Source organism: Helobdella robusta (genome assembly GCF_000326865.2).
Source record: "Helobdella robusta unplaced genomic scaffold HELROscaffold_93, whole genome shotgun sequence".
Lineage (NCBI taxonomy): Eukaryota > Metazoa > Annelida > Clitellata > Rhynchobdellida > Glossiphoniidae > Helobdella > Helobdella robusta.
In genome coordinates this window covers 196,627-309,881 of record NW_008705532.1, presented here as the reverse complement: position 1 = coordinate 309,881, position 113,255 = coordinate 196,627, and the positions used below count along the sequence as shown (strand labels likewise).

At 32.2% G+C, this 113,255-nt stretch overlaps 10 protein-coding genes across 10 annotated transcripts; 7 read left to right on the top strand and 3 right to left on the bottom strand.

The window, feature by feature from the left end:
* Window positions 1-1,774: 1,774 nt before the first annotated feature.
* Window positions 1,775-5,425, top strand: HELRODRAFT_182809 (hypothetical protein; the record flags this gene model as incomplete). The annotated part of the gene is made up of 4 exons (XM_009033537.1): window positions 1,775-2,410; window positions 2,532-3,158; window positions 5,027-5,127; window positions 5,311-5,425. The coding sequence occupies 4 exons, from the start codon at window positions 1,775-1,777 to the stop codon at window positions 5,423-5,425; spliced, it is 1,479 nt and encodes a 492-aa protein (XP_009031785.1).
* An 11,453-nt stretch (window positions 5,426-16,878) lies between these two features.
* Window positions 16,879-19,934, top strand: HELRODRAFT_182808 (hypothetical protein; the record flags this gene model as incomplete). The annotated part of the gene is made up of 3 exons (XM_009033536.1): window positions 16,879-17,169; window positions 18,613-18,852; window positions 19,725-19,934. The coding sequence occupies 3 exons, from the start codon at window positions 16,879-16,881 to the stop codon at window positions 19,932-19,934; spliced, it is 741 nt and encodes a 246-aa protein (XP_009031784.1).
* Window positions 19,935-20,700: 766 nt separating this feature from the next.
* On the bottom strand, window positions 20,701-21,884 carry HELRODRAFT_182807 (hypothetical protein; the record flags this gene model as incomplete). Its single annotated transcript, XM_009033535.1, has 4 exons — window positions 20,701-20,840; window positions 21,026-21,088; window positions 21,194-21,440; window positions 21,546-21,884. 4 exons carry the CDS (start codon window positions 21,882-21,884, stop codon window positions 20,701-20,703), a joined length of 789 nt encoding a protein of 262 aa, XP_009031783.1.
* A 778-nt stretch (window positions 21,885-22,662) lies between these two features.
* On the top strand, window positions 22,663-45,652 carry HELRODRAFT_194679 (hypothetical protein; the record flags this gene model as incomplete). The annotated part of the gene is made up of 41 exons (XM_009033534.1): window positions 22,663-22,700; window positions 23,231-23,326; window positions 23,615-23,720; window positions 24,099-24,271; window positions 24,584-24,782; window positions 25,361-25,552; window positions 25,852-25,940; window positions 26,287-26,372; window positions 26,534-26,623; window positions 26,782-26,968; window positions 27,479-27,592; window positions 27,903-27,985; window positions 28,203-28,378; window positions 30,178-30,404; window positions 30,951-31,097; window positions 31,256-31,379; window positions 31,522-31,660; window positions 32,168-32,350; window positions 32,913-33,071; window positions 33,266-33,385; window positions 33,612-33,740; window positions 34,198-34,455; window positions 34,966-35,115; window positions 35,771-35,887; window positions 36,180-36,317; window positions 37,137-37,262; window positions 37,615-37,761; window positions 38,073-38,193; window positions 38,485-38,657; window positions 38,802-38,926; window positions 39,190-39,318; window positions 39,882-40,233; window positions 40,844-40,963; window positions 41,274-41,386; window positions 42,210-42,423; window positions 42,924-43,042; window positions 43,292-43,502; window positions 43,841-43,950; window positions 44,515-44,646; window positions 44,763-44,844; window positions 45,333-45,652. 41 exons carry the CDS (start codon window positions 22,663-22,665, stop codon window positions 45,650-45,652), a joined length of 6,114 nt encoding a protein of 2,037 aa, XP_009031782.1.
* A 4,469-nt stretch (window positions 45,653-50,121) lies between these two features.
* On the bottom strand, window positions 50,122-51,281 carry HELRODRAFT_182805 (hypothetical protein; the record flags this gene model as incomplete). Its single annotated transcript, XM_009033533.1, has 2 exons — window positions 50,122-50,544; window positions 51,252-51,281. The coding sequence occupies 2 exons, from the start codon at window positions 51,279-51,281 to the stop codon at window positions 50,122-50,124; spliced, it is 453 nt and encodes a 150-aa protein (XP_009031781.1).
* A 9,756-nt stretch (window positions 51,282-61,037) lies between these two features.
* On the top strand, window positions 61,038-65,487 carry HELRODRAFT_182804 (hypothetical protein; the record flags this gene model as incomplete). Its single annotated transcript, XM_009033532.1, has 4 exons — window positions 61,038-61,051; window positions 61,578-61,632; window positions 61,686-62,426; window positions 65,380-65,487. The coding sequence occupies 4 exons, from the start codon at window positions 61,038-61,040 to the stop codon at window positions 65,485-65,487; spliced, it is 918 nt and encodes a 305-aa protein (XP_009031780.1).
* Window positions 65,488-69,843: 4,356 nt separating this feature from the next.
* HELRODRAFT_182803 (hypothetical protein) lies at window positions 69,844-71,265 on the top strand (the record flags this gene model as incomplete). The annotated part of the gene is made up of 4 exons (XM_009033531.1): window positions 69,844-70,033; window positions 70,305-70,438; window positions 70,825-70,876; window positions 71,150-71,265. The coding sequence occupies 4 exons, from the start codon at window positions 69,844-69,846 to the stop codon at window positions 71,263-71,265; spliced, it is 492 nt and encodes a 163-aa protein (XP_009031779.1).
* A 5,939-nt stretch (window positions 71,266-77,204) lies between these two features.
* HELRODRAFT_182802 (hypothetical protein) lies at window positions 77,205-79,030 on the top strand (the record flags this gene model as incomplete). Its single annotated transcript, XM_009033530.1, has 4 exons — window positions 77,205-77,421; window positions 77,774-77,943; window positions 78,884-78,937; window positions 79,007-79,030. 4 exons carry the CDS (start codon window positions 77,205-77,207, stop codon window positions 79,028-79,030), a joined length of 465 nt encoding a protein of 154 aa, XP_009031778.1.
* Window positions 79,031-93,066: 14,036 nt separating this feature from the next.
* On the bottom strand, window positions 93,067-93,312 carry HELRODRAFT_153251 (hypothetical protein; the record flags this gene model as incomplete). The annotated part of the gene is made up of 1 exon (XM_009033529.1): window positions 93,067-93,312. A coding segment is annotated over one exon (246 nt), but the record flags the coding sequence as incomplete, so codon positions are not given.
* Window positions 93,313-105,758: 12,446 nt separating this feature from the next.
* HELRODRAFT_182800 (hypothetical protein) lies at window positions 105,759-107,364 on the top strand (the record flags this gene model as incomplete). Its single annotated transcript, XM_009033528.1, has 4 exons — window positions 105,759-105,968; window positions 106,747-106,882; window positions 106,947-107,065; window positions 107,227-107,364. The coding sequence occupies 4 exons, from the start codon at window positions 105,759-105,761 to the stop codon at window positions 107,362-107,364; spliced, it is 603 nt and encodes a 200-aa protein (XP_009031776.1).
* Between the last annotated feature and the right edge of the window lie 5,891 nt (window positions 107,365-113,255).

Sequence of the window (113,255 nt, the reverse complement as noted above, 5' to 3'; positions counted from 1 at the left end):
TAAAGAGGGTCACTAACCTGCTTGTAACAATGGATATAAGACTTACTCTATTGAAAAGATTGTTAAAAACAAATTACTACACAGCAATAACCTTCCTAGTACCAACAATCAAGATAACGACATCATCTTGTATTACAGAAATCACATGTCAACAGCATACAAGGTAGATGAAGCTATTCTTAAGCATATCATCAATAAAAATGTCACACCAACCAACCCAAATAGTAAAGTTAAACTCCGAATTTATTACAATAAAAAGATGTCTCACCTAATACTGAAAAACAACTGCAGTCCTAGAGATAACTCTGAGTTAAAGAAGGCTTACGATGCATAAACAGAGTGGTGCTATCAAATCTCATTTGGACTCAACACACTCAATCACAATTAGCCGTGAAATCCTCGACAGCAACACCAAAGTAATATACCAGAACAGCAACTACACGCATCTTAAAATTGCAGAAGCAGTCCTAATCGACATCAATAAACCAAAAATAAATATACAACAAAAAATGACAACCTCACTTCCAACCCGGCGCTTAACTAACAACGAATTATTAACATCGTATTATTATACTTTCAACATCGTATTATTAGTTTCTCTTCTATTCCTGCATTTCGCATTGCCTGCCAGAGTTCTTCATGCCATACTGAGTCAAAAGCTTGTTTATAATCTAAAAAATTTATAAAACAGGTTTTGTTTGTATCAATATACTTGTAAGTAATTGACCAATAGTGCTTATGCCCTTTCAGTGTTGACCTTGCCAGGTGTGCTTAACAATGTTATCCCTCTGTAGTTTTTATAATCTGTCTTGTCACCTTTCTGCTTATATATATATGAACAATTTCAGTCCGCAGGTATCATCTCTTGGTGGAATATTTTTTGTATTTATTTATTGTTTTCCTCCCCACATTAAGCATTTCTGCGCTTATTTAATCTACACCTGGTGCCTTATTTTTTCGGTTCTTTTATGGCTTTTTCTGCTTCTTTTTCTAGAAAGTTTTCTATCCATGTTTAGTTTTCTGTCCATGTTTAGTTTTCCATATTTAGAATTTCCTGAAATTTTTTTGGAATGTTATATAATTATATATATATAATATATATATACTTTTACCCCAAATCGACAAACAATATATCAAATACGGATATATCAAAGAAAAATAGAGAATTTTTACCACTTGACTGGGAGCTTTAATTCTTATTCTAAAAATTATGCCTAAACTTCTGGAAATTTTATTTTTGATGTAAAGAATGTGATCATTCCACGGCATATCACTGTTGATTACAACTCCCAAAAATTTAATAGTTGAGACACGCTTTATTGGAGAATTATTTATAAGAACAGAGGTAATTAGTTTATTTAAATGAAGTTTATTTTTAATCAGTCAATCTGCGACCTAATGCAGTTCCTCGTTCACACCTTCGTTTACACCTTCGGCGTGATGGTCTAATGGTTAAGGTCGCCTGGTGCTGTTTCGCAGTAACCGGGTTCGAATGTGACATAAAGATACCCGCCTATCACATGCTTTGTGTGTGAATGCGTCTTTTAGCGCGTATTCATTTACGATGTTTGTGTGCTCTGTTGAATCCTCTAAACTTTGGAAAAGTGTAATTGACCTTTAACCTTTTTTTTGATATAATATATATAATGACTGTTTGTGCTGTGTTGCTCTTACAGACTTTGTATACGAACTGAGATACTTACTATCGTAAACATTATTGTTTTGTGCTGGATTAACTCTACAGACTTGTGAAACAAACTTAAATATTATCGTCATGGCTAAATCTCATTCTGCGGAGTCATTTGATAATATGATCTCTAAAGTTTTAGAAAAATCCAATGATAATGTGATGAAACTAATTGACAAGTTAATGGACAGATCAAATGAAAGTCTTGAAAAAATAATTATTCTGTCCAACAACAACCTGGAAAAACTGTTTGACAAATTCGACTCAAATGTTACAAAATTAATTGAAAAGTCAAATGAAAATGTGAGAAAATCATTGGCTCATTCAGAAAATATATTGAGTAAACTTTTCGAATCAACTGTCATTCGTATGGAGGCTCTCGGCAACAGTTTCGAGCGAGCAGTCAAAAGTATGTCGGAGGCCGTAACTGAGTCAATGGGCCAACTTCTTACAACAGTGGCTGCTCTGAGTACCAGTGTTTCAGAGTGCCAAAAACAGGTCTTAAAAATGAATGAAACTCCCTTGATTGAATCAATGACCAGGGCCCTATGGGCGGTTGATCAGGAGCGTAAAGACGAGGAACGACGAGCCAGCAATGTCATTATCTCTGGCATGGATATGCAGCCCGGAATCAACGATAAAGACGCTGTTTCTACATTATGCGAGAATTATCTGACACTTAAACCGCAGATTGTCAAAACACGTCGAATCAACAACAAAAAGGTCTGTGTAACTCTATCAAGTCCTCAAACAGTTGATGACTTGATATCATCATCAAAACTATTGCGTTCATCGCCGAACACCAAACATATCTTCATCAACCAGGACCTTTCAAAACGACAAGCCGAGCAGGCCTTTCGTAAACGCCAGGAACGACGTCTTGCAAGACCAAATCAGATATCCAGCGGCGTGCAGCCCTTTCGTTCCACGTAATATGAACCGGACACTTCGTATGTCTCTAGCAAATGTTAGAAGTTTGCAGAATAAAAAGAATGACCTTAATTTATTTTTGTCAGAATACGACCCTGACATTTTTTCTGTTATTGAAACATGGCTTTCACCAGAAGATCGTGATGAGTTAATACTACCTCCTGGTTTTTGTTTTGTTAGAAAAGACCGTGGAACACGTGGTGGTGGAGTGGCTTTTGTCATTAAAAGCTCGGTTCATTACAAGGTCGTGAAAACACCAACAAAATACTCTCACATCGAAATAATCTCAATTGATGTTTTTTCTTCATCGACAACATATCGTTTCATCTCCTACTACCGCAGTGGTGGATTTGACAATTTGGCTGTCGACTATGCCATTGATAGCACACAATGCATCAGGGAGCTATGCAACGGTAATGTTAACTGCCTACTGGGCTATTTCAACCTACCGCTTATTGATTGGAATAACTATTCATCGCCAGATAACGCAATTTATAATTGTTTCATTGAACTTTTTAACGATCTTGGCCTGCATCAACTGGTGGACCAACCTACACGAGGTCAGAACATTTTGGACCTGGTTCTTTCTGACGATGCCAGCTTACTAGCCGAACTGGAAGTTTCCTGCCCATTTGCTTCAAGTGATCATTGCTGTGTTAATTTTACAATCAACTGTTTTAGCAACAATTCGACCAACAACAATCCCCACAACAGAACATTTTTTTACGATTTCAACAGAGCAAACTACACTGTCCTGAATGATTATTTGTCAACAATAGATTGGGATTGCCATTTGTTTTGATGTTATTGCCTGTTGGAATATATTCGAACAAATAATCAACCATGCCATTTCAACCTTTGTTCCTTTGATTGGTCGGAATAGTTTACCGCCCAAGCGTTCAGTACCCAAGCCACTTCGTCAATCATACCAAGTCAAACTCCATTTTTGGGAAAAAATGGAAACGAAGTTCAAATTCAGAGGACAGAGATCTCTACCTATCTACGTCTAAAAAATGTTCCAATTTAGCAAATATTTATCGCATGACTAGAGAAAACAACCTATTGTCGAAAGGAAAATTTAGAAGTTTTTATCAATATATTAATAACAAGTTTATTTCCAAACCTCCAGTTTCCAGCTTAAAAAATTGATATAACAATACAATCAGTGACCCCGATAGTTATGGCAACCACCTTCATAGGTATTTTGCGTCCATATTTCAAATTGATGAAGGGATAACCAGTACTTCTACCTCCCGTACTTACAAAAACAATGACGACATCTTGTTTAACTCCTCATTCAGTTTATCTAGCTCTACGCAGTTTGAAAAATTCACACTCATCTGGTCCTGATAATATTCCCAATATCCTTCTCAAAAGGTGTGCTTCAAGTTTAGCTGTTCCTCTGGTCATATTTTTGATACATCCTTTAAGAATGGGCTTCTACCCACTATATGGAAGACTGCTATCGTTACTCCTATTCACAAAAAAGGACCAACTAATTACCCCAGCAACTACAGACCTATATCGCTAACATGTTCGTGTTGTAGAGTCATGGAAAAAATTATTAACGGCAGTCTCCGGAATTATTTGTTAGACAATAATTTAATATCTTTCTTTCAACATGGATTTTTGCCTGCCAGATCAACTTCCTCTAACATCATCAAATTTGTTAGTGATTCTTTGTCGATCCGTCAAACAAAAGAAAGTTGCGATACAGTTTATCTCGATTTTCAAAAAGCATTCGACTCAGTTTCACATGCCAAGTTGATTTGCAAATTACAGGCTTACGGTGTAACTGGCAAATTATGTAGCTGGTTGACTGATTTTTTACATGAGCGATCTCAATTTGTTCAAATTCTTAACAAATCATCTAGTTCTACAGCTGTAACCAGTGGTGTTCCCCAAGGAAGTGTCCTTGGGCCAACTCTTTTTCTCATATTCGTCAACGATATAGATGACTGCATTTCATCATGCCCTGTTTCTATGCTGCTTTTTGCGGACGACATCAAATTATACGCCCGATCATCTAACTCTATTCAACTTCAACGGTCAATCAACAATATCGTATCATGGAGTAACAAATGGCAACTGCCACTGTCCCCTAACAAATGCTCAACTTGTTCCTTCATTCCATCAAGAAATACTACAGTTACAAATCAATACACGATTGATCACCATGTTTTAACACCTAATGAGTGTTTTAAAGATCTTGGCGTAATAATTGACAAACAACTTAACTTCAATCGGCATATCAATGACATCACGCACAAGGCATCAACACGAGCTCGGCTTATAATTAAATGTTTTACATCAAGAGACAAAAACCTACTAATTAAAGCTTATTGTACCTATGCTCGTCCCTTGTTGGAATATTGTTCTCCTGTCTGGAATCCTCATTATCGATATCAGCTGATGAAGATCGAAAGTGTTCAGAGAAGATTTACTAAAGCCATCCCCTCAATTCGCCATCTTCCATACCTATCACGTTTAAACTCAGTTGGCTTGCAAACGTTAGAACATCGTAGATTGATATTCGACCTGTGTTTTTTATTCAAAATATTGAACAACATCATCAACTCCGATCTGATTGATCAATTTACCCCGTCGTCATATCTATCAACTCGAGGTCATCACCGTAGACTGCACGAATCCAATTCTAATAACAACACAACAAAATACTTTTTTTGCAACAGGATAGTTAAAATTTGGAATGCACTGCCTGAGGAAGTATTTTCCTCACCTTCATATGCCATTTTTAAAACGAAACTACTTACTGTTGACCTTAGAAATTTTTTGCAGATTAAATAACTTAATAACTATCCATGTTTATTGTTTGTATTTTTCTGATTATGGTCTCCATATTATGCAAAACCTGTCATTTCTTTCTTTTTCGAGATACATTTTTCTTTTACTCTTTGATATATTATAAATTATATAATATTTCAAACATTTAACACAATTATGCTTTCCATATATTGTTCAACTTGTCTTTTTACACTGTATTATAGGAATCTCGTGTTGTGTTCTATTGGAATTAAATGCTGTATATATGTGTTTGTGTGTGTGTGCATGTATATATATTTTTAGCTGTTCATATTTAATTCACTGTTTATGACCTTGACCATACTTGTTATTTTTTAACTTTGCTCATTAATGATTAGCTGAATGACATTGACGATGTGACTGGTAGTTATTTCATTATTTTGGTTGTTTTCATTATATTTCTGCTTCACTGTTACGATTAATTAGTTATTGAATTTTCTTTTTTTTTTTTTTCACTGACTGACGTTTATTATATTTGAAGAATTGTTGATTTTTTCCCTGACTGGGTAAGCGGCATGTTAATGCCCTCTGGTCAGTTGGGTCAAATAAATAAAAAATAAAATATGGTAGAATCATCTGAATATATCACAAATTTTATTTTTGTAGAGCAGAGACTCAAGTCATTAAAATAAACATTAAATAATAAGGGTCCCAAAATTGAATCCTGTGAAATTCCTCGCTTGAAGTCGCTTCATCAATGCAGACATACTGAAATCTGTTACTCAAATAGCATTCAAACCACAGCAACGCTTTTCCTTTCACCCCATAATGGCGCAGCTTTGACAACAGAATTTTTATGATCAATTGTATCAAAAGCCCGTGTAAGATCTAAAAATATTGCAGTTGATATGTAATGACATACATCAAGGATGGCCATTTCTGTTGAAAAGTTAGCTTTAAAACCATATTGATTTTGTAAAAAAATGATGATTTGTTCAAGCTTATTAATTTGTGTTCAACTAATTTTTCTAAATTTTTTGTAAACAAATAATTGAAGTCGTTCTATAGTTGCTTACATTTAGGCTGTCTCCTTTTTGGAAAATTGGCCTCACTTTAGCAATCTTTAATAATGAAGAAATTGACCAGTAGATAATGGTAAATTAATTAGCTATAAGGAGGTCTGACTGTATATGATGTCAAACGTCTGTTTTTTTTATTGAGACTAGTAATTTTAAAATATCTCGTATTTTTAGTGGTTTCTAAAGACAAAAACTGCAATACTGAATATACTTTGTCGATAACAAATATAAATTGTTGTTTCAACAAAATTTTGAGAACATTTTATGAAACAGCAATGGTTCATACCGCTTTATTTAACAGGATGCTGACCGATTTAGCGATGACATATGTATTTGCTCAAACGACGTTGCAGTAAGTTAGGTGTGGCAAACAGAATGCTTTGAGCATTTAAACACGATTTAGATAAATAAAATTTCACATTGTTTATTACATCGACTGATTTTGACAACCTGGTGCGCACGTATGCTACAGGCGGGTGAAGCGTGAACTTTTTGTCTAACATGACGCCAAGGAATTTTCCCGGTAGAATTGAAACTCGAAGTTCAATTTTTAGAAAATTTTATTTTGCATAATAGCAACAATTTTTTAACTGTCTTTATATATACAAGAGTCCTATAAAATTTAATTGAAATAACCAAGAAAAATTGCAATAAACTTGAGAACGATTATTTTTTTGAAGAACAATCAAGACATTCATGATGATCATCAGAAAAAGAGTTGTTGTCTGAAAGGGCTGTATCTTTTGTTATCCGCATTTCTGAACGTGGTTAAGAAAAAAAATTTTAATAAATAAAAAAGTAGAGGGCTAATATTTTCATGCGCTAGTAATAACTTATTATAAAAAACTTGCAGTAATATATATTACTATAACTGTCCCGTTCGACGACGAGTTCGTTTAATCCCAGTGAAAAATAAAGACAAAATAACTTCAAAATTATTGATTTAATTATTTACAAAACATTAATTAATTAATTAATTAATCAATAATCGACGTTGATTACTTTTACTAATAAAAGTTAATGTTCACAAGCTATTAAATTAATGTTCAGAAACTATCGCTTTCCGATAACAATTCACTAACGTTTATCGCAAATATAATAAAAATACAACCTAGTCAAATATCAAATATCGCTTTCGATACTAACAACCAATCGATTTCTAATATCAAATATTCAATAACCACTAGTTTAAGCAGCGGTTTTTTTCCTCTTGGATGTAAGCAAGTTTTAAAAAAAGTGAATATGGATAGAAATGACTTGACTAGTTATAGAGTATAGACCAATTTCCAATAGTTGTTTTATTTCTAACTAAAGTAATCAAACAAGTGGTTGCTAAACAGCTTCTGAATTATTTGACTTTAAACAGCCAGTTACCAGTTCATCACAGTCTGGATATCGTCTACATCACTCAACTGATACAGCACCGCTTTATGTATTTTCTGAACTGTTTGCTGCGCTGGACAGACAACATATAGCCCTGGTACCCTGGTAACTTTCTTAGATATGAGTGCAGCTTTCTATTGTGTCAATCATTAGTATCTTTTGGAAAAACTGGCTTAGGAATATGGTATCTCTGGTGCAGTTAGAGAATGGTTCAGACCATATCTGTATGGCAGGAAGCAGCAGGTTGTTTTCAGAAATGTACTTATCTGAGGAAATGGTTTTAACATCAGGAGTACGACAAGGCTAGGTGCTAGGACCTGTTCTTTTTGTCATTTATACTGCTGGGGTTAAAATGGTGATTGATGGGTTCGGCTATAGGTATCACGCTTACGCTGATGATATTCAGATAATAATTAGTAATAAGCCAGTTACAACAATGTGAAATAAATGGACTTGTCAAGTGTCTAAATAATATTGAAACATGAATGTCTAACAATACGTCCTACCTCGAGAAACTGGGTATCTGGACGCTAAACGAAGATTGATTGATTGATTAGATGTCTAACAATGGTCTGAAATTAAACCAACAAAAGTCAAAATTTCTTTCCATTGGAACATGGCAGCAGTTAACAAAACTTAATATTGAATATTGATTCGGTGGAAATTGATGATGTCAAAATTAGATTTTGCAACTAAGTAACTAATTTGGGATGTTCACTGGATTCAAGATCATTGATGCAGAATCATATAGAAACGATAACAAAAGATTGTTCCTTGCAGATTAAAGAAAAATCATCTACAAGCGAATAAAAAATAAGACTTCGAAAAATATAATACATATTTAATGAAATTTGCAACAAAAAGGAAACAAGTATAAAAAACATGTAATCCAATAAAAAAATTGATTCTATCTATAAAAGAAACATAGCTTATTAAGATCGTCTTAAAAATTAGGAATAACAGCTTTGGTGGAAAGATGAAGACTACTAATACTACTACTACTACAACTCTTACTGCTGCTACTACTACTACTACTACTACAACTACCACCACCACTACTACTACTGCTACCACTTCTACTATTTTCTAATAAATTAATAGTTAATAAATTAAAAAGTTCTCAGTGGGTGATGATTTGATTGTAGTGTTAAATGGATCACTAAAACATTTACAAAATTTGATCACAAAATGACTATAACGTAGATAACAAACTTATTATTTCTAACCATAGACTCCTTTCTGTTTGTTCAGTTTGATTTGCACTACTGAAGATTTGAGATACTGCTCAGCCTCGCGACACGCAAATAACAACTAGTGAGATTTTGTATTGGATAACAACAGATCAGTTAAATAATAACAGGCCATTTAAATAACGGAGCATTTAAATAACAGATCATTTCAATAATTTATTATTTAAATAATTCTTAATTTAAATAATTTATCAATACCATATAGGCGTAGAAACTTAATAATTTTTTCTAATTTTATTGACTAAAAAACCCATCAACACTCGAAGTATTAAAATATTAACCCAATGAAACTTTCTAATACTAATCTCCATTTAAAACAAACATGCTACCCTAAAGCCTGCTCTTCCTAATTTTATATAAACCAGAAAATTCATCCAATGCTTGATTACAACTGGCAATAAGATGAACTTTGATAAAGTTAAAAAAAAACCTTTTTAATTTCATCAGGATTTTCGATGTATTTGTTTTTCATAAACTCTTCCTTTGCTTTATTTCTGGTAGCTGAAGCAAAACATAAAAGATATTATAAAAAAATATTCTTTGAAATTGTCTATCAATCAGTTTGAAGATGAAAGTTAAGTAGTGTAGTACAATAAGATAACGTCAATTTGAAAACTATTTCAAAATATTGAAAACGTTTGAAAGAACCCAGAGGTAGATATAAGTTGGAAGCCAAGAATATTATTTAAAAAATAAATAAACTCAATTTTTGCACAGAAAAAGCACTTTTTTATGCAGAAAATCCACCAAAAGTTGATGTGATAAGCAAATAAGAAAAAAAAGATTGCCAGCCTTATTTTGGCTACACTACCACAAATTTTGTCCCACCCCCGTCAAAATGCCGCAATTTTTTGAACATTTTCAAAATTTTGGCCCACCCATTAAAGTTGTCTAGATATGCCACCGGAGGAAACCAATCTTTTGGTTGGAAAAATAAATTTGTGTTTGACGATCAAATATCCAATCCATTTTATTTTTGATCACCCATTATTTTATTAACTTTTATTGATTTATTTTTGGATGTATAGAGATACCAAATAAGCAACAAAAACCTGAAATAAACAAAAAATTGCATTTATTTCACTCTAGCTCTAAATTATTCTGGATCAAAAAGCTTTATATCCCAAATGTATGTAACTACTTATGGTTTCTGGAAAAACAATTCCAAACCAAAGATTTAAATGATAACCAAATGGAAATAATACAAACAAAGTTATTAAATTACCTTAAAAAATTTATTTTTCCACATTTTTCGGTATGAAAAATTTGTGCTCTGTGTTTTTGACATTATGAAAACTAATAATGAGTTGACATTGGAAAAATAAAACATTAAATATCTGATTAAATCATAATTATATAAGTTTGAACAACAAATTTAATTAAATTTATACTTACCCAGCCAAAGATCACAAATGGAATTTTAAACCTTTTAATAACAATACAATTTCAAAATAATTAATAAAGAACCCTTAAAAGTTGATTAAACCAACCTTTAAGAGCATAGTTATCTTCATTGAAAACTTGCTTGCATGCTCTTAACAAAGATTTGTAAGTTGCTAAAGTCTGAAAATAAATAGCAATTAAAGTAAATAACTTTCATCAATTCAAGATTATGAATCTGAAAATATGATACTTTTCCTAAACATAAGTTGGTAATAAAACAAAATATTTTTTACAAATTGAACCAAAACTAAAAGCCAGAATCAAAAATAGTTGGAAGTCCTGGTCTTTTATATTAAAGTTTTAAAGACAAAATCGATCTAGTGGAGAGAACTGAAAAGAATTACAATTGAATAAAGAACTTACCTTTTTGTGGCTTATAAATTTTAAGGAATGTGCTAAATAGTACTAAAAAATACAACAAAAAAGGGTATTTAAAGCCAGAATTTGTAGCATTATATACATTATTTAGAAACCTGCCTAGAACTTGTGATGTTCTTCATCAAACTGCATGGATTTGAATGGCAGAAAATAATGCAGCCAAAAAGTTAATTCCATCGTAAATGTTGGTTAAAAAAATTACTTAAAAAAAAAGGGTAAACAGATATTGATGAGTAAACTAGATTGCCTAGTGGGAATTGCACACATCTACCAGAGGGAACAACTCAATTAGTCTCAAAATACAGGAGCTGACTGTGATTATTCAACTATGATTACTTAGTGATTCCGAAATGCAGATCTCTTCATTTTGAGAAGTGAAGATTTTCAGTCTTAGCTGCTCAAACTTGGAATGTGGACCCAAAAAATTTCAACATCATCAGTAAAAAAATGACTTTAAGAAACGTTTATTCAATCTCTAACAGCAAAAAAATAAGGGTGCTCTTTTGAAGTCAGTTCATCTAAAGCACTGTACAAATCCAGCAGTTCAATACGAATACAAAATCATTAACTGGAATTAGGCAAATGTAGCTCTTTGGTGCACTGAATACTAGGAATTGATATGCGTGATTGTAGGAAGTGCATAATTTTTGTTCAAGGCTCAATCAATAAAACATAACATAACTTTTTAGCAGATCAATGATATGTTCAAACCACTTTTAATAACTTTAAAAATTGACTGGTCCTGCTAAAAAGTTCCAAAAGTTAGAGGATTATGCTATACTATCATAAAGATAAACTATCTATTTTCTATATAATTATTTATATACTATTATACTACAATAAAATAAAAATAAAATTAATTAAATACATGTTGCTATTTTATTTTATTTATGAAAACACAGCATGAAGAAACTATAAATTAAATTTATTAACAGCATTTTTATTTTTTTTTACTCTACGCAAAAAATGACTGGGTATGCGTAGTTATTACTATTATATAAAAAAATACAGCACCTGACTCCTTAAAGTTATAGCTGACATTTTTTTTTATTTTGTGTGCGGCACGTACGGTTAACGTTGGTTTAGTTAGTACAATAGAAGGTCAGCACACTAAGAGGTCAGACGGTTCTTTGAAAACGACGTAAAGTATTTCGGGGGTGGAAGTCAGTTTTTCCGATTATTTTATTGATAGTTATTCTAAGAATGTAATAGCTAATTATTTTGTAAAACTTAATTTTTTTACTTAGAACCAAGGCAGAATTATTTCATAAGCAAATTTTAAAAAAAGAATAAATAATGTTTCATGTTTCATCACAAAGTATGATCAATTTGTTTACTAATGATAGAACAAAGTTGCCAAAACACTTTGCGCAGTGGTGATTTTGCTCTAAGTCAATTTAAGAGACAGCCGAAACCTATCTGTTCAGCCCATAATAGCATTTAATACATTGAAGAGTATGTGACGATTATTTTTTTTTCAAATGGGTCCTGTATAAATGCAATGAAATATATATATATATATATATGACTGGGTATGCGTATATATATATATATATATATATATATATATATATATATCATAATCATCATCTGCTGTCTGTCAGTCCATTTCTGGAACAATGACGGTTTCATATATTTTTCTTTTGGTTGATAAACTTATTTCTTTTGCTTTCCTAAAATGTTTTAAACGCCCCATTGTTTGTAGAACTATGCTTTGTTTGTAGAACTATGCTTATTCTTTTTTATGTTTTCCTGATAGCTTCCAGTGCTTGTCATCTTTCCACTTACGTAGATAAAGTTTTTCACTACCTCCAGTACATCTGAATTTAGTTTAATTTGGGGTTTTCTCTTTTTTCTGATAGTTTACTGCCATCACCTTTGTTTTTTTGGTGTTAATAGTTAATCCAAATTTCTTACTTGCTTTGTTGACTCTTGTGGTAAGTTTTTATAAATTTTTTTCAGTTTCTGTCAGTAATCCAACTTTAGATTGTTTAGCTATCTGCTCCACATTTACATTTTCCAGAGCGAATTAGAATACTTTTTCCAGCAAGATGATAAATAATGTTAGAAATAGATTACATTCTTGTCTTACTCCCAACTCGATCTTAAACTAGCCTGAAAGTGCTCTACTTTTCAGCACTTATAGTTTTTTGGTATTGCTTTGATGAATATTACTAGTTTCTCTTCTATACCTGCATTTCGCGTTGCCTACCAGAGTCCTTCATGTCATAGTGAGTCAAAAGCTTGTTTAAAATCTATAAAATTGATAAAACAGATTTCATTCTTATCAATATATTTTTCCATTATTTGTTGAAAAGTAAATAATTGATCAATAGTGCTTCAGCCCGGACAAAATCGCCATCAAACTACCTGCTTTTATGGAAAGAGCATAAACAGATTGGTTCACGATAGCTGAGGCGCAATTTTAATTGCAAAACGTAGTTTCTCAAGAAACCAGATACTGTTACGTGCTGATCTCTCTGCCGATGGATATGATAGCAAAATTATTGCTAAAAGCATATAAAGGTAAAAATTATAACACCCTAAAGACAGTCATGGTATCAACATATAAAAGAGCCAAACCTGTGCATCATAAATTCATACAGTCATTATTGACGACAATTTAACCAGTTATTGCAGCTCAAAAAAAATCTTGATCTACAACAACTGGAAGTTATAGCGGATGAATGTATTAGATATATATCGTGTTTATATAACATTTGTAAATAAAAACTGTTGAAAAGCATAATAAAAACAACACCACGAACAGCAGCACAAACACTCCAATGAATATCCGTCCATTTTATAAAGATAAGCAACCTCAAGTTTGCCGAAATCACATATATTTTGGTGAAAAATCTAAAATTTGTGAACCTTATTGCCAAACAAAAAGAACGTAAACATGCAACCATCCTCACAACCTTCATCACTAAACTAAAAAAAAAAAAACCATCACCAGCATGTACCTTAAAAACTAATAAGGCGAGTCGAAGTCGCAACATCTGGCTCGCCACTGCTCGAAAGTGTTAAGAGAATAGGTGGTACAATGTTGAAATTGGTGAAAGACACGGGTGCAACCGTGACGTTTATACTAACAAAATTCTCTACAGTGTTGTGTTTACAACCCGCTGCCGTTAATTTGACAACTACAAGTGGTCAGAACATCCTTTGCAGTGGAGAAACCATCTTGAAAATTTACATTTTATTATAGCACAGAACCTACAAGTGGAATGTGGTTGTCGCAGACATCGTCAATTATTATTTGACAAGGATTTGTTCAACCATTATAAAATCTTTGTTGTAGTAGCAGATAGCCTTTCTCAAGCAGCAAAATTTGTTAAAGTAGACGTCTGCGATCAATTATCAATAGCTGAACAACGAAAAACCGAAAATGAAATAAAAACATTTGAGAATCATCTAAAACAATATTTAATTGATGACAATATAAATTATTTTGTGATGTTTCAACACCATACCCCAGATCATACATTCCTGACAATTTGAAAAAAAAATATTTGCAGTTTCCATAACCTTTTACACCCAAGTATTAAAATAACAATTCGACTAATCAAGTCAAAATATTTTAGGCTAAATATGATTAAACAAACACAAACATGTTCCAGAGAATGCTAAAGCTGTCAACAAAATAAACTTCATCGACACACAAGGTCTTCAATATCATCATTCAATCTACCATCCGCATGTTTTGAGACTGTTCACTTTAATATTGTAGGTCCATTATCTCTTGTTAAACAAAATAAAAGAATCTTATTAAAGTGCTTACAGGTATTTATTTACTTGCATTGAGAGACCAAGAAGTTGAATTGAAGCAGCTCCGATGTCAACCGTTACTACAACATGTTTGGATAGCTCAATCCGGTGATCCCCTTTATGTTGTAACGGACCAGGGCGCACATTTCGAAAGTGAGTTACTTCCTGATTTGTATTGATTGATTGGTTCTAACCGTCTGTGTACAGCAAGTTATAATCTACAAGCCAATAGAAAAATATCGACAACGTCGCACTTTGAAATCATTCATTAGTTTTCGCAAACAAAAATACTGGTTGGACGCACTTCCTGTTGTTCTTTTGGGACTCTGAAACATGCCAGATGAGAATAGGATATTTCCTGAAAAAGCAGTGACTTAGTTATTACACAATCGATTTGGTCGTCAGATTCATCTGAAGACATTTCATCCAACCAAATCAAACAACATGTGTAAACTTAATGATTTTTTATCAACCAACAGTCAACACCGTTCTACCTCCAAAGCCTATGTTCTAAATGATCTTTTGAACACTAGCCATGTGTGATTGAGTACATCGTCTACTAGAAGCACCATACACAGACCTTTTCAAAGTGATTGAACGTAACGACAAATATTTAAAAATTGAATTATTACCTTACTGCCAAAAGAACAGCAAAAACTGTTAGAATAACTTAAATGCACAAGTAAAGCAAAAAACGCGTTTTTATAAGCGTAGCGACGCCTTGCAGCCTTGCGGCTCCAACTATTTAATAGTGGTATCCTAATCCTGGCCCTTCAAAGACAAAGTTTCGCAGCTGCCAAAAAACGTATCAGAAAAATGCAACAAAATAACTACTGTAAACATGGGATCCATCAAAGTTGTGTTCACCTTATCAAGAAAGTTTTCACTTGTAACAACTACACAAACTCTAACAACATCAAAACAATTTGAATAGCGACGCACTCCACTTAACCAATCTAACAAACAGAACGCTTCAGATGTTCCTCTAAAAAACTACTTTTGTCTCATTCACAATTCAACTTCAAGAATTTAAAAACATCTGAAGGAAATTCATGATCACCTAAAAACACATAATATCTACATTGTTCGGCGGCGTGATGGCTTAGCGTGCGTTCAAAGGCACCTGGTATTGTTTCCTTGTTCTTATGACATATTCTTTGTGCTTGATGCAAATGTGGTAATCAGCGTGTCGGAGTCGGATGAAAAATATCAGACTCCGATTCCGTCCCTCAAAAAATCCGACTCCCGACTCCATTTAAAAATTTCCGCCTCCGGACTCCGACTCCAGATTCTGAATTCCAGAAAAATTTTTAAACTTTTGTCTCATAAATTCATCTTATTACCATTACTAAAGAAAAAAAAATTTTTTTAGAAAATAAATAAAATTTTTTAAAAAGTAAATAAAACTTTCCTGACTACTGCCCTTTAAAAAGTCCAACTCTGGCTCCGGCCCCTTAAAAAATTCCGACTTCAGATAAAATCATCGACTCAGACCCGACAATGGTGGTGATGCGTCGTTTAGCAGCACTTATTCATATACACTGTGTCCTGTACGTTAACGTTAGCTCACCTATTTTTTGGAAGAGTGTATAAAGGTTAAAGTTTAAAGGTTTCTCTTTCTCTTTTGCGTTTGCTTCAGAGGTTTCAACGACAAACACACACAGCGTATATGAATACGCGTGCAAACCACGCATCATACACATTGCATATGATAGGCGGGAATCTCTTTGTATTCGAACCCAGTCATAGCAATAGCAAGATCAGGCGCCTTTAACCATTGAGCCATCACGCCGTCGTTTAAGACCTTAAATGTTTATTTTTTTAAAATACAAAAAGCCGCTGACCTTTTTTTAAGCGCAAGTTAAATGTGTGGGGATGCGTTCGAGGGCCAGTATATCTGTTCTAAGTGTACGCAAGAAACTAAACCTAATACTTAGCAATAAAGACCCCAAACCTACAAACAACACAACCTGCTGCAAATATCTCATCAACAACATTACAACCTAAATTGTTCTATATGTTATTATTACAGCTTTTACAACATTATTTATTCATACGAAAAATAAAAAACAGCGCTTCAAAATTGATTACGATTAAAAAACAATCCAGGTAACTTCCTAGTAATTAATGATTCTGATTGCGATCCTGTGCGTCATAATTTCTCGATGGTTATGTTTTTGTAACTGAAGCTACGATGCGCTTGTCTTCGAAGGTCATTTGGACGTTCTTTATTTCAACTATTTTTTGTGTTTCCGCCTCAACCGAAAAATTTGAATTGGCTGAAATCACTAAAAGAGCCGACGATGAGCTCGTGAAAAACAATCAACAAAATCATTACGTAGTAGATTTGGGCAGTGCCAGCGACGACCAGCCCGTGAAGCGCCAACAGCAGCAGGCCGACCACAAGGCTGGACACCAACGAAATGCGAACGAGGAGCGTTTTCGTAGGTCGAAAAGAGGCCTTAACGACATCCAACTGACAAAGGTTAGTAAGTGAAATACACCTGTCCCAACCAAGGTCCATACCTGAATAATATCTATTCTTATTGTAATATTATATTACAATTATTTTGCTATTATTTATTAATAAATAAATAACTAAATTAAACAGCTAAATTTACTAATTTAATCTGATTGTTAATGTATAATATTGTTTTGTGTGTTAGTATGCATTATAATGTATGCAAAAATTAATCTATTGTTAATTTGCTTTCTAATTCTATAGTAAAAAAAAGTAAATAGTTTGTTATAGTCAAATAGTCTCCTGTAATTCAAGGGGATGGAATTTTCAGGAAACCATTTATATTTATAATCATATTCATGAATGGTTGAAAGCGGAAATTTAAAGATGATTGTTTATTAATGTGTGTGTATATATATATATATATATATACAATAGATTTTGAGTTGTTATGCTACAAACTGTATATATTTTTTTATTCTATTCACTTGAACTGTTTATAATGTGGTTTTGGTTGAACTTATGATTGTGTGTTTTGACATGAATGTTTTTTTAATGTTAGTGCTATTTTCATGAATTGTAGAAGTTGAATATGGATAAATGTTTATTAATGTATGTATATATATATATATATATATAGTTTTTTAGTTGTTAAATTATGAACTGAATCTGTTCTTTTAATTTTCTTCATTTTAATTATTTTTATTTGTTTGAACTTTGTTTTATACATATATCCATATTCACATGCTTGTATGTTTAATTGTTTGTTAGTTATATTTGTGTGAGGCATAGAGAGAGTTTGAGTTTTTTTTCCATAATAATAATAATTTAAATAATGTATTTCAAAATATATAAAAATCAATACGATACATTATCAACTTTAATTCATTTCGAGTTGCTGGAGTATTCAAACTTGAATTTAATTTAAAAAATTTTAATTAATACAAACAAATATTAGCATCTTTTGTGATTGGGTGGAATTAGTCAACTTTATCTAACTTATAAAGAATGTAGAGGTCCATAAATTAAACTAAAAAACATTTTATCATGAAGATTATTAATTTTTAAACACTAATTTTTTCATAGTTCAAATTCAAATACAAAAAACGTTAACTATCTGATAAATTTTTAGTTTAATGAACAAATAGTTGAAACTATGGACAATTAAAACAAATGTGAATTTTAAATATCAAAATTCAAATGTTTACATTGATAAAAATGTTTATGTATTTTGAATTAAGTTAAACTTACATAAAAAAAAAATTGTTTTTTTATTTTCGGTCTGTGTAATATTTTATTGAACATTTTGAATTTGTTTTTTAATAATTTTATCACCTTAGCTTATAGTTGATGTTAGAATTTAATGTATTTTGCTCATTTGTATTCTGTTAATTGTCTAAGTTTTTAAATATGTGTAAGATCAGTTATAAAATTAAAGCTTTCCAAACAAATTATTTCCCAACCTAGTTTAACTTGTCTGACAGTCATGGATTGATCGTTGTTCATTGGGCAGGAGAGGACAGTGACGTCATCATTGCCCTGGCACGTGACGCCATCATGCTCAGCTTCATCTTTTCCAGTAATTTGTACATTTCTCGAGATTACGGTAAAACATTTGTCAAGCAGAATTTAACGCTGGGTCCTTCTTGGCCGAATGTGCCAGCAGCTGTGCATTGGTATTACATCAGCCCCGTCTACACGACGCACGTGAGTCTTCAACCTATCTGCACATCAACATATAAGACGTCAACATGTCACAAGTTGTCAGCATATCAGCACATCAATAAATAAGTCATCAACATATCAACACATAAGTCATCAATACATCAACACAAATAAATCATTAACGCATTTAAGTCGTCACCACATCAACATATAATTCATCAATATCTCAGCACATAAGTCATTAGCACATTGACACATCAACACACATCAACAATCAACACATCAACATATCAAGTCATCAATTTACACAACTAATAGTAATAATAATTATTATTATCATTATAGTAATACTAAAAATTGTAACATTAGTATTAATATTATTATCATAATTATTATTATTGGGTTAAAGCTATGAAAGAAATTGTAGAGAACAGCATAAAAAATGGTGCAACAAACAGTTGTGATAATGATTGAATTGAAATAAGGTTGAGAAAGCCTTAACTTATTTCTCGAAAATTTTTCTTAAAGATGAAAGCCCTATCTTTTCTTCACGCACTTATTCACTCCATTTAAACCTACAATTTTAAGTTCTATATTTTACTTTTTCAAAAAATAATTTTCCAAAATACTTTGCAGATGGAACTGAATAGAAAATTTTAGTGCTTTTATTATGAAGCAACACTAGAATTTGATGATGTGGTTTAGAATGAAAGATTAAATATAGAAAATAACTTAATGCGTAACAAATCTCGAACCCACCTCTCCCCTTTAAACGTCATAGCAAAATCTTAAGCCCCAGTGCATTAAGTAACATTCCAACCGCCTTTTTGTTAGCATTAAAATTTATTTTATTTTCTCAAATTTTCATTTATATATATGTTTAGATATATGCCAAGATTTTTCCTTAATTGCAGTTTGTGTTTGCTGATGTCATCCACAAGACCATCTGGACGACGTCAGACCGAGGTCTGACATATTCCAGGTACTCCCTCACTTTCTATCCGCATCTCATCACATTCCATCCAACTAACTGGAACACGTTTGTGGCTTACCAATATTCAGAGACGGGCTTTGCTGTAAGTTTGAGTACTGTTGTAACTTCATTCATGTTTATACATCTATAAATAATTCTGTTGAATTGTATTTTTATGTAAATTGTATTTTCAAAACTCTGTTTTTTAATCATTTGGTTTTATATACAATTGTCAGAATATTTTTGAGAAATAAAACAAAGTTTTTTTTGTTTCTCAAATACATTATTTAGTTTTTCATTAAAGTTAATCGAGAAATAAAACAAAGTTTATATATATATATATATATATATATATATATATTTGTGAAAAACATATATATATATATTTGTGAAATATATTTACAATATTCTATAAATTCTACCGAATGTTTAGTGTTAATATGTTTGTAGTTCGTTTTTTCAATTTTTCTCACTAAAGTTTTTTGGTGAACGTTTAGTTTATTAAAATTCAAAATAAACTTATTTTCCGAATTCATGCTGCAAATAAGGCCATATTTCGATTCCTTATCAATCGTTGATTGTTTCTTTTCTGATCATTCTGTAAATGTTGTTGGTTCAACCTTTTTCGTTCAAAAATGTCAGTTCTCGGTCCAGGAAAATTATCATAGGATTCAAGAGATTCGGTTTTAACATAACATTTAATAATGAGCGTAGATTAAATCCATGTGCTCATATCTAATATGTGATAATAATTTAAATGTCCAAAAAACAATAATAATATGAAATAGTATTAAAAAAACTAATAAAAAAATATATAAATACAATAATAATAACAACAACAACAATAAAAGTAAACTACAGTATCATATCGATAACAAAATAATCGAATACATATAAAAGCAATATGTATCTGTCTATCAATCCAACGTATAGTCTTCATCGCCGGTGCCAATGACCATAAATTCTCCCATCACACTGGCCATCACCAATCCAGCTTCACGACATCGTCCTCTGCAGACAAGCCTCGTAGCTACACCATCCTTGTCGACCCTGAAAACTATTAGAAATAAATGTAGTTAGTTCCAAATTAGTTAATTTAACACCTACCGGCGTTAAGAATCTATGCCAAAATCTTAGAATTATAGACGTTCATTCTCTTACCTAATTATTAACATAATGAAGTCTCAAGTGCAAAAAACAAACAAATACACCCGCCCAATTAACAACAACTTCACAATTGACCGGTGCGTATCATGTCGGAAGCGACACTACCAATTCTCAGCATCTCTAGCCACACAAGTGCTCCTAACATAGAATGTGTATTGTGTATCATATATATCGTTATCATTACCTATATAACTAAACCAGTGAATTAGGTATTTCTGAAGTAAAAAATTATTCCACCATGACCTGGGTCCAGAGGTCGCACGCAGTCAACATAATCAAATTCTTCAGGCTTTGACAGTCTTACCGTTAAATCATTAGATGAACTGTACCATGTCTCATTCAATACGAATACGTCCATACCATTAGACAGCAACTCATAAACCGCATCATATTTAGAACGTATTGACCTTATATTTAGTAAACCCAGGTTTAAGTATGATTTGATGCAGGTTTCGGATATTTTATAATCCTCCACCGGCCTGCCGATCCTCTGACTCGTTATAAAAAAAACGAATTTACTCATTTTACCATCGTTGATCAATTTTTTCAGGTGTATGCACGTTGATCCTTAGTCCTTAGTCAGGTCATCACTAACCTTAACACTCTTCATGTTCGCATCCAACAACTTGATTTCAAAAAGCTTTTTCATAATCAGTGACTTAACTGCCGTATTGATGAATTTAACTATTATTGGACGCGGTGAAGTAGCTGAGTCAAGCCTGCTGCCTTGTCTATTTATTTCCACAATCTCTTCCTTCTTCAGCGCATTATCCGACAACGAAATCAAGAAACCCGTAACATTATCTCTATCCTTGACCACAGTCTCATCCTCAGGAAAATTAAAGAGTACGACGTTGTTTTCGCGCTCCTTAACATCATTGACAACCTCGATTGTTTTGCGAACCGAAGTTATTCCTTTGTTTACTTCATCCATGTTCCTCTTGATCACATCCGTTCAAGAAGTGCTGATCTCTTTTTTAAAGTACCAATCGACCGGTCATTCTTTTCATCGACATTTCTTTATTGATCAAGGTTATCTTTATTAGTCTCTATATTTGCACGGAGTCCGAGAAGATCGTCACTGTTAGGATCGTGAGTTTTTAATCTTGTTTCCAGAGAACTAAATCTAGCGTTGAGTAATTTGGTAAGACCTTTAAATCCATCTGCGTTTTTTATACATTTGTCGCAAAACCATTTCAAATTGTTACGTTTGTTGATTAACTTCAAAACATCACCATTTGTCTGCAAACCTGGGCCGATCGGAACTTCACAACAACAGCAAAAAATGCTATTATTAATTGCTTCTGGCAAAACAAAATTTTTATCAACATTCGTTGAGTTAACTTGTTGTTTATTCTTTCTCGGTATAGCAGATCTTAAATGAAAAAAACAGTTATTGTCTTTGGTATCCTGCAATAAAAAATATGCGGCGGGGAAAAAAAATATCGCAAAGTTTTTAATTCAAATACAACTTAGAAAACAACAAATTAAAATATTACAGCAAAAAACTATTAGCAGATAATTATAAACTGTCAACGAAATAACAAAATTAAACGAAATTTAACGCCAGAACGAGTCCAAATATTAATAAACAATTCGAGAACAAGAAAACCACAATTAACGTAGCAACGAATCAATATATGTCTAAATTTTTAGATTAAAAATGTCAGTATTCCATAACAACTTTAAAACAATTTGTTGTGTTTGCTAAAATGGCTGAACTTAATAATAATTTTATTTTACTGTTCAGGTGTTTATTACAACTAATTTTGGAATTTCATGGAAAATATTACACAGCACTGCTGTTTCATTTTTTTGGTTAGTTTAATTGGCATATTTCTATTCTTAATTTTATTCATATTAATTTTTTGGTTTGTGAACAAAGCCAAGTCATTTATTATTTTTTTAGTTTTGTTTTTAAAACGTATAATGAAAGTCCTGGGCATGACATAATACTGCATCCACTCTGCCTTGCGTGCTTTTGAGCAAAAGGCTAGGCCCACCGCTTATAACTGGTAGTTGTCGTCAGGATGGGTGTCCGGATGTAAAAAATTTTTCTCAAATTTATTCCATGCCATCACAAAAAAATTGATGGCAAAGAAAACAACGTCCTACCTCGGGGAACTGGGTCTCTGGACGCTAAACGAAGATTGATTGAATGAAAGTATTTTACTACATCCAACCAACCAAAAATGAATGTTTTAAAAAACACTAAACTAATAAAATTTCTCAATGTATTTATTTAAGCATTTTACAGCGGTTTAATTAATTAATTACCAGGGGTTTGCCGGAATATGGTGACCATTCAACCGAGGTCTACGTGCAAACATACCGACCATCGGCGGTACTCAAGATCAATTACGACTATTCCAATAGGTGATGCGTTTTTTTTGTTGTTCTGACTGATTTCATTGGAGATATGTACAAAACATCAGAAAGAGAAATTGAGAATTTAATTCTGATTAAATAATGCTAATGTTTTCAAACTGAAAAGCTCACGAGAGAAATGATTTAAATCATTTGTTTCAATTTTTTGACTTCTTTTCAATTAAATTAAATTTTCATGTAAAGCAATTGTTATTTTTGTTGTATGTATATAATGTAGCCTATTTTAAAACTATTTCTTTTGGAGCAGTCATTATATAAGCGATTTTTAAATTTTAGACCGTCCAACTTCACGACACCACCATCCTCACAAGAAGTTCAGTTGTTGACTGATGTTAGAGATTTTCAGGTCGTCAAGGAGTTTCTTGTCGGAACTGTCAACAAGGTTGTTTAATAATCACAAGTTGTTGTGAATTTTTTGTTTTTATATATCATGTCACGTTTTTGCTGCTCCCAACACGATATAGGTTGATGGACAGAGCAGCAGCAGAACTAGCTTGTATGTATCGAAAGATAGGAAGAGATTCAGCGAAGCTCACTTTCCAATCAATGGACCAATCAACGTTGTTTTAAAATTTTAATTTATTTGAATTGAATTATTTTGGCGGGAGGTGCAGTGATAAAGTGTCCGGACACTTTTTTTGCAGTGATCGAGTTTGAATGCGAAAAATTTTGACCTATCATACATATGTGGGGTGTGTTTTTTAAATTAAACGTTACTATAATTTTCAATTGAATTTAAAACTTCAATTTTTAAATGAAGGACATATACGTGGCTGACGCAACAGAGCACCAGCTCTTTGTCGTAGTTGTCTTGAGTTCAACGAACAGCACGAATTTGTTTATATCAGACAGTTCCGGCTTGTACTATACGCTCTCGCTCAATAACATATTTTTCTACAGCCCGCATGGAATGTACAACAACACCTGGCTGAGGTAGGTCCCTACGAATGAATGCCAAAAACTTATTAACGCTGCTGAACGACTTTGTATGTTGATACAAGAAATTGAGAAATTTTTAATTAACGAAGTTTTTTCAGCATTTTATGCAGCATGGATTCTGGAAATTTATAATTTGTGCCTAAACGTTTATTTTCTTATGATAATTTTATGAATTTCATTGTTTATATTTTCGTTCTCGAAAAGTTTATGTTAATATTGAATGATTAAAATAAATGATCAATTCGGAATGAAATGAACCACAGTTTTCAAATGAATTTTTGTTACCCGCGAATGCACCACCATCAGATTCTATGCAACTAAGCCTCTTGCGGAGTTGTACAGAGTTGATGGGTTGAACGGCGTGTACATAGCAACAACAATCATCAACACCTCCCTGCCATTGAGACCGTATGCAGACAACAACCAACAAACATTCATTACATTTAACAAGGGTGTGGATTGGAAGTCCATCAGAGCACCTTATGAACGGCCTGTCTGCACAAATGTTCGTTTAAATGGCTATGATTCGATTTCTCGCGTGTAGTCATCATTGTTTTGTGATTTTCTTCTTTTAACGTAGCTTTAATATTCAATTGCGAGAACGTGATGATTGATTTTTATGGTGTGCTTCAAATTTTTGAATGCTTCTTCAAAGCTGTGTTGAAACATACACAAATTGTTCAACTATGTTGACAGATATTAAATATCGCTCCTGCCATTGTCGTTATTGCAAACTGTTTATTTAATTTTTTTGCTTTGGTTTTTTATTGACTTGCTTTGGATTTTGTCTGTTTGTTTGTCTGACTATTCCCTGACTATTAATTTGAAACATTATTGTGGATTTTAGGGATCTTTGTTTTCAAAGTAATTTTTCTTTGATGTATTCAATTTAAAAATATTTTTATTCTTTCAAATTCAATAAAAAACATTTATTGTTTTTTAATTTGTTTTATTTTATTAATGATTTAAAGTCGTCATTTTTATGTTTAAAGCAAGGCCATCAGTTTTCTTAGTCTCAAGTTCAGCAGCGTAATTTGTTGTAAGATTTTGTTTTGAGTGTGTTGTTTTGGTTATCGCAAACAGTCCACAGGATGTAACATTACAGTTCACCTCGCACAAATGTACAACTCTCTTATGCCATTGGCTCGCACACAACCAATCCTGTCAAGCAAATCAGCTCCTGGCATTCTCATTGGTTCAGGCAACGTGGGTGCTTCTCTCACCGGTAATTATGACGTGTTCCTGTCCAATGATGGCGGCCTTGTGTGGAGAAGGGTGAGTTAAATATCTTCTTTTATAAATTATGTAGTAACATTTTAACTTGAAAGTAACACGTGTTCTCAAAAAATTAAATTAATCTTGAACATGGTTCTGGTTAAACTGGATTTATTTCCTTAAATTTATTTGGTCTTGTAACGTGTGATCAAATAAGTTTGCATGAATGCATTCATAAAATTTTTGCAGTAGAACCCAAATAATATTAACGAGCAGATGTCAACCAAAAACAAACAAACTATCTAATCGGCGAAAGACGCTTAAATTTTAATTTTTGAATATTAACATAATTTATTCAGGTTCTGAATGGGACCTTTTACTTTACAATGGGTGACCACGGTGGCATCATTGTGGCTGTCAAAATGCAAGAGCCTACGAATTATATTGTGTTGGTTCCAAAAACTTGCTTTATTGCCTTTGTTTGATGTCTTAAGTAATTTCTGACACAACTATTTTGATTACTAAACACAGATTATTCGTACAATCTAGTCTACTTATTTATCTGACAATAATTAATTTTTTGTTACATTTGTTTTAGAGATTTGCTCTTTGATCAAGCTTATTATTTTAGAATGATTTAAAAAAAACTAATTTTTGTTTGAAATTTTATGAAATGTTTTTGTGTGTATGTGCGTGAAGTAACGTGTTGTGTTTGTATTGATTGACAATAACTTCATCGTTATAAAATATGTAATAACTTGTTGATTTCCTATATAATAAAATTTGTTTCAAAGATATTCGCTCAATGAAGGAGCTTCGTGGTCTTTTTTTGAGTTCTCTTCTACGAGAATAAACGTGTACGCGTTGACCACCGAACCAGGTTTATAAATTGAAATTTATTTGTTATGCCTGTAAAAAATAATATTAGCGATGTCTGTTATGAGTTTAATGGTTGTGGTAACTTCAATGCTTGTGGTTGGGTTGGTGGTGGTGGTGTTTGAGTTGATGGTTGGGTAGATTTGATTTTTAATTCTTAAACAGGTGAGGAAACCGGTGTGTTCACAATTTTTGGATCTAACAGCCAGCACTTGAGTTGGGTGATTATTCAGGTGAACCTCTCATCGGCGTTCAGTTAGTTTGAAAATGCGTTATAAATTGAAATTTTGTTTGTCAAAATCCTTCCAAAAGTATTTTGTGCTTTTTAATTATAAATCAATTTATGTGTTTTGTAATAATTGAATGGCATTTTGCGGTGTAATAAAATACACTTTTTGGTGTTCTCATTCCAGACAGAACGTGTGTTGACAGCGACTACTACAGCTGGAATCCCACGGATGATCCCAACATCGACTGCCTGCTCGGGAAGAAGATGATTTATCAAAGACGAAAGTCGCTCTCCCTGTGCTACAATGGAAGGAACTATGATCGAGCTATCAACGTTCAGAATTGTCCCTGTAAAATCAGCGATTATGAATGGTTAGTGAAGAGTATTTACGATGAAGGATGTGCATTTTGTATACTTACATCTTACTATGTGCACGCACTAATTTATTTTAAATTGTTTATGAAGTGAAAAATTTCAGTGATTGATTATATTTATGGAAATATATTGTTTACAAAATATTGATGAACCACCACTGAGATTGACTCCGGATCTTTACGCCTGACAAAAAATTGGCTAATGATTGCTGACGTGTCATCGAAATTGATGTAAGTTACACCAACTGGTTTTCAACCTAAATTCATGAAAGTACGACACGTGGTTCACTATGTTGACACATCTTGACGCTGCTAATGTTTGAGTCAATCGCTTTCTCGTAGTTTATCTTTAAATGGAGGTGCAGGCAAACGACTGTGCTTATGTCGCGCAACTGAGGTTTTATAGCAGAGGTGTTATACAAGTTACCAAATACAATACAATTTTGTTATCGATAACATTAGATAACAACGAAAGGAAACATGTTGTGTGAACGCTTAACTTTGCAGTGATTATGGTTATACAAGAAACAAAACAACGCAGTTATGCGAGCTGAGAAGTTTTGAATGGAGCAGCTTTGTTTGTGCGTTTGGGTATGACCTGTCATACAATCGTTCCAAAGGGTTTGTTGTTGATTTTCTAGCTGTCTATTATTGTTTTTTATTTTTATTTTTTTGACTCATTGTATTGATGCAACTGTATATTATTTACGTTTCATCAGTTTTTTCTCCCGTGAGCTTACTTTAATAAAATATATCAGCATGGTTTTAAAATGCGCTTAATAATATGCTTCTTTTTTGGTTTACACTCACATTTTGTGCACTTCTGACATGTGTGTACACTTTGGACATGTGCATGCTGTACACTTACTATGTGCAATTTCTACATGCGTCTATTACAGCAAAAAAGTATCTGCAATATCAATTTGTTTAGATATAAAAGAATACCATCAGATACGTGTGAAGGTGGTATGCAAAATGTCTTCGATCCAGTTCTCACTAATTGTCCAGTCACCTGTACGTATGATGATGAACATGATGATGTTTTTGATAAAAAAATGATGATGACATTTGTAACGACACAATGTTGATGCTTCTGAAATTGTCTAACTAATCTAGAGTCTAACTAAATTATGATGTTGGTATGAATGAAGGTAAATATAAAATTATATCAAGCGTTTTTATGTTGATCAGGATAATAAAAATAAAATTGAATAATTTCACCCGAACGCAGCGAACGGTGAATTCATTATGTTTTCCAACATGTCTGCCGTATTTCGGTACTCGTATGCCAGGCGGTCCGTGGTGAAGATTCATTTGAGCAGTGTACAACAGAACATACTGTCTATCGCGTACGATTATCAAAATGATTGTCTGTTCTTTGCCGATACTCATTATGACAACATTCAGGTTGGTTGGGGTGAGGATGTCGTGTGGATGGCGATGATAATGTGAAGATGATTTTTATAGCAGATAATGAAGAAGTTTTAATGATGATGTGATGATGGTGTTCTAATATGGTGATGATGGTAAGAATTTAAGATAATTACTTCTTATAATAGATGTTGATGATTGAGATGTTATGAAGACATAATGATTTTGAAAATTGTTTTTAAATAAATTTAGCTTCAAAATTTTTAATGATTGCTAATAATTTTTACTAAAATATATATAAGATTATGTTAAATTATTAGATTTCAGAAAAAAGTGAAATGTCTCACAGTACAGATTTTTTCAAAGTGCATATAACATAATGAATTTAAAAAAGGAACTAAAAATGGGTAAAGCATTAAGATGGTTAGATACAACACAGCATGTGAAAAAATTGGGAGATAACGAAATGGCATCAGAGTTAAGTTGAAAGTTATAATTTCGAATGACATGGAATACTCTTAATAATCTAAAAAGAGAACTTGAAGTAGTTGTAAAACCAAAAGAAATATCACTAAATTGTAGATAACTGATATAGAAAACTGTGAAAAAGAAAAGAATGTGTTGAAAAAATAGAGTGAAACAGTATTGTCTAACAAAAAAAGTTTTAGCGTTAATAAACGAAAGATAATATATAAAACAGAGTCTTATTAACTAGTAATTGCTGACAAATTTATTATAGATTATTATTAAAACAAAGATGGAAACGCTTTCACATAAACAGTTTAAAGATGGATGAAACTAAACAAACTATAAAGCAGCTTACAAATAAAATAAAACGCTTGAAAATCTGTTTAACATGGAAATATTTATGAGCCAATTACTGAAAAAAACGGCGGAAAAAATAAAAATCAAAAAGAAATGTTATTAATAAGAGAAGGAGGACTAGTTGTACTTTATAAATCTGTAGAATCGATCCAAGAATTTGTCAGTCCTGATTGTGTCAACCTAGAAAAGCAACACAAAAGATTGCAATAACCATCAATCGACAGCACTAATCCTTCAGATATGCAAGATCATGTTGATCTTCTTGTTTGGTCAGTATATGGAACAACACTTGACGAAGAGAAAATAATTTAAGAAAGTACATTTTAAAAGTTCTGATGTTAAGACTTTATAGGGTGGTTGTTAGCGATATACCATTTTGATAAAGAATTTATAAAATCGTTTGACTTCTAACACGAACAATTTTAGGCAACTCATAAAAGTATGGGAATATTGAGGATTGAAAGTGACAATTAGAAGTTAGAACCGTTGAAATAATTCAATATTATTCAGAATTTGATCAATGCGAAAGTTGGGGCAAATAAATGATCAAATATGACCACAATATCGGTTTTTTTACATTGTAATAGGCATGCGAAGCTGGGAAAATAATGAAAAGAGACAAAAACAGATTAGAAGCGTTTAAAAATAGTTGAAAATTAGAGACACAGAGCCAGTTACAAAGTCATTGGAAATTAGCTTAGAAATAAAAACATTGCCTATAAAGGTATTGGATGAATGTCGGGTTACTGATTGATTAAAATTGTACAAACAAGGAAATAGTAACTGGAAGAGGAAAATAAAAAATTTGCTGAGTTGGCGGCGTTTTTTAGGTGGAAAGGTAAAACTTAAAAAAATTCCAAATACTGAACGGCATTTTTAAAATCAGCAAAAATAGTGAACATCATCTCTTAACGTTTCTTGAAGTATTAAAAAGAATCATTGATTGATTCATAATAATTTTTATAACAAATGCAAACATTTAAGCACAAGCAAACAAACAAAACATGCAGATGATATGCTTGAGAGGAGAAAAGTCACGATTGGACCAGCGTGTTTTAATGACTCAGCAGATGGATCGCATCGAATCCATGTCTTATAATTGGGTCACTAAAATGCTGTTCTGGCTGGATGCTGGAAACAAAAGGATTGAGTGCATGAAAGTGAGTAATCAGAAGAGAAGGGTTGTGATCAGTCGTTTGCTGCAACCAAAATCTCTGGTTTTACATCCTAAGAAGGGGTTAGTGCTATTATGATTTAGTTATATTAGCCGATGTTTTTTCTTAAATAACGTTTGTAGCTATTATTCATTTTAGGCAGTGTTTGAGTATTCAACGTAAAAATAAGAAATTTTTAAATAATTAAATATCATTTATTATTTATTTTCTTCAAAATATTCTTTTAATTCATCATCTATTTCATGATTATTGTTATTTGTAATTTTGTCTTTGCCAATGTTCCTTCTCTATATCATGACGACTCAATTCCACGAATCAATCACAGCGTCCTCGTCATTATAAGATTACCTCATTACCATAATGTTACGGGTTTCCGTCATCATAATGATATAGTTGCATGTTTTGTTTGGAGCTGTATGTTGTAATCAAGAGTTGAGTGTATTAAAGTGAGTAATCAAAAAAGAAGGGTTGTGCTCAGCAATCAATACTAGTCAATACCGCTTTTAAGTAGTATGAGAAGAGGTAGTATGTAAATTCTTCATGATTATGATGAAAATATTCCTGTTGTTACAGTAACATGTTCAATCATTTAATTTTCGTAATTTCAGTTACATGTTCTGGTCTGATTGGACCGCAGTATCTCCAGGCATCTTTCGGTCAAGCATAGCGGGGTCGGACATGAAAATGATTGTTGACAAGTCAAAGGCAAACATCAAATGGCCTTCTGGATTGACCATCGATTACTCATCCAGCAGGTTTGTTTTAGTATTTTTTTTAATCTCCATTCGCTACCTACGTAAAAATAGTTTTTAAATGCAATAATTAATTCTTGCTATTGCAAAACTTTATATGTTTGTAATAAAACGTAAAACTGAAAAAAATCTACGATACTACATGACAAACATGCGTGTAGGTTGTATTTTGTTGATGGATCCACAAATTCAATTTTGTACTGCGACTTCGATGGCGTCCTCTGTTTGACACTCCTTCAAAGTTCAACTTGGCTTTCTCATCCATTTTCTGCCCACATTTATAAGGTGTTTGAAAATTTGTAACATGCAATGAATGATAACTAATAACTGCTGTTAGATTTCATTGTTATTAAAAGGTTTGTACCATAAGATTAATGTATTAATATATCATGTTTTTATAACGGAATGTTATTAAAAAACATGCTAGAACACAATTGTGTGGGCAGACCTGCAGAGCAACTACATATATTCGATGAACAAAAATGATGGAACATCACCGGTGCGTTTGTTGCAAGGCTATTCGAACGTTGTCAATTTATTGGCGCTTAATACGCAGTCACAGACAGGTAAAATAATGTTTTTAATTTTTTTTGCGTATCAAGTATCAAGTTTTATATAACATTACAATGTGATGTAAATGTTGCGTTATCGCCGTGTCATCGGACTTATGGAAATTTTTTTTAAATATTTTTTGGTGCTTCACTGAAAATGATGAACTCCAAAGTGTGATTAGAATGTTAAGGGGAAGTGAATTAACACTGAGTTCTAAAGAAACGTGTCTCGCGGCACATTTAGTTGCGATTTCTAATTTAAATTTCAGGACCCGATTAATGGCTATTACTTTTTATTTTCCAGCGGCGTTATTTTATGTTATTCAACTAACATAAAATATAAACATGGGCGGACATTTCTTTTCTTTTAGACAAATCAAAACATTGTGACTTTAGGGTATTTTGTTAAACAATGCTCGATCAAATTCAAATAAACCGCACCACAAACATAGTAGAAACAAACAAACAATCAAGCGAGAAAACAGACAGACAGACAACCAACAAAAAACAACGACTTTTCAGACACTTCCAGTTGCTCATCTCAATCAGCTTGTCGTGATGCAAATGCACTCTGCTTCGAGACTTCAAACACGACATACGAATGCAGATGCAGCATTGAATTCATCGAATCATCTCCGCCACTGAACACCGTTTGTGGTTGTCCTTCTGGCACACAACTGATCAACCAATCCTGTGTGGCAACTGGTTTGTTGATATTTATCATAGTTCTCATCCACATAACGTTGCCATCGTCATCATTATCATCATCATTGTCAATATCATGATCTTTTGATTTTTGCGATTTAATTTTAAGTCATGCTGAGAGGTACTGGGATCGATACCCCGGTTCTCCTTCTTGCTATATTAATGAATTATCGGTTTTCTACCGCGTTATATCGTTAAACTCTATTGTGTTATATTCGACTGATAGATTAGAAAATAATAAAAATATACGTAACCGTTGGTTTTTTTCATCTTTATTGTATATTTCAAATCAATAAGAGAACGAGCAACAAGAAAATTCAAGTTTTTTGTTATGTAAATACTACCAATACTAAATATAATTTTGTCCCTCTTCTTTCTCTTTCTTTTTCTTCTTTTGCCTAGTTTGTTCCAAGCTCTTTTATGCTAACTAGTCATAAGTTTTATTATCTATAAACTTATAATAAATAAAATATATGACATACTATGTATTGTATGTGTGATATGTGTCATATAATAATATTTACGAATTGATATATCTATAACACGATTAACAATTAACAAGATTTTTTTGCAATTGACAAGAATCATGAATTTGAATTTGCAGCAAATCACGATTGCCCGAATGAATTCACTTGCCCACTGACCAGGAGATGCATTCCATTGTCGTACGTCTGTGATCACGACAACGACTGTGGCGATATGAGTGACGAAATGAATTGCTGTCAGTGCCTTGCTGTCATTTTATTTTCTTCATTTTTGTGTTGTTGATTTGGTTTGGTTGCCGTTCTGACTATTTTTATTCTTCAGCGATATTCATCTAATATTTTTTTCCGTACAAAAGCAAAAATTATTTTTAGTTGATATTATTGTCAGCGATGATGATGTTCATTGATCTCATGGCTTGTTCGCTTGCAGCCTTTTCATGCACTTCGAGCCAGTTTCAATGTTCAAATGGGAGGTGCATATCGAGCAGGTGGCTGTGCGATGGCGATGATGACTGCCAGGACATGTCCGATGAACTGCCCACCAACTGCCGTAAGTTATTCCAGCTTTAAATTTTACTATTGCTTCATTTGATGGTTAATGTTGGTGGTGCTCCTTTGCTCCTCCGAACTCTTTAGGGAATGAATAAAATTTGTAATCAAATAAGAACCAAATTAGTTTTTTACATTTATTAATTTATAAATTTATTTTTATATGCCTATTCATATTAGTTTTTGTTCTATCATGATCTACATTTGTAATGATTCGCTACAATTAGATTTGAAAGATACGAACTGTACATCGACGCAGTTCAGATGTGATTCAGGCAGATGCATTAGTTCATCATTCAAATGTGACTTCGATGATGATTGCCATGATGGTAGCGATGAAAGGGACTGCACCTATTGTTAGCAGTTGGTTTTTATAAAATAAATGTTTATTTTCGTGTTATATTTTCAATTTACAAAATGTTTTGAATCTTTCGGATAGCTCCAAATCGTTTGATTGTATTTTCATTTTTTTTAAAGCTAGGTGCAATAACTTTTTTAATTATTATGTCTATTTTCTGAAAATTTCAAATAAAAATTGTCATTAAGCACAATCTTAAGCGTGACCGGAAGGTTTCATTCAATTGATCTAAATTTTCTAAAGTTATGTGACATGGCTTTCAGCTATCGATATTTGATTATTTTTATTAAAATGTAGCAGAGATAAAATTGTTTAAATGAGTTTAACAAATAACAGCTCTTTTTATTTACTTTCATTTTGACTTTTTTGCAGTTGTCATTAAAGTTAAATTTGTTTTCATGATCAAACATCATCATCATCAAGTCTTTTATCTTTATCAACTTTAACATTTGAAGTAGCAACCACTCCATCCACTTTGAAATGCCAATCTACCGAATTTCAATGCCAAACAATCTTTCGGTGCATTCCAAGCCGTTGGAGATGTGATGGGGACAGCGATTGTAGTGACGGTAGTGACGAGGAGAACTGCCAATTTGTCAACTGCTCAGCACCGATGTTTCGTTGTGATAGTGCAAGCAAATGCCTGAGGCCCTGGAAAAAATGTGATGGAATGCTAGATTGCAACGATGGTACTGATGAGCTAGGTTGCACAGGTTAGCCAATCCAATACTTCTAGATGTTTATATTAGAGACGCACTAATTCGGCCAAAATTCGACATTCGGCTTCAGCCATATTTGAAGATCGATTAGTCGAATATTGCAATTTTGGTTTAAACCATCACTTTTTTGGAATTCCAGAACAATAATTGTTTATTATTATTAACTGAAAATTTATTTTGGCTGTCATAGCTGTTGAAACAACTGAATTTGAACACGTGATTTACTATAATCTTAATTAAAAATGTTGTGCTAACAAAAATCGCTTACTCTTTTTTTCAATAATTTGTTTTTCATTCTAAAAAAATACAAAAAAATTAAACTGTGGGTTGTATGGTATTTTGCCTTTGGCCGAAAAGCGGATCACCTATTCGTCCTTTGGCCAATTTTACCATTCAGTGCATCTCTAGGTTATATTTTTTTACAAAGACGTTTAAAAAATTATATTATTTCAAGACATTGTAGTTGAAAATTAAAATGTAGGTAAACTTGTTCATATTTAACAGCCGTAACAACTGTGAGACCATTCACGCCAAGCAGCACTCCTTTCTCCTGTAATCTTGGATTCGAATGCAAAAATATCCGTCAATGCATCTTTTGGTCACAAGTTTGTAATGGAGTCAATGACTGCTTGGATCGAACTGATGAAATCAATTGTAAGATTTATTCATTCTTTTCATTCAGGCTCAATAAGTACAGTGTTAATATTATTGTTACTACTACTAATGCTACTAACTGTAATATTATTAATAATGGAAATGCTGTTATTAAATTAGAATTTGTTGTAGTTAATGTATTAGATTTTTTTTTGAGCAAAAACAAAACTTATGAAATTATTACTGTTGACCTTACACACTGCGAAATTTGGTGCTTTCTAGCGTCTTTCAGAAAGTGGGTCGATTGTTGTGTGTTCGGCCACACCGAAAATTTTTTGATAATAATTATTCAAAATTGGTCATGGTGGTGTTGATGAAGTTATTCATGTCCATATATATATATCTATATAATGATATTTTGTTATTAAAAAAAATTTTTTGGAGGACTAGTTGCATTTTAATTGTCTAACATATAATGAATCGCTAGTGTCACTTGTTTTTTAAATTAGTTTTGTGAAGATATTTTTTTAGCGTAAGGAAGTTGACAATGATTTTATGTATTTGACCAGGATTTGGCGTAAAATGGGACATTAAAAAATGATTATTGAAAATCATTCAATAGGAAGAATGACGCTTTGTTTGGCAAAATCTGTTTATAGTGTTTGTTTGGATTATTTTTGGATTATTTTTTTTTAAAATGTTGTGAACGACGCAGGTGAGAACTGTCAGCCGCCATCAAGGTTCAGATGCAGGAACGGGGGTTGCGTTTCTTCCAGTCTTAAGTGCAATTTCATCGATGACTGTGGTGACAATTCAGATGAACAGGATTGTGGTCAGTTGCGCTTACTATTTTTTCCATTTTCTTTTGTATGTTTATTTATGATATAATTTTACATTTTCTCAAATCACAGTTGCATGTTGAAATGAATGCACAGCTTTTCCTTATTCTTTAACTTCTTAACTTTTCAATAAAATTACTTGTAATTTTTTCTAAGCGTTAGTTAATCATGCTAAACTATCATTACAAATGGAACTGTGCGTTTACGACGCGAGAGGGTTGTAATTAAGTTTTTCTGCTATGAAATGCGATTTATCTCAGTTTATTTCTTGCACGAATTTGAAAGATGTGGCAACAAAGCCTCCGACATGCCCACCGATGTCGATCAGATGTGAAGGCTCAGTGCTGCAGTGTGTGACAGAATCTTCTATATGTGATGGAGTGATGGATTGCTTGCATGGCGACGATGAAGACGGCTGCACGAGTTAGTTATTTTTTCAGATGATATCAAAATTTCTAATAGTTACAAATTTATACTTTAGTGTTGTGTTTCCCAACTCGAACATTTTTGTATCACGAATAGGAATTCTCAATAATTGAAACTGAAAACAAAATATTTTAAACGAAAAATTGTACTCAGAATGTATTGAACTTGATTATATTTCAGTTTGAACAACAAAAATAATAAGATGAACAGTATGTTCATGTAAATAACACTTTCATATGTGACACTGTTATGCTGTTTTGCCTACAACTCCGATTTCTTGCAAATAACATTTTGCCTGCTATAAAAATTCCAAATTAAAATTAAATTCCACCACAGTATATTACCGTTTATTTTGTGTTTAAATTAAGATTCAAAAGCTGTGGTAGCTCAAGAATTTTGCTGTTGGCAGATAATTTTAGAAGTCTAAAGCTAATAACTTTTTGGTAATGCCCGTAATTTCCGTTTATTCACGTTTCGGTGGGGGAAGGATTTATGATTTTCAAATTTCTCAAGTAAAAATGACCTTTTTTGGCTAATTTTGGTCAATATTACTATATTGTACACATAACTTTGAATATTTTACTCTTTTATGGTTTCGTGGGGGTGCATTCCCGCATTTCCTCCTAGATCTGCCTTTCTACATAGGCTACGTAATTTGTAGGAGAGCATGGAAATTGTTTACAGGGCTTAGGAGCTTCGTAACACCGCTTTAATAATTTGAAGTTTTTTGCACGTTTACCATGAACAAACATGAAACTTATGTTTTGTTTCGCATCTCACCTTTCATACGTCAATAATTGTTGCTACCAAACAAAGATGCCTCCACGAATTGTTTGAATGGCTACTTTTCCTGCTTATTCATACGAATGTGCATCAACGCATCGAAGGTATGTGACGGCAAGGAAGACTGCCTAGATGCATCAGATGAACTCAACTGCAAGGGTTTGTTTAATCTACTATCATTGAAAAAAGTTTACCTTAACATTATTGATTATTGACAATGTGTGTGAAACAGAATTTGTTTGATGCTAGCATACATTGAGAGGAAAGAAAATAACTTTTTTGGAAAAGGCTTTAAAGCATATTAATTGTTATAAGGCTTTGGAAAAATATGTTTTTTAAGGAAAAGTTAGCAACCAATTCTAAGTTTTTTTTGTTTTTTTGAATTTTTTTATATTTTTTGTGTCTTATGAATTTCTAACATGTTAGCTCATCATTTATTATTGAACTATTAATTAATATCATATAATTAATTTAAATATAATATAAATAAAGTGAAGCTTCATCAAATCAGATGCCAAAGTACCAGAGAAAATCAACTGCACGTCGAGTTACTTCAGCTGCGAGCACGGTGGATGTGTGAGGCTGTCGAATGTTTGCGACGAGAAGTGGGACTGCGTGGATGGCTCGGACGAGGACAACTGCTTGCACAACTGGAGAGGTAACATGTGCTTCTTCCACTGCCGTCATGACGTTGTGGTTATGTTAATGATTGCATTGATCAATGTGAATAAATTATTACTAATGTCACTAATTTCTGTATTTAATCGCTTTTATATTTTTTCGTATATTGTTATTTTGGAATGGCAATTCAAAATTTAATTATGTGTTTGTTTATTGCCGACTGATGAATTGCGAGAAAGGGTTTCTGAATATTTTTAGCACGTTTTGAAGCATGATGAATAATTTTTTTTAAACTTTCTATATTTTTTTAATGTCTTCACCTGTTCTTTTTCAATCCAATCTCTTCAGATTACACACCAACTTGGCAGATCACGAACTCAACATTCTGCAGTGTAACATTTGAAGTGAGCAAGATCAGTAATGTGACAGTATCCCCTTCGTCACCCGTCCTCATTACTGCAACTGTTGGGTCGGCGTCTCCTGTCGTTCTCTCTATTAATTTTTTTGTTTTTTTTTTGTTTAAATTTGGTCTAGTTGTTGGTTTGATTGTTGTCGAAATTTTAGGTGAGAAATAAACCGTCATTAAAAGTAGAAATTGTTTTTTATTTGATCGTTTATTGTTAGTGAAATAATTACAAACGATGTAATCATGTTCCACTGTTGCTAAAAGTCATAGATTAGGCTTGCACATTCCACCACCATCATCATCATCATCCCCATTCTCATCATCATTTTCATCATCATCATCTCCATTGTACAGTACAACAGATTGGTCTGACTATCAAGCGAACATCACCTCGGTGAAGTCTCTGCCAGCATCACTGGTCTTCAACAAACTCCGTCCACAAACCAGGTACATCCTCACCTTGAACATCCTTCTCAACCGCATGAAGTCCCATCCTTCCGTCATTGAGTTCATCACGCCAGATGAATGTGAGGGATAATAATTAAATTGAATTAATTAATTGTAGCTTTTGAAAAGGTATTAATTGTTATAAAATACAACAATGATACTTTGCATGGTTTGAAATTATATGGATTAAATATCTTGTTAACCAATAAATATATACCCACCAGCTGCCTTCTCAGCTCCAACCAACTTGACTTACAAAATTTTGAGCACAGTTTTTGATGACATGTTGTTAAGGTTATCGTGGAACCAGCCGATGAAAGACGAAATTCCTTATGTTATTCAATACAGGGTTTGTTCTTTTTTTAAGTATTTACTTAACTCGGTCTTTTTTTATCATCTGTATTTTTTATTTTTGCTGTCAACTGCTTTGCGGCTATTTTGGCTGCATTATTTTTTCTGACAAATGTTTTTGTAATGTTTATTTTGAACTTATGATAATTTTTACAGTTTATGGAATCTCGAACCTTGTCGTTATCGTCGTCTTCATTTCAATCATTTTCATTGCCACCTGATTTTCATTACAATCGTAACACTGGCCTCATTTCAACACAGGTTGACTACGTGGATATAACAACGAATCAACTCATAAACTCTCAAACCAGAAGCAGCCAGTTCACCACGAACACCTGGTTCGAATTCACGACTGACCACCTCATCTACGGACATAAATATAAATTTCAGGTGTTTTTCCTCTTTCTAATAGGCCTCTTGTTGCTATCTTTCTTATTAACTCTTTCATGGATGGAAATCTTTTGTGTTTGAATTATCTCTTGTATACGATAAACCAAAATTATTAATTTTAACAGTTCTCGACTTTCAAGACATCTTTATGTCAGAGTTCTAAGCTCTCCAATTGTTATTTGAAATTTAATAATAATTGCAGTAAATTGTGACCAAAATCCATCTTTATAATTTAGATTTATGATTTTTGTTTGCTTAAAATCTGAGTTATTATGAACCTGGTTTTAAAAGGTTCTTTTAATGCTTGAAAACAACTTTTCAAAACTGTTTCTGTTATTAAATTGTGCTTCTTTTATTTTTTATGAAAGAATATTACACAAAAAATTTTTAATTTCTGTTATTTTATAATATAAAAATATATCTTTGACAAATTTTTAACGCTTCGATTGCTCAATGGTATTAATATAATTAAAAACAACAATACCATTTGTGTTGGGTTTGACTACATTTGCGCCTTGTGGTTATTGTTCACATGCCCGCGACCTAACAACTCACCTACCCAGGTTTATTCTCGCCACACACAGTGGAGTGTGGGGTCGAGAGCAATTGAGATTCAGTTCGGAACCAAGTGTTTTCATCTTCAAGAAACTTCATCATCATCACCAGCAACAACTTCATCGACGTTCAGTTTTGACTTGCAACATTCATTACCAATGTACGCCCAATCGTATTTGTTCTGGTGGAGTTACGACGACAATGTCAAGGCTTACATACATAAGGTGAAAATCACTAGAGAGAGCGACGATGACAATAGCGGTGTTGATGATCTCTGGAGACATGGCGACAGTGGGGATGTTGCATTGAAATCTTTCTACGAAAGAGATGTATCACATAACGTAGGAGTACGATGGGATCGTTCGTTGCTTTGTGAGTTGATTCAAATGGCCTTCAAATGTTTTTAGTTGTAACTGTTTGATGATACGTGATGTTGTTATTGATGTTCAGAGGTGTTACTGTTGAGAGTTGATTTGTGGCCGTTGTCGGAGTAGTTGGAGACTGTAAACAATTATATTTAGTAGTAATAACAGTGTGGTATGTGGGATATCGAAATATATAAACAATTGGGTTTTTAATGAATATAAGATTAACATGAAATTAATGCCAGAGACGGAGGTGAATTCAATGCCTTTAGAGCCAGTGCGGAAGTTTAAACTCTGAATTACGACAAATTTGAAACTTGCTGTTCTAATGAGTTTTGATGTTTCGAATGTACTTGTTAATGAAGTGCATTGGTGATTTAGATACGTTGAATGTTATTTGAATTATCTGCAATTTTTATAAATATTGTTTTTAATCTTAAGTTCTCAAGTTTGGTTTCAATTTCAAACTAATAAAATGCAACAACATTTGACAAAAAACGTCAAATTGCGCTAAAATTTGTATTTTGAGACAAAACATTTTGTTAGTTGGAAGTGCTTGGATAATGCCAATAAGAATGTAAGAAGGTAACAATTGATATTTGTAGTAACTGGATTGAGTCCCGCAAGCAAATACTTGGTAGAAGTTTCCATTGAAGAAGAAGACACCGCGATGATTCTTCCGTGTCTCAACAAAAATTTCATCATCAACACTGCACTGGCAAAAGGTTTTGTTACAATTTTCTATTTTTCCAATGGGTTTGTTTGAGTGAGTTGTTTGAATGATCAGTTGAATGAAAGATACGAATACAGCGGCGTTGATAGATATGACATGCATTCGCACTCCGCAGAGTTGTGTGTGAGAGTTACGTTGTTGCGGTCGGTTCTTATGTGATTGGAGATGAACGAAGCATTTGCTGCCTTGCCATGTTTATTAAAATATGAAAATCTAATCTTGTCCATTAAGTTGTGGCAGTTTCGTACATATACGTCACATGTTTTCAAGCGTTCTATCATTTTCATTTTGCCCTACTGCAGATGCCAGTATGATGGAGCCCTTGATGTTCAGTGTGGCCCAACAGGGAGATGGCAGGACTTACTTGACTATTTTGTCAGACCTGGGACAAATGACGTCACACTTTGATGAAGTTGTAAGTTATTTTCATGCGATTTCAATTGCTTCCATTCTTCACGGCTTAAATAAAAACAAATCTTCAACCAACAAATTCATTCATCCATACTCTAACCAAACATCTCCGCTGATCTGTGTTAATTTCAAACTAAGAAGCACAAACTTAATAGATTAAACTTATTTTCAAAACTTCAAACTTTCGTGTTTGATTATATTTTATTGTATAACATCATTCAAATCGTTTGAAAACCTTTTTGAAAAAAATAATTTTGATTTTTTATTAAATTTTTATACTAGCAGGTTTTATCACATTAACTTCGTAATTATAATTGCAAAAACATGAGAGTGCCTTGTCTTCAGAGTAAATTGAAGTGGCCGCCTTTAAACAACTTTTAGGGTGTCACAATAATATAAACTGAAAGAAAACCACATTACATTCCGTTTGTTGCATTTGTGAACATTGTTCAAAAATGTCCTTGATAAATGTTGTATATGTAAAAAACAATTCAATCAAAAGTCGAACTATTCGCCACCTTTTGTCTTAGCATTCAGTGAAAGTTCACTTGCCGCATCGCGTTATGTTTATTATATAGGTACATCATGGATATTTCATTAAGTTATTTTCAGTTTCAAGTATTTTTTAATCACAAAATTTCATTTTCAGCTTACTGGCTCACCAAATAAGTATTATAATTTGATCTCTGATTACAATAGTGTATAAGATCATATGTTGCCTTATGCTATGATGGTTGTACTAAAACTCAATTGCTCAGGGCTTCATTGCTTTTTGACATATAGTTAACTAATTAATTAATTAATTAATTAATTAATGTATTATTCAGGAAATCAAGATCTACTATTTTGTTATATCCACTGCGCAACTAAAGACATTTTACGAGGTTGTTGATCTCAGCCACAACAATGATAACAAGCATGACAACGTGTCACTGCGGTTGGATGTGGTTCCAAAGTGTGAGATGGTTTGCTACAGGATGAGACTCGTGTGGCCTTTCAGAAACAAACTGTCCAAGGTTCTTTGCTATAATGCCCCCGACGGTTCGTTTTGATGTTCTGACACACTGATTGAATTCACCATGTTATCAAATGATAATTAAAAGAATGTTTAAGATTTTATCTTCGTATAAGCTCGTCATACATGCTCCTCAAATAAAACTTCACCATCTTCCTGCCTTTGCTGAATAAAATTATTTTTAATTTTAAAAATTTGAAAAAAATTTACTTAACTTTTACTTTATGCCATTTCATAATAACATAAACTTTAAATTCCTAATAATAATAACTATGATAGTGATGATGATGACGATGACAATGAAGCAAAAACTGGATTGTAATAAAATTCATGTGCTAATTCAAACACCTTAGTTAATGTTGAAATTTTGTTAGATGAAGTTTTGTGCCTGTTGCAATGGCTGATTGCCATTTTATTTTCTGATTAGTGTGTCTAAACGTTTTGCGGTCGCAGTCAATTAATGTTTTGCATGTCGTTGAACCATTTGAATTCAAATGGTTCAACAAATTGTTTTCTTCCTTGACAGACTCGGATCCATTGAGTCCACCGAAGCACGTGCGAGTTCTGACGAGCAAGTTGAACCCCGACAGAACATTCGTCACCGTCAGCATTGCCTGGAAACCACCCTGCATGCCATCACCCATGGTTCGTTCCATTTTTAAATATCTACTGCTGGTGCTTGCTGACACTGTTTCGTTCGTTGAATTTTGTTTTGTTTTTGTTTTTTGTTTTTCGTTTATTTTTGTTTATTTTTGTTTTTTTTGTTCTTTTTTGTCGATTTTGTTTTTAAAAAGATAAAAATCTTCATTGATTATACAACGTTGTTATCATTTGTATTATTCACTTTTTCTTATTCATAACAATTTTTTTCACATTTGATCACTTCTTCTGCAGAACTATCTGATAATGGTTGACGAGATGGAAGTGGATACATCTCAACTGATGCACGTGAACTTCTCCTCTGGAATTGCTTACAGAGATGATAAAGGTCTTTCTGAGTTGAACTTTGAACTCGGCGGCTTGAAACGAGGGTCCACTTACGGAATTAGCGTTAGAAGGGACAAGCCGGTTGGCAGGTTGTCCGAGAGAGTTACTTATTTGGCGGGTTAGTGAATGCCTGGCTCCCTTATATTAGTTGGCTCTTCTTCAGCCTCGTATTTAATTAATTTATTTTGCGACAACGTGTTTGATATTGTTTCTAATATTTATGTTGACACTAGTTTTTTTAATAATTGTTTGTCAAATGCTCAATCAGAGAAGCGATAAAACTAATTTCCAACGATAGTATTAATCCATCGCAGTAATCCGTCAACGCATGGAACGGTGCCGTTTTTATTTAAAACTGACAACTTTGAGACTATTCAGAACTATTTTTTTAAACATTTCAACACTAGAAAGAGATATAAAATATAGTTGAGCAACCACTGACAGATCCCTACCCAGCCCCACTGAACCTCTCCTGCGAACAGATTGACAGCGAGGAAGTCTTCTTCATCCTCCGCTGGAACGAACCCATCCACGACCTTCCAAACTCATATGTCGGTATTTCCTTGGTTTGTTCGGTTGTGTCTTTTTATCAATTGTCTGTTGTGTTTATGTTGTGTATTGTTGTACAAAATATGCTGAATTTTGTGGATCATTTAAAAAAAGTATTCTAATTGCTCCTTCATTTAGCTGTGTTTCTTTATGTGCTTGATTGAAAATTATCGAAGTGATAAATTTTGTTATTATAGCTTAGATCAGTGCTTACCAACTTTTCTTGCGTCCCGCCCACCAAATCCGGTCTTAAAATGTTCACGTCATTACTATAGAGTGACCATTTGTTTGTCATTTTACTACTACTTTTTTCTAATCATTTCACTGCAATTTGCCTTATTCACGAAACCATTTTACCAATCATTTATTTTCCTTATATTCCACCCAGTGTTTTCTATCATTTTTTCGCTGTTTCTACCAACTATTTTCACCTTCACCCCAACCTGTAAAGCCCCAATGCCCCCGTCGAGAATTTGAATTGTTCCCTGGAAACATCGGTTTAGATGAATTCAGAAAATATTAGTTGGATTATTAGAAGTATCATTCAGTTGTCACCATCTTAACGTTCTGACACCACATAGATGTACGAGATCTTCTACTCTCCAACGTACAGACTCCTCGGCGATCTGAGCATCTTCACACTGATGGCTACCACGTCGAAAACATTTCACACAATTAAAAAGGAAAATATGAAACTGGACAACTCTTTTAAAGTTTGTCTCGTTGTTGTGATTTTTAAATGGATGTGTTTGCAATGACATTTCAATGTCGCTATAGGTTTTTCGTTTATATTACAAACTTTTAGAATTGAATTTTTCTTCACAACAAGGTGCGAATAACAACAGCAGATCTCCAGCACAAAAGCAACTTTTCAGAAATTGTGACCGTTCACGTTCAGGGCAATTCAAATGGTTTCATTTTATTTATTTCATTTTATATTTTTAGTTTATTATTGTGTTTTTATCATTAACTGTCTCTATAGAATTTTAGAAATTTAAATGGATTCAACCTTGGTTAATAAAATGAAAATACATCTCCGCTTGTTCCAAATAAACAAACTTTGATTGCAGTTTGTTTTTTATTAATGGTTAACTGTTTTCAATAATGTTTGCTATCTTAAGAAGAAACAATGTGGTGTGCTTTTTCTCGCAACTAATGCACAACATCAGGCAGTGTTCTCCGGGCTGACCGGCTGACATACAGTTCTTATCATTCTCATAATAACGATAATAATTTAATAATAATAATTTTTGACCAATTCATTTCATTGTGAACATAATTTTATTGTTTATTATCTATCGCCTTTTACCATACCACGTTTTTTGTTAGGACAACTGATGCAGATGCCAAGTAATAATAATTCAACATTAACCGAACATCATCATTCTTGTTATTGAAGGTCCGAAGTCATCCAGCTCAACATCATCCAGTAGAAGCAACCTGGCTTTCTACATCAGCATCCCTCTGGTCGCCATCACCCTCCTCCTGCTCACCTCACTCATCATCTACGCATGCAAGTACAAGAGGCTGAGGAACTCGTTCAATCAGTTCACCAGGAGCAGATACAATTCGGAAACAAACACTGCCATCCTCAGTGATCTGGGTAAATGTTTCTCACTGCATTTTTCAATTAGCGCACTGAACCAGTTTGCAATAGTTATTTTTATCAAATTTACATTGCCTAAAATGATTTTTCTCGTTGCGTGTGTTCCTCTATAGTTCATATGCAATTTAAGGAAATTATATTGTGAATGTGAGAGCAAGGCGATAAACGTATTGCGAATTATTGTTGTGGAGTTTTATAATATATAAAACGAGTTGTTGTGTTGTAAGTAGTTTGGAAAAACTTTGAATGAACGTTACGTTGGTAAAAAAATAAGGATTGTTGTCACGAAAAATCGTATTAAACGTTTTTGAGGAAAAACAAGCTATGTTGATTTTATCATATCATGTTGCATGATTGGGTTTAAACGAACTTCATTGTTTATCAAATGAAATATGAATAGAGAAATACCAAGACACACACACATACATACACTAAAATATAGACACATAACAACATTTGAATGAATTATTTTCACAAACATTGATAAACCGACAAAACCGACAGAAGACGATCAGCCACTGATCAGTAACTTCCCCGACGATGAAGTGCTCATCGATGCTTGATCGACCGGTCCACCTCCGCGCACAACTCCCTCCAACTTTCCATTTTGTGTGCCTGTTTGAAATTTTTTTCAAATGAAAAATTTTACATAATAACTATTTAATTATGAACAATTAACAAATTAGTAATTTAATTATATATGTAAGCATGTATTTTGTGACCTGGCTGGCGGTGTTTGTTAAAGAAGGTTCATACATAGATGGATCTAAGCAACGTTAACGGGTGTCCAAAATTTTGAAATTTGACGAGGAGAGCCAAAAACTACCAGCATTTTTGGGGTGCATGCAGCCAAAATTAGGCAGGCAATTTGGTAAATTTTCTGCTTAAAACGGTATTTTGTGTGTGAAAATTTAAAAATTAAGAAATTAAGATTTACTGAGCTTAATAAAAATACTGCAATGGTTCCTCTTAATCCCTAACTGCGCTCATATGAAAATATATCCCAAGAACCTAATCGAATAAAATGTCGATTGTAAATATTGCTGTAAAATTTTGGTAATTAACGAAAATGTGGACATGTTGATGTATTTGCAGGAACGTTCGATTGATGGTATGTTGAGGTTGGGTAGCTGTGTTGAAACATTGATTTGCCATTTTCACGAGACATCTGGTTGTCAAATTTATTTTATATTATTTCCAAGTCATCGCGGTGATAGACTAAATTGTGTCTTAAAAGATTTTTAAATAATTATTCAGATTGTTTTACAGTTTATATCCCAATTAGCTATAAAAAAATTTCATGAATTTTATATATTTTTCAACCGATATTTTTCAGTTCATATTTTGAATTGTGTTTATTTTAAGCTTCATTGGGCAAATCAACTTTCAATTCCCGACGATATTTTTATTTAGCAACCATCTGTTAGAAACGATTGCGAACTCACCGTGTTTTTAAAAACATCAGCCTACATAGCCATGGGTTATTAATTTGTTGCTCTCTTGAAATATCAGCCACAACAATCGGTTAAGTTTCAGTGATTTGGCCTTCAAAATAATCTCAATTTTTAATTTTTTCAACTATTTTTATTCTGGTTATTTAACTTCACTCATATTTTTGACATTTGTTTTTATTTTTTACTAATTTAACATAATCTGCATTTGAAAAATATGGATTTTTATTGTTATTAATATACGAATTACATTTTGTTGATGTGTATAAACTGTCAAATATTAAAGTTAATTTAACAAACGTTTTTTAATAAAAACTAATTATCTTGCTTACAATGCGCTTATTTTTATTAGAACTGAACTGAACTCAGGTAGTTCAGTTCTCAAGTAGTCGGTCATATGACTGGCAGGGTATGAAGTTTGTTACGGTATGTTTGTATTGGTTATTTTCACCACTATATATATTTATATATTTCCCCACTATATATATAATTATGCATATATATATATGTATATATATATATATATATATATACATATATATATATATACATATATATATATATATATATATATATATATATATATATGGTTGAAAGGAGACCATAATTGATGCAACAATATTTGATAAAATCTACCAAATTTTTAACTTGTGAAAGTTTACGATTCCAAATTTTTAACTTGTGAAAGTTTACGATTGAGCTTTTTAATATTTCTAGCAGTAATTTTATAATTATTATCCATATTATTGAAATTAATAAGTCAACATGAACACCAATGATTTTCTTATTAATTTCAATAAATTGGAAAATAATTCATAAATATAAATATTTCCGGTTTTTGAATTATATATATATATATATATATATATATATATATATATATATATATATATTGGAGATTCAGACTATCAGATATACAGCTGTTTAGGAGTCACATCATTTTCAGCGTTGCTTAGTTTTCTATTAAATTTTTCAATCTTTCTTACGATGAATTTTAGTTGATTATTTAATTATTTATTTAATATTTATTTAACTCATACACAAAATTAGTGTGCATGTTTTAAACAGAAAAACTTTTTTCGGAAATTCATATTTCCATTATCAATGTTAGTTTTCGCGTTGTTTATGTCCTTATATTAGTTATTGTTACTTTGTTCCTATGTTAATAAAGTTTTTACGAGTACTTTGTATATTGTGTGAATTAAAGTTTTTTTATTTTTTATGAGTTCTTTGTAACTCATTGTGTGACGTCTCGGTAAAGTTGATTTCTAATTTATAATATGGTAGAACCCTAGTGGCCTTTTGTTGAATATTTATAATGGGATGTCTATGTTCAATCAAAAGGGTTTTTGCATTTCGTAGTTTTTGCTTGTTATCATTGTAACGTAGAACTTCAATATTGTTATCTAAGATGTCTTTAGTGTGTTTTGTTTTTCTTTCAGGTGGCTTTTGATTGCGCCATATTAAACATGCATAGTAAGTCTTCTTGATAGCTTGGTGTCAATGACTACTACATATTCAGATTGGATTTCACACAAAGAAATACAAAGAACTCGTAAAAACTTTAACGTAGGAACAAAGTAACAATAACTTATACATGGTCATCATGGTCATAAACTACTCGAAAATTAACATTGATAATGGAAATATGAGTTTCCGAAAAAAGCTTTTCTGTTTTAAACATGCACATTAATTTTGTATGTATGTACTTATGTATTTTTGTTTGTATATATATATGTATATATATATATATATATATATATATATATATATATATATATATATATATATATATATACATACAAAGAACTCGTAAAAACTTTATTAACATAGGAACAAAGTAACAATGACTTATACAAGGACATAAACTACACGAAAATTAACATTAATAATGTAATATATATAATATATATATATATATATATATATATGTTGGTAGTAGACCATAATTTTTACAATATTCTATAAATTCTACCGATTGTTTGGCGTTAATATGTTTATATAAAATCGAAAAAACGAACTACAAACATATTAACACCAAACATTCGTTAGAATTTATAGAATATATATATATATATATATATATATAAGATATATATATATATATATATATATATATATATATATATATATATCTCTGTCTTTTAAGGTAGGCATATGGCACGTAATATGTGATTATGTATAGAGCAAGAGCCCGACACATCAATCTTCTCGTTAAGTCGATAAGAGCGAATAAATTTTTATGGCTGGTAAAGTTGGAATGGGGTCTTCTCGCAGACATGAGTGGCAACAAAAAATGATTGAATGTTCGTGGGGGGCCCATAACCACTGATGCAGCACAACCGCATGGCACGCCATAAGTTAAACACTTCTCGGCCAGACAATGCACTTATCTGTTTATTTAACTAATTGATCAAATAGTTAATTAACCAACTGATCTAAACTGCTCAATGGCAAAAGTTTGTACTTTGCATACATTATTTCGGCATGTTAGATATATTTTATAGATATATATGTTATTATATTTTGCCAGGTTAGATGCCTACGTAATTAATATTTTACTTCATAGATTATATTGAAAAAATTAAAATTATATTCCTATGGAACATTCAAATTAAAAAAGGATTTGATGAGACGAAATCGTTGCAGGGTCAAGCAATTATAAAAATAAAAGTAGCTATTGGTCGGAATAAATAGTAATCATGAAAATTCCAAAATTAATTTTAAGAAGGTCGATAAATTTATAACTAAGCGTCTGAAATATTAAAAAAAAACTGTTAATTTGCTTAATATCGGGCTTGATAGGCCTCAAACCGCGTAACCATGCGGTAATAATGGGAACAATAACAAATAATAAATTTATTACGCATGCTATTATTTCTATATTTTGTGACGACTTTGTTTACCCCTTATAAGCCTAATATATTTCATTAGCGTGCTTTGGTGTGTAGCATGTTCGAGAACAGAGAGTTCGTGTGTGTATATGTATGCATGTATGTGTGTATGCATGCATGTATGTGTGTATGCATGCATGTATGTGTGTATGCATGCATGTATGTTAAAACCAAATCATTGACGAATGACGCCAAAAGCCAAGCGTCTGACTAAATTTGATTTTATTTGCTATAACGTCACTCAACCCCGTCGGCATTCAACTCCACATTTTCCAACACACAGACGCGCAAAAACCGATGCAGAATGCACGAGATATTATTCATAGCAAAAAAATATTTCCTACTATCGCCTGGCCTAATACTGATATTTTTACAAATCCGATTGAAAAACCCGGAGGTGTTACGGTTCATGGGGCCGAGGACCTCGATACAAATCGGTAAAAACTCCATCGAGGGGAGAGCTCCGTCGTACTTTTTGATCTTCTCGTCAGATGCCCTGGTTGCAGCCAAACCGCTTTCTTTGCTAGTAAGCTGCACGTAGCGCTCAGCAAAGGTGCCCGGAACGGTAACGTCCCACGCCAAGCACCTGCCGGCTCTCCAAGGGATCAAGGTACACCCGTCAGGGCGCTTACCGTCGTGCGTCGCAATGCCCGACGGTTCCTTTAAAACCGGAATTGAGGCCTTGGAGAAAAGTCGGCACACAAAATCGTTTATGGCTGAATGTCGCTGCTGGCGACCTCCGCCCAAACGACAAACAAGACCATGATGGCCAAGTTCATCCGCCTCCGCGCCGCACCTGCTTGTATGTGTGTATGCATGCATGTATGTGTGTATGCATGCATGTATGTGTGCATGCATGCATGTATGTGTGTATGCATGCATGTATGTATGTATGTAAATACGTACGTACGATGTATATATGTTATATGTTAGTTTGTTTATATAAATAAATTTATGTATATATGTGTGCGCTTGTATGAAGCGATGGAGAGTTTGATGTATGTATCTGGCTAGATGGATGGTGGCTTGTAATTAAATTCCATGAGATGCGATTGGCGCTACATGCTGTGTTACGTTGTTGTCTCGCTCCTTTGCGATGTCGCTCCAAGATTTTCTCTTGCATTCATTGCTTTGAGATTTATCTTTTCAGTTGATTTTTATAGTGCAGGATGCCATTAATGTTGTTTGCTATTGTTGCGATCACAAACTACTGTGCAAGGTTGTTTGGCAGTGGTGTGTTGTGGATAGTTTAACATTGATTATCGTCTGGTGTATAAAATTTGTTGTATCACAAATGTTTTACCAAGAATAAAACTTTAAAGCAGAATTTTAGCAATCAGTTGAAAATCCCCTCAAAGAACACTAACAAGAGTCTCGCGCATTTCATTGGCAGCCATTTCAAGTTATATTCATCTACAATTTAATGAAACCTACACATTTTTATTGTTTGAATAGACTTGATATTCATAAAACTGCTCGTAATTATTCTATTTAAAGCGATATTTCTGCCTTTCATTGCTATAAATTTCATCATCCATTTCCCGAGTAGTTGCGAGTCGGGAAAGTAAGATTCAAAATTTCAAAGATACATTATTACAATCTCATAATTTTTAATAGAAGCAGAATATGCTTTTGTAAATAATTTTTTTAATAAAACGCTGTCGGTAAAACTAAGCAAAAAGTTCATAGGCATCTTTTAACTGTTAAGTATTTTCTCAACTACACCCACGTAAACTGAAATGAAAATCTAAAAATGCAAAAAATTTAACGTCATTGAATTTATTAGTGCTGCAAGGTTTTCATTCGCCGTTGATAGCACGTGACCGGATTAGGAATTTTACTGAGCGGTCAACATGCAACCTAACCCAACGCAAGAAACTTCTTTTAGTTGTTGTTTCTCATGTTGAGGTTGTGTCTGCTGATGTCATTGCTCTTGTTGAAATTTCTTTGTTTTTAAAATTTTTAATGTTGATGTTATTGGGCTTATTATAATTGTTAGTTATTGTTCGGTTGATGATAAGGAAATTGTACGGTTCATGTTGTATGTTGAAAAAAATTTTACCACGGCGTAAACAAACGAGCAAATAAAATTTATGAGTGTGAAAGATATCAGCCATTATTGTTAAACATAACAGTTTCGAATTTTTTTTAATATTTATTTTAAAAAATATGTCTAATTAATCAAAGTTAATATCATATAAACATTTTGCAGACATTATTAAACATTTTGCAGTCTTATATTGAGGCTGTCGACAAATTCAGTGGCCACCTAACAACGGTGTAGCCAGGAGGAATTTGATTTCATTATTTAAAGATTATAAGAAATCAACACATAAAACAATATTTAAATTAAACTGAGCAAGAAATGAATAACAAAATATACGAACAAGCATCCACCTGATAAAACAACGTCAAAATAAACGAACGCACATCACATCCACCAGCAAAGATTACGACCTCTTGTTCATTCATTTACATCTCTTACATTTTGCTGGGTATTGAGCTGCAAACCTTTCAATCACTTTATACTGATGATTTTTTTACTGTCACTTTTGGAAAAAATTTAAAATCCAAGTTGATAATCGTTTCCCTAATCCAGTGTTTCCCAACTTTTTTCAGTTTTGGCCCCCTTGAAAATGAATTAATGGACACTTGGCCCCCTAAACTCCATCGCTAATAATTGAAAAAAAAATCAATTTGTTGAAACAATTTTTCTAATGTTCCAGTGGCTTGCTTCAGCTTCAATCGATCGATCAATCAATCAATCAATCAATCAATCAATCAATCAATCAATCAATCAATCAATCAATCAATCAATCAATCAATCAATCAATCAATCAATCAATCAATCAATCAATCAATCAATCAATCAATCAATCAATCAATCAATCAATCAATCAATCAATCAATCAATCAATCAATCAATCAATCAATCAATCAATCAATCAATCAATCAATCAATCAATCAATCAATCAATCAATCAATCAATCAATCAATCAATCAATCAATCAATCAATCAATCAATCAATCAATCAATCAATCAATCAATCAATCAATCAATCAATCAATCAATCAATCAATCAATCAATCAATCAATCAATCAATCAATCAATCAATCAATCAATCAATCAATCAATCATTCAATCAATCATTCAATCAATCAATCATTCAATCAATCAATCAATCAATAAACCAACCATCCAATCATCAATTAGTTCATAAAGCGCTATTTCCGCAATGTCCAGCAGCGCTCCTTAGTGAAATTTGTAAATAAATGGGTCTTGAGATTCGCTCTGAACTTTATAAGTGATAAAGAAGTAGTCAGAGAAGTAGGTAGAGAGTTCCAGAGAAAAGGGCCAGAAAAAGCAAATGAAGATTTAGCAAAAGAATGTTTAACACGTGTTAAGAAGAAGTGAGAACAAGAAGACGATTGTAAACCGGGACGATTAAGTTCAAATAAAATATCTCATAAGTACTTAGGAAATAATTTAGATTGAGACTTATACACTAATGTGCAAATTTTAAAAGTTATTTTATATTTTAGAGGTAACCAGTGCAAGAGATCAAGATATGGAGACACATGAGAAAAAAAAGGCACGAGGAACTGGACGAGTTTCAGAGTTAATAGGTTTAGTGTAGAATCAGGAAGACCATAATAGAGCGAGTTATAATAATCAGTCTTCGATGAAACCAAAAAAGTAACGAGACAGAAAAAAATAGGATCGTCAAGAAAAAGCAAAAGTTTTTTATTCCATGTAAATAAAATTAAAAACTTCTAGCAACACCAATGAGAAGAAAGAGACATGCTAGAATCAAAGATAAAGCCTGGACTACGAAACTTATGAGAAACATCAAGAGTTTTAGAATCTGGTAAGAGAATAAAAAGAGTAGTAATAAAGTGATTATATTTATTAAAACAAATTAATTCATACTTAGAAGGATTAAGTTTAAGACACAGATTCAGACCAAACGATAATTGAAAAAAGACATAGAGATAAATTATGAAAAGCACTATTGAGGTTAGATAAAGGAAAAGAAGTATAAATATAAGGATCATCAGCATATAGTTGACTTATAAAAGAAAAATTATCAATAATTCAAGGTAGTTCAGAAGTATAGAGTATAAATAGAAGAGGGCCAAAAATAGAGCCAATTCACCCAATTATAAAATTTTTGCTTAATTTTTCATCAAATTCAATAATTGTTCACTGAATGCTATTTTCGATAATTTATTAACAGATTTATTAGAATTAAAATTTTCAGAAAATATTATTTTATTAATGCAGGAGAAATTATGCTACTGCTACCAACACATTTGCATCTTTAACTCTATATCTGTTCTTGTTATATTCGGACGATTGAAGTCACATTCACATACAATGTAAAATTTAATCTTTCATTCCTGGTTGCTGACAAAAAAATGATGACAAATGCATTTACGTGCCGCGAATATCATTAGAGTTATTACTTCTACAAAAATTTATTATGAAGCAATATTAAGAATATTTTGAAGATGAAAACCCGTATTTCCTTTTGAATATTACGAAGAATGTGAAACGAAATAACATGGTTAATTTGTTATTATCGTTATTTTATTTCTATCCACTTGAACATAATTTATTACATTTGTATCTAGTTTTGGGTTTCATACACCTGAGTTATTTATATTTGATCTCATGTTGAAAGAGACATGCAGGCAGGTTGGGAATGGGATTTGTGACAAAAAGGATATTTTTCTGGATTGGACAAATCCTGGCTTTCGTATCACATTCAACAAAAATTTATGAAAATATTTTATTTACAATAATTGTAACATAACAGATAGTGCTGATGATCATTGAAGTAATATTAATGATAAACCTAATTATGTTTAACAATATTTTTAACAAGAAATTGAAATTTTAATGTAACAGAATATTTTACAGTTCAACTGCATTATTTTGGAAAAGGTCAGAAACAAATATGCAATTGCTGATCTTAAGAAAAAAAAGAATTGATACTCAAAAGTAGAAACTGCTAAGAAATTGAATGAAAAAAAATATAGATACAAGAAGATTAAGTAGTTTACCGCCAATTATGATACATCGGAAAGTTCGGGATTGAAGGAGGGTGATTTCAGATATATTATTAAATTTTATATCGAGCATAAAATACTTGATTCGATTTTTGAATAAAATTTATACTACTGAATAAAAATAATAATACTATTATTATTATTATTAGTAGTAGAAGTAGTAGTAGTTAGTAGTAGTAGTAGTAGTTGTGACAGTAGTAGTAGTAGTAGTAGTAGTAGTAGTAGAAGTATCATCAAATAACTCCTAAGCAAGCTTTTTATCTCAGGCCAACTTGAAAATTGTGTTGGTTTTGGAGAGTGGTGAATTTAAATATGATAACATACTTCATAATTATAGTTATGAACAGTGTTGTATAGATTAATTTTGGAAAGTAATCTGATTACAAAATACTTTTAAAATTATCTTGAGATTACTAATTACAGATTACTTTGCAATGATGTGTCCGATTACAGATTACAGATTACATCATCAAACTTTTTGAAATTACATATTACATCATAAGAATTTTATTTAACGAATGTCTCATAGTCTAATGAATTATTGAATTATTAAATTGTATTTATTTATAAAATAATTTAAAAAGTTGTATTTTTTTTAAATTTCATGAAATTTCAAACAAGTTTGAACCAGAAGTGACTTTGCTTATCCCGCTTCATAACGTTCTTGAGCAGACCAACTTTTTAACATTACGTGAGCGGTCTAACTAAAAAGCATACGACGTCAATGAATAAACTATTTTTTTTTGAATAAGTCATTTTTTTAGTTTTTTAACTTTAAATTTTAAAAATCTTAGGTATTTAAAAAAATGTATTGTTGTTGTTGATTAAAGTAATCTAAAATAAAGTAATCGTGACTCCTGTTTAGATTACAGATTACGCAGAAAATGTAATTTGGTTGCAGATTACAGATTACTTTTATAAATGATACGATTACAGATTCAAAAATATGTAATCGATAACGTAATCGGATTACTTGTAATCCGATTACTATACAACACTGGTTATGAATAATTGCATTTGTTCGTACATTTTCAGAAATTACTTGAAAGATGTTTTAGAACCAGGCGATTTGTTTTTATTCTCATTAAAACTTCAAAAACCTTAAGAACTGGCTCGCACTGGGCTTGTTTCAGCCGATGCCATACCAAATATTGAAGAAAGTTTGATTTAATTTAACTCAGACAAAAAGTAACAGTAACAATAACACACTTTAAAAAATTTTAAATTAAAAAATTTATTATTTCTCATTAGTGCTTATTGTTTACATTTGTTATTTCAATATATTTATTAACTTATTTATTTTATTAAGTCTGCTGATCTGCTGATTCATTCTTGCCTAGTTTCTCGACTCATCTTACTCTTACATCTTACTCGCCTCATTCATTGAAAAACATTTTCAAATTTCCCGTTTCTTTTTAAAAATTGTATTAAAATGCAAGCTCGGGAGGTCAGTTATTCTCATAAAATTGAATTAATTTTGTGTAATTAATTAGAAGTAAAATTAACCCTAATTGACACACACACCCCGAAAATTTTAGCTGGCTTGGTGCAGGTGAAAAAATTGAAAAATAAAATATCGCGTGACAAGATGACAAAAGACAAGTGTTTAAAAAAAAGGGGAAAATAAAGCAAAAAGGCAAAATGTCATTTTCTGAGAACTGAGCCACGTACAGGGTTGGCGGGCCGCATACAGTCCAGCTGTTTTAAACAATGTTGAATGATTTAGAAAGTATGATTTTAAACGTGAGAATTATTGACGTTTTGGCAGTTGTGAACATGCTATTCATTATTTATTGGAAAATTTGAAGCTTGTCAGTATAAAACAAATTAAAAAAATTTTGAAATGTACAATGAAATTAAAATTTAAAAAATATTTTGTAAATTTACTTTGTATACGGTTATAACTTTTAAGTTTTTTTTTGTCTTTACAAAAATTAACCTCAATGAGCAGTCAGCTTCCTAAATTTCTGTAGAAGCGGGTTAGATGACCTTTAAAAGTGTAATATGTTTATTTCTAAATCTATCCAGTATTAATCCAAATTCGAATAACCATATGTTATAGATTTAATAAAATGTTAGCATTCCCAACATTTTCATACATCTCACTATTTCTCGTTTAACTCATCCACACAACCCACCCACACAACCCACCCACATACGCATTCAGTTTTCATACGATAATCTCAGGCATTAAAAGAAAATTAAAACATGATGCGTTTCACGTTTTAAAGCTCATACGATGACAATTTTGTCTAAAGTCAGATTAAGTTTGGCAATGAAAATATTTTTATCATTCTGCAATCAAAATCTAGAAATTTTAATGTCGATATATAAAAATAAATTTAAGCTAGAATTAATAATACATTTCATACCTATAATACATGAACCAATTCAGCGCTATATAAATAATGTAAATTTTCATTACCGATAGCACACACAGAGTTTCGTATGGTAAAACTTTTGTAAAGCATACTCGGTTGCAAAGAAGCTTCGAATACCAGGTACCAGGATGGGAAGTTGACGACTCCAATACTGCTGCATGTATTTTTTAAAATCCCGTGATATAACATGCGTTGGTTAATATGTACAGAAAAATCTCAAAAAATATATTGAACTTATAATGCGCAATTGCACTCTGGCGCTTGTTGAAGACTATTAAATTAAACAATTGAAACGTTCATTATTGCTTTTTGTTGCCTGAGTCAGCAGTGCACGCAGTTTTGTGAAATTTTGAGGAGATCACCAAATGGTTTCCAAGAATCCTCCTGTTGAAAAATTTCTAGCAAATACAATTTGATACGCAACTCTAGAACGTGTTTTTATTTTATTTGATGTGGATTTTTGTTGGCAATGAAAAATAATTTTTGCTTTGGCTTTCAAACATATTCAATCACATTTCAAAAACAAAACACCTAAAAAATACGTATGAAATCAGCATATTTTTCTTCCTATCCTCCCTCCGTGGACATGAATTTCGTATGTAAATGTCGTCGCCATTATAAAAAATAAGTTTTTAGTCATTTTTGCCATTTGATTAGATTGTTTGTTTTATCACTCGTCTTCTGCATGTTAGGCTGCAGCTTGTTACATCACATAACATAACAAAGATTTTCTATAGTAATCCAAGAAGACTGAGTCTGTGACAGGATCACTCTGAGATTTTTTTAATATCCTATTTTTGCCAAGTTTGCTTTAAAGTTATTAATTGTTTTTGCGCATATTCATTCATCTCCCAGCTTGTTCCACTTTTTGACAACACGTAGCTGGTTCTTTATCGGTCCTGAGTTTTTTTTAAAAATCTTTTATTTATGCCCCCTTGTTTTACTGTTCATCCTAAGCTCAAAATATGTCACTGATTCCAAATTATCCTTTATGGTGATGATTTTGTATGCCTCAATCAAATCTCCTCTTGTTCTTCTTTTTTTAATGTTGTCAAACCACCAACTTTTAATCTGTTTTCATTTTCATTTTCAAAATATTTTCTTTAACCAGCCTGCACATATTTTTAATGTTTTAGATTTAACATGTTTTTTCTTCTTATTATATTTTTCTCATGTCCTAACTTTACCAAAATTTTAGCATTAAGGATATTTTTTATTATTTTTCCGTTCTGTGGTTTGTTGGTGAGATTGGTTGCTGCTCTCCATCTGGTGGTCATGCATGCTTTCTGGGGGGCTGACTGAGCCGGTTGATGCCATGGCTGATGTTCCTGATCTGACAAGCATATAAACAAGAAAAAACACAACCTGTTCACATAAGTACATGATTATGTATGTGCAGTGCATGCATAACCAGTAGATGTGTGTGATTTGGATGTGTGCGTGTGATTATGTGACAGGTCCCTTGGGTAGTGGCGTTTTGTTCTTCACGTTAAATGAAGAAGATCTAGTGCATGATGCGCAATAAAGCGGTGTGGGTTTGTCTAAACTTCATTGGAGTGGTGAGGGTTTCTATGTTCATGTTTACACATGACTGTGGTGTTAGCTAAAGTGAGGTAACAGATTAGTGATTGGTTGAGAAATCACTCGATCACAGCATCGTTCGTTTGAGCTGGCTTCCTAGTAAGCGTGAGTGGCTGATGCTGCGTAGTGGTGGGGTTGGTTCAGAATGTGTCTGGTCGATATCCAACTTAAGTTTTTTTTTAGTTTTAATCTTGCAGAATTTTTTATTATTATTTAAAAAATCAGAATTTGACGATTTCTGGCCCTTTTCTCTAAAACTCTCTACCTGTTTCTCTGACTACTTCTCCATCACTTACAAAGTTCAGAGCGGATCTCAAAATCCTTCTGTTTGCAAAATTCATTGAGGGGCGCTGTTGAACATCGCGGAAATAGAGCTTTATAAACTAATTGATTGATTGATTGAATGATTGATTGATTGATTGATTGATCGATTGAACGCAGAAACTGTTGCAGCATGCCAGGCAATAGTATAAATTGATAACAAAAAAAATAACTGAGAAAATAAAGTTTAAGCTAATACAGAAAATAAAATAAAGTAATGGTCTATTGGACTAGTTAATGACTTAATAAGTTAGTTTGATGATCGATAAGATAAATAGAAAACTAGATTGAATTAATGATAAAGTTTTATTGATTGCTAATAGTTTGAGGTGTCTCGTGATGAAGGTCTTATCCTGATAAGTTGATTGAGTGGCGACTTGATAGTTATGCTTGCATTGACGAAGGTTGTGTGTAGTAGTTTTGATTGGTGGAAGTAGAGGATGGATGATGTTATTTTCTACTTTATTGAGCAGTCTTGAATCGAGTGTGTTGTTGTCTGTGTGTTTTTTCATGTTGTCTTTGATGGGGTTAATGGGTTTCATTTTATTTGACACTGTGGGTTTTAAATTATATGTATGCTTTATTTGAGGACACTGATACAGCATTTGCTGCTTTGTAAAACCGTTTTTTCAAAAAATGTAATTGGAAATATAATCAATCAGTCGTTTCATTAAAAATAATTTTTTGAAACGGTTTGTTCATTTATTTAATTATTTGCTTATTAAATTTTTACCATAAAACCAAATTATTCAGTTTATTATTCATATTAATATTTTAAATATATATGCTATGTCTTCTTGATTGTGTTCACGTAAATTAATAATATAATTAAAAAAATTAATTAGAGTTCTTGAAAAAAAAATCGTGGATTTAATGATGACCACGAAAATTCGCTCTGACACTAAGCTTCATTTAATTTGATGCACGGGAGAGCGCCATTCATAATTGCAACTCAATCAGCTGGTTGAACAAACGTTGATTATAAATTGACTGATTTAATTGGTAAAGAAACAGATTTTACAATCTCTATTTAAGCAGATATGAAGTTGTGTGTCAGTTGGACCGGGATCATTTGGAAATACTGAACAAACGCCATATAGATAAGTTGGAACACTTTTTTAAACTGGTAGATGAATAAATTTTCTTTCCAGCAAGCAACATTCAATTGATGTGCTGGTCGGAAGCGATGAACGCCGTTCAAAAGTTAACAGCTTTTTAACGAAAACAAGGCACGTGTAAATTCTTTCCATTGCGAAATTTTAATTACCCCTAAAATACACACGCTTTATGAATTTATTATTATTATTATTTATTATTAATATTATTATTATATTTACAGAGCGCTAATTAAAATTAAATTTAAATATATATATATATATATATATAATTTCAAAAATTCAGCACTACTTTCAACATTGTTCAACTTTTTATATTTCTTTTTAATTTATTAATTTCAGAGAAATATAGATAACTCATCTTCAGTGCATTATATATAAGGTATGTAAGATATTTGATAAGAAGGAACAAGTAATTATTAATTTACATAAATTATTTAATTAAAACAGAAAACCAATAAAATAAATTTAATAACTATAAACAATATAAAACGCGATTTTTAAAATTTTAACGGCAAGATTGTTTATATTATGGTTGTTAAGGTAAATATCAACGCTCAGCCGAGAAGGGCGAATTAATTTATTTAATTAACTACATATTATTAATATTATTTTTACAATATTTAAAAACGTTATTATTATTATTATTATTGTTAACGTTATTATTATGTATTTGTAACATGAGAGTTGGCAGGTTTTTGCTAGCTCACTGTTTTTATTTACATTAATCGAGTTTTACATAGTTTTACAGTGTAAAAATAGGTTTAAAAGTAGCGGAAAATTATGGGGAATAAATTAATACTAAATAACTCTAATTTTAAATATTCAATTACTTTAATTTTAATTTTTAAATCAATCTTAGTAGTAAATGCAACTAAATGCCCATACTGTTTTAAAAACTACGTTAAACTCAGCAGCCATTCCTGGCGTTGTACAAAATCAACTCAAAGCAGCAACAATAATAACAATTGTACGTTTACAAAGCAACAATATTGTAATATCTCCAAACTTACTGGTTGATAATTTAAATAATACTTCTGTTAACATGGATAATAATCTAATTTCCTGTTGTTGTGGTAAACAGTGCAAAGGTAAAAAGGGCCTAAAAATGCACCAATGTTCGTGCAAAACATTCAAAAATTTAAATAATTCGATAAATTCTCCAAAGGACCCTAACGATGATTCCATCATTTTGACACCAGCAAACACTACCACCGCAGAATTACCACAACTATCACTTCCGCCTCACCATCGAGCGACTCCATCGACGTCGTCGTCAGCGGGTATCGCTGGCAGAGATACCACCACCATCGTCCCCGCTTCACCAGGTGACATCTCCGTCGTTGTCATCGTCAGCAAATACCGTCATAAAAGATACTCCACTTCCAGGGATAAAATTACCTAAAACAACAATTCAATGGTCTGAGGCCAACGCATACTTCCATTCTCAAAGATCAGCTCTACCAAACATCACCGACATTGATAACTTCACCATCAATTTCCAGTCATCAATATACAACTACTTTGCTTCAACCTACGGCACAATTAAACAACAAACAAATTCAACAACAATATTCGACAAACCAATCAACAAACTAAAGAAGGAACTGAAACAACTAAAGCTGCTAGGCCGTAACAACCACAACTTCGACCTTCAAATTAAAACGCTAAGCAAACAAATAAGATCAAGGATAGCATCAACAAAACGAAATAAACTTGAAAAAACACTTAATATCACAAACCAATTAAAACACAAATTTTGGGCGACGTGTGAAAAATTATTCAACCCGACGCCTAATTTGCTACCTCAGTTTGGCGTCGACAAATGTAAACAATTTTTCAACAACATTTTAAACGATCAATCTTGCAATAAACATTCCCTACCAAATTGGATTAAAACATTACCAAACCCTTCAATAGCCTGTGATACCAATCCTCCCACGTTTAATGAAATCTCTTCAATTATCCGGAAATGCAATTGGAGAGCATCTCCTTGCCCTTTGGACCAGATGTCAGTAATAGTTCTCAAAAAATGTCCAATACTCCACACAATCCTTCATCAGTTACTGGTTGAATGTTGGAGAACGTCATCGATTCCCTCCTGCTGGAGAAAAGGGCTGACAATTCTGATTTACAAAAAGAGAGATGCCAACGACCCAGCGAATTTCAGGCCAATAACACTTCAACCAGTATTCTTTAAAATTTTCTCCACGTTCATAAACAATAGAATATACAAATATCTGGATTCAAATAATTTCATCAATAAAAATATTCAAAAGGGCTTCTATCCCAAAGTTGATGGTGTAGTTGAACACACGCAGCTGCTGTCTCATCTGCTGAAAAACGCCAAAAGACATCAGAGAACAATTATTGTTACCCTATTAGATTTACGAAATGCTTTCGGTGAGGTTAGCCATGATCTAATTTCATTTGCTTTAAGTTATCACCACATCCCAAGTCAGATCAGCAACATGATTAGATCAATATACGCCGACTACTCGATAACTGTATCGGTGTGCAACAAACTAACCTCGCCTATCCAAGTAAAAAGGGGGGTCCTACAAGGTGACCCGAGCTCTCCATTGCTCTTCAATCTTTGTTTTAATCCTCTGATGAAAATAGTCGAAGCAAGGGAATACCAGCAGTGCGGATATATATGGGGACCTACAACCAAACTAAAATCTAGGGGTTGGCTTCAATTTGCTGACGACTCAGCAATCATTGCTAGCAGTTCTGAGGGTGCCCAGAAGTTTATCGATCTCAACCAAGCCTGGTGTAAATGGGCAGGTATGAAAATGAGAATAGATAAATGTAGTACATTTGGAATGAGAAAAATCAATGGAAAATATGAACAATTTCTACCCCAATTAACAATAAACGATGAAAAAATTCCCCATGTGAATATCAACGATCAATTTAAATACTTGGGAATAATGTACAATTTTGAAGGGAAAAACACCAGAGAGAAAAATGAATTATGTAATAAACTCAAAATTTTGCTTCAGAAAATTGGATAACTGGACACGACTGCTCAATGGAAGCTAGAAACTCTCAGACGTTTTATCCCCTCTCAAATAACATTTGAATTACGAACCTGATATGTTGCTGACCTGGATAGAATGCACTTTGGACCGCCTTTTAATAGAGGCAGTAAGAGAATGGCTGTCTCTGCCCATAAGCAGCTGCATCGCTGAAGTTATCTCGATGCCGTATAAAACTGGGGGCCTCAACATCAAATTGCTGAAACAACACGCCGAGGAAATAAGACTGCTGTGGAATGAATCTCATAACTCCTACAGAAAGATTGACGACCTCATTCCAAAAAATGATGGAATAGAATCAGCAATAAATTCCCTACAACAACAACAATATGAAACGAATTTCAATCATCTATTGCTGTTGCGATGCCAAGGTGCTCTTGTGAGGTCAATAAAAGAGCATATCAATAGCTCCGAGATAACACGATGGTCCAGGTCAACTGTAAAACTATCAGAGGTCCTCTATAAATTCACCAGAAAAATATCTTATTCAACAGCTACCTACTAATGCTAACCTCTTCAGGTGGGGTAAATCTACTAAAGCATCATGTTTGCTTTGTAATGCAGTACAAACAAACAAACATGTCCTATCAAATTGTGGCTCCGCCTCTGCACTGAGCAGATATTTAAACCGCCACAACAAAATTCTCACAATAATTATTGATAACATAAAAGCAAATGCAAGGCCGGGTATCGAAATATTTGCAGACGTAGAAAAAGATTTGGTGCGTCCAGTAACGGATCTGTTCAAATCACTCCGACCCGACATCGCAGTCTGTAACGAAGATACTATTGAAATACTCGAACTGACCGTGTGCCATGAAACAAACTTTATGAAATCAAAACAATATAAAATAAATACTTAAATAATTTAAAAAATAATATTGTAGATGATTTTAAACATTTCAATATTTTAATTAAAACTTTTGAAATATCGCCTATAGGTTTTTATAATCCTTTTATTCTGTCTCTAATCGATATAAATTGGACTGATAATTTTCGATATAGCTTAATCAATAGTGTAATATCGTCATCTTATGCTTTGTACTGCGATAGAAACAATACGTGAACAAACTGTTACCAATTTTTATACAAGCTATCGCCATGGCACTTATTTCACTTGATGACTATTCATATTATTTTATCATTTTAATTATATTTAACTAATTTTAACATTTTATTGACATATTTTATTTTGATTATTTATGATTTTACTGGTCTGAATAATAAAAGAGTTTACATTATCATCGCTGTGGTTCTTCTTGCTTCTTGTGATGATGTTCCATTTGCCAGTGATATTTGCCCTGTGGGTTGTGGCGTTGGTATCTACATGTTGGCACTGTTGTTGTTGTTAATAATTACTAAATAGTAAATTGTAAGTACCCCTAAAATACACAAGCTTTATGAATATTTTATTATTATTATTTATAAATAATAATTATTATTATAAATTATAATTATTATTATTATATTTACAGAGCGCTAATTAAAATTAAATTTAAATATATATATATATATATATATATATATATATATATAATTATATATGTGTGCAGTTTTGTATGTGTATAGGTGTGTGTGTGTTTGTGTGGGTATTATAAAGAGTTTTTTAAAATTAATAATTATTATTTTACATTATTTTATGATGAAATATAGTTATTACTATAATACAAATTACTACTTTAATATGAAGTGATTTAAAAATATTGACAAATCATTGTTAACATTCTGCTAAATTGATTAATTGATTAAATAATTAATTGATTGAATAATTATATCGAAATATTCGTGCATTGCATAAACTTGTGAAAACAATCACACAAACAGAAGATGAAGTGATTTCATTTACAGAAAAACTGCTTATCATACACGCCTCGAATATGAAACGTATTATTCATTTATAATCTTTTTTTTTCTTCGTACTACAAACATATTTCAATTTCATGTGATTCTTTAAAAAAATGAATTAAAACTATAAAAGCAGAGAAATTTCTTTCATCTGGAATCTCAGCTGGGAAGTCTCCATCTTGAGGTGGTTCCCAAGAGACTGTTGAATGCTGGCTGCAAACTCTTCTTCGAAAATAACTTTTAATCTTTCCTTGATTTAGCGCAACTGAATTTTTTAAACATCGAATTAATAAATCACTTGATCGTGCCGATGATGATGTATTTTGGACAAGCAAATGAAGATCAGTTGGCCGATTTATGGATTGGTTCCAGATTTATTGTTTTTAGATTTATTCATCAAAAATTATGCCAATTTTTATTACTAAAATACAGGTGCGATCGTAATGCACAAACAATTTTTAACAATAATTTAAAATATTACAACTGCACAATATTATTTTTAATTATTACGATTGCCATAAAGTGAACAAAAACACTGATATAAAAAGACATCACTTCCTTGCTTTATTAAATCATAAAATTTTTGACAAAAATTGTTCTTTGCAACTACTTGTAAATCACGAATCAACTTTTACTGAATCAAATCTTCCTGAAACAAACTATTTTTATAAAAAAAATGTTTTGAAAAATTTTCTTCTACCATATTGAGTTTATTCAAAAAATTCTTCAAATACCCATTCATCTTTTTAATTTTTCCACCTCCACCTAAAAAGTAAAAACTCTTCACCCCTTATTTGATGATAACAAAACAATGTTGTGCACACGTTATATCATGTAAATTACAGTTTGGAATCTTCTAGCATGAACTGAACACTGCAGGTTCCTGGTGTCACTGGGCCAATTTGCCTGCAGCTGTCATCCTTTGCAGCCACCTAAACGTTGACTAACACAAATCATCTTCACTCTCGATTGATCGTGCTATCATATGCAAGCCTATGACAAAGTTCAAAATTTATCAGTTTTTCATCTAATTATGCTTTGATTACAAAATTTATAATCCTGTAATATATTTACTGCCAGCTCAATCATCTTAGGTTGTCATTCACCTCGCAAACATTTCTATCCAATCAGCGATAGGCATCACCAACTTTTTTTATTTTAATAATAATAATAATTATTATTTTTGTTATAACCATCACTTTGTGTTGCTTTCATAAAAATTGATTTTAATTTTAAATGATTGTTGACCTGTATGCTGTTTAATATTATCTAAATTCAGATTGTGCCATTATCACCAGGGTGTTGCTAAAAAATAATTTAAAATTAGTTGATTTAATTTCTTCTTTTTCTTCTCCATCTTCTTTTCTTCTTTTTCTTCTTTTTTTCTTCTTCTTCTTCTCATTATTATTATTATTACTATTATTATTATTATGTATTTAATCTAAATTCGTGGTTTAAAATATACTGGAAGATAGTTATTTAAATTGTTGGCATTGTTGTTGGAACTGAATAAGCGAAGTCGTTTATTTCATTTTGTTACGTAGCAAAAATGTTATTTCCATAGTTGGCCAGTTTCAAAAGAGTAATAAAATTGTGAACTAATACATTTTCCGCTATTGTAAAAGTGGTTTAATTAAATAGGATATTTAGGGTGACTTTTTTCAATCTTGGGTGTATTTTGATTAAAATGAATGATAAAAAAATAAACGGACATAGATTGTGGAATATGTTAGTAAAAACAGAAATTGTTTATCAAAAATTAAACTCTGAATGAAATGTTTGAAGTATCGAAAGAGAATAGAATAGAACATCTCACTAGTTTTGTTTCGCTTAGTTTAGAATACAAAACCTTGCTACAACATAACCATTAGGTACATGAAACTGCATCAACACGACTGTTCCATGCAACTACAACACGTTTAGTGCCATCCAGTTTCACCATTTCAAATGATGGTGTATCTTCTAAAAAACAAGATGTTGAAAAATCATTTTAGAATAGAAATGAAAAATTTGTTGGAATTTTCAGCCCTTTTTGAAAATTGAAATCAAACTTGGATGAAAAATATATGACTTCATACGACTTCCAAAATGTCCGACTTCAGCAAGAACTTTCCCTTTCCTACCGACTTCGACCAATTTCAAAACATGATTAACATTTCGTTAGCAAGGAAGCAACTCAATAGCATTTAAGTATGCAGACGTTGGGATTTGTTTAAAGGCACCACATGTAGGAAACTTACAGCTTATGAAAATGAGAAGCCTACTGCACGATAAAAATAATTCCTCAAAGAGCACTTAATTTTGGACGCTCCTTCCAAGAGCTGCTGAATCAAACATGAACTGGAAACTTTTGAAGATGCCTGTTGGTGTTATTATTATTATTATTATTTGTGCTATTATTATTAATTTTTCAGTTGCTGATGTTGTAGCATTACTTATAGTAACAGTAATAATAATGCTTATAATAAAAAATCAAACATTGATAAGAAAAACTGCGGAATTATCCATGTCACAGTTGTATAGAAAATTTATATACAGCTCGTTCCATATAATGAATTTATTAACAGTTCTAGAACAATTTAAAAAACAAACAGATAAATAAATAAATTGAATAGGCAAATACAACAGTTTATAAATTCAGACCACAAAAACCAAAAACGTGCATACATAACCAAAATGAACAACATGGGTACATGATGTTGGAAAAACATAAAAACACAAAGGTGGAAAACCTCATAAAGACAAAACATGGTGTCACAACATGGTGTCACAACATGGAGACACAGCATAGACATAACATGGAGACACAGCATAGAGAGTAGAAACACGGCATAGAGACACAACATAGTGACACAACTTAGGCACAACATAGAGACAAAACATAGACAGACCATAAAGTCACAACATAGAGACAAAACATAGAGACCCAATATAGAGAAACAACATTGAGACACAACTGAGACACAGTATGGAGACAAAAAATAGAGACACAGTATAAAGACACAACATGGAGACACAACATAGAGACACAACATAGAGACACAAAATTAAGACACAACGTAGAGAAACAACATAAAAACAAAACATAAAGATCCAGCATGAAGACACAACAGATACAGAACATAGAGACACAACGTGGAGACGTAACATGAAGACGTAACATGAAGACAAAACATAGAGATAACATAAGGCACAACATAAAGACACAGCGTAGAGACACAACATAAAGACAAAACATGAAAATACAACATAGAGACCCAATATAGACGCAACATAGAAAGAGAACATAGAGACACAACATAAAGGCACAACATAAAGACACAACATAGAGACACAACACAGACACAACACAGACAGAACATGGAGACACAACATGGAGACACAACATAGAGACACAACATGGAGACACAACATAGAGACACAACATGGAGACACAACACAGACACAACATAGAGACACAACATGAAGACACGAGATAGAGACACAACATGAAGACACGAGATAGAGACACAACACAGACACAACACAGACACAACACAGACACAACATGGAGACACAACATGGAGATACAGCATAGACACAACGTAAAAACACAACACAGCGACACAACATATGCCTAAGTACACTTTTTAATGCACACAATGAAAATTCCAACACATCATGCACGGACAGCATGAACATTTTATAATAACGAAAACAACATATACACAACAAAAACACACATACATATTTGCACACTATACAATACAAACTAATCATAATTCTAACTGCACACACACACATTTATATATATACATATATATATATCATATAGACATTATATTTACATATTTAGTTATTTATTATTTATATTTTTTATGTTTGATGACTGTCGTACAAGCTTTGCAAAATTCTGGTTTTTATCAATAAAATGAAATGTAATGAAATTTCATATACCATTAATTAATATAAACAAATCATTTATAATAATCATATATACAATATATTTTTATAATTTTACAAACATTTTACATAAAAATCATACATACAGGTCATGTATACAAATTATATTTACAAATCATAAATCATTAAAGTAATATATATAATTTATTAAAGTAATTATATATATATATTTTTTTTTTTACAATATTCTATAAATTCTACCGAATGTTTAGCGTTATGTTTGTAGTTCGTTTGAAACTACAAACATATTAACGCCAAACATTCGGTAGAATTTATAGAATATTGTAAAAATTATGGTCTATTACCAACATATATATATATATATATATATATATATATATATATATATATATATATATATATATATATATATTATACATTCAAATTACAAACACAAATTATACATGCAAGGCATTCAAAACATTCAACTCATATATGTGAATCACAGATACAAATCATAAACACGATTCATACTTACAAGTCATACATACAAGTTTCATATACAAATAATACATACAAATCATATATACAAGTCGTATATACAAATTAGACATCCAATCATGCACAATAAAAATCATACAGAGGAATAAAATGTGCACATCAGAAACATGCAGTATATATTGCCAGCATCCACACAACCAGTATACACAAACTCCACATGTACATTCAAAGAGTAGAACGAGCAGAGATAAGCATGGCAAATACAAAACATGGATGCAAGCAGTGCCTGTACATTATCGCACAGATACACAACATAGATGAACATCTAAGATACCAGAATAGAAGCATAACACTCTTCCAACATAAATATACGAAATACGTTTTAAAAAAATTCGCAGCAAGTTTTGGTCCGTACTAAAATAAGATACCGTCACATAAAATATGCTCGTAGGATATTTAGCGAGCAGGCATATATAACTGCGGCGCACAACACTTTTAGTCCGGAACAGCCCTACTGTCCTAAAGATAGTGCTTCATTTAGTGATAAGAATAATAATTAGAAAATATTGGCATTCACATAAGTAACTCGCATTCGTCGTGAGCTCTCAGTCAGACACCTTGGATGATTGTGTACGAGCCTTTGTAACATGCACACTTCATTGCTTTCCAATTATACAGGCTATTTACACGATGCAGAAATGCACTTTATGATGGGATGCTTCATGCCTGTGCATGTAAGAAGTGACGCAAATTATGCCTCTAATGTCCGACAACCAACGACGAGCATGGCCGTTCCATTGCTGCTGCTCATAGTCAGAGACTCTGCTTCAACAATCGTCATCTCAACAAAATCTAAAAATTCACTAATAATATTTTTACTTTTTTTTTATAATCATTGTGTAGTTTAAATAAAACGCGCCGACATATTTCCGTAGATCATCATCACATCTTAACCACCATCTTCTTTTTACAAACGACTTTATTATCTTTGTCTCCCAACATCATCACAACCATCTACTCATCATCATCATCATCATCCATTATCATCTCATCATCGTCTTCACAGTCATCATCATCAGACCCTTCTTCGTTTTCAACACCATCAATTTAGTTCCAACAGCGTTTACCATAGCTCCATTCCACCAAACGATCGTTAACTCGTTAAAATTCATCGCCACGTGCATAAACTCACGCACAGTTCATCATTCCAACTAATCAGAGCCAACATCTGACCCAAAATCTGATTAACAGTTTGCATATATCGAATTGTAAATAGAATAACAAATTAACGTTATAATTAAATTAACGTCATGGTGAGTAAAACTGCAAAACATCACAACAACATAAAAAGACTAAAACACGACCATACAACAGCATTCTTTCAACGCTCCGCTGTTTTGTTAAAACAGCCGATAAGCAATTAATTTAAATAGTCACCATTATTTTCCAACAATGACCAACCAACCAACCGACCGACCACCATCAACCGACCGACCACCACCAACAACAACAACACGGCACAGCAAAAAACGTGCAATATAACAACCGACTAACTTGCAGCATCGAATTGAACACAACACAGAACAACACAGAACAACCCAGCACAAGACATCAAAACGCGATAGAAAAAATAGTTTGAATACATATAATAAAGAAATATTGACAAGAAGAAGCTGAATCAAAAAATTCAATTTTAATGTATATTTTTATTGTTTTTAAAACTTTAAAAAAGTGGAAAAGTTCGAACGGAAATGGTTTTTCGGTCGTTTGATCAGTTGATCTTTGATGCTTATTTAATGGATTGAAATGTGGCTTGAAAATCTGAGCATAAACTAAATGTTTGTGTTCAAGTATAACGAACGAAATTTTTTTATGATTTTAGTTAAAAATCCTCTCCCAACTATTTGATTTTTTTCAACTTTTTTAAAATATTACGTAAGCATCATATATTTTTTTAACAAACAAGTTTTGTTCAAATAGCAAGTGATACCTAAAATAGGAATAAGCTCTTATTTTTTCTATTTCATCTTCGCACAAATTGAAAATCACCTAAGAACATAAAAAAGAAAAAGGCATAAATCTGAGTAGAAATGTGAGAGCTTCCTGGTCATAAAAAAATTAATATATGCATGTCGAGCTGTAACGCTTTGACAGAAAACATAAACAACCTAAACTGCATAAACCATAAACATAACGGGAAAAATATTTAACAAACTTTATTCACGCACAAACGCACGCACACACACACATACACACGCACACACACACACTCATTGCAGTCTTAGAAAAATGCATGAAATTCAATTGGCGTTTGAAAATTGACAAAATATGTTATAAACATTGAACCCATAAAGTAAATAATATGGATGTAAAAAAGAATTGTAATAAGCAAACTTAATCATGATAAGTGAAATGGATGTTTTAATACATAAATACATAAATAATATGGTGTGATAGACAAATTTGTGGAAAATAATGTGATGAGTTAGAAATAGTGTAAAAATGACACTGAAGTTTGTTGAGATGAAATATTTCAGAAGATTCGGGCTCCAAGATACGCAAGTTATTCAATATATCATCAATTGAGATATATTTTTCACTCAAATTAATTTTTCCTATTAAATGTTTCTCATCATTATTTTATTTTTAATTTATTTTGGGCATGTTATGTTTACGAAGAATGGCTTTAGGGGCAATTAACAAAAAGAATTGAATAAATCAACATATGTTTGAAGTAAAATGATCGTCAAGTAATGTTGTATATATGAGTAGTTGGGCAAAAAATGATGATCATGTTATGAATTATGCAAAATTATTAACAATAAATTGTTCCTAATTAGTTTATATATTTTTAAAAATGGTTCGTGATATGAGATGAAGCTTCATGAGGAGATGTAAAATTTTTAAAGAACATCTCTGGTGGAGAAGTGAACTGAAAAAACCCACAGGAAATGGTACTATATTCTGTCCGGCGAAAACATTCAATCTCTATTTCGAGAGTTGTCTTGAAACATAAATTATTGCGCCACAAATTTTTATAAAATGTATTTGAAAGATTTCTTTACTTAGATTGCTTCATTGAGACTTTCGGCAAATTAATATCTTTTTCTATGAATATTTTCACCATGATTTTTAGACTTTTAATAGTTTGTATTATTTTTAATAATGCTGATTTAAGAAATCGTTCATAAACTAATATGTCAATAATTTTGATTTAGGCTATATTCAAAATTAAATTACATTTTAATAATTTCAATCATCATTTGTAATAAATTCATATAATTAAAAATTTGGTAAATTTTTTTGTAAGAAATATAAATTAATATAAAAACAAAAATCTATGACAGCCATTGTGTTCTAAAATTTGTTAGCGAGGAACTGCATTAACACCTCCTTCATTTCGGTAACATACGAAATTCTGAAAAAATTTACACAATGGCACACAATCTGCTACCATTATATACAACAAATTAATTTTCGTGAAGGAATGATGTTAAAATGATTAATTTAAAACACCATTACTAGAAAAAAGCATAAAGTACAAGACAAAAATAGAAAAACCACTTCAAGGGGTTTATTAAAGTCTTTTCCAATATTTAGAGATGTCCACTCCCAGCGTACGTGATAACACCTGAAACCATGCACCACCTGCAACCATGCACTCCTCAGAAACCATGCACTCCCTCTTGAAATCATGCACTCCCTCCTGAAATCATGCACCCCCTAAAAAACATGCATCCTCCACGTTGCATGCAATAAATATAGACGGTGGCTTTACCTAAAAGTTTTTTTAGTGGGAGTTGTTTTTATAAAAAAAACGTAGGTGACATTTTTCGGCTTATTCGGTATTTTTCTTTTTTTTAAATTTTTATACAGCATTCATTTGCTTTTGTGAGAAGCAGAACTCTAACAATTTTTAGTTGAAATTTACACAAACTTTTGTTGAATTAAATATCACCCTAAAAAAACTATTCATTAAAGAAAGGCTTCGACCCAAAACAGGTTCAAGTGCCTCTAACAATTATATTACCATGCCGTCCAACTTATGTGAGGCAACAGTTGAACATCAAATGTTATTCCGCTGCATATTTTTATAGGGATGAAAATTTAGAGGGGGGAAAACTTACCCAAAACAGTTCAACATTAGTGAACGTTGAACAGCATGAGAAAACATTTTCAAACATCTCAGAAACAAATCCAGTCACAACAAGAACGTAGTTTCAATAACGTTCATAATTTAATGTGTAATAATACACACAACGTACCAACATAATGAAAACAACAAACACACACATACACACAACGTACCAACATAGCGTACAACATACACACACAAAACAATCTACAACTCAAGAACAACATGCAAAACGTTGAAAGAAGTGAGCACATGAGATGTGATGTTTCCATTGTGTCACAGGCAACAAACATTTGCATCGTCATCAACATTCTTGTCAACAACATTCTGAACGTTTTTATTATTATATTATTATTTATTTTATTACTATTATTATTTTTATATTAAACTATATCCATTAAAACAAATTTTGTTATTCCAGTCGAAATGTGAGTAATAATAAATAAGACGATGTACAACCAATAGGAAACCCTGTTTAAATGTTTTTAATCACAACTCACGCCACACCGAAGTTATACGATTCCAATTTTTCGTCTTTTTATTTATTTTTAACAAATTTATCAGTCAGATTTTTATTCCAATATCGCTAATGGTGGCATAATTTTGATTCATCTGCATCCGCATCGGCGTTATAAGGACTACGCGATGTTTACGTCGCTTGTATTTTATATGTGGGATTTGATTATTTCATATATTTCTCATCATTTATTTATTATTTTCTGCTCTTATATATATTATTTATTTTTATAATTGTTTTTGTTTATATTATTCAAATATTATTTGAATATAAATATTATATTATTACTGTAATGAATATCATAATTTGTATAGGTTACTGGAAACCTTGCTCGAATGTACGTTGAGCTCTTCGTAATCAGAATGCAATAGTTATGCATTATTATTATTCGGATGTTGCAGCACAGAATGCTAGAAAGGACGATGACAGCCAGCACCACAACGATGACAAATGAACATACAACATTACTTCATATTAACGTTATTAAGACATGAAAATGATAAGCGTGATGAAATGTTGGGTAACAAAAATATAAAGTTGGAATGTTTTTGCTAAAAGAACAGTATAAAAAAACAGAAGATGTGGTATGAAAAAAAAAATTTAATGTTAAGTGCATGGTATCGCCTTGACCAATCCATAACAAAAAATTAAAATTTACATAGAATTATGCACGGTAAACAGTAACTTTAGTTCTGGGTTGAGATAGTAATTGAGCAGCAGTATAAAAAGTTAGTAACGAAAACATTTTATTCTGATTTCTAGTGTGGAAATTAAACTGCATTTTTATGACGTTGAAGATTTTTACTAGTAACTTACCGAGCAACTTATCGAGTGTGTGTCATTGATGAAGCTTGTCAGGGTTCTTTGTTCTGGCTCGTATCTCCGTCCGCCACACAAACCTGCATGCTTATCACACTTGCGGAGTCCCTGTTTAAAAGTTATTGTGAGTGCTATCATAAGCGTCCATAATTAGGCCTTAATATGATAATAAAAATCAAAATCAAAAATACTTTTTATTTACCAGAACATAACACAAACAAAAAGAAAACAAACCAAAAGGTTTAAACTGTGGAACATAAACTGGGTTTTTTATTTCAATTGTTAACTCAATCAGTTTTGAAACGTTTGATTGACATCACATGTTTAGTGTACGTAGATGACATCATTTGTTTTTCAAATCAGATGAAAGATCACGACAAGAATCTTAGTGAAATATTTTAACGTTTCCGTAACGTCAATCTAAAACTACATCCGAAAAATGCCGATTTGCAAAAGAGTGTTATATTTAGGTTATTAGATCCCAGATGAAGGTTTAGAAACAGATCCTAATAAAATTAAATTGATCAAAAATTTTCCTGTACCAACAAACTTAAAATCGTAATGTTCATTCATTGGCTTAGCACAATTTTATAGACGTCTTATTCATAATTTTTTTAGCATTGCAGCACCGCTATTTAATTTACAAGAAAAAGATCAAACATTTGAATTGACAAGAGATTGTCAGTCAGCATTCGAAGAGTTGAAAGATGATTTCGCAAACTCCAACCCTGAAATATCTTGACACAACCAAACCATTTATTTTAAACACACATGCGTCCACAGTTGCTATATCACATATTTTACAAAGGTATGATTAGACGCATTTGAAGATTGTACGTTGAAACAAGCAGAGAATATCTGGACAGTAACAGAATTGGAATGTCTAACAGTTTTAGAAAGGTGCAGACCACATTTTAATTATTTTAAAAAGAATCATTCTACAGTGAGATCACATTTTTTAAAAATTTATTAATACTTTAAAATTTTCAAAAAGGCAGACTACTTAGATGGGCAACATTTATGCAAAATTTTTCATATGATATTGCACATGTTAGAAGTAAACAGAACATCGCAGCAAATACACTGTCAAGAGTACAGATGCCCTGTCAACAGACTGAAGATGCAGACACACACTTTGAAAATTTTGAAAATATGTTGTTGATTATCAACTCAGATGACACCAGCAGTTCAGACGACAACACTGGAAACAAGGAAGAAGACAGTCAACACCATCCAGTTTCACATCTCTTCTACAGATATCATGCAAGATTAAAAACAAGATCATAATTTCAGTAATATTATTGATTATCTTATCAAAAATCTTCCAGATGACGATAAGCAGAGGAAGAAACTTTTCGAAACAGCAGATCAGTATACAATACAATCCTTGAGGATAAGTTATATCTCCTTCAGGCAACACGATCAAAACAAGCAGCAAATATATTTTACAGATCCTCGATTGCTATCAACTTTTAGTCATTTGTCGCAAGCATCGCAGCATACCCTGATGTGGAATATTTGGAACACGGAGTGAAATTTCACACTGCCACTCATATAACCCAATCACCGGCGGTAGTTAAATCCATTGAACTGGCGCGGATACCAAATCTCAAACTACAAATTTAACTGCTCAATTTGTTCAATCTTTGAATTCTATTTTTGAATTATACCATAAGCAGTAGTTAAACTTTGCTAGTAAATTTAGTTTTATACTACCTGATAAAAAGTCTTTACCAACTCCTCGTCTTAAACGTGGCCTAGCTAATGCAGTCGGTAAACTGAGCACATTTTTATTTGGCACTTCCACAGAAGAAGACTATAACTAACGAAAAAGTTTTTCGAATCTAACATGAAGACTAACAAAAATGGACAATCTCTTTTAATGAAAAACAATGAAGATTTCATAGCTATCAACCATTTTACAAATAATAATAATAATAATAAATAATAATAAATAATAATAATAATTATAATTAATAAATTTTACAACCGGCAAATACAGGCAGCATACAAAAAAGGTTATCCTGGTATTTATTTTGTTCCATCAACTCAGTTGCGTGAATTTTTAACAAACGTTTCCAAAGATTTAACAATTTTGAGTTTCAACATGCAGATTCTGAATATCGACATCGGCAGATTTCCAGAATCGGCAACAACGACACGCGTTGATTCTGATTTATATTTCTTCATTCACATCCCTTTGACAACATACGTCACGAAATTCATATTGTATGATATCATTTCCTTCCCGATACCGATACAAGTTTCACCACACAGGTTAGAAATTAATAATCTACCAAGATTCTTTCAATTATTTACTGCTGGTTTGTCCATCCATCTACCCAACCCTTTTTTTAGTTCGTCCTTATACTCTCGCGAGATCAATCGAACTTTTCCACTTAAGTCTTGAAAGAAAAATTTTTGACGAACAATGGAAAGCATTGAAAATAAACAATAGAATTTACAGATTATTTTTATCAATTACCTCACTACATTGCTCTACCACCGACACCTCTTCCATTCGACCTTCTTAACTGTCCGATCGCTAATAACTTTGCGGAAAAACTATCGCTAGAAAAATTCCAGACCCCACAGAACCGATCCCCTCCGAAACTTACACGTCCCGACACCATCGGTGTTTACCAATGTAACATTCCACCTTCCACACCTCAGCAGGTCAAGCAGCTGGAAAAAAACGCACGCAATCGGAAAAAATTCTTCATGCAGAGGCAATAGACAACTGGTTTCATGGACAGCAACTGCCAAAGTCGCCGGACGTGGAAACGACAGCCGACCGCAGATTGAAGCGTAGGATGGAGTTGCGACCATACATCGGACGCTCTGAAGTCTCTTCACGCCACCCTATCCTCTCCAAACTATCATTTTTTTTATTAAAAGTTTTCTTTTTCTCACTTTCAATTACTACTTGTTTCTTTAATTAACAACAATTATTTTTATCGTTTTAACTTGCCACATTGTTTGTAATTCATTCACTTTTGCTTTGAAAATATAAATAATTTGACAGTTAATTTTATTGCATTTTTTAGCGTTGATTCTACTAATTATATATCTATATTTTATATCTATTTATTTTGATTAATTCGGGGAGCAAAATTTTTTCTATTGGTTTAGATTTACATTTAATACAACACATGCGTTTGCATTTAGAGAGCATACCCTTTCATTTGTGCTCGCATCTACATTTTCATTTTGCTTTAGCATTTTACGTGTTTTATTTTTTTACACTAACTCAAGATCATTTTTCTTTTTGGGCTAATTTGAGAACAAATTAAAAGTTTTAAAGTGAGGGATATTATGTAAGTCATAAGTTAAGATAGAAAATAATTAAGTAATGATAATGTTAACTTCTAAAGTAGTTTATGGCTAGATGCATTTAGCATAAGAATTTAAACTTTGGCATCGAATGTCACGAGCTGCAGACGAGCAAGCGCTGCGGAATGCAAGATAGAACAACACGAACTACGTTTTCAGGAGCACCCTTTCAATAGGCTGCTAGAACGCTTTGCAAACACTATCGTTATGTTCGAACACTTGGCTTTTATTTTAGGACTTACACTTAAAACATACGTTAATACTTAGCACGCAGGGCTTAGAAATTAACGGTTCATTCTATTTTATTCTTACGTTCAATAACTTACGTGTATAATTAAGATTTTGATTCAATTTATCATTTGTATTGGAAACCAACAAACATGTTCCCGACTATGATTGCCTATTAAATAATTATCTGCAATACACGAACATTTCAAACAAATAAACTTTAAGTCAGGCGAGTTTCAAGAATTTCCCCAAGACAGGATCGAAACTCAAACCTATGAAGTTCGTTCGGAAAACACGTTACGAGCAGAAAACCGTCACACACACACACACACCGTTCACATAACACAGGGTCGACTGCACCCAACTACATAATAATATTTATATTAAAATGTATGTGAAATTTATGGATACATTTTATCCACCTAACTTGAGACTTGTATTTTTGAAACTCGCAAATTATATAATTACATACGTTTTGAAATTCACAAATGTGATGAAAAGTTTATACAGTTTATCAATGTAATTTGAAGAATGAAAAAAAAATTAAAGCCACAGAAACTTGATGCTATCAACTTTATTTTCTTTTGTTGATTAATTTCAAATTACATTATCTTTTGTCAGCTAAGAGGTCTTAGTTCGATTTTTTTATTTCTGTTGAATTTTTTAAATTTGTGCTGGTTAATTTTAAAATTTATGTTGGTTAATTTTTAAATTTGTGCAATTTGTTACAACTGCAATTTTATTGTTTTTTTTTGGCACGCAGAAACCTACTTGCTCACCATCTTTCCTCACTCAGTTCTATGTCAGACCTCCCATCCATCTCATGACGAAGTTGAAGTATTATGATGACTGACTAGTTCAAGTGTCGTTATGTTGAAGAAGTTTATTTTAACATTCACATTAAACCCAAACAGTCTAGTTTTAAAAATATTCACAATAATACAACTGGTTAAATTCAACAAAAATAGTTCAATGAAAAATGATTGATATGATAATTATTATTCAGAAAAATTGAACAAAAACAAACAAAAGTTGCCGACGTGTTCACATTTCTGACACGTGAAAGAAAAACACGACACCCGAGAAGGTGGATTAATAAGGAAAACAAAGTCAAACAAAAACTTGAAAATGCAGAAACAAATGTTGGCAGAATAAAAAAAAACACCAAATATAACCGGATCATTGTAAAAATAATTTCAACAAAGAATAGAAACAGAAATGAAAATCAAGCGAATAAAATGCAAAAAAGAAATCTTACAGCAAATAACAAGTTTGAATGTTTAAATAAAGCATATGACGTTTGTAATTTTAAATCTTCACTTAATTTTAATTGAAACCTTTCAAATCGGAAAACCTAAACATTTCTATATTAAAATAAAATTTAAAATGTTGTAAAAATTTCAGCGACCGACCCTGAGAAAAATTTTTCGAAGCAAAATGCCATTCTTTCAAAACTGTACACATGTGTTTGTCGTTATGCACGTGTGTTTGTCACGCAGCTTCTTTGACGTCCATGTTTTCAACCTGTTTGCTTTCAGTCGGCATTTCATGGATGGTAGGGACCAAAATGCGAAATATTTCACCGACCAGTTGCTATAATTCATTTTGTGGTTTGGTTGTTCAGTGAAATCTGGCACGAATGTTGATGAAAAATTCTCAGCAACAAATAAATATCTTCTACCTAACAAACATCCATTTAATAAATTATTTATGTGCTTCTCACAAATGTCACAAAGGAATAAATTGTCTTGATGAACAAATTAAAATTGTTTAAAAATCAATTTCTATTTTATTGAACAGCAAATGTTGTTGCTGCTTGAAAACGTTGAATAAAATAAAAAAATATGGAAGATTGGAATGGAAAATATTATAGAGCACTTTTTAAAAACTGGTTGAAAGAGACGCCATCGCAATAAGGAAGCTAGTGCTTTCAATGTAATTATTTACTGCATCACGAAACATTCCCATAACATTAAATGTAAAACAGGCTTTGGGCCTATGAAGAAAGTAACATTAATGTGTCTCGATAATATAGTCATGTGACGATGACATTAATTTATTTTGATAATATTAACGTTGGCGTATAGCACTTGGCTAAAAAAAATAGCTTTTCAAGAATGGAGATAGAGCAACAATGCTTAATATCGATCTGATATTCGTCCTGTCACAGCTGTTTAATGCCACCTAACTAGTTTCCTTGATGCCATGGGTTGCTGACATTGGTTTTTGTATTGATGTTCTAGGTTTTTTTTTATCTGCGAATTAACTTTACATCTTCTCAAGTTTGTTTTCAAACTTTTAAAAACAACAGGACCTTTCCTAAATAAACGTTGCTATCAATTTTTTTATGTCAACTTGCTGATGCAAAAACAAAAATAATAAAAGTCCAACAACTGAGGTTGGCAGAAAATAATTTGTTTTTGTCCAGGAAAGCTGCTGATGTTTTTAACGTGTTGAGTGTTGCTGAAAAGTAGCGAATTTCTTGAGAGCTGTGATGTTTTATTAAGCCCAATTATTTGTCTCGAGACGTTGATGTGTTGTTGCTTATTTGTCTCGAGACGTCGATGTGTTGTTACATATTTGCGCTAGTACGTGCTGACTGGCGACAGAGCAACTAATTACAAACTCATGAAATGAGAAGCAGTAAGTTGAGAACATTTAGAGAGAAAGTATATTGAGTTAAAAGGAATTGAACGCTTTAAAAATTGGTTTACCTTCCAGCTAACTCAATTTGGATGGCGTATCGTGAGTCGATGAGGTGGAAACAGTGAGAAACTCTTAATTGCTCTCATGGAAGTTGCTAGCAAATTATTTAAAAAGAAAAATAAATTATTAAAAAAATAATTTAAGTTATAAAAATACAAAAAAATCTTTAAGACACTTCACTTAGATAATTTTATTCATAATAATTTAATTATGAAATAATTGAAGGATTGATGCAAAATTGAAATGAAATAAATGTTTCTCCTTGCTGAAATTTACTGCTCAAATGAATTAAAATTTCGCGAAGAATAAATATTGTTGAGTTCACCATGCGACTCATTGTCACCATCATCACTGTTGCAATCGTTGATGCTGGCATATTGCTGACACATCATCGTCATCATCGCCACCATAATCATCATCATCGTCTTTAAAATTAATAATATCGTTATCATCATCATTATTATTATCATCATCATCATCGTCGTCATCATTACTTTTAATTAGAGTAATCTCAAACAAATTAAAACAGAGACACGTGCATACGAATACATAAATAAATAAATAATTAAATAAAAAAATAATTAATTAAATAAATAATTTAATAAATAAATAAATGATTAAATGATTAAGCGGAACTCAATCACAGCAACAGCAGCAGGGGTTTCTGAGGAAAATATCCATCCGTAATCACTGAAAAATTAATTATTGTTGTTAACTTACTGACGCCTCAAAATTATTTCCTTAAATTGTCGGAATATTATTTTGATGAGGCAGGCTTTTTTGAATCATCAATGAAGCGTTATGGGTAGGGGGCTTTAAGTAATGACACAATCAGTAAATTCTGATTGGACAATTCATTTTTTAAAACTCTCCACAGAGCTCCTCTTCCTTCCGCGAAATATTGATGGCATTCGATTTTCAATTTTTAAACATTGCGTTTCAAGTTAAATTTTTAGCTACAAATTAATTGTAAAAATATTAATGATTTTTCAACACAAGTTCACAAAGAACCTGACACACACACTCGCACACACACACAACACACACTCGCACACACACACAACACACACACGCACACTTAAAAATTCTTTTTTTAACGATGATGGTGATGTTTTAAGATGACTGGTATTTGATACTGAGTTTAAAAACAGCCTGACACAAAATAAATTAAAAAAGTCAATGTTAATGATGTTAATAATTATTATTATTATATTATTATCATCATCATTACTATTATTACTATCATCGTCATCACATCATCATTATCATCATCATCCTCATCATCAGCAGCAGCAGCGGCAGCAGTAGTAGTAGTAGTAATAGTAGTAGTAGTAGTAGTAGTAGTAGTAGTAGTAGTAGTAGTAGTAGGTAGTAGTAGTAGTAGTAGTAGGTAGTAGTAGTAGTAGGATAATGATGATGATGATGATGAAGAAGATGATGATGATGATGATGATGATGATGATGAGGATGATGATGATGAAGAAGATGATGATGATGATGATGATGATGATGATGATGAGGATGATGATGATGATGATGATGATGAGGATGAGGATGATGATGAAGACGACGACGACGACGATGATGATAGTCTCTGGCCAAACTTAACTCATCTTGCGGACTAATCTAATAAACAAGTCAGCTGAGCGGGCGGTACGTGTGCAATACAAATTACATGTTAGTGCCAGGCGCCCTAAATTAGCTGAGGAGAGAAATGATACATGCGTCTAATTATTGGGACGGCAAATTTATCGCTCTTAACTAACGTGACGAGCGCGCTCTACATTTTTCTGGCTATTTATTCCCTGCCGTTGTTCCTTTGTTTCGCTTCCATTTTCAGTTTTTTTTTGTGATATTTGATGTGAATAAAAAATCATTTTTTTGATGTTATTTAGGGAATTGTTCAATTTTTTTTATAAAATTTTAATGGTAATTTGATTTCATTTTGAGGTTAATTAGACTTGACTAATTTACAAACGATTTGGTGTAACTTGTTGATGTATTCAAGAGGTTGATGGATGGATGGATGGATGGCTGGATGGGTGGGTGGATGGGTGGATAGATGGATGGATGGATGGATGGATGGATGGATGGATGGATAGATGGATGAATGGATGGATGGATGGATGGATGAGATAGATGGATGGGAAGAAACAGATTCAAACTCAATCAGACGAAACTCAGTTTTTGCTTGTGTGTCACGAATAGACAAAAATTCAACTAATTTGGGTGGAAAAGGAAAAGAAATAGAATTTTTTGACGCTGCTTCAAATTTGTTTTGACAAAAATGGAACAACGTTATTAGTATAGGCATTCATTACAGCCAAGTTAGACTACTGTAACAGTTTCTGCTAAACAGCTAAACAAACTACAGATTATTCAAAACAAAATGGCAAAGCGGCAATGCTGGGGGAAGAAAATTCTATCATGTTTCTCCCATATTACGATCGCTGCACTGGCTGCGATAAAATAAGAATTCTGTTCTTAATTAGGAGTTTTGGTTTTTAAATGTCTGAATAGTTTTGCACCAGATTACCTGGCCAAAAAATTATAACAAGATTTCCTCTCATCATTGTTATGAAGAGCTAAGATCATCATTCCCTAACATGCTTCACATCAGGTGTACCAGATGAAGGGTGGCTGACAGAGATTTTGAAGTGGCTGATCCTATGCTTTAGAACAGTTTACCTGACAATCTTCGGCAGAATGGACTAACGCTGGTAGAGTTTAAGAAACGACTTAAAACCTACCTTTTTGATGATCATTGCTAAACCGCCTGAAGATATTGAGCGCCAATGAAATATCTAAATTATAATTGGTGTTTCATAAATACCAATGATAATAAAAATAATAATTGCCAGACAATCACTTCATCAAACTAAACCTACCACATCAGCCAGCCTACCGAACAAAATATGAACCTAATTAATAAAACTTCCAACAAACTATTAACCCGGTGGAAAAATAGCTCACCAACAAGCCTAGAATGTTATTTAATATGAGAAACCTTTAAAATAATAAAGTTTTTATAATAAAAAGCAATAGTCATGATCATTATTTCCATTTTAATTTTTTTGATTTTGACTCATTTGATTTTGATTTTGCTGACATTCATTCATTAAGTTTCAACGTAGGAGCAGACTCTGCTTTGATTTTTTGTTTTAACATACTCCAAGTTTCTTCACCTTTCATCCAGTCCAATACCATTCCCTTAGTCTTCCATATGTTTTTTGATACTTTTGAATAGGAATTCTTTTTTTTATGAAACGGAAAATCATTTTTTTTAATTTATATGATTTCTATACATGTAAAATATTAAGTCCAACTGATCTTTTTCATTCATCTCGAGATCCATGTTTCAAATACTTCAATTTTTTCATATTTTTTGGGGGGATTCAAGTTTAAAAATAATAATTAAACTCCGGATCATGATTTTCAATAACTTATTTTTAGAATTTTGGATAGTTTTTCTGTTAATTTTTTTTCTTGCCATTGCTATCCTTGAAGTTGTGCTATCAGTACTTCTATTTTTGAGTATGTAAAATTCATTTACATGTTCGATCTGTTAACTTCATTTTAGTGCTATTTTAATTTCGTGTCAACGTTGTTTTTCCAGATTAATGTTCAATTTATCATGTTGTTGTATCTGACCCAGTTTGTTGGAGGTTCTTTACAATCCTTTCTAAGTTTCTGATACCAAAGCTTAGTAATCACAGTTTTCATGTATTTTGTATTTTTCTCCTTTATTTTCAAACTTTTGCTTCTTTCGTATCTAAGTATTGGTTATCCTTGTTGCACATTTTGTGTAGAAAATAAATGCACAAATGATATTGTTTTAATTTGTTTGTACTATTAATTAATGTTTATAATCATACGATTTCTTCATTTAATAATTTTTCCAGTCAATGCAATTCGGTGCAACTCGTATGAGAAACAGTTTTTCAAGAGGTTCTTTTTTTGCATAAGCAGAAGGATTATTATTTTTGAAACCTGATTATAATAAGAAGCTGTGGCATGCATGGTTGGGTTGCATTGGCCGCTGTTCAGTGTGCAGAGATCCAGTGGAAACATTTCGTCGCATTTTCATACTGAGACCACGTTACGCAGTCTGAGGCGGATCTATGAGTTCATCTGTTTTACATAATTCGTTTGGTTTATAGAATTTTTATAATTTAAGTATTTATAAGAATTTTTCTTTATATCATTTTTATATTTCATACACATGTCATTGCAAGTTAGAACATACCTGTGAAATGTTTAATAAAAAAAAGTTTAAAAATAGATAAACTAGAAAATAGATCGTTTGATAAGAAAGAAACATCATTTTGATGGATTAAAAAAGATGGAACGATTTTTATGGTGAAACGAGCGGAGCTTCAAAAATCATCACCGACTTTATGGAGTGTTGAAAACATGAACACAATGACACAATGATTGAAAGCAGCCAATAATTTCGATATTTTGAACGAACAAAAAGACAAGTCATGAAGGAATGGACCGATCGATTGATGAATTAATGAAGGAGTGTTTGATTTAATGAATGAATGTATGAGTGAATAATTGAGTAAATGAATTAATGAGTGTCAAAATGAATGAGTGAATGAACCAATGGGTGAATGAATGAATTCACAAACGAATGCAGAAATATACAGCAGAAATAGTGAGGATCAAATATAAACGAACCAGCAGATATGTAATCAAGCGAATAAACAAATTAACAAACGAAAAAGGAACAAATGAATGGATGCCTCTATGATTCGAAGATTACTAATCCTTGCAACGTTTTATAAACGTCTGCTTCAGTTTAGGCTTCAATCAAGAAGATAGGAGGGTTTTTGTTTTGTTATACGAATCTTCTTCTTTCTGAATTAAATATTACATATCAAACATGCATCAATTTGATGAAATTTTTTGAAATGTTTGTTAATATTATTTAAATGAATTTTTTCTAACTGAATTTAAAATAAAAAATGTGAACAAGTGTGTTCGTTCTTTTTTTTATTTTTAAATATTTAGAAACAATTTCAAATGCAATCTAAATAGAGTAATTTCAATTAATTGTGCTTCAACCCTTTTCTTAACAGAGGATTTAAATGTTGTATGTTTGAGTCATCTGTTAGTGGCTACCTCCAGGTTATTTAAAAAAAAGTCAAACGTCAATGAAGTCAATAATTAAATCAGGTATGTGATTAGTGTGGGCAGTGCAAGATTCGTGTAGGAGGGTGGAATATTTGTGTAGGTTGTGGTGTGTGCTCGTACAAACGTGGCATTGTTTGTATGTACTCGTTTGGTATGGAAATATTGAAAGCTATGAACACAGGTACAAAGTTGCTTTTCCCTGGATAAAAGATAAAAATGTTTATATTTTTTCATACGGATGAAAGTTTTCTTTGCTTTAAAAAAGTTCTACTTAAGCACAGAAGCATGTGTCTAATTGTTTAAAAAGTTTTTTTTACAATTTTTTGAGAAAAGAAGAAATATCATTATATCAAAATCAGTTTTTTTTATTAGTTGAACCTTGCTTCACTTTTGTCATCCACGATAATGTTGCAAAAATGCACCGTTATAAATTGTGAGCCACCGCGTCTGATGTGGTGGTGAGCATGGGAACGATGGAATATGAGAAGTGTGTGTAGCTGGGATGTTGAAAGTTCCATTAAATAGAAAGATTCTAGTGGTTTTCTTCTAACACGTTTCAATCTTTATGAAATATTTTAATTAATTTATTGCAACAAGTTAGAATCCATCCTTTGAAACTAGTGTTGTTTGAGTTAACTGTAACTAAAACTGAAATATCAGTAAACTAAAAAAAACTCATTTAGGTAAATTGAAAATTAAGAGAATTAAAAAACTGAAATTAATTTAAAAACGAAAAAGTGGAAATTGAAAAACTGAAAAAATACAAACTCAAATTATGTCAATACTTAAATCTTTTATAATCTTTGGTAAAATAAATTTTACAACCACCGTCAATGTTTAAAATCGTTGTTATTATTCAGCACGTTTTTGAATAGTTAGTTAAGATTATTTTTTTAATTTATAATTAATTTATAATTTTATTTATAATTTTATTTATTAATTAAAGTGAATATATGCTAAATAGCCGCAAAACAATAAGTAAATAAATATAATATTAAGAAATAAGGTTGTGGCTTAGTATTAGTATAATATGGAAACGATGTAGAAAGTTTCTTCAAGTCGCAAACAGTATTTTAGTATGACCCACTCAGACAGTGGTTCTCAAACTTATTTTTTCTATCGCTTACTTCAAGAAGAAAAAAAAATTTAGTGCCCCCTTCGCTTTAAAACATTTCATTTGAAAGAAATGTAATAAAAGTTAGCTTCTTAGTAAGTTGATGTGGGCTATGATATATTAGTCTCGTTTTTCGTATTTTAAAATTGTATAAATTTTGAGAAAAAAAAACAATAAAAAAGTATTTTTAAATCCAAGTTGAAACAAACAAACAATTGAACATGAATGAATTAATGTGATGAGAGATATAGATGATTTTTTATAAGACTGCTAATCAGGCACAAATTTACTGTAAACAGTCATAAATCTCCAAGTTTATTAATATCCAAGTTACTTCTTTTTTCGTGAACAGCGTTGTCACAGCACTTAAACCACGTTGCATAAATACGAGGATGGAAAATGCAGACAAAAATTGTTGAACAACTGACCACAATCCAGGGCACAACAAAGGGATTTGCTTTCGTAGCCAAATACATTTTTTGCGTCTGAAAGATTTTGAGCTTTGTTCACAAATTTACAATAACGTTGATAGGTATCCGGCAGATTAGCATGGAAGAAGATTTTAACTGGTTCTAATATATGTTTTTTGTAATCACAGCAAAAAATGATCAAAACATAGACATAAAACTTCTAAAAATCTCAAATTTTGTCCAAACATGTCACCCCCCCCTAGTGAGACTTTGGCGCCAACAAGGGGTGATAGAGCCCACTTTGAGGAACACTGCACTAACGGATTGAAGTAAAATCTCATAAAATAACAGTTTGTGCGAAATCTCACCAAGCACATCATATTTGCAGAGCACTTCAAGCAGTTTTGTTTTTAATAAAATCCATCCATATTTTAGATATTCAAATTGGCAAACAATTGCACCACCCTGGGAGCATAAACGCCATAAAACTTTGGGTAAACAACAACAATTGTTTTATTTAATTTATTTACAAAATCGAGTGTTCTTCAAAACTAAAACTTAAAATGAAACTGAAACTTAAAATAAAACTGAAACTTAAAATAGAACTGAAACTTAAATTAAAAATGAAACTTAAATTGTATAACTAAATAGAAACTGAAACTGAAGAGAATCCAAAACTTTAAACAACACTTTTTGAAACTACTGCGAAGTAGAGTTGTTGATGATGAAACATAACTGAATGGATGGAATTAATTGAATTAATTGTCACAGCTATTGAATTAATTTTTTGATTTAAAACATAATAAAAGTTATTACATAATTTTCCCTGGACCCCCCAGTGCAGCATCAATGTGGCAGACGGTAAACTTTTAATATGATAACTTGTAATGGGTAATCATATTGTGCTGCATTGGCTTAAATTAGCAATTTTGTTGTCGTTGCCAAACCTGTGATGTTGTTGTTATTGTTGTGGTTATTTTTATTATTATTGTTGTTAATAACAACATCTAACTTCTATGACATGATAATATGCGATTAAGTTTTTCAATTCATCTTTATTTCTAGAAGTTTTATTAAACTTTTTTCACTGCATATATTATTAAAGTATTGTTATTATTATTGTTGGTCTTGATGTTATTATAATTATTGTTGTTGTTGCTAATTGTATTATTATTATTATTGTAGTTGTTGTTGTTGCTAATTGTATTGTTATTATTATTATTATTGTAGTTGTTGTTGTTGTTGGCAACATCTCGGAGTAGTTGCAGACATTTAAATCACCGACAAGCAGCAGCAGCAAGATATGAACCGTCAGCGTACAACAAACACGCATGACATCTTCATGGGCAACGCATAAATGAAACAAGAATGAAACCAAAATTTATTATTCTTACGACAGAAAAATTCCAACGTGCAAACACTAAGAATGAATAAAATAAAAAAAAACTTTGCAAAATGAAGAAAAATAAGAAAAATAAATACAAACAATAAATTCAATTAGACACGCTCCAGCAATAAACAATGTGTTGTTGATTACCATGTCACTATATTTGCACAGGCCACACAACTTCTCGGCGATGGCATAATGACCATGAAAATCATGAAAACCATGAAAATAGCAGGCAATATAATTTTCTTGCTCAGTTCTCTTTCTCTTCAATAAAATTAATAAAATTTAATTTCTTCTCTTTCAAAATGTCAAAAAACTTCGTCCTATGGAGATTTATGTAAAAGAAAGTTACCTGTAGAACGTGTTTCATAAAATAAAAAAGTAAGGCATAATGTTGCATCGGAGCGTTCATTATGGCGAGCATTATATTGTCATTAGTTCATCAGTATTTTTTTTTCTCCCAAATCCTACTTTTCTTATCGCACTTCTATATGATGTTACATTGAATATATTACCAGATGCTTATTATTGTAACTTCACGACCATCTCTACATCAACAACCGGATGTCGCGGGCTCGCATTTTCGGACCTTTTTTTTTCTAAAGATTTCATCCCATTCAATTTCACAATTAATGTAAATAAGAAGTTGAATGTCGCACTCTATGCTGCTGCTACTATTATTAATATCATCATCCTCATCATCATCGTTATTTCGATTACAGCTATTATTTCAGTTTCTTCATTTCAACATCTGTTTCTATACTTGCAGAGTAAAAATGAAATTTTAGTTCAAAATGGCTGCCATAACGTCATAATTTATCAAGTCGAATGAAGTAAGTTTAAATGGTTACCACTCATACGTCATCAACTGCAAATGACGCCACATCCGGCTGCATCAAATTATTATTACATCAAGGTCGTGTCATCATATTGTCATTTCAACTCTTCAAAATGACATTTATTCGAAGGCCCTCCAATCATTAACAACATCGTTGGCTTTCTGAGTACCAACTACAAAAAATGCTTGAAACTTTATTTCTCACCGGTTTTCGTTATTATCTTTCTTATTTTTTTATTGTTATTCTAATTTCAATCTTTTTTATTGATTATTAATTAATTACTCACACTCCAACCATACTGACTACGACGACATCAGTCTTAATCGCATGAAAGCCTCGGCCCAGATGATGAGGTGATGAGATTAGGACGATATGAGACTCGAACAATCACAATTGCATCCACTCCATCAACTCCCATCATTCAACGTACTTTATTTTATTGAAACTATGCCACAATGTAACAAAATGAACCATTGCGAAATCTCAGGTAGTTGAGAAAAAAATTCATTTCTTGTTGAGTATTACGACGCCTAAGCCCCCGTGTGAGCATTTTTTTGATAAAAGTTAGAAAAAGAACGGCTTTATGTAAAAAATCGAATCAAAAAATATACTCAATGTGTTATTGAATAGTTTCAAGTTCAAAACGATTTTCTGCTCAGGAACATCAATCAATTTTAGTATATAGAATATATAGAATACTAAAAGCTGTGTAAGAACGAGTTAAAATGCATAGATACCTGTTCCAGATATCTTACAAGTTTCAAATTTTTAATTTCAGGTAGAAAAGGTAAAAAATTTTTAATTTTAAAATTTGTTTGTCTGCTGCCAATTTCAAAGCAGATCGTCAATCCAACAAAAATTATTTAAAATGTAAAAGTTATATAAAAGTTGTATGATATGAATGTATGGGTATGTGAGCGTGAGCTTCGTTCACACCCATCGTACCTTCAATGCCGATAAACATTTTTTCTGATTTGACGTGTTATTTTTAATTCAATTAAATTATTCAATAATACATTGAGCGTATTTATAGCAAGAACAGTTTCCGAATGAAAGTTCTTCTGTGACACCTCATACTAATTCCGGTCATATTTTATGCACGGTGAAAAAAGATAATTTTTTTTCCTAAAAACTAAAGTAGCCAATATTTTGTAAAAATTTAATCTGGCGGCACCTGACGTGAAAAGTGTGTTAGACTTGATTTATTTAATTAATAAATATTTAATTAATATTTATTAAAAAAAAATATTGCTCCTAAATAAATGAACAACCATAATTAAAGTAACACTCGTAAATTATTTTTTAGAAAAGTATAAATAAACTTGACAATAAATAAATGAAATAAAAAGCACTAAAGCCGATAACAACGGAAATAATGTTTCTATGATTATTACAATGTTAATGATGATGCCGTCGTACGTGACGTTGAACATGGGATTCAGCAGCTGCACGTATTGGCTCAATGAATGCTGGATGATAATTGTAACCCTAGTCCGACTCTTATTCTTTATATTATTGTCCTTCACACTATTATCATAAATTTTACTGATTGTTTTTTCTAAAAGCAACATCATCATCATCATATTCATCTTCTTTTTCTTCATCATTATCATATCATATTCATAATCATCATCATCGTCGTCGTCGTCTTCCTCATCATCATCACCATCTTCGCGTTCGTCGTTTTCATCTGCGTTTGATGCCATCAGTGGTGTGGCTAAAATTTTTAGCTTAAATTTGTGAATGTATTTGTGCGTGAAATTGAACATCTCATCATGTTGGAAAGTTTCCTCTCTTCACTTCTTCTAAGAAATCATTCGCCATTCAATTTTAGTTGTTGTTGCAAATATCATCATCATCATCATCACAGGGAAATCAACATATGGAAATTATCATCATCATCACGGGGAAATCAGCATCATCATCATCACAGGTAAATCATCATCATCATCACCACATGTAAATCATCATCATATTCATATTCTTCATCCTCCTCCTCCTCCTCATATTTTGTATCTTCATCATCTTTCCCATCACCGGCAAATCATCACTGACATGTGGACACTTAGTTATTTAGTTGATTATATTCTGTCCAATGAAGGAGCGTTGTTGAAATCACCTTAAAATCAGCAACACGATGGCCAAGTGCTCTGCATGATTGATGAGAACTAATGAACATCAACAATTTTCAAATCAAAATGTTGCGCAAATTAAAAGTTCATTCAATTTTTTCGATGGTATTTTTGTCGTTTTAATTTTCTTTTTTTTTAATTTTTGTGTAATTCAATTAATGGAGAAATAATTTTGAAATAAAATATAATAGAACAATCCTGTGTCACTTTTCGTGTAGGCGGGCAATCATTCACCGAAGTTGATCGACTGAGAAACATGCCACACATTTAGAATTTTGAAAACAATTTTGTTAGAAAGGGCTAATAAAAACATATATATTCAAAATGTAAATTTTTTTAACATGACATGCACATTGTATCTGTCTAATGATAGAAAGGCAGGCCCGCCGACAGAAATTTCGGGCCCCTAGGCTGGACTGTGACGGGCCCCCCGATGACCGCGGAAGATAAACCTCTAAAGTATTTTATTTTAGGTTACATGACATTCAAAAAAATTCGCATATCATATACGTATACTACTTGTACCTTAATATTTATAACTTAAGATTGACCGATATAGCCAACAAAAACAAAGTATAGTTTTATTCAGTTTTTATTTGAAAAAAAAACATTAAAGTTTACTTTTTAAATTAAATATCCAAATGTAACAAATCGGTATTTATTGTTTTAGAAACAAACTCTCCTTGATTTGGCTAAGGCAAAATTGTTAATAACGTCATCAAAATTCAATAACTTTGCCAAATCATGTTCAATCACCAAAGTCGCAAGACCGTTCAATCGTTCATGTTTCATAGTTGACCGCTGCACACTTTTTATTTGCTTCAGCTTGCTGAATGTCTTTTCAGCTTCTGCTACAGTTACAGGAATTGTACAAAAGATTCGTAAGGCAATAGCAATATTTGGAAATATAGATTCCAATTTCAACTGATAAATTTTATTCAGCAGTTTTATGGGATGAAGATTTTCACTCTGTATGGTATCCGAATAAATTGATTTTAGACATTTCACTTCATTAATTAAGTCACTGCTGACATCTTTGTCATATTCTTTGCAGAAATTAGAACATTTCTTTTCCAGATCACTTTCTCCAAGTTCTGTAAATAACCACAAAAAATTGAAAGAATTGTTAATATTTCTAGCCATATAGAAACGCTCTGTTAAACCAGATATTATACTATCGATAAGTTTATAGAAAACGTTCACTTTAAAATCATCATCCACTTCATGTTGTGCACTTTCTTCTGGCATATGTTGATTTTCATCATAAAAACGTTTTCGTCGTTTTTGGCGTTTTTCTGGAAGTTCTGTTTCACATGAAATATCCGACGACATAGTTTCTGCTGTTATTTTGGCTTCTGCTAGCAATAAGTCCCATTTTTCACGTAGATCCTTCAGTTCCTCAAGAAGAATGTCGATGTTTTCTACTTCTACATCCAATGTGGCTTCTCTAGCTTGAATAATTTTGTTTCGATTGTTTATAGCAACTAAAACTTTGAGCCATATTGTAGCCAATAAAACACACTTGAATGATTCCATATAACGCTCAATTCCTTGCAATTCAGTCTTACTTTCTGATGACAAATTTAATTCTTTACATTTAATAATAGCATGTTTGATAATTGGCAGGTGCTTCGCAATCGGTTTCACAATTTTCCATCAATTTTGTTGGAAGAACCTCTGAATGCAAGTCCTCTTTCACCCAAAAATAAAACCACTGCTAAAATTCGTTTAAGCATTTCTTTCCAGTATTTTACTTTTGTAGCAATTTCTTTATCAATCTGAGACTCTATATTCTTTCCAAAGAGAAATCTTCTTTCTGAATCGCGCCACTTTATATAACATTTTTTATGACCGTCACTTTTTTCATGAGCTGGTATTTTATCGCACACTTTACGCCATGTTTTTAGTTTAGACCATCCTTGATCACTTGACAAAATTGATCTGCAAGATACGGCAATTTCACTAAATAATCTACATGGGAAACAAAACAGGGATTCTTTTTCTTTACTCCATACCAACCAATCCCTTTCACAAACATCTCCATTTTGTCTGGACACCTTTAAAATGCACGTCGGAAAAGCTCTTTGTCCATCTCCCGGAAAATTGTCTGAGTGTCTAGGTGGACCGTTTCGAATCACGGTTTCTATAGTCTGTGTGGGTATTGGCCCGGCTGGTAAAGTACCAACTTCAAATCCAAATCTTTCAACAGTTTCTATGTTTACAGAGGCATCATTATCTTTTATTATATTTACACTGTCATTATTTTGAGTTTGGATATCGCTATTTCCATTTTCATCCAATCGGTGCGATTCTGAAAATTCTAGCCCTACCGGACAGTCAGGAGACTCAGCCGAAGTAGGAAAATTTACGGCTGTCTTTGTTTTGTTTTTTTCTTTAATGATTCCAAATTGAAATAACGAACGACTACCGATTTTGTCGTTTTCCAAAGCAGTAGCTTTTTCCTTCCGCTTTTGTGAGCCCGATTTATGTTTATATTCCATAATTAATTAAACAATATTAATTTATTAATATTTTATGATTGTTTATTTTAAAAGCAGTTTAAACACTACAATTTTCGCGCAAAAATTTTTCAAACAGAAGTGGCCTAATGTGGGCGTGTTCAAAAATTGGTAAGTAAAGATCATAGATTATAAATAATGAATATAAATGATATATATCTTCAGCAAGATAATATTAGAAAATCATAATTATGTTGTAATACATAAAGTTATGTAGTACATTATGTAGGCTTAAAATTTTGAAAACTAAATTAAGCTAATTTAAATTGTAGCGCGCGACCATTGAATTACATATAGGAATTTTAATTCAATGGTTTGGCGTAAGTTATTTATTCTCTAGTTGTGTGAGTCGTTGGTCGTTCAATTTATTTATTTCAGCATATGATAGTGCTGAGATCAGTGAGGAGTTTTATTATGCGTCTACAATACAAAAAATATTGAAAATGTCATATCAAATATAGGGGCCGTTCACTATTATGTAGCGATCCGTAAGAAGGGGATCTAACTAAGATTTCCTTATGAAGTGTTATAATAGGGGAGGAGGGGTTTTGAAATTTATTACGTAAAATATTTTTTATATAAAAAAAAATAATTTTTTTTTAAATTTATCAAAAATTTTATTTTTTCATGGAAAACACGTATTTCGTATATTTCAGTGCAGATTTATGGAACAAATTGTACTGTGTTATTTCACATTTTCATTTTAATTTTATAAACAGTTTATAATAAACTGCGCTATATAAATATATTGATTGATTGATTAATAGAAAGGGTTTGTACAGATTATGATTTTATTGCAGAAAATATTTTTGTTACGTAAGAAAGTGTTACTGAGAGAGAAAAAAGCCGTTTTTGTGTTACTTAATACTCGAACGGATACAAAATAAAATAAAACCAAACACTGCAACCTACAGATATTTGAGGTTTAATTTGATTGTAATTTTGATTGAAGTTCAGTTTAAAAAAACTAGACAATAATATCCATTTTATTGCCGTGAAAATATTTTCATGAATTGATTGACGAGAACAGCTCGGGCCCCTGCAAATCGACAGACCCTTAAAAATCGCCGGGCTCTTCAATATCGCCGGGCCCCTAAATATCGCCGGGCCCCTAAATATCGCCAGGCCCCTAAATATCGCCGGGCCCCTAAATATCGCCGGGCCCCTAAATATCGCCGGGCCCCTAAATATCGCCGGGCCCCTAAATATCGCCGGGCCCCTGGGCATTTGCCCCCCTTGCCCCCCCCCTCTCGGCGGTACTGTAGAAAGGTGAATAAATTAGCGAAGGAAGTGCCGAAGGACTGAGCCTCCTGCAATAAACAATTTCCTTTCCTTCTAGAAGTAGAATTCAATTCGACAAAATTCTGATTTCAAACTGTGGTAGACCCGACAACATACTCGTTATAATATGGGAATCACTTTCAGCATGTTGATTAAACGAAAAAGTCGTCAACTTTTACAAAAATAATTTTCAAATTTATTGCTTAGAAGCGTTTTTTTAACTAATTTTATATTGCAAAATAAATTCAATATTAAAAAGTTTAGCCAGCTAACTTTTATTCAAATTATTATTTCTACTCTCTGGCTTCTTAGATTCACAAACGAACGCGTCCATGCAAGCCGACAGATGTCATCTTCTGTAAATGGCATGTTTCTATTTGTATTCATTATAACGCATATTGTTCTTTGACTCAAAAACACTAAATGAAATTTCATTCATCAATAAATGAATTGTAAAATTTATTTGTTTCACTCTCCATGCCTGGTCAGTCATCTTGGTCAAATGCCATTCGGAGTTTAATTATTTTTTATTTGCCTGACGTCTTGACCTGGTTTGTTAGCATTCTAGGGCGAATGGCAGAGCAATATTATGTCTTGAGTATCGATGTTGTGCGTGTGTGTGCATTGAAATCGTCCCAACACAACCTGCCCTCGTGGAAGGCATCAAAAGTTTCTATTTGTAACGAAAAAAATTAACGTGAATACGGCTATCATTTTATATCCGCTAGGCTCTTATTCATAGGTAATGAGAAATGTGTTAATATGGAATTATTTTGGATCGCTGGTACTCGAATGAACGCTGGGCCGTTCAGTGAGACATCTTCGTTATAACTACATCGGCATTTTTTTTCAAGATAATAATTTTTTAAATTATAACCTTTCATGCATACATACAGTTTTGAAAATTACCGCACAAAAATTATCATCGAACCTGAAAATTTTGATTACAAACATTGCAATAACAAACTCGATGGTTGATGTTAAACATAATAACAGTGCTTCAGGTCATCAATATATTATCGCATCATCAAATATTCAGATACTTTTGTTAACTGAAAAAATTTAAAAAAAAAACTGAAAAAAAACCGAGAATGTTGGGTAGAAAAAAAAGGAAGAATAAAATTGGAGAGACGTTGGAGGGCATGAAGAGGAGGTCAGAGGTGCTGGATGCTTCGATTGAGGTTTTAGTGATTGTTATCACGTGGCTCGGCAACAAAAACTTTCAAAGGTCAAGGTGAATAATGAGTTTAAATTCACTGCAAAATAACATTCCTGCAAGAGATAAATAACAGGCTTGGAAAATAATAATACAAGATGAATTATATTTTGCCGGCCCGCAGGGAACTACACACGCATCTACTGGGCTTTTTATTTATTTAGGTATAATTGGTGAGTGACTTGCATCACAGTGCGATGACTTGGTTTGTGTTGAAATCATTTTCAGCAAATGCTTTTTATTAAATTACTTTCATAACTGATTGTTTTGAAAAGTGTGGCAATGTAATAACACGCCTGAGGTTTGTTGGAGGTGAGCATCTTTATAACGTTTAAATACGGATTCTAACACAGATCAGCTAGGAGAGTGGAGAGGACAGTGCAAGTTATCTCAATTGAAACTTTGCTGCTTGTTTGTGAAATAATAGACATTTAAATATCTTTCAAAAATTTTAAACAAAATATTTATAAATTAATATCAATTTTAAAAATTTCATTTAAATACCACATTTTTAACTATTTTCTCAAGATTCAAGCAAAATATCCAGAATAATAAAATATTAACAGATTTTACTAACATTATTGAGGAATTTTGTCAAAAATACAATTTTAAATGCTAAAAATTATTTTGGCTGTGACAAATGATAAGAAGTTGTTTCTCAATTATTTCCACTAAGGAAAATTAGGAAGTAAGGCTAAAAACTAATTGCATGATAATCAACATTTTGTTTCTAACCCTAACCCGCATAAAAAGAGCATGGTGGCGGACTGGCACATAAATTCGTAGAAAGCATGAATGAAATGGCAGTATCTGCGTTCATGCGCCAGTAAGTTCAAGGCAGCAAATGATCCGTAGCATCACAACGTCTGTAACATGCAACGTTCAAAATATTATGAAGCCAAACAGAACATTATCAAATTCACGTGAACTTGCAGCAGCATCAAAACATCGCTATTATTAAAGCTGCAAATCATTTATATGTTATAATAATATGTGGGGAGTAGAGCATCTGAAGCATGTAGAAGGGCGAGAGCGCCATAACATGTTATTAAACAACATAAAATAGGCACATGTCGATATCTGGAGCACTATTTAATGTCAATGTCCCACACCGCACCTATTTTTTGGCGTTATTCATCGTTAGAGTCGTCGCAGTTGTTGTTGTTATTTTTGTTGTGGCTGTTGTTGTTGTTGATGTTGTTGTTGTTGTTTTTGTTGTGGCTGTGGCTGTTGTTGTTGTTATTTTTCTTGTGGCAGTGGTTGTTGTCATCAATGTTTTAACATACACTCCCCAGCTGCATGTCATTCAATATTAAATATTATTGATTACTATTACATTTTTATCAGTTGTTATGAAACATTTTCAATCAGTTTTCAATTGTTGCGGTTATAGAACTGACAATTATATCGCCACGCGCCATTGTGGGAGATGTTGGTACGCTGTTGCAAGCTCGATGTTCACTGCATGTACACATTTCATTCATTATTGTTCATTGTGCTGTGAGTTAATTATATTTCAGTTTTCTTCTTGTTGGAAGCATGGGAACGTCCTTCATTGAACTGTCATGTCATGCTATATGAAAATATTTTGAGAGCATGCCGACTGTTCGGTGATCATCCAGCTGCTTAAAAAAGTTTAGTGGAATTTAAAGTGACATCCTTTGAAAATGTTTTGCTGTTCAGTTGGCTTCATGCATTACTCGGCACCATCCACTTGATTCAGTTCAAACTCGTCGGTGAGGTTGAAGGCACACGCGCCTCAGAAGCGCCAACAACGTTCTCCCATGCACCTCCCACCTCGCAAGCAATTGATTGGACGAAGAATTATTAATCATAGTGAATGAGCGTTGACCTAGGTGCAAATAGTTTATTGACGCTACAGACTTGAAAGATAATATATGCAGACATTAGAAACTTGCCTTCATGGGGACAACATCTTCGACGGCATTGAAAATTAGCCATATAATTAATCTCTTACAACGTGCTTTCTAACCATGGACATTATCGGCCAGCGAGCACCGTCATTAGCGTCATTATCGTTAATTCCGAAGAAATTACGGTGGTCAGATGGTCAGCATGAATGGATCAGCGCGGTCATCGTCGTAGTGGCCATTATAACCCCATCAAGGGCGCCATGGCAACGCAAAATACTGCAAATTATTTCATTGCCGATGGACAATTTCACGTGCATAAACAGGCTACATCGTCTGCACTAACAACCGCTAAACATGCAACATTCATCCTCCTATCCACAATCCATCCATCCATCCATCCACAACCTATTCATCTATTCATCCATCTATTCATTCATCTATCCATCCATCTATTCATCCATCTATCCATCAACCCATCCATCCATCCATTGATCCATCCATCCACAATCCATCCATCCTCCATTCATTTATCCATCCACAATCCATTCATCTATCCATCCATCTATCTATCTATCCATCCATCCATCCATCCATCCATTTATCCATCAAATCCATCAATCCGTTATCCATTTATTGATCTGTCGATTTGCATTCACTAATTCGTTTGATCGTTCAGATGGTGCTTCGTTTATTTGCTTCATCACTTATCCAAACACCAGTCGTTCATTCATTCCTCCACCATCCACCCACACCTTCTCTCGTTCGTCCAATTATTTGATTGTTTGATTTGTTTTGCCCTCTAATACACTGCACTCATTCGTCATATTTAAATTATTCATTTATATATTTGTGTGTCTGTCTGTGTGTGTCTGTGTGTGTGTGTGTGTGTGAGTTTGTGTTTATTAATTCTATAGTACAGATAAGGAGAGCATTCAAGTTGTTTTAGCGGCGTTGAGATTGGCTGGCGGAGATGAAGATAGGAAAAAGTTATTTAGTTATTCATGGAAAGAAGTTTGATTGATTGATTGATTGAGTGAGTGAGTGAGTGAGTGAGTGAGTGAGTGAGTGAGTGAGTGAGTGAGTGAGTGAGTGATCAAATGTTTAATTGGATGAAGGATTAAGTGATTGATTGAATGATTGATTGAATAAGTGTAAATGGACACAAAAAAGAATGAAACACAAGGGCGGCAAATTAGAAATTAACGAATGCAAACTAATGTTATCCTCAATAATGCAGCGTTCGTTGGTGATTGGAAACTGCTTGGTGCTGTTGATGATGATGACGATGATGATGACGATGATGATGATAGTGATGATGATGATGATGATGGTGGTGGTGGTGGTGATGATGATGATGATGATGATGATGATGGTGGTGGTGGTGGTGGTGGTGGTGGTGATGATGATGATGATGGTGGTGGTGGTGATGATGATGATGATGATGATGATGATGGTGATGGTGATGATGGTGGTGGTGATGATGATGATGATGATGATGATGATGGTGATGATGATGATGGTGATGATGATGATGATGATGATGATGGTGGTGGTGGTGATGATGATGATGATGATGATGATGATGATGATGGTGATGATGATGACAGTCCTGCCAATCATTGCGGGATGAAGATTGGATTGCGCTGTAGAAATGTAAACAATCAAACAATTGGATATATGTTATTTTCATTATTAACTATAATTATTTGACTGAACAAAGCTTAAGATTCAAGTGACAATTCAGTAGTTGAGGATTTGTCAAATTTGTTTCCTACTTAATTATCTCAGTATAAAGAGATGTTAAATTCTGGCGCAATGATCTAATCACAGGAACGTGTTACAACATACAATTGGTGCTAACATTGAAATTTCATCCCATTCGCAACAAGAAAACAATTTGAAACACTCACTCGGAAAGCTTTATTATTTTTTTTCTCAGTTATTTAAAGGATAACCAAAAAAGATAAACTTGTGAATAGGCCACCCTTAACTATGAATTCCAACTGTAAATGTATTATAATTTTGTTGTTTGGGTCGTGCTCACCTCGTATCATCGTTAGTAGGAATGACGAATCAACTGCATCTGAGTAACAATGAAATGATTAAATCTATAAAAAAGTCAAAGAAAGTTAAAAAGAGTCTGAGTGCTGACGCGTTATCTGAATGATGCTGACAAACATCAACAGCCATGAAAGCAACACTGGACTGCAACAAATATTTGTCCTCTGAAAACATCACAGTGATTGCAGGCTGGTGCTATTTACATGCGGACATGTCCTACCCCTCCCCCCACACTGCCTGGTCGATAATCCTCTCGTTTCTACTTTTTTCCAACAGATATCTAAAAAATATATTTTCAGCCAAGAATATATCATATGAAGAATGCTACAAGATGATTATCAGCTCTTTGATATTTAACGTATCACAGTCAGGATGGCAACTGCATTGAATTGTTGTCATCAACGATTTCATGAGTCTTTCAAATTTCTAACAATTTTAAAAGGTGTAATTTAATTTCATTATTAAAATGTTCAGCCGTGGTCAAAAATATGTAGATAGAAGCCCAAACAGCAATATAGTTTGCTTCATTGTTCATTTAGCCTGATTCAAATTAAAAATATTCTACGTTCAAAAAGTTTATGTTTCAAAACAAACTAAATCTAAAAACGTTTAACTATCTTGAATAATTATAAAGTAATTATTACAAATAACACGCATTTGTTGGGAAAAAATCATTTATTAAGATTTAAGAAAAGTGAAATATTTTGTTTCCGCAGTTATAAGACGAGGCTTGTGATGTTGATGGCGGGTCATTCGAAACGTTGATGCAGACTGTCGTTTAACAGCCATTACAACAACTATTAAAACCTATTGAAAGCAAAGCATAGCACAAATCGGTTAATCGGACCGCAAGTTAAGACCAAGAACTTCTGTATTGGAATCAAATCCTAATAGGCAAGCTATATTTAGTTTGTTAATTGAATCGAAATTAGTGAATAACCGCTTAATCGAACCGCAATCGTTGCAGCGGCAAAATGCGTGCTTTTTTCTGCCTTGATTTGCACAGGCGTGTGCATCCATTTGCATGGAATGAAATATGGGAATCTTATTCGCAAACTGATATGAACGTTTTTAATGATTTATTACATTTTGTATATGCGAGTTCTGCTTATTATACACCGGATTGCTTCAGTGTTTGAATATTGTTCAAGTCCGAAAACATGTGACACAAAACCTGATGATTTCCGTGAAGCTGACTCAAAACAAAAAATTTAAAATATGTTGAAACTGAAATAAAGAACTGTTCATTGTAGGTTTGACGTAAATTTTATAAACATAAATATCAATTTTATTGCATTCATATTGCTTCGAATGCGGCAGAACAATAAAAATTGTATTTTTTGTAAAAGTATTTTGAACTCACATCTAAGCATTACAATGATGCATTTTTTGAACTGATGGTTAAACCACTTTGTGGATAAAATAATTTTGCATTATATACCTTTTAAATAACTCCGTCACATCTTTGAAAAATGTCAAGTTGTTTAATTGGCAAAGCCTGGTTGTGGTCATATTAACCGACTTCCATGGTAATTATTTTTGATATATTAAAAAAAATTTATAAACAGAAAAGTTGATTTATTATATTGTAAACATTTGCACACTTAACAACAGAACGTTTGTAATTGTTGTGGTTGTTGTTGGGATTGTTGTTGCTAGGGTTGTTGTTGTTGAAGTTGTTGTTTTTGCTAGGATGTTGTTGCATTGAAGAGGGGAATGTGTGATAACGTAACTGAGTTGTGCGTGTCGTGTGATATTCATGTGCAATAATTTAATGGATCCTCCGGGACTTTTGAAGAAAAGTTTGGTCGTATTGTCGCGAAAAATATTCCCATTTTTGTCCTGCTTGTAAAATATTCAAATGAGAAATAAAGATATAGGGTTATTATTAATAGCGCATTATTTGGATTCTATTTTGGATACATTTTTACCATCCTCTTAGAAGTCGATATTTTACCGACGATTCGTTTAAAAAATTAACAAAAAGTATCCATGGCCATCCATACATTTTCGAACGATTGTTTATTGCAATTTTAAATACATACAATATGGTAAAGATTGCAGAACACTCACTTTATTTTTGTTCAGGTGAATTGTTTGAATTTTCCGTTCTAAAAATAAACATTGCAAATCAGTTTACAAAAATAAATCATGAAAAAAATTTATATACGCAATAATCCGATCCAAGATTGGTGACCAGAAATATTTGGGTAGGAAAGGAACATTGAATTAGGCTTGATTATAAAAAATTTCTGTTGGTCATATGAGGTACTTTTAAAATATTTTAAGGTGAATGTTTATAAGAAGCTGAATGCTATGCAGCATTGCATCATAATGGCATTTCAATTTCAGCAGTGGAGGTTTTTGTGCAGTTATCTGCTGGTTGAAAAAATGGAAGAAAAAATTATTGCCACATTAATACAATACAAATGGCTATGAATAATAATAAAAGATTGCATTTTTGTTTGTTATTTAAGATTTTTCATTTCAACTTATTAATCCAACACTTTCTTTAATTAATTATTTTAATGGTTTCTCCATTACCAACCGCTACCAAAAAAAAATTTTTGTCTTCAGCCTCTTTCCAACGCACGCAACATTCATTCTTATTTTTTATTCTGGAAATTTTTACTGGGAGATTTTTAAGATTTTGTTCAAATTCTAAAGCAGCAAAAATATAATTAAAAACATTAAAAATATTCAATTCACATTTAATAAGACAGAGGACAGAAAGTTTTGTGTGAAAGATGTTCTCGTGTTTCAGCATCATATCAGGAAGATTCTAATGTAAATAAAAGTATATTACAAAAAATTGAAATGGGTCAGCATTATGTAGGAGACCATCCGAAAATTTTTTCCTACATCTGTTTATTGTATGACGTTCTGTGCATCGCTGAAATGATTTTCATACATGATCTTCACTGAAAAATATAATAGAAACTTAATTTTTGATTAAATTTTGTTGTAAGAAAATTTAGGGTGGAGTTTTTCAAGAATTTCAAGTCATCGTAATAGATGTGGTTCAACGAATATAATAATTTAAGTGATTAAAAAATTTTCAGTAATTTTAGCGGCCATATAAATAATTACGTATCCCATGTTCTTGTTGATAATTCTAATTATTGTTATAATTAAAAACGCGTAAAAAACTGCACTGTTTTTCAAAATTAATTTAATCAAAATTTTGTATTTATATGCAAAACAAATTAATATAAAGATGCATTAAATGCAAAAGTTAACTCTATGGCAGTGTGCAGAGATAAATTTAAAATGCAAATTGAAAACTACGAGCAAATGATATTGACTCAAAGGTGGACCTCACATCTCGGTGCTTGTTTCATGCGGGTCCTCAAAATTCATTGACAAGTTGTTTGCTAAGAGCGTATGCGTCGAAGTTTAAAAATTAAATTTTCAAGATATTGTAAATTCAAACGTTTTTTCCTAGTAAACTGGAAAATGGAAATGATGGATGTGAAAATAAACGAACGAGTTTTATATTATGAATCAATCATGTTAAATTTTATTCGGGAATGTATAAGTTGATTAATATAGACAACGTTCAAAAATTTTCCATTTCATTTTCTTGCTACATATGAGTCATTTTGGAGAAATAAAATCAACATTCCTCATAAATCTCTTTGCTTTTTTTTTAAAAAATTTATAAGGTATTTTGAAAAATTTTATTCAATATTTTTCACTAGTTTTTCAAACTTGATTCAAATCAGGACTCACAGCCAATCACTTTTTGCCAAGCATTCACGAGCATTATTTAAATTCAACAGCCGTTTCTAAATCAATCCAGTTTTTTTTGAGTCAATTTTAAAATGCTGTGCCTTTTTTGTGACAACCTTGAATCCTACTTAAAATTAACAGCACCATTTGTACTATCCAACATCGATTCGTCACTAGCCAACCGTCACTATCCAAAATCCAATCGTCACCAACCAACATCCAAACATCACTAACCAACATCCAACCCAGAAGTGATCCAACCCACCACTCACTCAACCCATCTCAACCCGTCTGAAAAGCCAAAATCTCAACCCAACCCACAACCCACCATCTCCACGAGTCGCAATTTTAACCAACACTCATACTTTTACAAATAATATTTAAAACGCAGAACTCAAAAACAAATACTGGTAAAGTAATTACACTAGAAGTGTCGTAAAATAACATGAAAAATAATTAAAATTTAAATGTTACTAATACTTTACTTAGCATTTTTTGTTGGTTTATAGTCACTGTTCCAAAATGAGTGAAGGCTGGACTTTATCAATATCTGTTATGGAAGCTCGAAAATCCCATCTAATTAATTCCAATTCTTCAACTTTTCGTGCAGACAGACTTGATTGAGCATCTGTGACTGTGCGACCAGCCGACCTAAAATCTCTTTCAGTTTGTGCTGAACTGGCAGAGATGCATAACACTCGTTTTTACTCGTTAACCAAACTCATGTCCACCTCTGATCCAATCGTCACGAAACCGCAACATCCAATTGTACCCCCAAACAACATCCAGTTTGACCATGGGAAATGTTTCAGCGCTTGTAATGTTAATAACTCAATTTTGAAAACTGGAAACTTCCTGGTAGAATGTTATTGGGGAATTGGCATGATAAATGTTGAAGTGATTTGTGACTTATGTTGACATCACCCATAATGAGGCTCCCTTTTCATTCATTGACACACTCAATCACAACAGACACAAAACCAATAACTGGCTGATAAATAGATACAAGTGTAAACTTTCAAAAATCATTTATATACATATATATAGATACATATATATAGATACATATATATATATATATATATATATATATATATATATATATATATATATATATATATATATATATATATATATATATAACGACAACTCCCAGAATACCTTGCTGATAGATTCATAAAGTAGCCGCTGTCTTCGACTGGCAGACGCATGCGATCAGATGACGTCAATTTGTTGATTGTACCAACTACGCGGCTGCAGACATCGTCTAGAGACATTGCAGTGTCAGGACCAATCGTCTGGAATAGTCTGCCAATGTCGATGAGAATGTCAAAGATGAACATTGTTGATTTCAAAAAGAATTTGAAAACTTATCTATTTGCGATGAACGATTGTAATTGATTGTATCATATCGTCTATTGATGTACATTATTTCACTGTTCGTTTATTATTTTTCTTTTTTCGATAGCGCTTGTGAGAGATATTTATTTTAATAGACGCTTTATAAGTGTTTGATAATAATATATATATATATATATATATATATATTATAAAATATTAATATTAAATATATATATATATTTAAGTAAAGTGTGTATATATATATATATATATATATAAGTGAAGTATATATATATATATATATATATATATATATATATAAATACTTTCCAAGCCAAAAAAATATCCAATATATTGTGTGTTCGTAAAGTTTAGAGTAACATTGCAATTAATACTCGTTGTTATTGGTGGTTCCATGCTTATCACAATTCATTTTTGTGCCAGCAAAGTTGAAAAAAAAGAAAAAAAAAGTACGTGAAATAAATGTCGATATTATCATTTTATAATAACAATATCATGTCGATACTATTAAAGATGTATCCAAGATATTTCAGGAAAGCCAGACATATTACGAACCATTTGTTTGTTCTGAAGGAATTTATAATAACAAATTCTTACTCGCGCCTTCGCCAAGATTGATCCACGTCAGTCAAGTCAGCAAGTTGTTCGCAAAAATTTATTGGCAGATTTTTAGCTGGGGTTAAAATATCAGTCAGTTTTTGGCATCAGCAGTTTTGTTAAAAATGTTTTTGAATGCATTTTTTGATGTATTATTAAACAGATTTAAATATAATAAAATGCAAACTGCGTGTAGAGCAGTATGGGCCATGGCTTTCTTAATGATCACATGTTTATAACTTATTTTCGTGGATGCCTGCCTCGTAAGGTCGGCTCGCCTCGCGTGAGAGGCACAGAAGTTCAAAACATTCAGATAGTTGGAAAGTATTCGTGATTTTGTCTTTTAAGTTTAACAATTTACTTTCGTTCACGGTATAAATTTGAAGTTTTAATATCTAAATTACTGTTAAGTTTTTGCTTGAAGGAAAATATTAACTTTTTTCAGAATGTTTCTAACAGTGTGGTTCTGAGAAAGAATGATTCATTCAGTAAAGGCTCCATTGTAAAAAAAAAATCTCAGCCTTTATAAGATTTTTTAAATTTATTGTTTTCAAATTTTAAAATTTAATTATGCTTCAAAGTTGAGTAATTGTTATGTTATTTTATGTACTTTTAATGTAATTTTTTTTAATATTAAATAAAAAAATAGATTTGAAGTTTTAATTATTAAATTTATTATTTTAAAATTTGAACATATCTGAATGTTTTATTTTTGTTAATTAACTTTTATGTCAAGTAAATATCCAGTTTTTAATGAAATCAGCTGTCACATTTATGTTGACATTACAAATGTATTTAGAAATTAATTTGTACAACCAATTAACTAACTCTAGCAACATTCAACAACCTTCTGTTATCAAAACTTCCATAATGGCCTTTTATTTTAGAATAATCTGCGCTGACACATGGCCTCAGAGGCATTATTTAACATATGCGGTGGGGGTTATTAATGTTTTCAAGATGTAATGGAGAGGGTCGTTAGGGTAGCATCTTTTGTTTAAAGCGTGCACGCAATATCCCGATCTTTCATAAATTTGAAAATGTTTTGTATCAATAGATGAAGTTTTCCTGAAGCGGCAAACGAGAAGGTGCGCGCCAAATTAATATTTTAAATTATGGAGGTGACTATTTATGTTGCTGCTGTTGTTATAGTTAATTTTATAACGCTAATAATAACGAAATACAGGAAGAAAAATATCACATAGGTCTCTGAAAACCTAAAACAAATTACATGCCAACCGTAGCTGCTTTGCTGTTAACCAGCCGGCCGGCGTAGGCCTACTTACGCCTTAGGAATAATAAAATGTTGTGCTACTAGCAGAGTTTTATTAACTTTGATTGAAAAACAAAATTAAATAATTAACATTTTACTTGCAGCTGTACCCTGCATCAGACTTCTAATCGTTGTATCAACACACAATGTGCACGTTTATTAGAAATGGGCACCGGCGGATCCGGAAAACTTTGACGGTGGGGGCAAAAACTGACGGTATATATAACATATATATTATATATATGTATATATGTATGTATATATATATATATATATAGTTATGTAATCATAACGTTATTTGTAATTAATGTTTTATATTATTTTTCTAATGTTATTATTGGTAATAATAATTATTGAAATAATACGAGAGTTAAAAAGAACTATATCTATGCTTTAAATTCTTCAAATGAGACATAAGAATTATTTTTAAAGTTTCTTGAGTTTAGAAGGTTAAAAGATTAAAGGTTTCTCTCTCTTTCGCGTGCAAATTGTTCTAATGTATCGCATGTCTGTGTTAGAGCATATATTTGGTTTGTTGCTAGGTGTTATTAATAGCGGGAAGGGAGATTCAGTAAAATACTTAAATTAGTACAAAGCTCGCTCACTCCAAAACCTAACCAGCAACCAATATGCTAGATTCATTAGTATAGCGGTGTAAATGATATTTTGACCGACGGTCGCTTAGTATGGGTGGGACTAACTTCTGGAAGCCATTTTGTAAAATGACGGACCCAATTTTTTATTTAATTTTATTTTGAAAAGCGCGCAACATAATATACTGAGTTTGGTGTCAAATTATATGTTTGTAAAGTAGAATATTAAAGTTAAGCCACAAACTTTTGTTAATAATCGAATGCAGCTACATTCTAATACCACAATATTTGACACAATATTTGACGCAATACCAAGACGCATTTCGAGAACATTTAAGCATTTACGAAAAGTAGTTTTTCTCAAAAAAATGAAACGCAAATGTAATGTTTCTGATGCTTTATTATTACAAAGACTCATTGTTTCTGTGAATGCGGCCGAGATGTTGATTTGAAGCAGTTAGTTCAGCATAAACTGCATGATGCTCCAGGGCCGTTTGCAACGAATGACGGATATTTTCGGCTCCCAAGAAATAAAGTCATCCTTAGTGCAATTTTGATAGAGAGCAATGGTTTGAATATATTCCCTGTACAAAGACCTAGTATGTTTACATGTTATATCATTAAGACTATGGGAGTAATACAAACACTGGGGAAACCTAGCAAAGTAAAAATGTTTGGTGATCTGGCAGACTCATTTGTGAAATTAATATTGAACAATTTTTCTGAACACACAACAAAAATAGATGGTTTTTGATAATTACAAAAATAGTTTTATTAAATCAACATTTGGAGCAAAACGCAGAAGCCATAGCACCTCCCTTGTAAGACGTGACATACAAGATAGAAATGTTCCGTAGCCACAAAATTGGAGTGAATTCTTTAATTTGATTGATAATAAAAAAACCTTCAACTTATTATCTTTTAAATCAATTATTGAATATATCTTCGAAAAAACTATCCAAACCATGTGACAGTGACAGCAAGAGGTTTTGACCAGTTTGATAAAGCTACTTTCACATCTGGCATTCTGCAAAGTTATTATTTGCAAATCATGAAGAAGCAGATAAAAGAAGTTTGCTTCATGCAAAAGATGCAACTAATAATGGACAGAGTTAAATTGTTGTGCAATGCAAAGGTGCAGATGTGTTAGTTATGTCAGTAATTCTGGTTCAAGAAATTATTGCAGATGAAGTATGGATATCAAAACAAACTTCATCACAATAAATATTCGTTCCAGTATATTTACAATATTTTCCAGCATGCCAATTGATTTGGCAACAATCTCTCATTGGATTTCACTCAATAACTGGACGTGACACAACCAGTCAGCCAAGTGGCATTAGCTAGAGAACTGCATGGGAATTTTATATAAATTGCTAGCGAAAATTTTTGTGGGAATATTTTCGGATGGTGATAATATAATTAAATCAGCTGAAACGTTTTTTTTTAAATAAAGATTTACTCGAACATTGCAGAAAACATGAAATCAATCAATGAACTTCTAGTATTACAATTTGGAAAAAAAGCCAGAAATGCTTCCTCCTACATTTGATTCATTCAAATTACACATTAAACGGCATTTATTATTATTATTAGGCATTTATATGGAAAAAGGAAAGGCTCTGGAGTCTGTTGCCTGATTTACTTGTTGTTGGTGGTATGATGATAATAGTGAATTAAAACCCAAGTTAATGGAAAAAGACCCATTTCCACCTACATACAAGCAACTCCTGCAATGCCGATGTACGACAGATTGTACTCGATCCAACTGTGTGTGTGTGTTTGTGTTAGGTGTGTGTGTGTGTGCTATGAACAAACCATCGTGTCTCAAAGTCTGTGGTTGTTGTTTTCAGCATTGTAAGAACATTTATTCAAACCTGAATGATGTAAAGGAAGATTGTAACTTTTATTTTAAATTATTAAAAAAACATTTCGTTTTTAGTGGGACAATAAATGAAATGCTTATGTGTGTGTTATTATTGTTTGAGTAAGAAAAATATAATTGTTTCTGTATCATTATTTAAATGAAATAATTTTACACCAAATATAAGTCTCAATTAAAAAAAATGAAAATTGGTTTGTATTTGTAAAAAATAATAACACAATTGAATTCTGTGACCTCAAAAACATAATTTGACACCAAACTCAATAAGTTGAACGGTTTTCACAAAAAATTGGATCCGTCATTTTACAAAATGGCTTCCAGAAGTTAGTCCCGCCCATACAAAGCTACCACCGGTGAAAATATAACCTACACTACTAACGAATCTAGCAAAGTGGTTGCTGGTTAGGTTTTGAGGTGAGCAAAAATCATTTTTTGGCTTTCTGCCTCCCTACTATTAGTATTCTGTGTTCAAGTTGTTCGTGTTGTTTGTTTATTATGAATTGTTTATTTATGAAAATTACTAACGGTTATTTGTATTTGTTATTTGAACGAATACAACTAATTTGCAAATGAATAGAGGACGGTTTAAATTGATCCATGTTTTGGATTTTTTTATGAAATAATTTTTAATAATTAAATAATTATTAAAATTCCTAATAAATGTGTTGGAAGTTTTGATGGAAATATTTATTGAAATATCTGATTGGCATTCTCCTTCAAAAGAAGTGCCAACAATGAACAATTCACGACAAACTTCTTTTATTATTATTTCAAAATCAGAATCTGAAAAACGCAGAAAATGAAAAAAATGTTTAAACATGAAAAGTATGGATAATAAAATAAATTAATGTTTAAAAAAGTAAATAAAAAAATTATTTATTAATAGACTAATTAATGACTTAGTAAGTTAGTTAAGTGATCGATAAGAAAACAGAAAACTAAATTGAGCAAATGAAAAGTTTTATTGAATGCTAATATATTTAACGTGTCTTGTGATGAAGATCTTTTCCTGGTATGTTGATTGAGTGGCGACTTGATAGTTATGCACGCGTTGACGAAGGTTGTGTTTAGTAGTTTTGATTGGTGGTAGTAGAGAATGGATGACGTGGTTGTTATTATTTTCCACCTTATGAGATCCTTGATTTCCGCAATCCTCTGATTATGATCATTCATCATTTGTCAGCTGCATTCGTTTTTGTCAAGTCTTCTCATTTGAATCTCTCTTGTTCAAAAAGTTTTTAATAAAATAAACAAAATTTTGCAACATTCCATGAAATGTTGAGCTGGCTATGAGAAACGATATGTATGCCATCCTTGCCGTACATGTCACCGCCCTGCTGCATGCAACTGCAGCACACTTTTTATACATTCATATGAAAATTTTTATTCAATTATTTTTCAATTTTATACCTAACTTTTCCAAACTTGCAACTTGCTTAAACTAATTTTTATCATTCAATTCTGTGATGGGTTTGAAACAGAAAAAAATAAAAGTTAGGCACCCATGAATTTGAGCGGCCTGATTCGCTGGTTAGTCGGTCTGAAGGTTGCTCTTGAAACCAAAATATTACAATGCAGTTACTGTGGCGTGTGTGAGGCTGAGTTCACGCACTTCTCTAAATTTGTATGAAGTTTCTATGGGTTGAACGTTTGAAAGCCTTTAATTGTAATGAAGTGATTAAAGAACGATATATAAGCAGCTGTGCGTTCGACAAAAAAAATATACAAGTTATGTTGGAAACGAAAAAGTTTATTTTTGTTCATTTGCGTTGCATACGTGCTGCTTATATTTAACGCGTACACACCGCGTGCATAGTATATACATCGAAACATATTCAAACATTTTCATAAAATGATATATGAAAAGTATTTGCACAATGTACAACAATATGGATGCTTCATATAAATTGCATTCTAAATTATGTTTGACGGTTTGCAAAGAATGTATGAAGACAGATAGATAACGGAGAAGGAGAGAATTACATTTATGCTACTCCAGCCTGTCATTTTGCTTTTAAATTTACGATTAAATATTTTGAATATTTTTAACTTAGCAGAAAAAAATCACTAAAGAAAACTTTTAAATATTGCACCCGTAAATACCAAAATTAATTTAAGATAACCGTGTTTATAGTTATAAATCTGTTCCTCCAAACTTTAAAAAAGATATTTTTAAACCATTAAAGTTGACAAATTTTGCAAATTAAAACGGAAGGAAATAGTTTGATTAAAAAAAGTTATTAAAAATATTCTCAATCAAGATGCAAAAAACAACGGGCGTAACAATATTGGAGAAAAGTCTATTCAACTCTCTATCAAACTATTGGTAAACTTTGTTTGCATGAAACCTTAGAAACAAAACTTTACAAATATGAGCAAAGCGAAGATTCTTTAAAATATTCTACAAACATGCTGCACTGCAATAGATCTTCCAATCGGTCACCTGTGAATGAACTTTCCAGTGGCTCCTCACT